At 43.1% G+C, this 118,873-nt stretch overlaps 11 protein-coding genes and 1 pseudogene across 17 annotated transcripts; 6 read left to right on the forward strand and 6 right to left on the reverse strand.

Moving 5' to 3' along the window:
- Nucleotides 1–2,011: 2,011 nt before the first annotated feature.
- LOC133921268 (uncharacterized) lies at nucleotides 2,012–5,351 on the forward strand. The gene is made up of 5 exons (XM_062366068.1): nucleotides 2,012–2,271; nucleotides 2,388–2,557; nucleotides 4,134–4,214; nucleotides 4,900–5,023; nucleotides 5,136–5,351. Exons 1-5 carry the CDS (start codon nucleotides 2,152–2,154, stop codon nucleotides 5,187–5,189), a joined length of 549 nt encoding a protein of 182 aa, XP_062222052.1. The 5' UTR covers nucleotides 2,012–2,151; the 3' UTR covers nucleotides 5,190–5,351.
- Nucleotides 5,352–8,367: 3,016 nt separating this feature from the next.
- On the forward strand, nucleotides 8,368–14,858 carry LOC133921269 (nucleobase-ascorbate transporter 6-like). 2 transcript variants are annotated; one of them, XM_062366069.1, is made up of 14 exons: nucleotides 8,368–8,766; nucleotides 10,667–10,764; nucleotides 10,845–11,021; nucleotides 11,095–11,195; nucleotides 11,344–11,419; nucleotides 11,495–11,554; nucleotides 11,658–11,842; nucleotides 11,946–12,042; nucleotides 12,127–12,213; nucleotides 12,308–12,366; nucleotides 12,487–12,578; nucleotides 13,680–13,757; nucleotides 13,861–14,021; nucleotides 14,096–14,858. In XM_062366069.1, exons 1-14 carry the CDS (start codon nucleotides 8,640–8,642, stop codon nucleotides 14,312–14,314), a joined length of 1,617 nt encoding a protein of 538 aa, XP_062222053.1. In that variant the 5' UTR covers nucleotides 8,368–8,639; the 3' UTR covers nucleotides 14,315–14,858. The 2 variants fall into 2 exon arrangements, with proteins under 2 accessions (XP_062222053.1, XP_062222054.1); XM_062366070.1 differs by lacking the exon at nucleotides 8,368–8,766 and adding an exon at nucleotides 8,808–9,069.
- Nucleotides 14,859–20,545: 5,687 nt separating this feature from the next.
- On the forward strand, nucleotides 20,546–22,081 carry LOC133921270 (uncharacterized). The gene is made up of 3 exons (XM_062366072.1): nucleotides 20,546–20,959; nucleotides 21,047–21,189; nucleotides 21,622–22,081. The coding sequence occupies exons 1-3, from the start codon at nucleotides 20,689–20,691 to the stop codon at nucleotides 21,715–21,717; spliced, it is 510 nt and encodes a 169-aa protein (XP_062222056.1). The 5' UTR covers nucleotides 20,546–20,688; the 3' UTR covers nucleotides 21,718–22,081.
- Nucleotides 22,082–26,646: 4,565 nt separating this feature from the next.
- LOC133921271 (nuclear-pore anchor-like) lies at nucleotides 26,647–60,573 on the forward strand. Of its 4 annotated transcripts, none has more exons than XM_062366073.1 (49): nucleotides 26,647–27,357; nucleotides 27,442–27,588; nucleotides 28,469–28,567; nucleotides 28,733–28,861; nucleotides 28,936–29,028; nucleotides 29,106–29,171; nucleotides 29,964–30,053; nucleotides 30,145–30,222; nucleotides 30,348–30,490; nucleotides 31,184–31,292; nucleotides 31,381–31,473; nucleotides 32,142–32,190; nucleotides 32,317–32,420; nucleotides 32,486–32,554; nucleotides 32,824–32,958; nucleotides 33,051–33,155; nucleotides 33,281–33,394; nucleotides 33,513–33,591; nucleotides 33,768–33,811; nucleotides 33,885–33,958; nucleotides 34,508–34,610; nucleotides 34,750–34,884; nucleotides 34,959–35,057; nucleotides 36,084–36,125; nucleotides 36,200–36,253; nucleotides 36,468–36,647; nucleotides 36,733–36,774; nucleotides 37,350–37,394; nucleotides 37,658–37,741; nucleotides 39,040–39,114; nucleotides 39,190–39,374; nucleotides 39,468–39,570; nucleotides 41,534–41,650; nucleotides 48,445–48,537; nucleotides 53,046–53,198; nucleotides 53,282–53,335; nucleotides 53,960–54,073; nucleotides 54,212–54,289; nucleotides 54,389–54,538; nucleotides 54,863–54,934; nucleotides 56,825–56,971; nucleotides 57,047–57,100; nucleotides 57,194–57,281; nucleotides 57,377–57,444; nucleotides 57,513–57,620; nucleotides 58,219–58,281; nucleotides 58,472–58,643; nucleotides 58,914–60,205; nucleotides 60,295–60,573. In XM_062366073.1, the coding sequence occupies exons 1-49, from the start codon at nucleotides 27,052–27,054 to the stop codon at nucleotides 60,346–60,348; spliced, it is 6,150 nt and encodes a 2,049-aa protein (XP_062222057.1). In that variant the 5' UTR covers nucleotides 26,647–27,051; the 3' UTR covers nucleotides 60,349–60,573. The 4 variants fall into 4 exon arrangements, with proteins under 4 accessions (XP_062222057.1, XP_062222060.1, XP_062222058.1 ...); XM_062366076.1 differs by having other exon boundaries at nucleotides 58,219–58,272; XM_062366074.1 differs by having other exon boundaries at nucleotides 57,380–57,444.
- A 348-nt stretch (nucleotides 60,574–60,921) lies between these two features.
- LOC133921272 (alpha-mannosidase I MNS5) lies at nucleotides 60,922–66,104 on the reverse strand. The gene is made up of 15 exons (XM_062366077.1): nucleotides 65,860–66,104; nucleotides 64,915–64,957; nucleotides 64,754–64,819; nucleotides 64,599–64,660; nucleotides 64,319–64,418; nucleotides 64,045–64,227; nucleotides 63,414–63,462; nucleotides 63,141–63,320; nucleotides 62,793–62,913; nucleotides 62,620–62,701; nucleotides 62,452–62,537; nucleotides 62,157–62,257; nucleotides 61,785–61,926; nucleotides 61,526–61,676; nucleotides 60,922–61,419 (listed from the first exon to the last, which is right to left on the reverse strand). The coding sequence occupies exons 1-15, from the start codon at nucleotides 66,015–66,017 to the stop codon at nucleotides 61,192–61,194; spliced, it is 1,752 nt and encodes a 583-aa protein (XP_062222061.1). The 5' UTR covers nucleotides 66,018–66,104; the 3' UTR covers nucleotides 60,922–61,191.
- Nucleotides 66,105–68,558: 2,454 nt separating this feature from the next.
- LOC133920375 (peroxidase 31-like) lies at nucleotides 68,559–69,800 on the reverse strand. The gene has a single exon (XM_062364994.1). It carries the CDS (start codon nucleotides 69,687–69,689, stop codon nucleotides 68,658–68,660), a length of 1,032 nt encoding a protein of 343 aa, XP_062220978.1. The 5' UTR covers nucleotides 69,690–69,800; the 3' UTR covers nucleotides 68,559–68,657.
- A 498-nt stretch (nucleotides 69,801–70,298) lies between these two features.
- On the reverse strand, nucleotides 70,299–76,198 carry LOC133921273 (chaperone protein dnaJ 16-like). Of its 2 annotated transcripts, XM_062366079.1 has the most exons (11): nucleotides 75,726–76,196; nucleotides 75,253–75,376; nucleotides 75,096–75,178; nucleotides 74,908–75,019; nucleotides 74,719–74,823; nucleotides 74,128–74,178; nucleotides 71,617–71,703; nucleotides 71,428–71,536; nucleotides 71,201–71,349; nucleotides 71,047–71,100; nucleotides 70,299–70,976 (listed from the first exon to the last, which is right to left on the reverse strand). In XM_062366079.1, exons 1-11 carry the CDS (start codon nucleotides 75,884–75,886, stop codon nucleotides 70,686–70,688), a joined length of 1,326 nt encoding a protein of 441 aa, XP_062222063.1. In that variant the 5' UTR covers nucleotides 75,887–76,196; the 3' UTR covers nucleotides 70,299–70,685. The 2 variants fall into 2 exon arrangements, with proteins under 2 accessions (XP_062222063.1, XP_062222062.1); XM_062366078.1 differs by having other exon boundaries at nucleotides 71,201–71,536; nucleotides 75,726–76,198.
- Nucleotides 76,199–85,107: 8,909 nt separating this feature from the next.
- On the reverse strand, nucleotides 85,108–86,827 carry LOC133921274 (protein JINGUBANG). The gene has a single exon (XM_062366080.1). It carries the CDS (start codon nucleotides 86,708–86,710, stop codon nucleotides 85,499–85,501), a length of 1,212 nt encoding a protein of 403 aa, XP_062222064.1. The 5' UTR covers nucleotides 86,711–86,827; the 3' UTR covers nucleotides 85,108–85,498.
- Nucleotides 86,828–90,003: 3,176 nt separating this feature from the next.
- On the forward strand, nucleotides 90,004–91,500 carry LOC133921276 (metalloendoproteinase 3-MMP-like). The gene has a single exon (XM_062366081.1). It carries the CDS (start codon nucleotides 90,261–90,263, stop codon nucleotides 91,368–91,370), a length of 1,110 nt encoding a protein of 369 aa, XP_062222065.1. The 5' UTR covers nucleotides 90,004–90,260; the 3' UTR covers nucleotides 91,371–91,500.
- A 930-nt stretch (nucleotides 91,501–92,430) lies between these two features.
- Nucleotides 92,431–93,028, forward strand: LOC133921277 (uncharacterized). The gene has a single exon (XM_062366082.1). It carries the CDS (start codon nucleotides 92,541–92,543, stop codon nucleotides 92,811–92,813), a length of 273 nt encoding a protein of 90 aa, XP_062222066.1. The 5' UTR covers nucleotides 92,431–92,540; the 3' UTR covers nucleotides 92,814–93,028.
- Nucleotides 93,029–95,221: 2,193 nt separating this feature from the next.
- LOC133920803 (protein NRT1/ PTR FAMILY 5.8-like) lies at nucleotides 95,222–96,591 on the reverse strand (annotated as a pseudogene).
- Nucleotides 96,592–98,204: 1,613 nt separating this feature from the next.
- LOC133920376 (uncharacterized) lies at nucleotides 98,205–99,558 on the reverse strand. 2 transcript variants are annotated; one of them, XM_062364997.1, is made up of 2 exons: nucleotides 99,179–99,558; nucleotides 98,205–98,689 (listed from the first exon to the last, which is right to left on the reverse strand). In XM_062364997.1, the coding sequence occupies exons 1-2, from the start codon at nucleotides 99,287–99,289 to the stop codon at nucleotides 98,483–98,485; spliced, it is 318 nt and encodes a 105-aa protein (XP_062220981.1). In that variant the 5' UTR covers nucleotides 99,290–99,558; the 3' UTR covers nucleotides 98,205–98,482. The 2 variants fall into 2 exon arrangements, with proteins under 2 accessions (XP_062220981.1, XP_062220980.1); XM_062364996.1 differs by having other exon boundaries at nucleotides 98,205–98,707; nucleotides 99,179–99,557.
- Between the last annotated feature and the right edge of the window lie 19,315 nt (nucleotides 99,559–118,873).

Consider the following 118,873-nt stretch of genomic DNA (forward strand, 5'->3'; position numbering starts at 1 on the left):
AGAATACTCGGGAGCGAGTGCTCGGGGCTGCGCGTGGCAGCCCCCGGGCACTGGGTTCCCCGAAGGGTCTGTGCAAAAGCGCTCGGGAGAGAGTGCTCGGGGTTGCTCGTAACAGCCCCCGAGCACTTAGTTCCCCGGAGGATCATGCGCGAATGCTCGGAAGAGGGTCCTCGGGGAGGTAACCAGTACCCCCGAGCACCCGGTACCCCGAAGACAAAGATAGGCATCCCCGAGAGAGAGTGCTCGGGGAGGTGAACGGTACCCCCAAGCACTCGGTTCCCCGACGACCCAGAGAGGCCACCAAGGGGCCCATAGATGAGGTGTTCGCCCGTCAGAGGTCCAAAGCCGTATTAAATGAGCGCGCGTGGCCTGACATATCCAACTGCTCCCGCCGCGGCGTCAGTTCCTGCCATGCTTTGGCAGAGAGGCGTGGGGCTATTAATTACACGGGTCCTGTCCCGTATCATCCGGTGTATCTCGGGATAACATTGCCCGGATCAACTCGTTCCGCCTGCCGGCCTGCCATGGCAGAGGAACAAGACAGGACGGGCACGTCGGGTGGCTCTGTGGCTGCCCGATGGGCCCTCTCAACGGCGCCCGTTGCCAGGGCGTCCACAGTGACAAGTGACCGGACGCGCGCCGTGTTTTTCGACCGCCCCAGTCACTTCGCCCAGAGGAAATGATGACGCATTTCTCAGTCGTGGCGTCTTGGAACTTGTGCCCCTTCCTTCCCGTTCGGGGTATGTCGCGGCCGGCGAGTGCATAAAAGGGTCGGCGCACAGGAAGAAAAAGAAAAAAAAAGAGAACAAGCCCAAGCAGTCGACCGGGCCACAACCAACGAAGAAGACGAACCCCACAACGAACCAAGCCAACGGACGAGGATATTGTGAGCTAGCCTGAACAGAGCTCCTGCCGAGAAACAAGGAGCCTCAAGCTCTTAGTTAGACACAATATTCTTGTAACCAGATACATCCTCGGGGGACCTCCCTCAAGACAGTTATTTCATCCATACAGGAGTAGGGTATTACGCCCCCGTTCGGCCTGAACCTGTCTAAACTCCGGTGTATTTATTCCTCTTTGCACTAGGTCGATCATCCCCCACCACCGGCCGTTGCATTTGCATCCACTTCCATTTATTTCTCCGACGAACTTATTCAGGATCATCCCCCCGGCCGAATCTCTAAAAAGGGGTCTCTCGGGATCCCTGCGACAGAAGTTAATCCTCCGATAAATATGCTCATATATTATATTGTATTTTTTTCCCTCTACAAGCTTTACTTACAAGGTTTCTCAGAAAAGATTTTAATAAAGCAATTAAAGAGGTATCAAAGACATATTGATCCACAAGTCATATCAATTGTTCTCGAAACTTATTTATGGGTTTTTTTTCTTTTAGTTTTTATCATATGAGTTTACAATGAGATAATAATCAATATATCTTGTATTATTTTCTCCTTATTTTTCTCATTGAGTTTAAAATTAGTTTTAGTGGCATATCATCATATTATATTTTTCCTTAAATTTTCTTCAGGGTTTTTGAAGGAGTTTTATGTGACGTATACAGATAACCAAATTGATCAAGGAGGAGTGTTGCAAATTAATACCTCTAATAAATAGACACACTTTGAGTGTTTAACCATGTGATTAATTATACTATCAAATATCAAGAGTTATGTCTATTAAGAAGATATCTCTCTTCAATAAATTTGTTCTTTTATCATATACATTCAATATATATAAATATGTAAACACCCTATAAATTACTATAAATTAATAACAAGAGTTTTTATTCCTGTATTTTTTTTATCTTTCTACAATTATTTGTAATAATAGGCAGGTTTGGTGTGAGTTTGACACATACTCGTAGTACTACGTGTAGATTGATCCGTTGGGCGGGCCAGACTTGGACGCATTGGATCAACCAAAGGACCAAACATAACCGCAGGATGGCCGAACGGGCCCTGAACTGTTTGCCACCCGTTCCACGTTCCACAGCAGGCCGTAGATTTTCCCCTGCCTCCCCGGCCCCCGCGTCGCCCGCAGTCCGCAGAGTTCTAGCCGAAACCCCACACAGCTCCGCCTCCGCCTCCGCCTCCGCCTCCACCCAGTTCACCCGCTCACCTCCTCCCATCCACCACCGCGCGGCGGCGCATGGAGGCCGGCGGCGAGGAGTTCGCGATCGGCGTTGTGATCTCCGCGAAGACCACCCTCGGGGAGGAGTTCGAGGGCCAGATCGTCGCCTTCGACCGCCCCTCCAACCTCCTCGTCATCCATATCCTTTCCAAATCCCTCCTCTCTCATCCCCATCTCCGTGTCCTTTACTCATCTGTCCCTCTGTTTGTATGCGCGCTCGCGTTGTGTAATTGTTTCCATGACCGAGTAGATCACAGGAGGGCGTAGGGAGGGCGGAGAGAGGGGAGCGGCGGAACGTGAGGGTGCTCAAGGCGAACTACATCCGGGAGTTCTCCGTGATTGGCAAGGGCGACGACCCGCTAGACCCGGCCGGCTGCATGCTCGACCTCCCCGCCATCCATGCCCGGGAGGAGGCCGCACTCAGGTGTGTGAATCACTGGTATTTAGGCGTAAGATGCCGGTTCAGGCTGCTTATGTTTGAGATGCCGTTATGAGTGGATCATACTACTTGTGGGAAGAAGTACATTTTGAGCGTTGTTTCCACAACTAGATAGTGTAAATATGAACTCATGTCAGGGGAAAAAGAAAAGCAATGCAATCTAGCATCGGTTTTCTATGTGGCATAATTAACTATTTTTGAAGTTGCTTCACAGTTGAACCTGACTCCTTTAGTTGGTAAAAGCGATATTTTTTTCCGATGTAAATGCATCATACTGTTTATTCAGTTAGATACATGACAATGCACAGAAGGTGAAGTGATAACAGTGTTCACATGTAATTGTAGCAAGTGAAGTAGGAACTAATATGTGCCTGAAAATAAGGACTACAAGGAAGGCCATCTGCTATAATGAGATGGTTCAGATTGTTTGTATGGTTCCGGAGATCTTCGCACTTCATCATTAGAATGAAGGGTTGCATCCATATGTGTCTCTTAATGGTTATAGCCTTATAGTAGTACAGATTAGAAATTATAAACCAAGGAAAATATTTTGTATCTGGTGAGAGATTCATAGCTTGTGGGCTTCGGAGCTTGCATTGCCTTTCTTGGCAACTAAAACGAATGGAGATTTACAGCCTGGCCAACTGCATAACTGGCATAGCATGGTGCATACAATATTTGGAATTTATCAAAGCATCAAAGATGGCCACTTTCATGTTTGTTACAGTTGGGTTAGCAAGGTGGTGGTTTTGTTCTGATTATTGGTAGTATCTTCTGTGGAAATACAGGCATGCAACATGTAACTGACCTGCAAAGTACTACTAAGCTTTGCATTATTTGAGAAAATCAGGTCTCTTAGACACTATCTTTTGCCATGCTGGAGATCAGTGGTGTTCACCTTCAGGTCTCTAGTTATTTGTTGTCCTGGTTTTGCTGTCATGCATTCGCTTATACAATTGAACTATTATAATTTGAATATTTTCTTTTGGAAATATGCTCTTAAGAGACTGTTAAGATGAGCTAAGTTATGATGAGCTCTTAAGAGACTATTAAGGAAATCAGGTCCCTAAATTAGACCCTATTTTTCTTTTGTTATCAGTTTGATGTATGATGTTTGACTTGATACCCAAAGTGACGCTACTAGCTTTTGGAAGTCTTTGTGAGCCAACAGAAGCCACCATCTGTGGGCATGTTTTACTTTGTCTGGTCATTGGTGTTTAGTTGTAGTAGAAGTGTGTGTAGAGGTTAATGTTATTGACTAAACATTTATATGGACAGTGGATCGTGGGCAAATCATCGTTGTGATGCTGATGTGGTTTCAAATGGCCAGATAATGGTCAATCTTGCTTATTACTATCCCCCCCCCCCCCTTCTCTACTCAGGAGCCTGTTTGGCGTTCCAACTGCCAAGTTTAGATTTATGGTGATATGTTGCATCAACTTCGAGAATACATTTGTTGCATCGACTTCATCATTACTATTTATCAATATGAGAGTTAGCTTCACGCGATTATCTTCTTCATTGCCACTTCACTTCTCACACCATGCATGACAATTTGCAGGCAAGCAGAGATTGAAGCTGAGAGAATTGGTGTCGGTGTCACCCCAGAAGCTCAAAGTATATTCGATGCATTGTCCAAGACGTAAGTTTACCTTTACTTATCTGCGTTTTGACTTTTGAGGATATTCTACATCTGAATTTCAGTTCACACATCATAATTTTTGTCTCTACTATGGTCAATTTGTCTTTATCAAGTTTTTTTCCATGTTTGTTACTGCAAATGTATTTTTGGTGTCTCTGCGTGCGCAATTGATAATGAACTCTTTCCCAAGTTTCCATGCAATACATACTCCAAAAGTATAATCTCAAGACAACTCTGTTCATTGGCAATTTTGCAAAATAGGGAACTTGCTCAGAATGAGTTTAAGACTAGAATCACTGGATCAGCATCAAGTTATACCCTCAATAAATATTTGATTCTGGCAAGGGGTGCTGCTTATGTAAGGCCATGAAATGTGAAAGCTTTAAGAGGAGATTGCAGTACCTTCTACTTTGTCATGATGTGGCTGCTCTAGTTTGTTTTCAGCAAATTGATTTCTATTGATATGCCTTGCTCTAATTTGCGCACAAATAATTTGATTTCTTTACATACAGCTTGCTACAATATTATAGTATTTTACATTATTTTTGTTGGAGATGTTATATATGTATATTGTTTTTCTGTAACAGTTAGTTGTCCTCATGGAATGTGTGAAAATATAAGGAAACTTTTCTTTTTGTCTCCAGTTCTAATATACAGATAACAAATTATTGTTCCATTGTATCAGGCTTCCAGTTCAGTGGGACAAGACTGACATTGTTGTAATGAAGGAGGTTCGTGTTTGCAGTCCATACCTCCCTGAAAATGTGAGCGGCGGAACATCGGCTGCGAATGAACGGGTTAGGAAAGTGGTAATACTTCATACTTGTAGGCAATGTTTCATACTTTTACACATCTAAACCAGTAAAAAGACTGAAAGTTGTTTATCACCCTTTCGTTTTTGGGTGTGTTTGTTTCTTGCAGGTTGACTTTGAAAGGAAAAGATTACATGCGCGTGTACCTGGCCAACTCGCTTAACCTATCTGGCTTGGCTAATTATTTCATTAACCCCCTTGTTCTCTATTTCTAATACTGTACCCATTTGCTTATTTTCATCATTTACTTTCTGAAAAATTGTTTCAGCAAAAATCCTTGTCATAATAATCACATCAACTAGTTAATTATGTACTCTTTGATAGACATGATGTGCCATTTGAATGGATCATAAGACATCGTACTGTACTGTTGTTAGTTCAATCGCTGGTGGTTCGAGGGATTTGGTTGAAGCAACACACGTAGAAAATTGATGGCATTGAAAGAAGGGGGAGTTGTATAAGTAACTACGAAAAGAAGGGGAGCTACTTTGAAAATCCATCCACCAGAGACTGATAATTCCACTTTGCTCTGTCATATTTTTTTTCTGGCAGGAAAAGTATTTAGCATCCAATAACAAAATGTAGCTAGACGGTTACACGCATTTGAGTTCAAGAAAGAATTCCCTTAGTCATCTAGTTTCGCGTTTGATCTGATGAACTGTCAGTGCCACTTCACTGGCTTAAAATTTATGTACATGCTATGTTTTGACCTCCACACGGTGACTAAGATGTTATGCCCAAATAAGTTCTAGTTCATTCTTAAGGTGAAAGTTATTGTAATCGAGGTTGATTAGTGAGGTTATATGCTGGATTTGCTTGACGATGTGAGATCGCACTATTTTTCTGTTAAAGATGCTGCAAAAATCATTAAATGATGCTAAGAAGGAATGTTGGGCTACATAATAGCAGTATATTATACAGCACATCATGGCGCCTTATACAGTGTCTGATTGTCTGAACTTGCGCTTATGATAGTTCCTGTGGCAGCGATATTGTCAATATCTCTTGCTCTCTAATGCTACGCTAGGGGAGAATCCACACTCCCATGCATGCTACACTACGGCAGGATTTTAAAATGCGTCGTTAACCGCTAGATATTCACAGTTACCAACCAATTCACTGTGGTTCGTATTCAAAATTTGACCGGTTGTTTATTAAATTCAAATTAAAATAAAAAAATAAAAAAATTGACAAAATTTGTTTGATTTTTACCAAATTTTACCGAATTATTGTCGAAAACCACGAATATCGAAGAAATCGGCGGGACTCGGTATTCAATCTTGAATTGAATTTTGAAACCTTGCACTGGGGCAGTGCTTTTACCCCCAGCATTTTGTCTGTATGTAAGCACTGGTTCTGCTTATCGACTTTTGTTTCTGAGAAGCCAAAGGGCGAAATAAAAAGTGTAGCTGTTGAATTAGCTCAAGTTGAAAAGTTAGTTTTTAAAAAATAAACTAAAAATTGAGAAACTAATTAAAATGAGTTTTTTTGTTTTTAGTGTGTTAATAAACTAAAAATTTATTGTAAAAGGTAATAGCCAACCGTCAGAAGTCAGAAAAATAACTTTTCAGCAAAACGTCAAAAAAAAAAAAACCTCAAGCCAACCATACAGGTCCGTATAGTGTTGAAATGCTGATCGAGCTTTATTAGAGTAAGGATCTGTTTGTTTTTCTCCCTGTATTTTGAATTGTAGAAGCTCAATTTAAATGTATTATGCTATAATCTAGACATAGATTTATAGAATTTACTTCTACAATTTGATCATTTATTTGCAGAATCTACAATCCACAATCTAGGGAGAAACAAATAGGCTGTAAGACACGTCGGAGGGGTAGTTTAATAAATGGATAAAATTAGGTGAATATCATTGTAAAAGTTCTCATATTAAAAAATATCATCGGCTATAAGGATGACATAACTCAGGACAACCCACCTATCATCCTCACACCGATGATATTTTTTATTTTTTTATGATTTTTACGATGATAAATATATGGCAATCTTCGTACATTTTGTCCCAGTCCGTGACTACTTCAAGTCATAAACCATAACTACACAAAATCCAGAGTCTTTACTACTTCAATTCACAAACAATTACGATGGTAAATAGCATGATCCTGTTTAAGACGTGCATTTATTTCATTCCTGGAAATTCCATGCATGTCCTGTCACATTTGACCAGTGCTCCAACTGGCTTCCCTTGTGAGCACTTCTCTCTCACCCACATGCCAATCGCTTCCTTGATCGTTTGAAATAAGCAATCCCCAGGGAGGACCATGCATTTCCTCGTGCCTGAGGACTCGAGATCTCCACGGCCATGAGCACCTCTTCTAATTTAATGCTTATCGTGCAAGTACTATCACAGCTAATCACTTGCAGGCCCGCTTCTAGAAAACCCCTGTAATAAATTATGGAATCGAGTTGTAGGATCCCTTGATAATTATGAACAAGTATCCTGGACTACGGCGGCAGCAGTATTGACTTAGCGTAAATAAGGGCTGCTGCAACAATGCCAGTATGTGACCGCTGTAGGTGTGTGAGCCGTGAGCCCAGCCCGTGACTAATCGTTCTCACCGAAATAGTACCAAGCAACACCAGCAGAAAAGCACAATGCTGTACTGAAGGGTGAATAGCAAAACGAAGGGAGGAACACAATGATAGGGAATAGTACGGCGGAGCATCTTTGCGTACAGGTCAAAAGCGTCCTTGCCTGCTCTTTCACCCCCTCCTCCCCCGGAACGAGACACGGAAAAGCGAAAACAACCGGTCTTCTGCCAGTTCCTACGCCCTGCTCTTTTACCACACAAACAGTAACCACCGCAGTAATTCACAGCCCTCCCCTTCTCGCCCCAAGGAAAAGAAAAGCCCCGCCCATCCCGTGCGCGCTAGCCCACTGTACTACGCGATCACAGCCAGTACAACTCGACCACGGAAACGAAACCTCTTTCTTCACGCACAATCCATCGAAACCACATTTCCCAACGCCCCAAACCCGAAACGCGCAGTAAACGCGAGAACCTCACGCAAAAACAGCACGAACGGGTCGAACCTAAACACGGCAGGAACCGAACGAAAATACTCAAAATGCAGCCAAATACGCCGGGCAAACCCCCCCGGGGTTTTGTGGCAAACTCGCACCAAAATCTCAGAGAGCTACGAGTACCTTCAGCGGCAGCGCCACGCAAGGAGAAGGGGGGTGGGGGGAGGCAGGCCAGGCAGGAGAGATTCGCACGGCTCGCTCACGCACACACGCAAAACAGCACCGGTGTAAATGCGGTTTTGGAGCCGTCCGGGCGGGGCCGCAGTACGCAGAGGCAGGCGGGGAGGGAGGGAAGGAAGAAACGACGACGACGCGTACAAAACAGGAACCGCTCCCAGCCTCTGCAGCCAGCGCCCGAGTGCTTGCTTTTTTGACCGCGTCTGCTTGTGCTTCACTCTCCCCCCCTCACCCGGCTCCCCTCTGATCCAGTGCCACTACAATACTCTACTACTGGCGCTGGCACTCGCGCACCACGCCACCGCTGCGGCTGCTCCTCTCGCCTCGCGCGGCGCTCGCATTGCGAGAGGGGAGGGGGGGGGGGTGTCTGTGCGCGTGTGATCTGAGAGGCGCGAGATGGCCGGCGGTGGAGGTGGCGGTGGCGGTGGCGGTGCGGCGCCGAAGCAGGACGAGCTGACGCCGCACCCCGTGAAGGACCAGCTCCCGGGGGTCTCCTACTGCATCACCAGCCCTCCTCCGTGGCGTGAGTCCTCACCCCGTCCCCTCCCTCGCTTCCTCCTCGGCTCCGGCCTCCCTCTGCCGCTCGCGAGACGAAATCTTCCCGTTCCGTTGCCGCCTTCGTTCACGTCGTTGTTAGCGAACAACAAACCCCGTGGCGCGGCGCGAAATTTCGATGGGTTTTGGTTGGTCCCGGTAGGAAGTTGGTTGCGATAGCGATGCGCTGCTACTCCGAACGTCGCAGTTTCTCGCGTCGTTTTCAAGGGTCCGTGGCGTCGGTGCGGTGTGGTGTTTACTACTTGATGCATGCCTCGTAGCTTCGCTTGAGGTGAGTGGTTTTTGCGAGGGGGACTTGTCAGATCTGCCCGAGCTTTCCTTGTCAAGTTTAGATGCTTACTAAAAGTGCTTCGCCTTTCTGTTTCGCTTCTCTAGTTGTTTAATCGGGCGCTCGTGATTCTGCAAAGGTTTGACTCGTGTTGTTGCTACTTGCTAGTAGCGTGGTGTATATCCACCAAATGGATATTCAAAGGAGTTATCGGGAGGAGGTTTAGGTGTTGCGCTTGATGATCAAGTTGCACACTCCTTCCGGATCTGTGACACCGTGTACTATTTCGCTGTCACCTTCATTGATGACAATGGTATAATTCTGAAGATTGAGACTTCCCAGTGGCGTGGACGGAATATTCAGAAATCTGGTGCTGATTTAGAGTTTCTGTTGGGTTATTTTGGTGTTAATTAACTCCGGCGTTGACTCTTTTCAGTCTTAGGCACATGCTCCTTCCTTTTTGGTTAGTATATCATGGCCAATCCATCCATCTTTAGTTCGTGGGTAATATGTAGTGCATCACTGGATTGGTATACGCTGTGTCGGTAGCTATTAGCTAGCTCCAAACCTGACTTCCACATCAATACATCGCTGTCGCTTTGAGTTGCATTGATTCTCTGTATTACTGAGTTGGAACTTTCTATGTGTTGCATGATCTTTTTTTGAGAGCGTGTTGCATGATCTGATACATTGAATATACATCAATGCTAACGGATGTGTTGGATGCAAAGCTCGATTCGGCTGTGTAACGATGTAAAATCTCGCTGTTGCGTTTATGGGATGTAGTGTGTCTGGTGCTTTGCTACTGTAATACCCTGGCCCCGTGTGGTCCAAGTGTTCTAGTGTGGTGGGTTTAAATAGGTTAGATAGGTTGGGGCCAGCTTATAAGCTATCGCGCTCCAAACATAGTATCTCCGGGTTAACCCTTTTACACGAACCGAGGATAAAAGTGTAAGAGAGATGTTATGTGTATGCGGGCCTGCCCCACAGGTGGGCTAGGCTGTGAACAAAATTTGAAAGCGGGGTGTTACAGCTACAAACAAATTTTAGGTCTATTTCATTAAATTGCATATGACTTGCATGGGATTTTGTACCTCCTGGATTGACTTTGCCTCATGGCCGGAGGAGGCGAAAGACAACCAGCATTTTTTTTTTAAAGAAAAGACATCTGTTGCATATTCAGTTCATCATCCATTCTGAATTCATACGTCAGACATGAATCACGTGCACCAAGAACTACTCCTTGCGAGGAAGTAACGTTGTTAAAGGAGCAAAATGTTGCGAGCTTGGATCGCATGGAAAGAAGGATGAGTAAAATAAGTTTGTTTGTTTGTCACCTACAGAAAAAAAATGCGGTTGTATTAGCTTTTGTGTTTTGGGTTTAATTCTTTAAACTTGATTTCATATATTTCGCTTGAATTAACTTCACACGCTTGTGTAGGTGACACAATTATTGAGCATGTTACACCTACGATGTTGTCTGCTATAAAAACACTTTACCCACATGCTTGTGTTATGTGCTATTTGTAACATTGATACGATATTACTAGTGAGGAACTTTTTGCTCTCACTCAGTTATATGGGATTGTCTGCAATGCAGCCGAAGCCATTCTTCTTGGGTTCCAACATTATCTGGTCATGCTGGGTACCACTGTGATCATACCAACTGCACTAGTTCCACAAATGGGAGGAAACAATGTGAGATTTCAAATTTACTCATTCATGTTGCTTTGGTCTTAAGCTGTTAATCGAATACTAATGGTTCCTTCTTATGTCAGGAGGACAAAGCAGTGGTTATCCAGACATTGTTGTTCGTGGCAGGGATCAACACCCTCTTGCAGAGTTTCTTTGGTACCAGGTTGCCTGCAGTTATTGGCGGGTCATACACCTTTGTTCTGCCTACCATCTCGATCATTCTTGCAGGACGTTATGCCAATGAGCCAAACCCCCACACTGTATGTTGAAAGTACTACAACCTACTTGGTTTTCTGTACCTCGAACTAATGATTTGTATGTTATTCTGTGAAGAAATTTCTGCGCATCATGCGTGGAACGCAAGGTGCATTGATTGTTGCTTCGGCCCTACAGATCATAGTTGGCTTCAGTGGCCTTTGGCGTAATGTTGCCAGGTAGGCAGGTGAACAATCAGTAATCTTTATTTCTAAGTTCAATGGCTGCTCCAGAGGTACTCAAGAAAGAAAGAAACTTGCAGAAACAATGCGTATTACTCTGTCTCACATGAGGTTGTATACTTGTTATGTACTGGCTTTGTTTCAGGTATCTGAGTCCACTGTCAGCTGCTCCTTTGGTGGCGCTAGTTGGCTTTGGACTTTATGAGCTAGGCTTTCCCTCGGTAAGATTTAATAATTGTGTTTCTACTCACTATTTGTTCAAGAATATGACTTATGCTCGAACTATAAATACCCAGGTTGCCAAGTGTGTTGAGATTGGTCTCCCTGAACTCATTCTACTGGTGATATTTGCAATGGTATGATTGAGTTTCTATGCATGTGGTTGCTGCCCCCGCTTTGCTACCTAGCACTTTTCTGTGTCCTCCAACTGCTGTTTTCCTTTTTGTTCCTTTTTTGCAGTACCTGCCACACACTGTACACATGCTGAAGTCTATATTCGACCGATTTGCTGTCCTATTCACTATCCCCATAGTGTGGCTCTATGCATATCTTCTCACTGTTGGAGGAGCATACAGGAATGCACCACCAAAGACCCAGTTTCATTGCCGTACTGACCGTTCTGGATTAATTGGTGGTGCACCCTGGTATTGTTGTGCTGTTCTGAAGATATAATTGTTCGCTTGTTACTACCCTTTGTCGTTAAAAAAACGTGATTGGTTCTCAACTTTTCCACAACTAAAATGATAGGATAAGAGTGCCATATCCCTTTCAATGGGGTGCTCCAACTTTTGATGCGGGTGAAGCTTTTGCAATGATGGCTGCATCATTTGTTGCTCTCGTGGAGGTTTGGCCCCATGCTCTTAGGAATATGTGGGATTGCATAGTGATGAAATAATTAATTCACTAACTGCATAATTCTTTTTTGTAGTCTACCGGTGCCTTCATTGCTGTTTCTAGGTATGCCAGTGCCACACCTATCCCACCCTCTGTACTTAGCCGTGGTATCGGCTGGCAGGTATGTGTTGTTTTTCCATCCACCACATGCTCAAGTTTGACTATAATTGCAAATTTGAACTTACTTGCAGCACATGCAATTGTTCTTGCTTTAGGGCATTGGTATTCTGCTGGATGGGCTATTTGGAACTGGAAATGGATCTTCTGTATCAGTGTAAGCATCATACGGTACATTTTTTTAAGAATGCATCTCATTTCCATTTTGATACGACTATTCTCTGTAAGGAATACATATAATCCAATTTGAAGACGACAATTGTTCCCTTGTCTGCAGTGAAAATGCTGGCTTGCTAGCTTTGACACGTGTTGGTAGCCGAAGGGTAGTACAGATATCAGCTGGTTTCATGATATTCTTCTCTATCCTGGGTAAGTTTGCTTGTTATGAAGCTAGTTGATCATTTGAGATGGTAAATTTTTAGACATTTTTTTGTTCTTTTAATCAATCAACATATATATAACAGAACTATCAAATCGGTCTGGTTTTGTTCGTGTCCCATAAGCCTGCTATAATACTAAAAATAGTAGTTCTTGGATATGGGCCTTCCCTTTTTTTCATGAGTTTTTTTTTTTTTTTGGTTTACTGAGGTGGATAATCCAAGAAAACATCTTAAAACTCTATTAGAATTAAGATCATTGGTGGTGCATACTGCTGTATATATATATTCACTGAGAAACTCAGACTCCATATGAGGTCTAGGACTAGAGCTTTCTATAGTAGATATGTTACAACAGTTTTCTGAAGATACTGAACTGGGACAAACTAAATCTCGTTACCTAAGCACTTACTTGTGCAGATAGAAAGTAGACACTAACCACAAAGCTCTGAATATGCGTTTAAATATTTTCTTTCAAGGCATTTAATGGAACCGTTGTTATTGCAAAGCTCTCTCCTTCGTCTTTTGTTTACTGCAATAAACCAACCAGTAACTTTTCTAGTGTTGACTGCTTAGATGCTTATTATGCTGCATCTATAACAACAGAATACTGCCTTGAGTCTGCCAAATGGCACGAGTGTTCCTTTTACCATCCGTGCTACCATGATCACGATTTCTTATTTTTATAATCAGGAAGAGTGACTCTGCCTTGATCATGGGAATATAATTGTTACTTTATACAATTGTGAATCTTTGATATGTTAGACTACAGTAGACATCGAGATTAGTAAATGTAGATACAAGTATTAGCACTAATTTATTCAATCCTACTCAGAAGAAGAATTAAATTGCACTAATTTGAAAATACATTGTGCAGTTTTGTTACTTCTTTATTTTTCTGTGCTTGTGCTTGCGAGCGTGGCCCACTAAGTAATTAACACGATGGTGTTTGTAGTACTTTATTGCTACTTAACCTGTGAATTGGTGTTCAATTGAACATACCTAGTTTTCACACTGCAATTTTGCTAGCTCTGATCACTTCAGAACACAAGTACTTACATTGTACTAATCATGGGTCGTTTTGACTACCCAGGCAAATTTGGAGCTGTTTTTGCCTCAATACCGGCACCCATCTTTGCAGCTCTGTATTGTATCTTCTTTGCTTATGCTGGTGGGTGGAAATCTTCAACCTACTTTTGTTTGTCATTTCATTTTAAATTATTACAGTTGACACATCAGATAGATAGATGAACTGTGTTGTAATCTGTCAACAGGTTCTGCTGGGCTTGGCTTCCTTCAGTTCTGTAACCTCAACAGCTTTAGGACTAAGTTCATCCTTGGGTTCTCAGTTTTCATGGGCCTTTCAGTTCCTCAATACTTCAACGAGTACACATCTGTTGCTGGTTTCGGTCCTGTTCACACACATTCAAGATGGGTATGTAACAGCATAGTCTTTCAAATATATTTTGTGGATAGGTATTGATCATTTGTCTCCATCTAATCTTACAGTTCAACGACATAGTAAATGTGATATTCTCGTCAAAGGCGTTTGTTGCTGGTTTTGTTGCATATCTTCTGGACAACACTCTTCACAGGCATGAAAGTTCTGTCAGAAAAGACCGTGGGTACCATTGGTGGGATAAGTTTCGGTCATACAGGACTGACACAAGAAGTGAGGAGTTCTATTCCCTGCCGTTCAACCTGAACAAGTTCTTCCCATCGGTCTGAGCTTGCTGTGACTAATGCGCGATCCTCTGTTACTCTGAACTGTCTATCCCCTGTTCTCTGGCAGTGGCGAAACTGTCGATCTGAATTTTCTTGGTATATGGAAATATTATGCTCCTAAAAGATGGGAATCCTATGGCACAAACAAAAAGTTCGGTGGCACCCTGCAATTATCTTCCTTATTTAGGCTACTGTTGTATATCTTATACTCTACTTCAGACCAAAAGTAGGAAATATTGTTTACTCATTTGCAGGTGGTAATGGCATGTTATTTCATACTTCATCCCTTTTTTGTAGTCATTCAGAGACAACTTTAATGGATTGACAGTGCCATTGTGGTGCAGTCGTGCTAATATCCTAGTGATCACTCTACTGAAGCTATCTCTGTATGTAGACATTGCAAAACAATGCAATGTTAACTTAGTTGATTAGTACTTGTTATGTAGTAGCAGACATCACAGTAGTTCATTTTCTTCGTGACCAACTTTTGCTGTGAGTTGTGCATGGAATTTAAAATTTAAATTTCTTTTCTTTTTCCCTTATTTAATCTGAATGCAATGCTGGTACTGATTTCATTGGTGCAACAAGTTCGTATCTCATGGCTCTATGTCTACTGTTACTGGCTATCCTGATTCATGGGAAGTTCGTAGAATATCACCCGTGAAGGAAGAGGCAAATTAACAAGGGCACATGAATGGACACTACTCTGAGTTCCCATGAACATTACGTGTCAATCTAGCGCACACGTGCAGCTTTATTTGTATCTCTCCTAAATTCCTAATCTTCTAATCTGGGTCAGGGGGCTGTACCCAGCTTGCAGCTATCGGCTCCATGGCTTGCTATCCCCCCCATCGTGTGCGGCGTGCCTACTGACCTACTCTTATCTATACAGCTAGGAATAAACAAAAAATAAGCTAGTTAAAAACAGTTTTGCTGATTCTCTGGACATTTTGGAAGAGGAACAAAATTGGCCTCTAATAACATGCAATTTGTATCTATCCTAAATTGGAGAAGTACCTCAGTACTCGTACAAAACTGTGCTTGTCAAGTTGTTTTCAGTGAAGCCGTCGCCAGGACGAGATATCGTTGGTTGTTTCCAACGGGTGCCAGCATCAGCTTCCAGGATCTTCAATAAGGTAGTGTTTAGTTGGAGAGCGAGATGAGATGGGATAATTTCATTCATGTATTTATGGATATGATAGGACGGTCCGGAATCAAATACTTGTTTGGTAGGTGGGATAGAAACGAGTCTATTTTAGTACTCGGATCCACCGTCAGCGTCACAATAGGAGTGGGATGGCTGCGTTCGACTTTTTTTTTAACGACTCTGCGTCACAATATTTTCTAATTCAAAACCATCTCATCCCACTGAATTCCAACCAAACAGCTAAAGACATAATAGATCTGCTCCGTCTCACGAACCAAACACTACCTAAATCTCTGTTGTTGGGTTCTTCGGGACCAACTTTTGCTGCGGAGGTTTGATTATAACGCTTTTCTTTCCTTCCAGGAATGAAGTGGTATGTACGTTTTCTGTATGCTTCTTGTGGCCTATTACCTAATTCTCTGTGTAATTTCTTATGTATTTGTTAGCTCTTAGTACTTGATACTGACATCATGTGATTACCTCTCTAGACTTCCTCCCAACTGATGAAAAAAAAATGAGATGATTCAGCTGTGTACATCTGATTAGGTTTGGCTCTTTGCGAACATTCTCTAGCCTGGAGACTTAGCTTGGTTTAAACTCCAGTAGTTTGCTATTGCACCCGTGAGTGTCTACTGTTGACATGTGCCCATGCATCATTGCATCTATCAAGTGACTTTTAAACATATAAGATTAGATTCTCAACATTCTTCCGGCCGTTAGAGGTCGGCGATTGCGATTTTGTTTGCATAATAATATTCCCCTTCTGCCATGTGCTGCCATGAAGTGAACTGTTGCAAGTGGGGCTTTTGTGATCCCCCGATGCATGGCAGGTTATTTCTTATATGCATTTCTCAAATAATTGCATGGCTTTGTTTGTTGTGTTGCCCTTGGAACCGCTGAGCAGAGAGAGAAATACGTATGGAAAATGAAAGAATGGTATTCCCATGTGAAATCATGTCGACTGGTTGCTGATCAACAAACGGAAAAGGTTGACATAGCTGGTGGTACCAAATCTTTGTGGCATATGCTGGTTTCCGTTTAGTGATTCACGATTATGAGAAAGTCGTCTCTTCTCTCTTGTCATGCATCTTGTGTGCATCTGCATCAGTGCATGATGGGCCAAGTTCAGCTTGAGATATTTTTTCCTCAAAAATATGTTCCACTACGACAATTTAGATGCCCAGCGAGTAACTAAATATCTCAGTAATGTGCACATCATACAGTTAAAAAAGGGTAGGTGAGTATCCTTCAGAAAGAAAAGAAACTGGAAGTTCTCTGATCTGAGGCTGGGTTCAGCCTCTAGGTAACTGAAATCTAAGCTTTCGTTCATGCTCACGCTTAATATTCTTGGCTTCTTGAGACTTTAAGCCACATCCTCGTCCTGAGTCCAAACCGGTCGAACCAAAGAGGAAACAATGGACAGAATGAGGCAATGAGCCAAATGGGCAGCCTGATTGCCCATTTGGCACGAAGGACCACAACGGCCTGATCATTGCTCCCGTCCACCGATCGACAGCTAGGTGATGTTATCATGTCCTGGTACCTGACAAGATAGCCTCAGATGGTGCCAAGCGTTACTGTACGGACACGGGTATGGCGCACACACTGGCACAGAACATCAAGCAGAAAAGGCGACAACGATGATAAGGCTCTTTGTTAGGGAAAATTACGTATGCTTTCAGGCTTTCAGCTAGATTTTAGATCCGGCTCTGGTTCAGTCAGGTAAACGAGTTTTGTTCAATAAATGGGTCAGGATTATTCACTGTAGCTTCGCATTATTGGGGAGATGGTTCAAGTGGGCCTGACTCGGGGGGGCCATCCCATGGCACAATCGCATTGTGTCATGCCCGACAAGACCCATCACGAATCTTTTTTATTTTTATATTTCAAAAATCAAAAAAATACAAAAGAGGCTTCTATTTGAAAAAAAAAGTAGAATAGGCTATTGTAGCCCGTTAGAAGGGTGACACATCCAATGGATGATAGTTTTAAAAAAATAACCGATCGCCCTTCCAACAAGCGACATGTTAAAAAAATGGTTAATTAGATTCATCCCGTTATAAAAATCACTGTTTTAAATATGCCATTTCAGATCCGGTATTTAGAAAAATGTCATTACAAATCTCTTGAAATTCTATCCATATCACTATTGTTATAAATCAGGCACATCTCGTAATGGTATGGATCCAATTTCATAAGATTTGTAATGGAACGAATTCAAATTTCAGGAGATACATAATTGCATGATCCAATTTTTAGAATATTTGTAATGACATGGACCCAATTTAAAAAGATTTATAATGGCATATTTCCAAATATCACATTTGTAATGTTATATTTCAAAACCGTGATATTTATAATAGCATGAATTTTATTAACTAAAAAATATTGCGTTCCATTGCTCTCAAAATTCAAAACAATATTAAAATATTCATAAAAAATTACCATTTCGTTATTTCCTACTCGTTTCTTCTGATTCATACACATGCCATGGGCTCCAAAGATAGCAGCAGGTCCCCCGGACAGTACAGTGCGTAGATATGCATGGCATGGAGTCCAGAGCGCGCGAGACGGCAACCCGGGTCGGTGCACATGGGTTCATCAATGCCGGAGGCACATCCCTGTGGGATTACGTGACCATGATCTTGACATCGCGTGAGGTCTGAGACATATGCTTAACTTAACTGGTGGTACCGGTGTACCACCGTTGATAATCGTGTGTTCGTGTTGCCATTTGTTGACCAGTGAACCTCGTTCACCATCTTGTGATGACAGCAGTGTCACAATAAAAGCGTACACGAACCACACACTGCCCTGGCTCTGCCGGCCAGTCCCAATCGATTCTCGGCAAACTATAAACATCCTAGCGCCTAAATACCTAACCTAAACACTTTTATTTTTCTTCCAAGTGAAGCATGTCTAGCTCGAATTTGATACTAGCTTGTTTTCAGGAAGTTGCTGGTTGGAAAGCGAGCAGCAGAATGGTCGTCCCGCATTTTTTAGCTCAATCCATTCCATTTTCTGGAAGGAAGCAAAACGTTGAACAAATTGACGAGCAAATCATCGACTCATATCGTAGTAGTATAATACTGATTGAAGCAGCATTGAGCCATGATATGTGCCATTTATTATGGAGCATCTACGTGCCATTTTTAGCAGTACGTAATGAGATTTATGAATAAGGAACTGCAAAGATTTCACTCAAGAGCACTTGCACTATGCATTATGTGTGCTATTTATAATGCAAAGTGCTCCATTTGTATTTTAGTAAACATTTAGTTTGATACCGCGCCTGACATGATGGCAGAGTCTTTTTCTCTTTATTATGCAACTAATTCTTCCACAGATGGAGTGGTATCAAATGATCGTGGTGAGGCCCAGCGTTCAGTGAGGAAGAAGCTAACTTCATTTTGAGCCATATAGCATCCCTGAAGCTAATTTATAGCCTCTCTCTTTTTTTCAGAAGACTAAAGGTACTGACTTTCGTTTTGGGAGCATATCCGTGGCAGTAGTTCTCTAAGAGCTCAAGCTGAATATGACAATAATTCGGTTCGAGTTCGGTGCTCTATCAAAATACCAATTGCATGAACAACTTCATGCCGGATGTGAGTGTAGGCCCGCCATCAAATGGTTGACCTAGACTGCAGTAGATAAATTCAAACTACAATTTGTTAATATTAACCTATGGAATAGAACCAGGACAGGGATTTCAGAAATACTGAAATACCAGTCGCTGATCGTCCAAAAGAAATTTACGAATCTGGACAAGATTTTGCTGTCTTGTTCATTTATTCTTGCGAATCGCGACTTCTCAATGCCCTAAGGAACAAGCTATAGAGGTTGAAATGCACATCAAACTGCGAGTACAGCGGCCACAGGAGTACGCAAATCGTGGTACCATGGACTCTACTGCTAGGCATGCGCGGACCCAGCATACAGCAAATGGGGGCCTCTCAATTTTTTGTTTTTTAAGAATTTTAGTTGATTTAGCATTTTTTTTTAGTTGTAAAGGTCTAATCATTATTATGATCCTACTCAATTTTTAGGCCAGATCAGCCCTGCTGCTAGACTCTGACGACATGCTTTCCGACGCTTCATGGAGGCCGGTGGAGGCCGAACGTACGCAGCAGGGAGAAGCAAGACCCAATGGTCGGTTGGATCGACCTCCCTGGTCCGCACGCCGAGCCGCTAAAACGACCAACTGATGGGCACCTCCTCTCGCTGTTGCTACACTGCAAACTTCCCGACGAGTACAGACAACTCCTCAACACGTACGTCCTAACGCCCGTTCACGCGCGACTCTGGAAAAAGGAAGCGAAAACGATCCGCGGGTTCCCTTCCCCGGCGGTCAAACACCGCGTGACCTGCATCAAATATCGTACGGTACCTCTTGCCGATGAGTTGGCTAAATCATGAAACCGCGCTAGTTCGCTACTCGCCCAAACGCGCGTGCGCCGGAGCACGAAGACGAGCCCCAAGCCACCTACCACCAGGCCGGGTAGCTCGCTCGCGCGGGCGGGCGCCGCAGCGTCCTACGCGAGCCACGAGCATCCGGGCAAAAAAAAATTTTACTCTATCCGATTACAAATATAGATTATTTTAAATTTATGTATAAGGATTAAAAAAATAGATCAAATAATCTTGTTATTTTTTATTTATTAAAAAGATAACATATTTATTTATAAGAGTGATAGTATTTATTAAACAAGAGCAAGATAAGATTAAAAGAGAAAAAAATATATAAAAATTTAAAAATAATTTATATTTAGAAAATAGTTGAATAGACTAAAACGATCTACATTTATAAACAGAGATAGTATAAACTTACAGAAAATCTTATATGCCACGTACCCTCTTTCTTCTTTCTATTATACATATTAACAGTTGATTAAAACAAATAATATAGATTTAAATCTCGTAAAAATCTTCCAGTAAAATCTCATAAAATTTTCTTTCCACCTAGCACGGCGCGTACGTGCCAGGCGGAGCGGAGGTGTAACGGCGAAAAGGGGGGAAAATAAAAAAGAGACGGTAGGTACGACGGTGACTAAGTGGTTAGCCTAGCTCGTCGGCATATATACCACCTCGCCACTTGAGCGGTTGCTCTCCCCATCTATAACTGTACACCACCAGTTGCTCTGCGCCTCTGCCTCGCCTCGCTCCCCCAGCGCAGTCGCCGCTCCCGAGTCTCTTCGTCGTGCGCCGACCCCACCCAGTTCGTCCGCGCAGCATGGGGAACTGCCAAGCAGCGGAGGCGGCGACGGTGGTGCTCCAGCACCCGGGCGGGCGGGTGGAGCGGCTCTACTGGTCCACCAGCGCCGCCGAGGTCATGCGCGCCAACCCGGGACACTACGTCGCGCTCGTCACCCTCCGCGTCGCCGAGGAGCGCCACGACGCCGTGGACGGCGCGCGCCGCACCGTGCGCCTCACGCGCGTCAAGCTGCTCAAGCCCAAGGAGACCCTGCTCCTCGGCCACGTCTACCGCCTCATCACCACCCAGGGTAAAATCTCAAATCCTTCTCCTTCCATCCCAATTCGCGCCCATGCGAATCAGCTAAAGAAAACTAACTTGCGTTTTGTTGTTTCAGAGGTGACGAAGGCGATGCAGGCTAGAAAGGAGGAGAAGCTGAAGAAGGCGCAGCAGCAGCTGTTGGAGTCGAGGCAGAGCAAGGCGAGGGGCGCGGCCGAGGAGGAGGACGACGAGGAGGCCTTGGACGCCAGTCTTGATCAGGTGGTTACATGGATTAGACTTGCCCCTTAATTCAACTGCTTTCCGATGCCCCCCATGCACGCTCTCGCCGTGTCTTGTTCTCGTCAATGGAATTTTTTGCAACCGTAAAGAAAATTGCCTAAATTATTGTAGAATCATGAGCTTTTAGTTGCAACAAAAATGTAACTTAGTAAATAAAAATCCACATATTCCAGGTGAAATGCATTCGATTAAGAAGATTATTTTTTTAGAGCAAAAAGGACTGTAGATAACTAACTGGTGCTACTATAGCGTCCAGAAGGAAGTACACCATTAGATTAAGGGATATATTAAGTGGGTTTCAACTACTGTCAGGAGGAAGAATCTTTTCCTTTTCTTTCTATTTTTTTCAACCATGGCAACATGCAAAGGTTCCATCTTCTGATTGCTCTGCTGCTGCCCATCTGACTGCAGTTGGCGCGACAGGACAGGGACGACAACCGGAGCTCCAGTGCGCGGCACCGGCAATGGCGCCCGTCGCTGCAAAGAATCGACGAAGCCGCGAGCTGATCGATGCCCAGTCATACACTCACACCACAGAATAGTAGGGCCGTAATTGTTGACCGGTGAACCTGTATTTTCGGTGTTCACCTGGCCTTAATTAGCTCGCGAGGGTTGCTACATTTGCACACTGTGGGTTGAAGTTTGACTGTTTGTCGCCTCGTGATGAGAGGACTGCTTTAGAAGTAGCTGCCTCGAATCCGTGTAAATTTTCAGGTCTTCTCAGGCGTTTGTTAGTGAGACTGCTTGCTTTCTCGATACTTTTACACATCGAATCAGAACAAATTAAAGTAGCTTAGATTTAAAACAAGAAATGTCATGTACCTGTTACTATTCCATTACAGATGGGAATCAAGCGCATACCTTTTGAAGATATTGTTGTGCTTTTTTTAGTATTTAGTAGTATGTATTTAGTTGTTGATGCCAAATTGGCAATCATAAACTCAGTGCCAATGATGCCGGCAGCAGTTGGTGGAATCATCGGAGCCTTTTGGGTTGGAAGCTTATCATACATATTCGCGTCGGCGATGGCTATGGGTGTATGCATGCACATTTGATTACGCCGTTGCTGATGTTACAGAACAGGACAAACGGTAAGGGTTTCAGATCGGATGCCCACACTACCTAAACTGAGTTCAGTTAGGTACCTGGAGAAACTACTTGCGGTGGTTTTCACATTCCTCAGAGGCCTGCAATATTCTACTGAGGTGATCAATGCATAAGCTGACTGTTCGGCTGTAAATTAATGGCCAGTCGTTAGTGTAGGCTGCCCACAGCGCTAACCACAGCTCACAATAATCAATATGGAATGGCCCTATCTGCCTGCTAACCGCTTGTTAATCTAGGCAGACAGCTGCAAGTTGAGCTAATGAGTTCAGTGCCTGGTGCTCACCATCGGCCATTCGAGTATTCTACTACTGGCTTCCGCTTTGCAAGCTGCAACTGCAGGGACTCACTAGGAGAGCACGGAGTTTGTAGCCGAAGGCATCTTACCTGTCCACTTGCAGTTTGCAAACATTCAAAATAAAGTAGCTTCCCATATCAAGATATGGTTACCAGATCAGGGTTTGAAAAATCCGCGAATATCGGCCAACTCAGTCCGCGTCGTATTTAAAAATCGACCGGTTTTCAAATTTGATGCTAAAAATAAAATTAAAAAATCACAAAAATTCTAAAAATACCATAGACAATTCTAATACTTATGTGGAAAAAATTCAAAAATAATATCATTTGCATCATATTTCATGAAGAAGAAGTTTGAAAAGAAAAGTAAAATATTGAAATGGGCCCTATGAACATGATGATTTTGCCCATCACGTTAAGGAAAAAATTAACATGCAAACACATAATTTTTTTATATAGATTTGTCTTAATAGGATATTTAAAATTGGTTTCACTTCATTTAGAGTTTTATTAATTTCTCCATAATTTTTATGGTTCACAAACATAAAGTGAACATGTTAAGAAATAATACTATAATTAACCTTTTTCATGTCTACCATTACTTTTACTACATAAATCATAGCATAATTATCGGTGTATCAGGAACCGGGGGTCTCCGAATCCCGAGGTCAGGCCAGCAATCCGCCACATGGCGCCATCCCGCGGAATCTCCCCCGCAAGGTGGAAAAGATCAAGTCCCGGGAGAGGGCGCTCGGGGCCACGGTCGATGGTCCCCGAGTATCCCAGTTCCCCGATGATCCACGAAGTCTAAGTGCCGGGAAAAAAGTGCTCGGGAAGGTGTGCGGTGACCTCCGAGCACCCAAGTCCCCCGACGACTAGAAAAGCTAAGTACCGGGAGAAACGTGCCCGGAGCCGCTAGCGGTGGCCTCCTGGGCACCAAAGTATCCCGATGACCTACTGAAGGAAGTTCCGGGAGAGAGTGCTCGGGGTTGCGTGCAGCAGCCCCCGAGCACTCGATCCCCTGAGGAGCCGTACAAGTATGCCCGGGAGAGAGCGCTCGGGGAGGTGAACAGTACCCCCGAACACTCGGTTCCTCGAGGACAAGAAAGGGCATTCTCGGGAGAGAGTGCTCGAGGAGGTGAATAGTGACCTCCCGAGCACTCGGTTCCCCGACGACCCAGAGAGCCCCCTAACAGTGGCCCCCGAGGGGTCCACCGATGAGGTGTCAGCCAGTCAAAGGCCCAAGGCCGCATTTAAAGAGTATGCGTGGCCTGTCACCTTCAATTGCTCCCGCCGCGCTCGGTGTCAGTTCCTGCCACGTTCTGGCAGAAGGGCGTGGGGTCATTGAATGCACGGGTCCCATCCCGTGCCATCCGGCCCATCTCGGGATAACGTCGTAAGAGCTGAGGCATTCCGTCTGCCGCGCTGCTGTGGCAGGGGAACAAGACAGGGCGGCCACGCCGGGTCGCTCTGCGGCTGCCCGGTAGGCCCTCTCCACGGCGCCCGTTGCCAGTGTATTTATGGTGACGAACGACCGGGCGTGTGGCGTATTTTTCCACCTCCGGTCACTTCGTCCTGAGGAAATGATGACGCCCTTTCCATTTATGGTGTCTCGGAACTCGTGCTCCCCCTCCCGTTCGGGGCACGCTGCTGCCGGCGGGTATTTAAAGCAGCTGGCGGCACAGAAGAAAAAAAAAAAGGAAAGAAAGCAAAAGAAGAAGAGAAGAGAAAAGAGTAGAGGAAAAAAGACAGGTCTGAGAAGAGGAAACAATTGCTCATAAGCAAAGAAAAGAAGATCACAGGCCGAAGAACAAAGAGTCCCAGGCTACAAGATAGATAAGTATTCTTGTAACCAGCAATATTCTTGAGGGACTTTCTCAGAGCATTTATAGTATTCATACAGGAGTAGGGTGTTACGCCCCCGTGTGGCCCGAACCTGTCTAAACACCAGCGCATTTACTCTTTTCCGCATTAGATCACTCCACATCACCGGCCATCGCATTCATACCCATTTATTTCTCCGGCGAACATATTCAGGATCATCCCCCAGCCGAATCTTTAAAAAGGGGTCCCCAGGATCCATGCGACAGGAGTTCACCTTTCGACAATAATTAAACTAATAAAAATGGTTTAACTAATTTTAGAGATATGATGGGTTAGTTATGAATTAATCTAGTTGTAACATATTTACACAATCATGCATGTTACAATAACTATTTCATGAGTTTATGTATTTTTAAAAGACATATGATCATGCAAGAAGACTAACAATTTTGGTTTCATGATTTTTGGATTAGCAAATAATTAACTATGTTTAGTAAATATATTTTCTCATAGAAAATATATAACTTTTTTACGAGTATATATAATTTTATCATATAAATCATGTTACAAGAAAACCAACAAAATTTATTTCACTTGATTTAAAGCTTAGATGAACTAGTTATAGATTTTACAAGATTGAGTTATTTTTTTAGTTTTTTTTAACTTGAGCGGTTTTCGATAAGATCGAGCGGTTTTCGATCATAAACAAAATGCAGAAAATGTGATCGGTTTTTGATAGAATTAAAACGGTTTTCGGTTCAAATCGAGCGATTATCAAATCGTCGATTCGGTCGGTTTTTGCCTCTGATTTACAAATTTGATCGAGTGAATTTGAATGAAATCTTACTGAATTTTAAGTGATTTTTACGATATTCATGAATTTTGGAAAATCGCTAGATAACAATAGCGATTTTCAGATCTCAAATAATTTTGTTAACCCTGTGCCAGATTCACCGTAGTGTTCATATGATGCCAGCTTTGGACTCTCCTTAACAAGACTGGAGCCACCACGCGTTTGGTTCAGCTAGATCCTTTGATGTCTTTGTCGAAAGGAGCTTGCTGCCTGCATTGGTGATTGGCCCCCTCTGACCGAGAGATGAACGCAATGAAGACTGAAGACTCCGTTTCGCGAGGCCTTCCACGGCATTTTGACAGGGAATGAACAGGATGAGAGCAGTAAAGTGAATGACAAGTATGGGCATGTCGCATTGACCTTTATCTGTCTCTCTATCTCGCTTTACTGGTCATGTTCAGGAATCGATCAGAAGTGACAAAGCTGGCTCGGCACGTGCCCTTGCTGGCTGCTGATCAGAAGATTTTTTCACTGCGAAATGAGCAACAAACCGAAGCGATGTACACAAAAACACGTCTTAAACTTAAAGCATCTATTTTCGTATATATATAAAAAATTCTTAAAGTATCCCACATCCTCCTGCATCAGCTTACTGTCCTACTCTGAACCATGTCCGAAGAGGCAAACGTTGAGGCTTGAAGACTGCAGAAGGTGCAATGTCCCAGTCTTCATCACAGTAGCTAGGTTCTAATTGCGTTGCTCACAGAAGAGATCAAATATACCCAGGACAATGATCACGCTTCAGACACTGCATGCACACTCAACAAATCAGCAGGCTCGCTACTGAGATCTTTGTTTTAACACGGTTTAAGTTGGGCTCTGTGCAAAGGCGATTATGCTTCGCCTGCGGGCATGTTCTCATGACTTTGGGCCCGAAAGTTCTCGTTAGCGCTCACACGCTGGACCGCTCTCTTGCGCACGACGCGTGGGCCCTGCACCAGACGAATCGTCCACGACTCATCCTCTCGCTGCTCTCTTCCCAGTTTCCTCTCGCAGTTCTCCTTCCGTTTCTCTCTCGTATGTCGTATCGCGCCTCTCAGATCTTGCCGACAGCCGACGAGAGCACCCCCTGCCCGGCCACCCAGCAAGCGGCGCCGCAGCCGTGCCCCTCCTTTCTTCCTTTCCCCTTCCCTTCCTCCCCTGCTCTCTCTCTCTCTCTCTCTCCGAAAGGGAGCACCGGTGTGATATGAAGGCCCCGCCGGCGGCAGCCTTCACCGCCCTCACTTCACAAATAGTCGTCATTTTTAAACCAGCCCACGTCAACGTAGCCCACACGTTACAGGCAAAAACAACTCACGCACTAAGATCAACACAGGCCACACTGTTGCCAGCACAGATTCATCTGGGCTCTGGCCCAGAGTCGAGTCGAACTCCTAACCCACTAGGAATACTCGCCATTTGAAGCCAGCCCAAGCTAACGTGGTCCGCAAGTTACTCGTACTACCCGAAACAACTAAGCCTCCCCAGCCCAATAAAAACCAGCCTGTTCCCAGCCCACGTTGATCTGGCAAATAGGCCCACTACACCCGGTGCCTTTACACGCTTCCCGCCCTGCTCCACTCACGCCGCTTCGCGTAATCGCGTCTCGCCCCAGCCTCCACTCCCCCGTGGCTCCGTTCTATTCGATTCCCTCCGCTTCCGCCCTTCCACCCTTCCGCCACCCCACCCCCTCCCCGCGGCGGCCGCCAAACCCTAGAACCTTCTAGACCCATCCCGCGATCCCTGGCGGGCTAGGGCGCCGCCTCCCGACCCATCCCGCGGCGATGCCGCTGTTCATGTCCGACGAGGAGCTCCGGCTCCTCGGCGGCGACACGGCCGCCGTTGCCGAGCGAGCCGACGCGGCCGTCCGCGAGCTCCGGCGCCAGGTGGACACCGTCCGCGCCGAGGCTGACGCCGCCGCGATCGCGGCCGAGCAGACCTGCGCCCTCCTCGAGCAGCGGTACGCCTCCCTCTCCGCCGAGTTCGATCGCTCCCAGGCCGAGGCCGCCGAGCTCGCCTCCGCCGCCGAGCGACGCGCCGCCGAGCTTGCCTCCTCCCAGGCGGAGATACACCAGCTACGCATCCAAGCGGTACGAACCCTAGATTTTCACTCGATTGATCACTTTTTTGGCTTAGCTTGGTGCACTAATCACTCGATTCTGGTGGTGGTGTAGATTGCCAAGGACGGTGAGGTGGGGAGGTTGAAAGTGGAAATCTCAGAGCTGCACAAGTCCAAGTCTCAGTCGCTGGAGTTGATTGAGCAGAGGGATGCAGAGATTAAAGAGAAGGATGGAATCATCCAGAGCTACTACGATAAGATAGTGAGCTCCTCTGTTCACTTAAATACTACAGTAACCAATACATTTGACGATATGCACCGTGAGCTTAAAATGTATGGTCACCTGAACAAGTTGTTGCTCTGTGCAGTTGAATAGGATGATGCATATAAACGTTAATATTATTCATGTAGAGAAAATTGTGGAGATTATTGAATGGTTCAATAATTGTAGTTTATAGCTCCATATGTTAGGATTCTTGGATGGTAGAATCTGTCTTATCAATATTGAACTTTAGGATGTTTCAGTGGCTTTTTGGATGTTGCAGTGGAATTCTTTGTAACTTACAAAAGAACTGCACAATTGGATTTCTTCATTTTTCTTGTCACTAGGTAGATTTCAGAGTGGTATATATGTACCAATAGAAAGGAGGCACAACTACATTGTGGATAACATTGCTGGCTTCAGCCATTTTTGTCCAGATGGATAGACTTCTGCTTATCAGTTAGTTTTTTCCCTTCTATTCCATTTAATACTAGACTGTAAGGCCAGTTCATTACTTCCATGATGCACCAATCATTGGAATACCGAGAGTTACAAACTTGTAATGAAAACAGAGCTCTCATGAAAATATGCTTCCCGCTTACTTCCTTTATTCCTCTGCTTTCTAACAAATTGATCAGTGTCTAGTGTATACTGTTAGTGCTTTCTAGGAAATATTTAGTCGTGTCCATTAACATACCATAAGAAACAAAAAAAAAGTATGGCTTGCCTCACTTTGACAAGTTAGGTGTGACCGCCAACCACACAAGATCTTAGGGTTTTTTATTCCTGATTCTAATACTCCATAATCAGGGGGATTGATTATATATTTTGCAGTTTCTGGCGTAAATTAATTGGAAATCCGGATTTGCCTTCTTTTCAGGTAAATCTAGCTGACACTTCTTGTGGCAAAGAGGCTCGGATACAAGAGATTGAAGCTAAGTTAACCCATAGTCAGGCAACATGTAATCGCATTACTCAGGTATGAACATAAAAGGGTTTAAATAATGCTGAGATTCAAAGTTCTTATCTAAGTCATAACATACCTTTACTCTTTTGCTTAGTAATACTATCTTATATTAGGACTGACTCATACATCTGCATGGTGCTACTTTTGGTTCTTACTTAATCTGTTTTCTGTTATCAGGAGAAGGAGCTGCTCGAAAAGCATAATCTCTGGCTCGATGAAGAACTGAAAACAAAAGCTAAGAACTTAGCTGAATTAAGGAAAACAAATATGGACGAGGAGGCTAGGATGTCAGCAAAGATTGCAGAGGTGAGTAATTTTGATTTGGTTCATGATGTGATAGAGGGGAGATAAAAGACAACACCCTGATTTTTGTGTTGCAGCTTGAAAGAGAGATTTCTGGATCTTCTAGTTCCTTAAGACGAAGCAAAGAACGGGTTTCTGAACTGGAGCAAAGGGTATCCCATATGGAAAAGGTAAATTCTCAGACAGATGATTGTGATATTACTTTCTGCCTTCTAATTTTTGCTATTTCATATCTTGATTATTGAAGGAGTTGTGCTCAACAAAGGACGCTGCAGCTGCTAATGAACAACGTCTTGGTGCTGAGCTTTCAACTGTATGGCTTTCCCTCTCTTAACTCCATTTGTCCATGCCTCCCTTTCTCTCTTCTCTCAAACTCTGAGGGCAAATGGAAAAAATCTCCTAAGCAAAAGTGCTGCTTGGCCAATGACTTGTTAAACAACATTTGCAGAACTCATCAAATTATTACTCGTCTCAAGCATTTTAAATTAATGTTGACCTTTCACACTTGATGGTAATCGCATTTTGGTCTGTGGCATATAGTGTGAACACTGAAGGCCATTCTAGCTGTATGCCTTTTGATTATTCAAGTGAGCTACTTAGCCTGATAAAAACAGTATCAAATTAAATGTTTCACGGTTTATGTCGTAGCGTGGTTTTGAATAGCACACAAGGGATATTTGGTGTGCATTTCTTAGAGTTACCTTGTTAACATTGGTTATGCCCTCATATATGTTTGTTTTGATTGACATAAGTTTCCTCAAATAGAACTTGAGCTTGAACCCGTTAAAGTTGCATGTTCCTCTTCTCTCTCAACAAGATTAATAGCAGGCCGTTTTCTTCTTTTACCCACCTTGGTTTGTCTATTCTAGCCAAATATTTGTGCTATGTTTGCACAAGACTTTGGATATATCCGTGGCAATCCTGGTTCTTTATTTGGACTCATTATGGATAGCTGATGCAATGCTATCACTCCTTTGCTTTTGTGTGCATGCCTTGAGTGGTTTAACCCTTTGTTATTTGCATATCTGGTGGCTATGGTGTACTTTTTATCATTCCATATCTGTTCTCCAGTGATATGGTGTTTACAATAGCTTCCGGTACTCAGGTCATGAAACTTGCTGAACTTCACAAAGAAAGTTCTGAGGAATGGTCAAAAAAGGCTGGGGAACTTGAAGGTGTTATTAAAGCATTGGAGGTAATGTCTTCGCTTATATTTCACTGCTACACATTTTTGTCCTTGTTCATGGACAGTAAAAAGATCCATGCTCAATTTCTCCACAAACCAGACACATTTGACCCAAGTAGAAGATGAATACAAGGAAAAGCTTGAGAAAGAGACCTTATCCAGGAGAGACATTGAAAAGGTATATATATATTCTGGAGTTTCCAGTAGAGTTTTAGTCAGTTGCAAACTTGGTAGATCTCGTAAGGAATCCTAACCGAGCTTTTGGATCTCATCTTATTCTGTTCTCTGATGTTCTTTCTGCAGGAAGCTGCCGGCTTGAAGCAGAAGCTTGAAAAGTGTGAATTTGATCTGGAGAATACAAGAAAGTCCAGTGAATTGAGCCTTATTCCATTGACCAGTGCTGCAGCAGACTCTGCTTATTTAGTAGACACAACAATGCACCGACTGTATGATTTCTAACTTGTTGTCTTTTTATTCTAAAGGGAATCTAGAATAACATACTTTTAAACACCGAGAGTTTATTGTTCATACGTGCTTGCATTTCTTATTCAAATATTGTAGTTTCCCTTTTTCATTTTTTGCATTTCTTTTCAAAATATTTCGATTTTCTTACCGATGCAAGATCATTATATTGTATGGCCTTTTCTTGTGTCTGTGTTAGATCCTTCTAAATATAATTATTCATGGGGACATGTCTAACGCAAACCCCCTTACGGTGCAATAGTTGTAAGTCATATACTGAATTTACTTTGAAAATTTCCCAACAAATTTTGGGTTAGTGCTAAAAGTGTTACACCACCATACAAATTTGCAATGTTAAGAGAAACGGAATTGTGAAATATTTGTCAAATAACTAGCTGAGTGCCCATTCTGTCCTAATGATAATAAATCGTATGACCCTAGCATGTTGAGCCACTTGCGCTGATGTTGGCCTGCACCATCGAAATATCCTTTTATATTTATTGGTGCTCAAATTAGAGAAATTTGACTGTATGTTTTCTAAGATGACATTTCTGCATGGAGGGAATAGTAAAGATAAACAAAAAGGGATGGCAAATGGACCGATGCTGACTTAATCAAAATGATTGTTCCTACTTCTGATTTATCTGTTAAAATTCATTCCCGTTACTATTTTTCAGGCCCATTTCTGATGCTGTGAACCAGAATGACCTAATGATCGTTCCAAAAGTACCTAGTGGTGTTTCTGGAACAGCGTTAGCTGCTTCTCTTCTTCGTGATGGTTGGAATGTATGTCCCATCTCTTTTTTTACTCTTAATTGCTCAGCATTGTTTCACCGCTCAAATTGTTGCTTGATAACATTCATTGCATTATCAGCTTGCTAAAATCTATGAGAAATACCAAGAAGCTACTGATGCTTTACGTCATGAGAGGTGGGGAAGGAGACATGCGGAAGCAGTTCTGGAAAGGGTAAATTATTGTGCTTCTTAATATCTTTGAATTGGGATCCTATCCATGGTTCATCTTTGTTTACTCAAATGATGAACATTTAGTATTCAGTTTTCAATCTTCACTGCTGTATCCAGAATGGTGATGTAGTTTGAGGCAATCATTAGCTCTGATAGAATGGGGAAGAATTATACTAGTTTTTCAAAAGTAATCTTTCTTTTATTTTGCCATGACTAATTGTATGACACCATTATTTATTTTATTGCATACTAATTGTTGTCCGTGTAAAACTCTTAAAACCGACCCTTTAACAATAACGGATATATTTGGAAGTGATATACAAAGTAAGAAAATTTAGCAAAAAAGAGTAAAGGGTTGGCTATGGCACACATATATTTAAGCTAAAAAAAAGTTTCTCATCATTTATGCTCATCCATAACTCACTCCTAAAACAACCATGCCTTGCAACAGGAAAAAAATAATAGTTTTGTTTTCAATTTAATTGCTTGTGATTAGTTTTGAACTTCTTCACATATTTATTTCGTTTTGTAATTCTGACTAGTGGTAACAGCCAATGTGCTGTGCTAGTCTGCTAGATAAGAGAAGTGGCAAATACTATGCTGTTTTTCATTATTTATGTCTGCTACCGGCTCATTATTGAATATTTGAAATATCTTTTTGTACTACAGGTCATGCATGAAATCGAAGAGAAGGCTGAATTTATCTTAGACGAACGAGGTAACTTGTCACTGAATGTTCTTACCCTCTTGAAATGCCACACAAGGGAACTCTCATTGCTTGACAATGTGACAGCACTGCGATAGTGTTTATTTTCTGACGCGTAAACTTTTCTTCTGATCTCAGCTGAGCATGAGAGAGTGGTTGAAGCTTATGCTCTAATGGACCAGAAATTGCAGCAAGCATTGCTTGAGCACGATAATTTTGAAAACACTATCAGGAATCTAAAGGTATGCAGGCATCATATGTTGATAAGTCTCATAGAATGAGGTTTTAACACTGATGTATCTTGCAGTCAGAGCTGAAAAGGTGGGAACGAGATCATAGTGTTGCACAGACGGAAATAGATGACCTGCAGAAACAAGTGAGTATTTCTTGCATCCTTAGTAGATTGATGATATTTGGAGCAACTTGAGGCAGTGGGAGATGTCTTTGTCTCGAAATATCCTTCTGTGTGGTCCTGTAGTTGCTTCCAATATGACCATTAAAGTCTGATAAAAAGGGGCGTATGCAGAGTTATATTGATTATATTTGTTATGCATCATTTGTATAATTAAAAGCGTGACTCATTTCTTTTGTGATATTGCATATCCTTTTTTCTGATTATATGCTTTACTATCTTATTATTTTTAGGTTGCTGTTCTTTTGAAGGAATGTCAAGATATACAGCTTCGTTGTGGTTCTAGCCTTCCAAATGTAAGCCATGGTGCTCTTTCTGCGAGCATAAGCAATGGTTTGTTTGATGTTGAAAACAATCTCCAGGATAATGTAAGTATCATGCTGCCTTCTGGGGCCTTTTATTGCAACCTCATTTTGCATTGCGGTGATGTTCAGCCTTACTACATGATTATCTTTGGCAGATGGCTTTTAAGGACATCAGGGGTTTAGTTGAACAAAATGTTCAACTTCGAAATCAAATTCACATGCTCTCGGCTGATCTTGACAAAAAGGACATGGAACTCAGGGTAAGTACGAGATGTAACTGCTTTTTATGACTGTAAAAGTTTCACTCTTCCATTCTTAATATCAAGTTATACTCTTGATTGCAGCTACATGATCAGACCTATAACTTTATATCTATCCTTTTTAGGACACCTTCCAAATCGAGCTGAAGAAAAATATTGATGCTGCTGCATCCAGAGTTGAAAAAGTGATGAAGAAATCTGAAGAACAAGCAATAATGATTGAATCTCTTCATCGATCTGTATGTCTTACAGTCTTCTTTCCAAGACATGACAAAATCTTTTGAGCTAAAAACTAAGTCAATTAGTTCCTGCATGTGACATGAATCCTAAGATAGCTGATTTCTATTTTTTTGGTAGGTTGCGATGTATAGGAAGTTGTGTGAGGAACAACAGAAGACTCATTCAAATGTTGAATCAGTATCCAAGAATTTGCAAGGTATGCTCTATTATGCTTATAATTATTCCGATTTCTAGTATAATTACGTAAGTATATGTCATACTTGTGCGGGGTTGACAATGTTGTGTTGTAAGTGGAGGTCACTGTCAAGTCATTTCAACTGCATGTTGCTGCTCTTGCATGCTAACATTACTCGTGTTCTTTTTGTTCTCTAGATAATGGCAGAGCGGATGTGATGGTTCTATTTGAAGGATCACAGGTAATTTTCTGAATGATACATGCCGTCGAGCCTATAGAATAAAACACTATGATTTTCTATATCATCATTATAGGAAGTCTCGAAGAAAGCTTATGAACAAGTTTCTGAGCGAGCCAGGAGCCTCGACGAAGAACTGGCTAAGTTGAGGTTGTTTTTTCTCTGCTTTTTTATTTTGTTTATTGCATGAGAGATAGTAGCTATAGCTAATGATATTGAGTACTTTTATTTTCTGTTTCTTTCATTGGACAAGAATTGTGGCAGTTAGGGAGAAAAATAGTAAGCTTCAGGTGTTGGGTGGTAACAGTATAGGTTGCACTACTTCATCCTAGATTTTCTCTGTTTTTTCTTTTGGAATTTTTTGTTTACAGTTTGTGATGCATAATTTGGTATTTTTTTCACATAAGAAGATTTACTGTTTTAAAATATTATTATGAAAGAGCTCTACGCAGAAGCTGCTTCTTTATTATTGACAAGGGCCAACTCTACGTTTGTCTGGTCCTGATAACTTAACATGTTAATGGAACGTTCACTGTACCTCAACGACACCAAATGAGATATGCTGTTAAGTTTGCATGTGCGTCCATTTTCCTTTGCCTTTATTTTGTTCGGTTGTAGATGGCATACATATCGGGGTTTGACTATGACAATCCTTCTGGATTAACTTGGAATACCTGATTGATACTTATGTTAATTCAGAACCGAGCTTGTGTCGCTGCGGTCTGAGCGTGATAAGGCGGTTCTTGAAGCTGATTTTGCTCGGGACCGGCTTAACGGATTTACAGCGGAGCTTGAATATCAGGTTCTTTTTGTGTTGTAATCTTGATTTCTCTTCCTATTTGTAGTCCTTACAAGTGATTCTGAGTTCATAGTTTCCTAGGCGATGATATTTCTCTTTTATATGCTTCATCCTAAGCAAGTTCATACTCTTGTAAATACAGAGGAAGGAAGCTAATTCTGTTTCGCTCAGAAATGCGGAGTTGATGCATTTGATAGTTGATTACGAACGAAGACTACGTGAAGATTCAGATTCTAAGCAAACTTTAGAGGAAAACTCAAGGCAGCTGTCGATGGAGGTCTATTGAATTTAGTGCATCTGTCAAATAAGTATAAGTATCCGGAATCTTGACACAATTTCCCAATATTCTAGGTGTCCATTTTGAAGCATGAAAAGGAGATTCTAGTAAAGTCAGAGGAAAGAGCTTTGGATGAAGTCCATGATTTGACTGAGAGAGTGCATCATCTGCAGGTTTTTCTCACTGCTACATCTTGCAATGCTATGGGTTGTCAGTTCTCACTACTTATCTGCTGACATAGTTGTGTTACTTGAAGATGTAAAGTCTGTTTTCCTAGAGTCATTTTTTAATATCTTTCGTAGTTGTCTACATGCTCTTAATATGGAAAGGGAGATTATTACTTTTTATTTTTTACTATTACTAGTACCTTTATTATCATTATTGTTTTCTCATCATCTTTTTAGTTGGATCTTGTGGGTTTCATCTCTAGCCTACCCCAACTTGTTTGGAACAAAGGCTTTGTTGTTCTCATCCTCTAGTAGTCTCATGTGGGTAAATCTACAAAGCTATTTCAAATATTTGATGGTTGCACAATTTTATGGTCTAATCTGGCATGAGCAAGCAATATATTTTTAACTATATTACCTATTCTTTGATGTCAAGAAATGAAATAAGTCGTACGCTTTCAGGACATAAGTTTTTTGTAATTAGGCATTCAGAAACTATACTGACCTGTGGATTGATAAGGAAAACCCAGGAGTTGGTGAGACACACATGGGATTTCTTTCTTGGTGTACTCTGCTGATGTCCCCAAACACAACATGAGCACAAACAGCTACATATATGTTATTTCCATTGTCTCCTGTGTATAGAATTTTTTTTTCTTAATCATCTCTGGGCCTTCATTTTTTTCATCAATTGAACACTATTCTAGTACAATTATTGTGCACTTATCAGAAAATACAAATATTCATTTTGTCTGGTTGAAGTGTGAAACTTTTGATCTTCTTTTAACATCAATTTTGTCTGCCTTAGAGTGAGCAACTGTTGCATTTTGTATGTTATTATGCAACACAGGTTTTTTTTGTCTTTTCTCAAATACTGTCTGTCAGTAACTCTTAATTAATTGTGAGGCCCTCTTGCTGTAATTACGTTACGAGCGCTTGACAGTTTTCAATGCATTATTATTTTGAGATCTGTGCCATTTTGTCTGACTGATTTTCCTCTGCTACATATCACTGAGATATCTTGCATTGCAGGCTACAATCGACACAATACATACCATGAAGGAGGTTCAAGAGGTACGAAGTGTTTAGATGAGTCATGGAATTGCTTGAAATATCTGTGCCTCCTTGTTAACCCGCGAATAATTCAGAATGCAAGGGCTATAGAAAGGAGAGATCATGAGGAGCACATCAAGCGATTAGAAGTAAGTCTCCTCTTTGCAAGCAATTTTGCTTTACTATTTTTGCATGCTATCCTCTAGCTTGCATGTTTCTTTCTCGTGGTTTGCCAGTAGTGTTTTGGCTTTATGCTGTCAAGGACTAAACAATTTAGACTACTGTTATTGTGTTCAAGTTTTGGTATAACAGCTCTAACCTAGGCACGAGTTATCCTTATTCTTAATCTAAATGGTTTTGTAGAGAGATTGGGCTGAGCTTAGAAAGGAGCTTCAAGAGCAACGGGACCACGTTCGTGTTCTGACGCTTGATAAGAAAAATGCATTTGATGGCTGCATGAAGGACGTGGAGGATATGAGAAAGGAGCTACAGAACTCATGGAAAGCTGCTTTTGATGCTGAATCAAGGGCTGCCATCGCCGAGGTTTGTTGAAGTCATTTTATTGTACTGAGGTCGTGAGGACATTATATGTGACATTCTGGTAATTTTAATTTCTATTTTCCTGCAGTCCAAGCGTTCTGATTTGGAGGCGAAGCTCAAATCAAGAAAGGTAGATACTAATAAGTCTAAAGCCATGATTTTGAAAGCTCTGAGTATCAAAATTTTGGTTATATATACTCTTGTACTGATAGTCTTCGTAGGTACCTTTCTGGACTTTTCATCAGTAGACCATCATAGCCAGATGAATTGATGAATAGAAAAGTAACTGTCCTGTAGTAGTTACTAAAGTGCATGTGTTTGAAAGGATGTTAGGTGTGTATCCTGTAAAAGAGCCACATGGACTTCAGTTGAAGTGCCGAACCATTTTTACTAGTGAAATATTAAGCTGATGATCTGCACCAATATGCCACTCCATTCTTGTAGGGTATGTAGATATTTGTCCAAGATACATTAACATTGAAAGAACCAAGTTTATTTTTTATGGTGCTGTTACTGATATATTCCCAGAGTTCCTAAATAGGAGTACATGGTATCAAGCATATGGCCAATACGGGATGTCAGGTCTTGTTCTTGGCCAAATTTCGAGAAAGGCCATTTTGAGTCTCACATCATTTCTGAGATCTGACTATATTTTAGGTTAAATCAAAATCATATATTCTCCTAATCGTGCTGTTATTCTATTAGGTCATGTTTAGGGATGGTGGTGGTGACATCTCTGCCACAACTGAGGTGAGTTAGTTTGTTGTTGTAGTCCAATAATTATCTGTCTATGTTCATATTTACTGTGGCATAGTTGCAAAAGATTATTTTACTGACATTGATTCAAAAAGGATTTAAATTTCATGAGTTGCCATATATTCTTTTGGAGCCTCACTGAATCTATGCACAAAAATTTATGCCTCCACCCCCACCCTCCTGTGTTATATGCTCCTTTATGCAGCTCCTTATATAACCACCTGTTGGTAATGTACTCACGCACTGGTCATTTGTAGGAGATTGATGAGCTATTCCGGTTGAAAGAGGAGTTGGAAAAATACAAAGAGGAAGCACAAGCAAATAAGAACTACATGGTTCAGGTGCACCCTCTGCTTCATTTCTCTCCCTCCCTCTTTAGAATGGCAGAGCTTCACTGGCACACACTTTACTTGCTTTACATGTTGGAGCAATCAGGCCCACCTATTATCTGAAAGTTGCCATTAGTCTCGTTAATAATTATATCTAATTAGAGTGACATGTCTGTTAATTTTATCCAGGAAAAAGTGCCTATATAGATGTAGAAATTTTTAGAGTGAATTGTACAAAACTACAAGTATTGTGCCATTTGTAACACAAAACTACAAGTATTGACTAGTAACACAAAACTATAAGTATCGTGCACCAATTTCACACAAATCCCAATTTTAATTGGATTCACCCAAAAAATGGTATTATATTTCTCCAAAAATTCTAAACTTTCTGTACGTGTTCTATAATCCATGTGCAACCCATTTTAATTGGATTCACCCAAAAAGCATGTGTAGAATTTAAACTAAAATTCTCCAAAAAAGGCTACTTTTATAACTCCTAACAATTGTTAGGGCCTCAAATAAAATCCCAAAAATCTGGGAAAATTCACTAATATTCTTATTATATTATGTACTAATTTCTAAAATTATTTCCATCCCTATGTTATATGGTGAAAAAGTTATTTCCTTTGTAATGCTCCATTTATATACTTATAAAGGAACATACTTTTTCACCATATAAACTAGGGCTGAAATTAATTTAGTCCATCATATAACAAGAATATTAGTGAATTTTCTCAGATTTTTGGGATTTTATTTGAGGCCCTAACAATTGTTAGGAGTTATAAAAGTAGCCTTTTTGGAGAATTTTAGTTTAAATTCTACACATGCTTTTTAGGTGAATCCAATTAAAATGGGTTGCATATGGATTATGAAACATGTACAAAAAGTTCTAGGATTTTTGGAGAAATATAAGACCACCTTTTGGGTGCATTCAATTAAAATCGGGTTTTGTGTGAAATTGGTGCATAATACTTGTAGTTTTATGTTACTAGGCACAATACTTGTAGTTTTGTGTTACAAATGACACAATACTTGTAGTTTTGTGCAGTTCACTCAAATTTTTATATGTGTGTGCCACTATCTAGCTTTGGAATTAACTTGGATCGATATTCTCCGTTTAGCAACATAGATGGGTGCTGTGATGCTTGTTTGCTTTGTTCTTTAGAGTTTAGAGTAGGAAAGGCTGATGCATCAAAGTTAAACTAGAGAGGTCTCTGCTGCAATTTTGCCTTCCAGCAACTTTGTTTGTTTACAGTGACCTTTATTTCCTGTCTCTTCTGAACCGCACAACATAAATCCATGTACAGTACAAAGAAATTGCACGCTCAAATGAAGTCACGCTGAAGCAATTGGAATCTGCCCATATGGATTACAAGGCCGAGGTACTAACGTTGTCTATATTTTCCTATGAATCTCCTGTACCTCTATATGCACATCAACTTATTATTTTTTTGTAGTCTGAGGTTTGCAAGAAATCCTTGAAAGATGAAATTGCAATGTTGAGGGATAAGCTGTCTGAAATGGAGAAGAGCTATGTAATGAAGTGTCAAGAAGCTTCCAATGCGATTGAAGCTAAAGAGAAGCATATAACTTCTCTCATGAATGATATTTCAGTTCTAAGAACTGAAGTTTCTCAGAGAGTGTAAGCATTTGGGTACTATAAAACAAAGCTGGGAGTACCTTTCTTCTAGAGATGATTGGCATATTTTCGTTGTTGATTTGTTCCTCTTAACAGATCACAGGTAGAAAATTTAGGAATTGAATTGGCTTCCTCAAAGAGTGCTCTTGATGACCAGTATAAGCGTTGGCGCACCACTCAAGACAATTATGAACGACAGGTATTTCTTACATTGTATACATATGAACCAATTTATTGGGCTTTCCTGGTGTCCTTTTTTGGGCTATTGGTCTTGTTTGGAGAGTGGAGATTGAGGCTAGGGGGATTCTGGGTTCTACGGCTTAAACTTGTCTAAAAAATTGTGGAAACATGTTTAGTTGGTGATCAGTGTTATGTCAGTGCTCTTATTTATACTATTTAATTAGGGAGGAAAAACTTAGCGAACCTAATGAGTCCAAACTTAACCAAACTGAAATAACTGAAAATTTTGGTAATTTCTGTTTTAACTTTGGCAAACTGATATTACCGGATTAACCGAGTTATCATACAAAGGCATACTTTTTTTCACCTAAATTAGTAGATTTCATAGATATCATATTTTCATTCGTAACATAAGGTCAATAATTAAGAGTATTTTAACTCTGCATGCTCTACTTTAACTGATACATCACACAAATAACAATTAAAAAATATATTCTGTAGGTAAATAATATATTTTGTTGAATTACTATTGTGTAAATAGTTAACCGAATTAACAAATTTTCAGCTCGCTTAATTTAGTTTGAGACAATGCAAAACATAAATTCTTTATTCGTTTAACATTTTTATGAAAACCGACCGAACCAACTAAATACTCAACCCTGCTATTTACTTCCTCTGTAAGTATTTGGCGTTTTAGAAAGCATGCATTCAAACCTCTCTTTTTGACCACTAATCTAAATAAGCTACTTGGATTTGGTCATATGGAATTGGTATCATTGAATTTGTCGTGAAAATATTTTTGCAATACAATAATTTACAATTTTGTGCCACTGTTTTCATAGAAAAAGAAAGATCAAATGTGCGCATTAGAAACCATGAGAATGTCTGAAACATCGTATATTTACGAACAGAGGGAGTAAGGTGTAAGGCTGTAAGCGTTACCTGGATATTTTTCCTAATTGTAAAAAATCATTACTGGGATTCATTGTAGCTGTATGATACTCCCGAAACTCCCAGAGAAATAGTGACTTAGTGACTCCATTCCTATCCTTACTGTAAGAGCACTTGAAATATAAAGAAAACCCATGTCTTGCAAAAAGTTAGTGTGTTGGAGTTGGACTTGACATGTATTATTGTCATGTAATTTCTGAACATTTATGCCACTGTGCTGCTGCTTAGATACTGTATACTCGCTCCATTCTTTTTAAGTTGCTCTTACTGGCTTTTTTTTTTGATGAATTTGAACACCTATGCTACAAGAGAGGACTATATCAGATTATATTAGTACCCAGAACTTCTTGTCTACTAGCCCTAGAGGCCCCGGCATTTAGTCGAATTCCTGGTTTGATACCAGACAGTTCACAGTTAACTTCAAACTGTTGGATTTGCTTTGGAAGGTAGTGGTGCTTTCGATAATTTGAAATACATTGGTGATAAAATTTTAGAAAGTCTGATCTTTCAGATTCTAAAACATCAAATTAAAAATAGCTGATGGAGCAGTATACCAGAGCTTCTGCGATTAAGTACTATTTACTGACGCCTAGTTCATAAAATTTTCTTACAGATCTTGGGTTTTTGCTGCTTTAAGTGTTATATGATCGTGTGCTGCATATGTTTGCAGTGATTTCGCAGAATAATTTGTTTCGAGCTGATAAACCTTTTTTAGTAGAACAGTAGGGGAGGACCCTACTGAATGTTGTTACACCTTTATTTCCAGTTACATTAATGATAATGGCTAATGCATGCCAAATAGTAGTTGGCCTTACTATCAAAAGATCGTACTACATTGTTCTTGTACCAGCTATCGTAAATATGAAACACATTAAATCTACATGATTGATTCATCCTTCTTTTTATGCTTGTAATGAATGTCACCAGTGTTTATGAATGCAAGGATTTATGCTAATTTGCATTCTTCTATAATGACGCACTGTGTCATACTGTTATATGATATATGATCTGCTTACATCTGTCTTCTGTAGGTTATCCTGCAATCTGAGACAATTCAAGAGCTGGCAAATACTTCTAAGCATCTATCTTCATTGCAGCAGGAAATCACTATGCTCCATCAAACAGCAGATGAACAAAAGGCTGAAAACGTAAATTGCACTGGCACTCTTAACTTCTCCGACCTTTGGTTCTTTCCATTTTTGGCTAAAATATTCTATAATCTAGATTATAGTTCTTCTTATAATTCTCTTATATTTGACTTAGGTAAATTGGCCTTTTGACTTCTGATCCCAAATATAAGATTGATGTTACTAGATTCATCATGAACAATACTATCATAATAGACAACTCTTTCTACCGTAGCATATAATTTTTGTCCCCAGTTGCGGTGTGTCACATTTACATAGCTCCTGCCCTTTTCTTCATAAGCTCATATCTTATCCAAAATTGATTGCCGATTTGGCATGGATTGGCGGTTACGAGGAACTGATCTTCCTCAAAGTTTTTCAAGATATACACACTAGCGAGTAATAGCCCAGGCTTTTCGATATACATGACCATACTTGTAGGAGGGCGGTTTCTGATGAACCTTATATTTTTTTTCTATTTCTAGGAAATGTGGGGAAAATGCATATTAATGATATACTTCTTGTGCAAGTTGTTGGAAAACCAAATTCTCAATCCCTTTCATTGCTAATTATAACATGTTATGTGACCAAATCTTGGCTGTATTATTTTAAAATTAAAATTTATTGTCTTGTCCTGCATTCTGCATTTTCTTAGTTGAAATGGCAGGCTTGAATGCCCTGAATGTCATCTTGGTTTTGACTGGTGAACTTTACTGAACCCTTGATATTCCATGTTTTCCTTGTTAGACTAAGCTGTAGCTGTAATCTTGGTTCTTGGATATGTAATCTTTAGAATGATATGTTTTTGTTAAGAACTTTTGATTGTCGTATTCCTTCTTTTTGTGATGAATGGGGCAAAGCAATTGTTGTGGATATGGAGCCAAACAAGTAATAACAGAGCCTAGGGGATCGGCTCGAAGGTACGATCCCCAAAGGCTTAGAGGGGACCAAACAAGATGTGAACTGGGATTATATTGGGTGTCTAGCACCTGATATTTGAATGCCCAATTACATTTGGGATTGAGGGTATTTATAGCACATATCCCAACAACTCCCCTACACTTTACCATAGTACCCTTGTACCCTCAGAATTAGGGCTGTTTACAGAACATTGACAGAGGGGGCGCGGCCCCCCCTTCGAAGGTGACCCCCGAGACCGCACCCCTAAGCTTCGCTGCTAGCTCCAGACTGCCTAGGTGCACCTCATCGCTTTCGGCTCTTCCCCGAAGTAGTTTCCCGGCCTTGATCAGCTACCTTCGCTAGTCGCCGGAGGTAGGCGGTCAGGAGGTTTCTTCTATCCAAAGGCTTCCTCGGTGACTCGGGCCTGTTTTCCTGTTGATTTAAAGCCAATCCTTTCTGTAGAGATGGGCAAATTGCCTCACTGCCTTTGGGCGTGGGCTGCTGTCCATTAAATAGCCGAATGACATTAATACAAAGATTACATTCCTCAATAGAGGAGCTAAACTAGGCAGGCAATAATAATAGAAGGAAAGCCTATACTAGGTAAGAGTAAAATAGGAAAGGCTATTATACACAATATCTCTAATACCCGCCCGCAGTCGCAGCGGGAGAAGAACGGACGCAAAGACTGGTCCGGAACTCCTAGAACAATTGGATCGGAAGACCCTTGGTTATGATATCGGCGAACTGATGAGAGGAAGGCACGTGCAGGACGCGAACTTCGCCGATGGATACCTTCTCCCGGACGAAATGAATGTCGATCTTGATGTGCTTCGTCCGTCGGTGTTGTACTAGATTGGTGGACATGTAGATGGTACTAACGTTGTCACAGTACACCACTGTGGCCGAAGCGAGAGGAACATGGAGTTCCTGAAGAAGTTGCCGGAGCCAACAACACTCGGCCACGGCATGGGCAACCGCGCGATACTCAGCTTCTGCGCTCGAGCGAGACACTGTGGTCTGGCGTTTGGAGGACCAAGACACAATGTTGTCGCCGAGGAAGACACAATAGCCTGAGGTAGAGCGCCGGGAGTCTGGGCAGCCGGCCCAGTCAGCGTCAGAGTAGGCGGTGATGGATGTCACCGATGATGTGCCGATGTGCAAGCCAGTGTCGAGAGTACCTTTGACGTATCTCAGGATGCGTTTGATCAGCGCGATGTGTGGTTCCCGTGGATCGTGCATGAAGAGACACACCTGCTGAACAGCGTATGCCAAGTCCGGACGAGTGAGCGTCAGGTACTGTAAGGCACCTGCAAGGCTCCGGTATTCGGATGAGTCGGCAACAGGGGCACCGTCCAAGCCAGAGAGCTTAGCATTAGTGTCCACCGGCGTGGAGGTGGGGTGGCACTCAGCCATGCCCGCGCGACGGAGAAGGTCGACAGCGTACTGTCTCTGAGACAGGAACAAGCCGTCGGAGGAGCGTGTGACGGAGATGCCGAGGAAGAAGTGTAGCTCACCGAGGTCCGTCATGGCAAACTCCGAGCGAAGTTGGCTGGTAAGGCGCTGTAGTAGTGATGTAGAGGAAGCGGTGAAGACGATGTCGTCGACGTACAGCAGCAGATAGGCCATGTCGGTCCCCTGGTGGAGGACAAACAGGGACGTGTCGGAGGAGGACGCGACGAAGCCCACCTGACGAATGTAGCTGGCGAACCGTTGGTACCACGCCCGAGGTGCCTGCCTCAAGCCATAGAGAGACTTCTGAAGAAGGCACACATGATCAGGATGAGCAGGATCCACGAATCCGGAGGGTTGCTGGCAATACACCGTCTCGTCGAGGGTGCCGTGAAGGAAGGCATTCTTGACGTCAAGTTGATGAATTGGCCAAGAGCGTGACGTGGCGATGGAGAGGACTGTGCGGATGGTCGCCGGCTTGACCACGGGACTGAAGGTCTCGGCGTAGTCAATGCCATGTTGTTGGGAGAAACCCCGAACAACCCAGCGTGCCTTGTATCAAGCCAGACGACCGTCAGAGTGGAACTTGTGCCTGAAGATCCACTTGCCGGAGACGATGTTGGCGTCGTGTGGACGAGGGACGAGGCGCCAGGTACGGTTGTCCATAAGGGCCTTGTACTCGTCGTCCATAGCCGCGCGCCAATTGGGATTGACGAGGGCGCTGCGGTAGTTGGTCGGGACGGTAGAGGTAGGTGCGTCCTGAGCCATCAAGGAGATGAACTGCACGGGAACGTGTCACCATTTGATGAGATGCCGAGGCTGAGATTGGAGAGGCCGGTGCCGGGTCTGGGGAGACCGATTGGACCGGCGCAGGGGCCAGCTGGGCAGGCGGTCGCACAGGGACTGGAGGAGCCGGCTGGAGAGCCGGTGCTGGTGCGGGTGGCCGCTGCACAGCCGGTGGGAGGGTCGGCGCTGGTGCGGCCGACTGCTGAGAGGCAGTAGTCGAAGCAGGCGGTCGTCGGGTGTAGAGCAGGTGAACCGGCGGGCGTGCTGGTAAAGTAGTGGGCAGGGGCTGCACAGCCGGTGGGGGAGACGGTGCTGATGTGGCCGGCTGCACATCCGGCAGGGAGACTGGATGTCGTCGCCGCGCGTAGACCACGGACACAGGTGGTAAATCCGGCGCATCAGAGAGGATGCCGGAGGAGGCGGAGGTTCGTGGCAGCGATCGCTTAACACCCGAGGGTGGAGCAGTCACCGGAGAGACCTGCAAGGGTGCCACGGCAGCAGTGCAAGGCACCGGCATGGCAGGATCATCGACTAGGAAGTCCAAGTCGGTGTTAGTGGTAGGAGATGATACAGATAGGCTACTAGTGCTAGCAAATGGAAAAATGCTCTCATCAAATACAACATGGCGAGATGTGATCACCCGGTTTGTGGTAATGTCAAGGCAACGGTATCCTTTATGTTGAGGAGGATAACCGAGGAAAACACAAGCCGCAGACCGACGAGCAAGTTTGTTAGCAGCAGTAGCGGATAAGTTTGGAAAGCAAAGGCAATCAAAAACCCGAAGATGACTGTATTGTGGTGGCTTTTGGTGAAGGAGAGTGTAAGGTATGGCACCGTTGGTGGAGGAGGAGGGGCATCGGTTGCGGAGATAAGTGGCGGTGGCTAGGGCTTCAGCCCAAAACCTAGGTGGCATATGGGCATGAAGGAGGAGCGTGCGAACAACATTGTTGAGAGTGCGGAGCATCCGCTCAGCTTTGCCATTTTGTGGGGATGTGTGAGGGCAAGAGAGACGCAAGATGATGCCGCGAGAAGTGAAGAATGATGTGTTGGCATGGTTGACAAATTCGCGGCCGTTGTCAGCTTGAACAGCCTTTAGGTGGAGGCCGAACTGAGTGCTGGCGAGAGCAATGAGGTTGACTATGTGTTGGTGAACGTCGGACTTCTTTTTGAGCGGAAAGGTCCAGCAAAAATGAGAGAAATCATCAACAATGACCAAGTAGTATAGCGAACCAGATATGCTAGCCACAGGAGAGGTCCACACATCACAATGGACAAGCTCAAAAGGTGCAAGAGTACATGAAGTAGATGTAGCAAAAGGTAGACGCGTGTGTTTGCCTAGTTGACAGGATTGGCATAGCGAGCGATCTATATTATTACATGCAATGAGCGAATTTTTATTCAAGCTAGCAAGAGAAGCAACCCCCGGATGACCAAGACGCTGGTGCCATAGCTGGGAGGAGGTGGGCGCTGGCAGTGGCAGGAGGATCGACAACAGGGATGGTGTAGAGGTCGCCCGCACTATTGCAGCGCAGCATCACTCGTTGTGTCTGGAGATCCTTAACAGAAAAACCGAAAGCGTCAAACTCGAGAGAGCAATTATTGTCACGAGTGAACTTTCGAACAGATAGAAGGTTGCGAACTAAATGGGGGACTACAAGAACATTGCGAAGAGAAAAATTTGTGGTAGGTGTGTGAAGGAGGGTGTGGCTGCTAGAGGTGATGGATAGACGAGAACCGTTGCCAACAGTGACAGCCATGTTAGGTGGGGGAAGAGAGGTGAGGAGAATACCGCCGTCGGACGCCATGTGGGAGGTGGCGCCGCTGTCGACAACCCAGCCGCCGTGTCCCTGGACAGCGAGCTGGTTTAGGGCGATGATGAGCCCTTGTTGGTCCCATGTTGGTGCAGGGGAGGGCTGAGGAGGCGCAAAGGCGGTGTGCGCCTGTGGAGAAGCGCCGAGGAGACCCGGGGCCGGCGACGGGCGCCACTGGCCGCCATGAGAGGGCCACTGACCGCCGGCACCAGAGGCGGTCCATGGATTGAAGTAGAACCACGGACCGGCCGGTGGAGTGATGCGAATGCCCGGGTGAGCACCATTGCTGCCGCTGTTCTTGCCGCGGCGGTTACGGCCGCCGCGACGGCCATTGCCGTTGTTGAAGCCAGAGGAGGCGACAGGAGTAGGCGTCGGGGTGGAGCGGCAGCCGGACTGGCGGCAGGAAGAGCCACCGGCGACCAAGGCCGTCTCGTTGGTGATCTTCGTCTCGTTGGCGAGACGAGTCTCCTTGAGAACGAGCATAGAGCGCGCCCGAGCGAAGGAGGGGAATGGCGTCGAGTTGGCGATGTCGTCGGCGGTGTTGGAGTAGCGGGGGTTGAGGCCGCGCAGCAAGTTGAGGACGAGCTGCGAGTCGGAGACGGGGTGGCCGACGTCGCGGAGGGCATCGGCCAAGGTCTTGACGCGTTGGCTGTAATCAGCGATGGATTGATCGCCCTGAAGAAGGGAATGGAACTGGCTACTGAGGAAGACGGCACGTGACTCCTTGTTGTCGCGGAAGAGATCTTCGATCGCAACCCAAAGGTCGCGAGCCGTCTCATCGTCGGCCATTGCGGTGTCCAGGACGTCGTCGGCGACAGAGCCGTACAACCAGCTTAGGACAGCGGAGTCCGTGAGGATCCAAGCGGGATCGTCGGGGTGCGCGCGACATCAGACCCGTCGATGTGGGAGAGAAGGCCGAACTTCGTGCACATGGTCCGGAAGAATTTGGACCAGCGAGAGTAATTCAGCGTCTTCATATCGAGGGTTGTCGGCACGTGAGACTTGACGATGATGGTGCAGTATGGGTTGAGGACGACCGGTGGTGCAGCATGAGCACCGGTGGCGCTGTTGTCGGAGGTCGAGGCAGCGGCGGCGGCGGTAGCCGTAGCGGTTGCGGCGTCCGTGAGGGTGGTTGGTGGCGTCGACATGGCTGTTCGTGATGGAGAGGAGCAGCGGCGGGCGGCTGCTTCCGTGAAGAACAGCAGTCGGCGTTCGTGAGGAACAGAGGGAGCAGCGGAGCGGTCTCAGGAAGGAAAGAAGGATCCTGATACCATGTAGAGATGGGCAAATTGCCTCACTGCCTTTGGGCATTAATACAAAGATTACATTCCTCAATAGAGGAGCTAAACTAGGCAGGCAATAATAATAGAAGGAAAGCCTATACTAGGTAAGAGTAAAATAGGAAAGGCTATTATACACAATATCTCTAATACTTTCTTTCATATTTATTCTCTACAGCAGTTTCTATTGTAAGTGTTGTGTGTCAGTTAGAGGTCAGTTAGTTTAATCTTTTTGCCATGCCGGGTACTGCTGCAACAGTATGTGTTGGTTTGTAACAGTATGTTGGTTATGGTAGCAACAGTAAGTCATTTTGTGCCTATATATTGGGCTGAACACCTCCTCATTGTAGTAAGCCTTGGATGTTCTAAAACCATTAGAAGCTGTTAGCAGCTAGAAAACTCCTGTGCCCAGTGTGTGCTCGCGTGTGTGTTCTTCCAACCCACTTGTCGCAGGATCCAATCCAACATCTATTTGTATTCTATAAAGATTTCCTTATAATGATATACATGCACCTTCATCATTGATGTATGAGTTTTGTAATTGTTGCTGCTTGTTACTTAACTATCCTCACTGCAATTGTTTCAGGATGCTCTAAGAACATTTGGAGAGCAAGAAAAGATAGGATTATTGAAAGAAAAAGATGAGGCCCTGCGGAAGTATAATGAGCTAAACAATCAGGTTATTTTTGCTTATGTCTATGTAGTAAAAGTTTCTTAATTTTAATTCCACAATGCTTTTGTGTTGAATGCCACATGATTTTAGCCCAAGAACACTGAATTTTATATCTTTACCTATGACTCACACTAGAAAATATTTAATCAAGTATTGCTAGTCTGTAGTATTGTATGCATATTTTTCACGTTGCATTATCCTTTATTCAGCAATTTTTTTGGAGATAGTGCAGTTAATTATCTTGTTGCATGGCTCTAAAACACAAAACATTAGTTATTTAGGTGGATATCATAACAGAGCTGACTAGTTCCATCGCCTCATCAAATAATTAACTACAAATTATGTGTTGAACCAATGGATGTTTAAAATTTGTGGCTACCTTTGAAATTTAGAAATGAGTTGGGCTTGTCGGACTGGTGCTGTGTTGTTTTGTCATTGGGTGCGTCAATGTGGGAGAAGGGATTGTTTTAACTTTGTTTAGGAATCTATTTGAAAATTGTTGACATTTCAACTCTGAAAGTGAATATATTTTATGCTATATTGAAAATTATTTTTCAAGCAACTAGGTCTAAAGCTCTGATCAGGCAAATGGATACTAGTTATAGGTTCGATTCTGCCAGCGATTGCCCTTTTGTTTGGAGTTAACTCTCCCACGAGAGCTATTGTGGCTGCTTGGCTTGATTACCTGACATAGGTCTTAGGACCTCTCTCTTTTGTTTCTCGCTTTTTAGTGACCTTTTGGCTCCCCTCGGTGTTGCTGTTGTACTTGGTTTGTTGTGTGTTTTTTATAAACATTCTGTGGGGGAACTCCCTCACATTTTTACAAAAACAAAATAATAATGGATACTATTTATTCAATTCCATGCTTGTTAGTCAGGCTCGTATTTTGATAGTTGCCAATTTCAAGCCCAAATATGAAATGCACAAATGGTTATGGCTGCAGTCTGTAGACATTTTTGGAATGTGTCTACCATCAAGGTCTTGTTTTTAGGGGTGGCAACAGGGCGGGTCGGGGCCGGGGGGATGCTAGACTGTCCCCACCTCGACCCTTGCAACACAGTCCCCTCTCGACCCCGAACTGCATTTCGAAGGAAAATGGCCCCCAACCATGAGCCCGATGGAGCCCCGATGCCCAACGGGGCCCCATGGGGGTGAGCGAATGGAGGCCTCTCCTTCCTCACTGGAATCAGAGATGAAGAAGAAACAACGCATGCATCCAAGACAAGTTCTGCACAAAAAGAAAAAGGGAGAGAGAACATTCTGAAGAACAAAACAAACAATCCATCCAAACGCAAGTAGCAAGTTAGGAAATTGAAAGGACAATGATGTCGCCTGGAGGGGGGGGGGGTGAATAGGCGTTTTTACAAAAATTCAACCCTTTCTACCGTTGGCCTAAACTTGCAGCGGAATATAAACTAACGAGTTTTTCACAAGAGAAAAACCTAAATATGCTAGGCTCAACTAGTGCACAATCACCCTAAATAAGTGTGAAAATTACAATCCTAAGATGACAAAAATTACTCAATTCTAGCAAGAGATATGCAATAAAACGTAAATTGAAAAAGGCTGAAAATACTGTTCATATGCATGAAATTACTGTTCACCGGAGACTCCGGTGTGTACAGGTCCGGAAACTCCGGTAAAGGCCGGATTCTCCGGGTTCTGTACAAAATTGAGCCCGAAACTGAGTAAAATTAATGAGTAGAGAGTTCTAGCTCAAACTAAGTGATGTCGTGTGTTCCCGGAAATGATTCCAAGTAGATTCACGTAGAACCTACACTCAAATACACACAAACAAGTAGATCGAGCAATATGCACAAAGATTTGAGCAAGAACTTAAAAGTAAGGAAACAAGAGAGGAGACACAAAGATTTGTTTCCCGAAGTTCGGATTCACCACCGTGAATCCTACGTTTCCGTTGAGGAAGCTCCAACGAGCCGGGTCTCTTTCAACCGCTTTCCTCTATTCACTCTTGATTTCTTCCCTTACGGAGGCGAAATCGAGCCTTTCACAAACTTCCGTGGCAACCCACAACCTTGGGTGCTCGTCGGCGACGCCTAGCCGCCTAGGAGGCTTCACCTCCAAGAGTAACAAACATGACGACAAACTTCTTGCCGAGAACTCAAGTGCTCAAGATTGGATTTTAGCTCACTTACACTCAATCTTCTAATCTCTCAACCCAACTTACTTTTCTTCTCAAATCACACACTAGAATGGAGTGGGAGAGGTTCTTTTGGCTCTAAAAATGTGTTCTTTCGTGCCCCTTGCAGCAGCCCCAAAGGATGGGGTGAGTGGGGTATAAATAGCCCACTCCAAACAACTAGCCGTTACTGTTTTTGTCAGAACTGACCGGAGTATCCGGCCCTAAATCCAAATACGGCGTCAGAACGGTCACAGAATGTGTCAGAACTAGCCGTTATGCTCTTTTCTGGACTTTTACCGGAGTATCCGGCCTACACCGGAGTCTTCAGTCGGCACTTAACCCAGAAAACAGCCCCGGAGACTTCTCGGAGTCTCCGGCCACTCCAGGTACCGGAGTATCCGGACTTCACCAGAGTCTCCGGCCTTTCCAGGTACCGGAGTATCTGGCCTACACCGGAGTCTCCGGCCACAGCACAGCTGACCTCCGAAAAACGGCGATAACTTTTGATCCCGGAGTCCGATTTCGACGATTTTGGACTATATTGAAAGCTTATTCAGAGGGCTACACATCCCAACTGAATTCATGACCTAAAACACATAGGATCAAACTAGGAACACTCCAAAACCTATTTTGGACACTTCCATACTTTCCGCTCCGGACTCTTAACAACAAACTCTCACTTTGGGTTTAGTTGGGAACTCTTGAGCACTGAGACGCGACAATTAGCTCACGTTGCATCCCTCTTAATAGTGCGGCATACCTATACTCAAATTCAAAGATAAAACTCGTTTGAACCACTTTGAGCATTTGAAAACTTTCAAGTACCGCTTCTTTTTCTTTCAAACCTTGAGGGTTGCCAACTTCCATATATTCTTCACTCCATCTCTTCTTGATTCTTCATATGATTGATGTGAATCATCCATAGCTTCCCATAGCTTCGCACGGTCCATCGGCGCAAAGCCTTCACTCGCTCTTCACCACCGCCTTGGTCCTTCGGCGCCAAGCCATTTGCTTGCCCTTCACCACGGATGGTCCATCGCAGCCGAGTCTTGCTTGCCCTTCACCGTCTTGCTATAGAAAACCACTTTGTATTCGACATCTTCAAGGAATTCATTTTTTCATATATGGAGTCCACTCTTGTTCTTCACTCTTGGCATATATGATTTCAATTCAACTTATGCCTTTTTATGGATCCTAACCTCAACTCACTCTCAAGCACAAAGTACATGAGTTAGTCTATAAAACCTAAATGACAACATTTATACCTTAAGTTACTTGATCTCCACAAGTAGCTTAGCATTCAAGCTTATTGCTAATCTTATTGAACATCTTTTTCTTCTTATGAGCATCACTAAAAGCTCATTTATTTAGATGCATATTTCTCTTCCATGCATCACATCTGAGCATCATCTAGAGCTCATTCATCTTGATGTACTTTCAATCTTCCCATTCACCTAGAGTTCATGCATGTCTCTTCTCCATGCATCACCTGTTGAACAACCTACTAACAATCTTAACAATATTGTTAGTTCATATGTATTGTCATTAATTACCAAAACCACACATAGGGGTTAGATGCACTTTCAGAAATCTAACAAAAATAGTTGACTTGACCCTAGTTCGGATGGAACTCCATTCTATAGACCCAATCCAAACCACGAGCAAGGTATGGACGGGGAAGGAAGAGCTCGACGCTACTTAACGACAGCGTGCTCGCTTGGATGTACCTAGATCGACAACAATGGGATCAGAACACCTCGGTTGCGGCGGGATCTGGATCGAGGGCACAAGCGGTGTCCTAGGGAACGAGAGAAGAGAATGAGTCGTTGATTGGGGGGCCTTCTGGATTGGGCCAAAGGGGAGATGGAGGGGTGCCTACAGGAGTTGTGGACTAGGGGTCTGGTGTTCTGTTGTTGGGTTGCCACATTGGGCTAGCTAAACTACATGGGTTGCATGGTCCACTCCAGTTTCGGGCCCCCATGGGCACCCACATGGCAAAACTGGCCCTTGGCCCCGCCCAGCAGCAACACCGGGGCCCTGCCCCGGCATCCCCGTGGGGGTAAAGAATGCCCCTGTCCCCGACCCCAGTGGGGCCACTCCGCACGGGGCCCCACCCCCACTGGAGAAATTGCCATCCCTACTTGTTTGAAATTGGTTATGTTTCAGTGGTGAAAGAGATGTTTTTGTTATGTTTTCCACTTTTCCTCCTTTACCTATGGGTATTATGTAAATTCCTTCCACTGTTTTTTGGGGTATGTAGAAAATTTAATTGTCTGTTGGCACCAGTGAAATATCTTAATGCTATTCTTTGCATGAATAATGATGTTATGCTTTGCTAGTATACATTATTTTCTTTTTGTGATGAGTGCAGAATAGAATTCTACACAATCAACTTGAAGCTTTGCACATTCGATTAGCTGAGAAGGAACGGAGCATTGCTGGGCTTTCATCGCAACATACTGACTCACATGCAGAAGATGATTTACACAGTGTCATCAGCTACTTGCGCAGATCGAAAGAAATAGTAAGTATAAGATTTGATGGCTTTTTGTTGCAGTATTTGTTTATATTATATGTAGTTATGATTAAGCCTTTTTAAAATTTCAGGCAGAAACGGAGATATCATTGATTAAACAGGAGAAGTCAAGGCTTCAGATAGAAGTATGCTACACTCACCTCTGTTGTACAATTTTCCTTATTCAAAATGCTTTTGAAATTATTGTACATGATGGACAATGAGTTGTGCTGCTTAAACTACTGCAGCAACAAATTCTTGCCTTACTCAATGTGCCTTGTTGAACATATTATTACAGAACAGCTGCTCCAAATTTGTTGGTAGTTGTGTTGTGGTATGGTGAGTTGGTGATAATGACTGCCATTCCTTGCTATTGCTGGTATGATAAGTGTAGCAATAAAAATTGTTTTGTCCTACCTGTTTGATTTTTTGTTGCTAGTTCCAATCATGTGGCCATCCAGTCTGCAACTTCTCATAGTAGTTCTTTGATTAAAATCATTATATTCGACTGCAAAGTTTATTACCACCACATGTGTTTATATTGTTATTTTATCATTTTTTCACTACTGAAACTGGTTGCACTTGATCATAATTAAACTCTGGTGAGAAGTGCATTTGCGTTTTTTTTCATATTCCGCAAGCTTTATAACATGGTTTAATCTATTTGATACAACATGCCAAATTGCCTCTGTAGTGAGTCCTAGAAACCTGAGGTATCTCAGTTGATTGTATTATTTCTAATTCGCTGTGTTTCTCTCTTGTTAACATAGCTGGAAAGTGCATTGAAGTCCGCCAAGGAGGCGCAGGTCTTGCTGCGCAGTCAGACTGATAGTGCAAGAACCTTAATGTTCAAGGATGAAGAATTCAAGTCACTGCAGCTCCAGGTGCGATTCTGTTGTCTGTTCGATTTCCCTAGTTCCATCGCCTCTTCTATCTTGCTTTGTCTTGTTTTATGAAGGTTTACTTATTATTCCTTTTTTCGTGTACCTTATATGTTCTTGTTTTGAAATGGCTGATTTCAGGTGAGAGAAATTAATTTGCTTCGTGAAAGCAATATACAGCTTAGAGAGGAGAATAGGCACAATTTTGAAGAATGCCAGGTGAGAAATTAATTTAGCCAGGATTTTTTTAATTATGTTTCTTTTATGGTCCATGTCTGGATGTGCCTTATCATTCAATCTATGATTTTGTGGCTGCAGAAGTTCCGCGATGGAGCTCAAAAGGCTAAAATTGAGTCTGAAAGGTTGCATAATCTTTTACTGGAGAAGCAGGTAGATAATGAAATATGCCATAAAGAACTAGAAATGCACGAGACGGAAATAGCAAATCTCAACCAAAGGGTTTCTGAGGTATGTTGAGCACTTCTCCTATAATTATTATGGAAAATATCATGTCCACGAAATCCAGAATTGCCATTAGGTTTCAAGAAAAAATCAACCCCATGTTCTGCAGGTAGCATTTCAGCTTTCATATTTCATGCTAATGTATTTTTTGGACATGATCGGCCTTTCTATTATATTCTTGATCCTATTGTTTTGTAATATGGGTAGTAAATATTTTTTTCCAAAATTCTAACATTCTGGACAACAATATAAGCCATTTCAACTTTTTCATATTTTTATTATATTTTCTTATGTTGCAGTTCTGTTCTCAATTTTTAATATTTTCTGCAGTTGGTTGAAAATAGTAAAGGCATTGATTTGAACACATATGAGACCATGAAGGAAGAGCTTCAAAATATCAAAGTTGGTGATCTATTTTCTCATTTGCTGTTCCGAAATCATTTTAATATGTAGTACTCCCTCCCTTCGTTAATATGATGTTTTGGGATGCGTGCAATCAAACCTCTCTAACTTCAACAATTTATTTAAAAAAGAACCATTTGGATTGGTTATATAAAAATAGTATCATTGGATCCTGGCATGAAATATTTTCATAATATAATAATCTCAAATTCGTGACATTCATTTCATAGAAAAGTAGCAATCAAAGTTGCATATTGGAGACCATGTTGATGTCTGAAATGTCATATTTATGAATTGAGGGAGTAGCATTGTTTTTTAGATATTTCTTGATACGTGGTTTTGATGCACTTGAATTCAACCAAACATTCTATGATTTTTTATCGAACATGCAGGAGAACTGCGCATCTTTGTATTTAATAGAGGAAGAACGGTCCAAATACAAGTATTTCCCTTAAGGAGTACGCACGTACACACATACACATGATCCTAACTTAGCATTCGCGCCACAGGACAAGATAGATCATGGCCACACTTGACCAAGCTTAGAACCTAACCAAAGAAACTAATCCGGCCACAGGGCTATAAGCCCCTTAGCCCCTGCCAAGCACCTGAGATGGACTTCAACTGAGATCCCACGTAGTACTCCTGAATCCTTGGCAAAGCACCGTTAAAAACACATGCGTTCCGGTGCTTCCAAATCCACCAGGCCCCTTGGTATGTGAAGTGTTTCATTTCGCGCGCACTGTTCACCGCATGAACAGTAACCGCGCAGCAAGAAGAGCCCAGAGTCGTTTAGGAGATATAGTCTAGTCGGTTTAGGAGATAAAATCAGTTCAGTTTAGAGATAAGAGTCCAGTTTGGTTTAAATCAATTCAGTTTAGGAGATAAGATAGGGTTAGTTAGTTTAAATCTGGATAAGAATTAGAGATAGAGTTTGAATTGGAACTTGTAGGCCGGCTGGGATACTCCCTAGCCGGCTATATATATGTGGCATTGCGCCTAGATCAAATCAAGAAAGAAGAATTAATCTAGTCTCCTCCAATATTCTAAGTCTTCCTAATATATGATCTAATCCCTCCCCTAGCAGCCGACACCGCCCGGCTATCCTTCCGGCGGGTGTTTACCCTAACACCCCTAGAATAATTAGAGAATTGAAGCCCTTTCGACTTGGTTTGGCAACTCTCCGGTGCGGTGCGCCCATCACCACCAATCCAAAAACACTGTGTCATGGTGTGCAGGGGTTAGATGTTGCAGGCCAACCCACCTAAACAAATGAAACCATCTCGAGAGAAAACACAGCTGGAGAGATGTTGAGCCGTTTCATCCTCTTGATCACACAAACATTTTATGATTCATTTTGATGCTATGTTTTACTACCTTTGTTTCGCAATGGTTGTGCAGTCTGCATACCTAGGAGACACAAAAGCTAAGTTATCTTTTTGTAGAATTTGATCATTCTTGCCCTTATTAGATAGACAATCTTGCCATAGAATGGATGCAAATTTGATACAATTCTATTAAATATTACTCAAATATTATGCCTCCTAGGTGTGCCTACCAGACAAACGTGTGAAATGGAGGGATTAGTATTTTGTGGCACTAATTTATGTTTACCTTTTTTATTCCTTTGTTGTAATGGTCTGCATATAGAGGTTGTGCCCTGTACTTTTGGGTACTCTGCTGACTGTTGTGTGCTATTTGTTCTCTTGGATGGTGACTTGCTTTGGGTTGAAATGAAGGTTGATTTTGTACCCAGATTATCTGCAAAACTACTAATCAAGACTAGTATATTTGTGATCATAAACATTCATAAACCATTATCTAATTTTACTATTTGTGGAATATTGGATTTCCTGGGATTATCTCATGCCTAACTGTTGTCTCCAACAGTCAACCTTGAGAGAGAATTCAGCTGAGCTTGAAAGTGCAAGAAATCTTCTTTCTGAGAAAGAAATTATCATAAGAAATTTGGAGGAGAAGCTTGTTGCAAGCCAGTCTGAATTGGATTCCAGGGAAAAGAAGCTGAATGATGTAGAGGTGACAATTTTTTAAACTTTTAATACCAACCCAACAACTCATTCCCAATATTAGTAATAGTTCTTCCTTTTGCAGGCTTCCCTGAAATCTGAAATGGACAAGATAAAGAAGGTTAATTTATCCATTAAGGTATAATCTTTCTCACCTTTCAGTTGCAGCATCAAATGTCTTTCCGTTTATTGTAGATTCATGTTCTTATCTTTCCTCCATTAAATGCTGTAGAGGAAGGTTGAGGTCTTGATGAAGGAGAAGGCGGAGGTTGTCAAAGAAAATCAAAGCCTTTTGAAGCAGATGGAAGATCTTAAATCAAGTACTTCCACTCTCTTCCTCAAGCACATGCACGTTGAATCTTTCTCACTTTAGCAGGCATTTTCATGCTCATATCATAAATCTGATATACTTTAGCAGGTCAGAAGACAGCATCGGAAACTACACTTGAACAAGCTGTAAAAGAAAAGGATTTCAGAATACAGGTTAGCATGTTGTGCTTAAATGACATACAAATGTTCTTCAGGCTTCTTATATAATCATATATTTTCAGACATTGGAAAGAACATTGGAGAAGGAGAGAGACGATAATAAGAAAGAAAAAGAAAACCGCAAAAGGGCTGAGAAGATATTTGCAACAGCCGTTCAAAATGTGAGACAGGTATATTCCTTATTATGTTGTCTTTTAGTATGGGTTCTGATTAGTTGGATCTATAACTGCACTGTGGAGCAGGAAAGACTAACCTATGATATGCCTGTCTCTAGTACTAAAATTTTAGCTTGTTCTACTTTCTTTATGTTCTTTTTGAGAAGGAAGCCTGCAGTGAATACAGTGCCTCCATTCGATTCATTTATCCTTAAATGATCTCTTAGACGTTAAGGTTCCATGATTTCACTGTTTACATTTTTACAACTTGTATGAATATTGAGTAAGCTGCCTTCACCAGATGAAAGGGCCCCAGTCAGAATTTTGGTTGATTTAGACATAATATAGTTTCTGGAATATGGTGCCTGCTGTAAGCTTCACTGCTTCAGTGATCTCCATTTATCCTTCCAGTACCAGACTTGAGAATAAGTTAACCGCAACAATATAGGGATTTTGAATTATTTTACGTCCTGTTTGGATGGGAATTTGGATCCAAATGCTTAGAATTTGATCCTAGAAATTCCTAGAATAATCCGTTCATCCAAACGCCCCTTTATCTGTTATTTTGTGGGTCCTCTTTAATTGAGTTGCTGGTTGCAAATGTTGATTACAGGACAAGAAACAGGTAGAAGAATCTATGGAGAAGCATAGGCTGGCTATGAAAGAGGTTATTGAGGTATTTTTTTTATCTACGGTTTGGTTTTAGATCTTCCCTTTCTTTTATTGCTTTTGGTGCCAGAGTTCCTGGTATATGTTTCGTTTTTTCTGTTTTAGTTAGAGCCCTGATTTTTTCTTTAAGAGATCAAATATTTATCCTTGAAATATCTTCTATATCATAATTGGAAGTTGCCGTGCATTCTCTGCAGCATTATCCTGGACTATCATCTCAAATACCACCTGTGTCTGCACTGGAAGAGCATTTTATTGCATACTTCCGCAGAACTAAAGATATGGAGGAGTCTTCCTTCCAAGATGGTGCCACGACTCAGGCCCCTGTTGTTGAAACTGCCACTGTGGATGCACCTGCAGCTGCTACAGGTGCTTCTCTATTCAATTTTTATATTTCATTGCATCCTATGCACTAGTTGACAAAATGGACATCAATAATAGGTTTACTAGTTACCATAAGATCGATACATATATGCAGATATGTTCACTAAAACTCAATTAAAACTTTCTTATGCATAAAACCACCCATGTTTGATATTATTTTCAATTTGATGACATTTGATTTATAATGCACGCTTGCTGGAACAAGTTTTTTTTCCTTCTTTCAGTGTGGGGAGTTCATAAATTCCATTACCGCAGGGCGACTGGTAGACACTCCACCAAGGCCTGCTAAAGTTAAAATGACAGAAGAGAGAGCAGTTGCTACTTTGCCCAAACAAAGTGCTGAATTACGTAGACCAGGAGGAAGAAGGCCCCTTGTTCGACCTACTCTTGAGCATACTGAAGAACCACAAGCTGATGTGGATTCATCAGCTTTTGAGGGTTCCACAGTTGGTCAGGACAAAGGTGGCTCGTTGCTAGAGCGTGAAACTTCCAGTGGTGTACCCGTGTTACAGCCCTCAAGTCGTAAACGTCTTATTTCATCGTCACAGATGATAGACAGTACTTCACAAGGTGATGCTAATGATGCTAATCCTCCATTAAAGAAGCCCAAGGAAGTAGAATCTTCACAGGGGACTACTGAGCTCAAAAATGGACAACCACCTGTTGGGGATGCTGTAGCAGCACAGGTTGGTGTGCTTCTGTCAACTGACGACCAAGATGGTCAACAACCCACAGAAGAGATGGACACTGATCAGGCTTCTGTGCCAATCGAAGAGGTTGAGGCAACAAGGGAGGATGATGTGGGTAATAAAGATGACACGGGAGCTCATGTGGATGCATCAATGGACATCAAAGGCCGGGATACTGATTTTAGTATTGACATCAATGCACCTGCTGTAGAGGATACGTCGGCCAAGGCAGATGCAGTAGTGGAACCATTTGATGAAGACCAGAAAATTGAAGATTTGAAGGAAGAGACTCAGCTTCCTACTGCAACCGATGTTGAAGATGAGATGGAAGAGGGAGAGTTGCCGGAGGAACCTGAACAACCTCTAGACGGTACTGCACTGGGAGAAGCTCATAGGGGACCTACTCCTTCGGATGCTGGTGAGCAAGATGGTAACGATTTCAGAGCGGCATCTCCAGGAGGACTAACAGAAAAGAGTGATGTTGAAATGTTAGAGATAGGTGATACTACTGCCGAACCAGACCGAAGCTCGATAGCACAATTAGGAGGAACAGATGCCTCACCAAGCAGAACCGCAGATGTATCCCCGGCACGTGAACGTTCCCCTAATCCAGTCCAAGTTGGTGTATCTTCTGAACAGCGGAGTACAAGTACTATAACAGAGGGACGTGAACCTTCTCCTAATCCAGCCCAAGCCAGTGCATCTTCTGAACGGAATACCAGTAATGTAACAGAGGGTGCCGAAACTCGTTCCAGAACTATCAACTTAAGTGAGAGAGCCATGAAAAATAGGCAAGCCAGGATTCTTCGCTCTCAACAGCCTGCCAGGGGTCGTGGCCAACAATCTCCTGCCCATAGGGTATGGTTTGTCGTCATACTTGTTAATTTTAGTTGGTGTATGCTTGTATCCAGCATTAAGCTGATTGAGAAGCTGGCATTCTTTTTCAGAAAGATGCTGCTGGCCGAGGATCACGGGGGCGTGGCGGGCGTGGTCAGACCTAGTGAAGGGTCGCCTTTACTCGAGCGCAGATATAATTTTGCCACGGACATGCTGAAATCATCTTGTATTGATGTGGCTATTCTTTTTTGTGCACCGACAATCATACGAACATATATGCTGCCAGATTGTTCTGCAAATTTTATGTGGCTGAGTCTTTTTAACATCGCATGTGGATCGCTGAATGACCCCAATTATTTCATTGTAGTTTCACATGTTTTCTTATCGAAGCTGACGAATTAAGCCTTGGTATCAAATTTGCGTTCTGCAGCAACGTTAACTTGTCAGATGATAGCCAATGTACTAAAATACAAGTAGTAGGATGGGTTTAAAGCTTTTCCTTACCGCTTTTATTTGGGTACCGGGCAGATGATAGCCAATGGTACCAATATTGACAAGAATGGCGAAAATGTCAATCGAGCGGTTTTTGTATCCCAGAGGCTTCCCTGTCGCTGATTTCCCATCGAACACTGCCATGATGAGATAAATGATGTCTCATGTCGTGCAAGTAGACTGTTTGTTACGTACAGCAATACCTCTTCGTGTACCCCAGAATACTAGAATCAATACTACCTATATCATTGTAAACGATATGAAAAATTCAGGGTGTTCAGCGGTGTTAAAAAGAATTCAGATCAATGCATCAAGATACGGTTACATCTGCATAAATGTACTGGTCAACAACACTAAGGCGAATTTGAACAGCACTTGAGACGCCGCAAATTTGCGATCATGGTATATCACTATTCTGATGTACAGTTGCAGGCCGACTGTTCCAAGCTCCTCACCATATTTTCATCCTCCTGTGAAGTAATGGCAAAACAGTATATCCTCCGCAAGTCAAGATGCTAATAAACCACCAGCCATAAGCCACAGAAGCCAGCCATACTGCAGGTCCTCTTCCTGCATGATACTGACTCTATCCCGCAGTCATCATCAGTTCTGCATCTGTGGCTAGGGTGCACATCCGGTACATGGCAAGCACTTTCCCACGGGGAGCCAACGCTTTTTCGGAAAATTGTCTCTGGACAAACCAGAGACGATAGCGCACTCACACGAACAGGTTGGCTGTCATCCTGCAGAGAAGCCCTTGGTGTCATATACAATGCCAATATTCCCCAAATCAACTAATCTGAAGACCGATTCTCATGGAAATAAGAAGCCAGAAAGAAGAAATAGCACCTTAATAAATGACCAATTGCTGAGAACATGTGTTGCAGGAAATTTCTCGTGCCATGTGCTTCTTATTGGAAGGGGGTGACCCTCTGTTGTAAATATGTAGTTTTGGTTCCTCAAGAATGAATCGTCATACAGAAGAAAAAGATACTTGCACCTGAAGTTATCAAGTGCCGTGTTAAAAGCGATCGACTTAATCGATGTGCATGAACTATTTTGCTAACTGCTACTCCACAAAGAAACAAGAGGAAAACTAACAGCTTACGTTTCTGAAAGAAAGAAGCTGTGTTGATGATCTTCAAGTTTCATTGTTGAAACATCTCTGACGCTAGCAAAACCTCCATCCACTTTAGTATAGTAATTAAGTGATCCAACAATAGCTTCACCGACTTCTAGGTACCAAGGATCTATATAAAAAAATCAGCAATCAGGGGATGGAGATAGAAAAAAGAAAAGGTTGTTGAACGGATGATTTCTATAGCAGTGAACAATGTCTCTAGAATCAGCACAATGACATATCAAGTAAACACAAAAAAAACAATGTTGTATATGACGACCTCTGGATGACTGGAAAACAAGCCACACATAATGATAGTGTAATGTATAGATCCTTTTGGGGATTTGTTGTCAAGCGCACCTTTGGTTGCTTGATAAAGATAAAATGTTGACTCAGCAAATTCAGGACGCAAGGGATAGTACTTCTCTGTAGGATGCAACATTCCATAGTCCAAAAGATACCTGCAAAATACATAATGTAATTGAGTGTGAATCTAGAAGCAACTTTTCACCCAATTGTTATGCACATATCTGCGCTATGCCTCTTTACATATTGAGATAGTTATTATAAAATATTTTCCTCATTACACATGAATGGTCAACAGGATAATTAGTTTTGTATTAACAAATACTAGGATAAAAATAGTCAACAGTACCTTTCAGGTAGCACACCAAATCTTTGCCATATGTTGTAAAATTCACGGTGTGACAGATTTGCAGAAGCAACGTCTCCTAGAAGCGTCTGTTCATGATAACAGCAGTACGCAAATAACACATGAATTCCACAAGGTAATAACTCATCCAAGGTATGGAGTTCAGCAAACCTGAAGACCAGGCCAAAAGGCCTGAAGGCTAGTTAGTTGCCAGTGCGTCGCTTCTCCAGTCCTCATATCAGCCTCATGATACCTGTCAGATTGATGATCATTACTGTGCAATAGAAGCATACTCCAGAGACAGTTAAGTCGGGTGAAATAAATGCCATGAAGAAAGGGTATACCAAGGGCCGTGTCGGAAATACTTCTGCACCGCAAGATAAGCTGGATGAAACATATCCCAGTACTCATCGCTTCCGAAAAGTATATATGCTTTAATCAGATACTCATAAAATGAATCGACTCCTGCAATCATGTTACTAGAAATCACTAGTATGTCTCAAACAAGTATATTGTCTAAATGTCTAATTAGAAAAAAATTCCATGATGACCATTAATTTCTTTGAGTAATAAAGGCACTAAAAATGTGACACTGCAGACATATACAACAACAGATGCTCACACATGGCTAACAAACACATCACACAAGCACACACTCAATTATTTGCGTGGGTGAGTATGGATAGTATTACCAGCACCAATGCCAGATGAATATTCAATCCACTTGCCATTTAACACATCAAGTGTTGTACCAACTAGATTCAGCGGACTTCTCATGCTCCATAACTTGCGAAGAGCACGAAGAGCTGCAGCTTCATATCTAGAATCACCCGTCAAACGTGACAATGCGCCCATTTCAAGGATAAGGGAACCTGTAGAAGTGTAGAATACTTAACAAAACCCATATTATCCAACAGATCATGCATTTACCCAGGAACATGTGAACAGAATATTTTGCCACCCACCACACCCTGATGTGCTTGTTTCAGTTGTCTCATTCTCCATCACTCCGTACTGGAAAAAGTAGTCATATCATCAAAACAAATCTTTAGACAAAACATAAGCTCAGCAGCTGTGCAAAGTCATGAGTTGCAGAATTGTAACACATGTTAGTTCTATAAGTAGTTCCAAAACATGGTTCTCCAAAAAGGGAAAGAAAGTAACTATTCGAAGGTTCTCCATTGTCCACATAGCATGCTTATGATTTGCCACTTATCTCCTCTATTCTTAGCTGTTAGCATGCAATCTCCTGGTTATCCTAAGTAAACACTGTTAAATTTTAACATTTTGCACAACGAGCATGTCATTAACTTGTGAATTTTTAGCACCAAGAGTAAGGTTATAGTCTGATTTCAGATGAATGTAGCAACTCTTTATAGGCGTTCCTTTGTCAGTTTGATCTGCTGAATGTACCAGTGGACTTGCATACATAATCCAATGATGTTGTTTCATGTGCCCATACACTAAGGAGTACAAAACTATAACGTATCATTGTCATAGTTTTATACTTTCTGCCTTATTTTGTTTCAAACAAGATACGGTTGCAAAGAAGCATACATCTGACATCTGAGAAAAGCCAAAGATTTGTAAATGAACCTTAAGATTGATCCATGCATATGGCAATCCAGTAGGTGTCTCAAATGCTGGCAGAAAACGGTTGCCTAAATTTTCAGCAAGATGTAGTAATTGATCCTGATATAGTCCATCTTTAAGCTGACTGCTATAGTCTTTTGCAAGAATATGGGCAGAAATAAGCCCCCCAAGAAGTCTTATGTTACACTGCATAAGAAAAATAAAACAAGCAAGAAAAGGCAGCGCTGCTTTTAGTCTTGAAATTGTTTCTGTGATGACAATAATAAAATAGCATTACCTCAAAAAGATTAATCCGAGCATCAACATCAAATGTTAGATTATCTGAAAGCCAGAGAACTCCTCTCTCAAACTCTGTGAGGTTACCTAAGACAACAAGACTGCATGAGCCAAACAGAGAGGCATTACCTATCAATCTTACGAATAAAAGTGTCTTTTGAAGCAGTACAAAATTCACATTTGGAACAACAAAAAGGCAGTACAAAATTCACATTTGGAACAACAAAAAGGCAGTACAAATCTCAAAGTGACAAGAAATATTACAGCATCATGAAGTGTACCTTGATAATGACTCAACCAGTGTCAATGCTGATCCATTATAATCCTGTGGCAGGTGTTCAAGCTGCAAGAAAGGAACAAAAGGTGATATTCAGTTGTGGTCTCTTAAGAATTTTATAATCCAATTGAAACATGTAGGTTGTCAATACTTTAATACATTTAGGTTGCCAAGCTCACTAAGGGAGTCGGTGAAACTTTTAGTAAGTGGCTTCAATTCATCATGCTGAAAAGTACCAAGAAATAACATCAGCTTATACTATTCCATGAGCAATTGAACTAAACTTTATTAAAGACTCGTAAGATGGATGATGAACATACAGGGAATGCATAAGCCATGTAATTGTCATAAGCATGGTAGAACCTGAAAAGAATGGAAGTACATCAGTACAAGAACATATTTCAACAAACAACAGAACTAAGACAACAAGTAATCGCCCTAGTATTCTAAATGGTGGTTGGTGGTCAGCAAGTGGCCACCCACCTTTATGCGGCTATGTGGGTTATCAGCCATGATGGCGGCAACAATAGGCAGGTTAGGAGCATTGATATGCAGAGCGACTAGGCTATCTTGAACTCTTTAGTGGGCACATGTGATGCTGTAGTGGCGTTGGTTTAGAACTTTAAATTGATACAAAGAGAGAAATATCTTTGACAGAAGGTCAGGGTACTGTACTCTGCCTCGCTAATGTAAAATTAAAATAGATGCCAACTTTTGAAACTCTACAGAGCTTATGCAGTGATTCATTGACAAGATAATTCAGTAAATGCCTTTCATTTCATCAGAAGCTATTCATCTCATCAAAAGGAAGAATAAAACAGCGACAAACATCCTTGCAGCCACAGGCTAAGGTCCGAAAGGTCTGTCAGATTTTCTAACCACTTGGGCACAAACATTTTGCTGCCATATCTATTACCGCAACCCTTAATTTTCCATATAGCATTACTCCAACATAGCATCACTCAGTCACTCCGACATCAGAGTTGGTACCTTCTCTAGAGACATGTGAGCTGGAAATGTGGGCACTTGTCTCAACAAATTGAACAAAGTTTGCATCTTTTCTACTCAATTTACGACTTTAGCTTGTAACTCGTGAATGTATGCGAGACAGAGCTTAAAAAGCTTCTCTTGTTGTTCAGCGCATCACGCAAACACTGATACACCCACAACAAGATCGAATCTTTGAACAGTCCAAACTGAACCCGACAGTTCAAAGATCGTAAACGGCGAAGAAAGATGCGTGCAGCTGAGTAGTGAGTACTCACATCTCCTGGACCTTGTTCTTCATGTACAGCCTCCTCGCGCGCCCGTACCCATCGCCGCCGATGGCGCCCGCGGCCGCGCCACCAGTGAGAGCCGCGAGGAGAAGCGCGATGGCTACGAGCCGCGCGGGTGCGGGGCGGGGCTGTCGAGGGGATCGCATGGGGGCTTCGCGCGGTGGGGTGGGACGGGACGACGATGGAGGACTGGCCGCCTGGGTGGGGATCGGGTTCACCTCATACGGGTCCGATCGAAGCATCGGGGATTTTGGTAGAAGGCCCCTGAAGTTGTACCTAAAAACGCCATGTTTTTTATGAGTAAATTTGGTAAAACTATAGACACTTTAATAAAATTATCATAAAACTACATATTTAAAAAATAATTTTACAAAACTACAGATTTTTTACTAGTTTTATCATAAAAATATATATACTTTGACAAAATTATGATAAAACTACAGATTTAAGTAATAATTTCATAAAATTACGGATTTAGTGTCGATTTTATCGTAAAACTACATATATTTTGGTAAAATTATCGTAAAACTATATATTTAAGCAACAATTTCATAAAATTACAGATTTAGCACCTATTTTATCGCAAAACTACATATTCTAAAGGAGTTGTTATTTTCCTCATTACCATGACGATCAGACTCTGCTTACAGTCTCATAGCAGTTGCCAACTCATGAAATAGACCGTTTGAGAGCTCATAAAAATACATATACTTTGATAAAATTATTGCAAATCACAAAATTACAGATTTAAGCAACAGTTTCACGAAAATATAAATTTAGCACCAATTTATCGTAGAACTATAGATTCTATCGCATACTTGTTACATGATGAATTGGCCCCACATGCATTCATATGAACTCTCAGACAGTTCGTTTCATGAGCTACAGCTGCTGTGAGATTGCAAGCGGGCCCCGGTTGTCATGGTAACGGGGCTAGAAACAGCTCATTTAGAATATGTAGCGTTGCGTTAAAATCGACGTTAAATCTGTATTTGTAAAATTATTGCTTAAATCTGTAGTTTTACAATAATTTTACCAAAGTATCTATAGTTTCGAGGTAAAATCAACATGAAATATGTAGTTTTGTCAAACTATCTGTAGTTTTGTGATAAAATTGATTTTTGTAAAACTATCATTTAAATCCATAGATTTACTATAATTTTATCGAAGTATATGTAGTTTTATAAAATTTACTCTTTTTTATTTGTGAGAGCATATACATGATTTGTAAGCATGCATGCACTTGATAGCATTTGGGTGCACTTGTGTCTGATAACGCAACCGTCTATCATTCTTTTTGCTGTCCTCATTTCATCCTATATGCATTTAGTTATTTTCTACGATTTTTCTTAGACTTTGGTAAGCACCTCCACTCTGTCCCCTCTATTTCCCACCACCGCTATAGTGATGGGGTTGGCTTACTCACCAACACTTGCAGGTTTGCACCGACCATCACGCCCTTCTCACTGTCTTCCAACGACATTTACATCATTGTTATCACCCACCATTTAGCTAGTATTCAACTCATTTCTAACACACACATACAATTAAACCCTAACCTTCACCTCCTATCATCATCCGCTTCGGCGATACCAAATAAGGCTACACACTTGGTTTTAATGTACATGCAAACCTGTTCATGATTTTCATTGCTTTACTATTCCAATGTCTTTTGTAAAACAAAATAATAAATGAGCAATAGTAATCGCATGGGACGATCATGTTATTTTTGACATTCCAATCAAGGTTGTCTCTTGTTATTGAGCTGCATGCACCAATCAATTTATCTAAAAACTTAATTTGATGGAAAAGGTGGACAATTCAATTATACTTCAACACTTCCCATCATGTTGAGGCTCTCTCAAGCCTCAAACATGAAAATAGGAGCTGGCTACAATTTTTGTTTAATTGCATCTGCTAGGACTTGAACACGAGATATCTGTCTTTGATATCATATTGAGTTGCATACATCAAACCAGTTCATAAAAATCTAAACTAATAAAAAATAAACAATTCACTTATACACTCACATCGCTAGCCAAGCCTTGACGAGCCAAATTAGGACAATCTATGATAATACACTATTTGGAATTTATCATGTCGATATCCTTAAGCATTTCAACAAATATCTAGAAAAATATCTTTGAAATGCAATACTTATAATTTTTTCTTAATGCTAATTATGTAGCTTTATGTATTATGAGTACTAAACTTTGCATGGAAGCGTGCAGCATTGCTTTCATCAAAGGCACGGTACAAGAACCCGTGTGCACTTTGCAATATCCGCTAGGTGGTTTGGCGGCTTCAGTTCACCTATGACGTGCACGCCCGAGGAACTAACCAATCAGAAGCGCGCTAACATGCTGCCGTGGCCTTGGCCGTAGTCCATGTAATCAATCGCAGTCACGTGTCAGAAACGAAGAATCGAATCATTGTCATATTTTAAAGGGATCCATATTTTAAAAGAGAGTTCTACTTGAACAAAAAAAAATGCAACAATGTGATGATATGCGTGAGAATACACATGATTTAGTCGCAAAGATGAATGAAAGGAAGAAACGAACTCATTCTTACAAATAACAATCAAAAGTCATTTGTTTTTCACAGCACACAGATTAGGACTAAATCACGCGATCCAACGGGAAAAGGACATAACACATTTCCGCACGAATCTTAACACCATCGTGACCGCTGCAGGAAGGCGAAAAGTGCTCAAGCAACGCATTCGTCGTCGTATCACACTGCTCGGACGCCGATCAATCGATCGGCAGAAAGGCACGCACGCATCACTTGGGCATGGGCCCGTGGTTGTAGGTGTCGCAGCGCCGCCTGATCTCGCCGTCGGCCCCGGTCTTGACGCCGAGCAAGCTGAGCTTCTCCATGGCGCGGCCGAAGTCGTCGAAGAACGTGGTGGCGTTGGCGGCGTAGAGCTGCACGAACGGCTTGGTACGTGGGTCCGTCCAGAGTTCCTCGTCGGTGCTGAGCAGGCCGAGGCCGCGCTGCAGGTTTAGGAAGTACATGTTGTCGAACTTGCCGGGCGTCATGATGTCGTTGAACGCCGCAATGGTGCTGTCGTTGAGGTAATCCTTGCACGCGACCTGCAGCCCCTTGGCGTACGACGGGTTCATGCTCGGGTCGAACGGCTCCAGTTTCCCGCCCTTGTCGCGGTAGTTGAACAGCCGGTCCGCGAACTCCTTGCAGTGGGAGAAGCCTAGCGTGTGGGCGCCGGACAGCGCCACCAGCTCCTGCACCGTGAACCCCTTGGCGGCGAACATCTGGATGAGGCGGTCGACGGTGAAGTTGGTGTGCGGGAGCTCGACGTCGGGCGCCGTTGGTGACGAGGAGAGCGAGTCCTTGCGGCCCAGAGGGACGGGGTACCGGGGCCCGCCGGTCATGGTGACCAGCACGCGCGACGCCAGCGCGAGGATGTCGGCGCAGGACACCACGCCGGGGCACTCCAGCTCCAGGGCCAGCTTGGCGCGCGTCACGGCGTCGAAGGCGTCGCCCGGCAGCGAGTGGTTGATCTCCGCGTCGTGCTCTGACTTTGCGAACTGGTTGGATGCGATCAGCACCGACGCGTCGCACCCGCTCACGAAGCAGTCGTGGAAGAAGACGCGGAGCACGGCTGCCGCCGTCGTCGGGTTCGCCATCTGCTTCGACTGGACCACCTCCGCGATGATCCGCTCCGCGCGCGGGCACGACTGGCTGTAGTACTCCGCCGTCAGCTTCCCTCCTGCCGGCGGCACCGGCACAGGCGGCTGCCCGCGCGCCGCGCCGGCCGAGAGGGCGGCCACGAGGAGGAGGAGGGACAGGCGCATGGCTGATATCTCGTGTTGGTACGTCGCTGTGCGTATGGTTCTTGGTAGGTTCCCTCCTGGCGTTGAGGCGTGCGTGTACTGGTCCAAGAAATGCGAGGAGTTGGAGCGGCTGTTCTTGGAGGCAATGGAGGAGAGCGAATGGAGGCGAGCGAGCGGCGGGGAGAGGTTCGCGGGGGAAGAAGAGGGGAGCGGCTGCTTGTAACGCGTGTCTCTCGTTCTGGTCTTTACTACATTTAGCTTACGGCCAACCTTCAAATGTTGTGGATCTGAGCCTTTTGTGGCAGAATACGATATTACCTAGAAAACCATAAATTATCGGCTATTGAAACAATAACGATCAAGTTAATTGCACCGTTCCTGTTACTGAAAAATGTTTTAAGTAACGTGTTTTATTGATAGTTCAGCTATTGGATACAGGCTGCCTATCGTTTAAAACTATACAAGTCAGAAAAAACCATCAAACGTTATTCCTTCATTAAGACATGAGGCACAAAGTTTCAAACAGCATGATACGTCGATAGATTGCCTCATAAAAAATGGATAAAATATTTATCGTTAAATCATGGATCACAGCATCAGAAGTTCAGAACAGATCACGCTGGACAGTAATTGAACAAATGTGAACTGAATTCTGGCCGCAGTGTACAACATTACACACTAGTAATACCTCTTGTGTACATTCATCAGTAACCGTCTAACTTAAGATCGAAATACAACGGTATCAGAATACCAATAAGGGTCCCAAAAACTACGTGGTACATTTCTTTACATCATTTCTGAAACAGGTTCCTGACTTTTCAGGAAACAAAATGGTAGTACAATCACGGGAAGAGTAGATGTACAAGGCTGCATGTTTCCGGTGGTCAAATGGGAATTGCTTCTTGTTTCCTGAGAGCAGTAAGCTCTTGGGAACACCTACTGGAGGTGATATCTCAAAACAAAACAACAGTGAAACGATACATTAAAATACTCAGCAGGGCCAGTACATTAAAATCCTCAGCAGGGCCTTCTCTTGTCCACTTTCAAATGAATGCTGAACCACTTCTTCCTTCGAAGCCGATCTTTAGGTTTCTTTTCCTTTTTATTTTTAGGACCTTCATCATCACTTCTGGATCCCTCCTTGGGCTGACTCTTTGATTTCTTTTCCTTCTTTACAGTTTGGTCATCATCACTTTTGGACCCTTTAGAGGGTGATTTCCCTTTGTTGTTACTGGAACTCTGCTGCAGAGTTGGGTTGTTGGTATAGGATGCATGAATTGCATTCCTTTCCTTTAGAAGCTCATCAATCTACGAAAGAAAACGTGAAAAGTCAGACCATGGTGAGAAGCACAAATGACGGTTTCATAAGTACGCATACCGTTTCCATTTCCTGAGAGTATCTGCTGGTCATCTCAGTGAACTTTGCTAAAACCTGCCAATTTCAGCTGTTACAATGCTGATTTTGAACATTAACACTGTACGTGCAAATAGAGAACATGCAAAAACAAACCATTTAAAAGTGAAGTCCTTACCTCCCTATACTCAGACTCAAATTTAGACAGCTCAGATCGTTTTGCGAGTATCTTTGCCTCCACGCTTCGTAGCTTCTCCTTTTCAGCAGAGAAGGGTTTAGCACATACAACCTCTATAGTATAGCTCGCACTTTTGAAGAAATTATCACCTAAAAAATGATTGATTTTCAATAGATTGTATATTGCCATGGATAACTGAATATGGCATACAGCAGACAATGATGTACCGTAGACAGCGAAGTAATGGGTTCCCGCTTTCAGTTCATTTACTTCACATGGTTGAAAGCCATCCAATCTTTTAAAGAATGCACTATCAGGATCCTTCGCACTAGCAGCCTAGTAGTAACTGGAGCTTGTTAAAGACAGTCCACAAAGAAACACATGAGAGGCAAAAAGGCACTAACTTGTATACTCACCAAATTATTTTGTTCAAATCGATACACAGGAAAGCCAAGGAAGAACATCCCAGAAGAAGTAACTTTCCCAGTCTTTGCACTATCTTCCTGCACAAGGTTGATAGATGTTAGCTAAAATCATGCTGAAAAGAACCTAAGATTGTCAAACAGCGTATATTTAATTCAGACATGGCAGTAACTTCAGAAATAAGTTAGTAACTATGAAGCTCTTTTCTAAAAATGTATCTGTTGTATGCTCTTGTAAGGCCCCACGTACATACAGGGGCATACTAACTGCTTGGGTTGTCTCTCCCTTTATCCAATAGGGCTCAATTGAGTTCGTGGGGTTGGTTCCCTAGACATGATATGTGAGTCAACACCGCAACTACATGCAGGATTAAGTTGACAGCATGCATACACACGCCTGTGTAGTTGTATAAACTGGTTCTAGTCAGGGTTCAGGATTAAGTTGTCAGCATGCATACACACGCCTGTGTAGTTGTATAAAGTGGTTCTAGTCAGGGTTCGCAAATGCTTTGAAAACCGGATGAAAACTGCGAAAACCGGTCAATTCAGTCTGCACCAAATTCTGAATTCGACCGGTTTTCAAATTTGAATTGAAAAATTCAAAAAAAATCACAAAAAAATTCTAAAAATACTAGAGACAATTCTAAGACCTTCTATAAAAAAAATTAAAAATAATGTCCTTTGCATCATATTTCATGGAGAAGAAGTTTGGATAAAAAGAAAAGGCGTGCTTTAAAAGCGTGTAGCTCATTTATTAACTCACGTTAAGGAAAATATTAACATGCAAAAACATATTTTTTGTGTGTAGGGTATACCTTAAGAGGATCTATAAAATTAGTTTCACTTCATTTAGAGTTTTCTTAATTTCTCCATGATTTTTACAAAGTTCACAAGCATAAAGTAAACATGTCAAGAAAAAGCAATGTAATTAACTTTTTCATGTCTACTATTATTTTTCCTACACAAAGCATTGTTTAAGTAAACTAATAAAAATGGTTTCACTAATTTTGGGGGTGTGATGGATTATTTATGAATTAATCTAGTTGCAACACATTTACTCAATCTTGCACGTTACAATAACTATTTCATGATTTCATGTATTTTTAGAAGATAGAGGATCATGTAACAAGACTAAAAAAATTGGTTTCATGATATTTGGATTAGCAAATAATTGACTATGCATTTAATTAGGTTTAGAAAATATTTTTTCTCACAGAAAATATACAACTTTTTCATGAGTATAAACTTTTATCCTGTAGATCATGTCACAAGGAAACCAACAAAATTTGTTTCACTTGATTTGAAGCTCAGATGAATTAGTTATCGATTTTACAAGGTTGAGTTATTTTTTAGTTTTTCTTGAACTTTACTAAAATTCGATAAAACCGAACGGTTTTCAATGGAATTCAAGCGGTTTTCGATCACAAACGAAATGCGGGAAATGCAATCGGTTTTTGGTAGAATTCGATCGGTTTTCAGTTGAATTCGATCGGTTACCAAATGGTCAATTCAGCCGAATTTTGCCTTGATCAAACCAGTTTGACCAGTTGAATTCGGCCGAATTCTCACCGAATTTCCACCGCATTTTCCAATATTCGCGAAAATCATGAATTCGTTGACCTTCGACTTTCGCTTGTCAAACGAATTTGTAAACCCTAGTTCTAGTACCCCGAACATTTGTATATTAGTTTAACTCCACAACAGTGGAAGTAATACCCTCATACAGTATCAATCCTTGCAGGGCCAGATATTACAGTTCTCTCTTAGTTACTGCATTGCACAACAGCTCACTGTGTGCCACGATCAGAATCAGATTGCTTCAGCCAATTGACTGGTTGTTTAATTTGCAGCAAAATGGAGTGGCAGCAGCTATTTTGGTACTCCGGTAAATTTATACAAGCCTCTAGATGGATCATCAGACCGCATTTAATACGAAGTTGATTAAGGTTAACGGTTAAGGTAAACACAGTTATTGGGGGACTATGCAGGAAAATGTGTAAGGTCAAGGCCCCTGGTAGTATCTCTGAACCAATAGATGAGTCTAAGGAACATATTTGACATTTACATGAAATCACAAAAGTAATTCCTACAGGCCATCCAATACAACATTGACCCCATGAGATTGAGAAAAGATGAAACTAACTCATTATGTCAGGATGAGAAATTTCACAACCAAAGATATTACTGCACTGTCAAATAGTAATCATGTCGGGGGCCTCACTTGGCCCACGCAATCAATTCTTTAGAAAGAACAGTTACCAAACACATCTACAGGGATAAACAAAGATACATTGGTATTCACATACTATGCAGTTATGGCAGTACAATACACTATAACTATTCCACGGCACCCTCAGCCCAAGGTTACAGCAAATCAAGAAGATCTAAACTTATAAGAAAAGATCTCTTTCTCTCATGTTTGGCAGGTGATAAACTAGTAATCAATAGAACTTCCGTTTTTTTACTTTGGACTTACAATGATTAGCTGACTCACAATGCACATACCTGTAAAGCAAGGCTTAATCCACCATTTTCTTCAGGCTCAAAATATAGCAACTGAAGAGGGAAAAAATATGCCTTAGGTGAAGAGATGTGAGGAAACTTGCAACAGTGCCATTACACAATATATCAAGTACTTGATTATTTAAATATTCTATGCCATGATAACATCAATTACTCAAGAGAACCTACCAATCATCGTGAGTTAATTAATAACAATGGAAGTTCAATCATCTTCACAGTTCTCACTAAACAAACAGCGCAGATTCTTCTAGAGAGTGTGCATAATTGCTGTTTCATTTATTAATAGCACATAATACCCCAAAAAAATGTCAAAATGTAACAAATAATCCATTCTGTAAATAACAACCAAATAATTTACTTGTGGAATATTACATTTACAACAGAGAAGGCAATGCTAATCAGTTAACTGATTAAATGGAGTGGTTACATAGCCAACTCTGTAAGTAACAAGAAAATAGTTTATTTGTGGAATATTATGTTTACAACTGAGAGAAGGCAATAACTGATGTAATGGAGTGGTTATGTGGTCAAAAGGTCATAAAAGATCAATGCTAACGGTAAGTTGGCACTAACCTTAAATTTACTTTTAGCAGTTGAATGAACTCTACACACTAAGCCCATTTTGGCTTCTTTGTCTGTTATGTCCACAGAATAAAAGTGAGCTGACTGCTTTTCCACCTGCCAACATGTGTAAGACATATGATACATTACAAACTAGTAAAAGAAAATGCACGGAGAAGAAGTGACTGGATTGTTACCAACCTTTCTACATACATATTCTCCCAGCTGAAGCTGAGAAATCTCTATTGACCCGTTCAATGCCTCCTCTAAAACTGTTGCTGAAACAGTGGTCTTGATTGGTACACCTAGCTTGCTACACAAACATAGTATCATTACATAACCAGGCAAATAATACTGAATAAAGCAGCTATATATCATCAAAAAGCTACCTAAATAGAGCAGCAAACACTGTATTTACAGTATTGAGACTTGATAGGTCCAGCTCCAGTTCTTGACTATCTGCTTCAATGGCCTGACCAGTAACAAAACCATTGCAGTCACACGAAAACAATCAGCTCAAACTACTCAAAACACGCCATCAATCACCTCAAATCCCGACGAATCATACTGGCGCCTCTTATCTGGATCTGAAAGGATGTTGTACGAGAATGTGGCTTCTTGGAACTTCTCTGAGGCAACAGGGTCGTCTGCATTCTTATCTGGATGGTACCTACAGGGCAGTTTTTACCAGAAAATACTCAAACAGCTGCACTTTCCGTCCATCAAGTTACCATGAAACAAGGTAGCCAAACTACCAATTATCTAGACCAACTCAGGACAAAGCCTTGTTTGTTGTTTCAACCTAATGCACGATTCAAAAGGCTCCCTAAAACTGCTTTCTTCTGTGGTTGCAGAAGGAGGGAAAATTATTCAAAATAAGCAAATATTAAACAGCATACTCAAACTTCGAACAAAACTAGCATAAAATACGAACTATTTCACAGAAATTTTGAACACGATCTTTCCCTCCTGAGCACAAGAACAGCACGCGAAGTGTCCAAATCGAAGAGCATACTTACTTGAGGGCCATGCGGCGGAAGGCGCTCTTGATCTCCTGCTCGGTGGCATTACGCCCCACCCCCAGCACCTCGTATGGGTCCCTCCTCTGCGCCGCCGCGCCGGCAGCCGCCGCCGAGTCCCCCTTCTCCGCCTTGAACGACCCAAACTTGGGCCCCGCCATGGTCACCGCCGCCGCAACGTCAACCAAAACCGGCCACCCCCAACCCCCGAAAATCTAGACACCGTTCGGATCTTACAGCGGCGGTGAGGAGCTCGGGTCACGCCCACCCGCCGCGGTCTGCGGCGGTGGGGGCTGAGCTCCGGTCAACGGCAGGGCGGCAGCCGCTAGGGCTTCGCCGTCAGGAAGGCCGGCTGACGAGCTCGAGGCGGCGTGGATTCGTGGCTTCAGATAATTCGGTGTGGCGAGGCGAGGGGAGAAGGGAAGCAAAGCGCGGCCGACGAAATGGGTGGGGGACACGAGGAGGGAGACGCGAGCGAGAGGGCGAATTAATTTAGGTGCCGACGTGTGGGCCCCAGCGGGCAGTGGGCTGCCTGGCTCCGTCTTACGGGGAGGTGGCGGTGCGGTGCCCCGCTCGAGCATGGTGCCCGTTACCATGTCGTTGTCGGAATCTTTTTTAAATAATAGTATTATTTTATTAAAAATTTGTAAAAATATAATTTAAAATTGTAAAATTGCAGATATATGTGTTAGTTAGCACTCCGATTATCGCACATATCGGCAATGTGAATGTTTTGACATCTCATCTTCTTTACACACGTGGATTTGGACATAAGGGCTTCAACATATAAAAACTGACATGACATGTTAGCACTATGTGTGCTAACAGATTCAACTGCTCGATTTATAGTTTTTCTTCAAAGTTCACTGAAGAGCGAAACATGTCGGCATACCGTATGTAAATAGGTCATGTCGGTGATACACGAAGTGTTAACAGATCTGGTTGGTTCTTGTGTGCCAACAGGCTCTCTCCTATGTTGTCAAATGGGATGTTGACATTTTAATTATTGACTAGTCATCTAATAAACAATTGAATTGTTGATTGGCAATTATATCTGCAATTTTTTATTTTAAATTATATTTTTACAAATTTTCAATAAAATAACATTATTAAAAAAATCGTTGTTGTCGTGCCGCTCTCCAGGTTTAACCGTTTAAACTATCAAATGAGTGGGTGGGCGTTCGAGGACAGGTGGGGACGGATCAGTGAAGGACTTGAAGTGTGGACTAGCACTCATCACTGATGCAGTGTGATGCCTGATACAACTTTGCACTTGATTTATTAAGAAAGTGTGGACTTCCTTAAACTATTTTGACTGAATCTTAATAGATTTCGACTAAACCTTTTTTTTGTTAAAATTAAATTCTCCGTACCATTGCAGCAAGCAGTTTTAATCACTGAACAATCTCATGATTCAGCTTTAGACATATACCTTTGTACTTCACAATTACTCTAGTGGAAAATTTAGTCATTTTTCTTTAAAAACCAATCTTTAGTTGTACTTTTCCACCGTAAGTGCAACTGAAAGGGGTTAAAGGGGAAAGAGAAAACTAGGGGCTGATGAACATCTGTTCATACTTTGGCTTGTCTAAAGCAGCTGAATTTGAGTGCAAACTCGAGTTCTGTTTCACCCATACCATGTTCCACATTGCAAACAAAGATTGTCTTACAAACGGTGATTAACTCTCAGTGAAAGTAGTGGCAGATCTAGAGTGGCAGAGTTTAGATGGGTCTAAGACTATCCTGAGATTTGATCTAAATTTGATTTACTATACGGTTTAACCGACAGTTCGTTTAAAGAAAAAAAAAAGCTTGATTGGATACCTACTTTACTAAATCTGCTACTGAGTGAAGGATAACAAATGTTCAGCTTTTCCCAGCAGATGCTCCCACTAATCCCACACAACGTGGTCCAGAACGATAAGTTTCTCTAACGCAACAAGGAAATCAACAGGCACAGTGTAGGGTGCTGTGCACAAACAGATTCAAGGCCCCACTGCTTGCCTGTACAATTGTCGGGTTACAACTGAAAATGGATTGAACAACAGCAGATGGTGCATGATTGACATCAATGTGGTCCACGGCTTGGCAGATTGCATCTACCTACATGGCAAATGGGATAAAAGAAAGAGAGCTGCCATATCTCAATCGACTGAAATATATTGGATTTACAGTCGACAATTCTTCACCGTTCGATCTTCATCCTAGCGCCCTCATGATTTCTTCTTCCTCTAGACAAATCGCTCCTTCTCTCTCTTCACAGCGCTGGCCGCCCACTCTCTCCCTCAGCTAGCCCGTCATCGCCGGGCCGCTTCCTTGTCTCCCCCACCGCACCGATGTCACCCGCAGCCGACGGCGCCCCGCCTCGCCACCCCACCAGCTGGCCGTCGCCACCACATAGCCGGCCGCCTTCCAAAGCCATCCCTCTAAGCCCGGCAGCTGACGAAATCTCCCTGGAGCAAAACCCCCACACTAATCTTCAGTCGACTGATGAGGAGGAAATCTGTAAAAGAAAGCGCTCCAAAGAGATCGCGCAGCGCAGATGGCGGTTGGCACCAGGAGATCAATCTATCACCACATGATTTCGTGCTCAGTGTCAGCTACTCTTTCTTGTGAAGGGCGCAGGATATGCAACCGGATGAAAATAGATGTCCAGTATCTCTGCTGAACACATGGCGAAAACCGCAGAACAGAATGACTCTGCATACAGCCCCACTAATTTCATCATGCATCCAGACCTGTCTTGGTAATTGATGTGGTTTTCTTCCCTGGGCCACAGTCACCAATTAAGAATCTTTTGATAAGTAAACCTCCACCTGTCTCTTAACTGAAACTGGAACACAAGTTTTCTTTCCTCCAAGATAACCCATAGCACCAGACCTGAAAATTTTCAGCAAAATCACAAGAGAGTTAGTGTCATTACAGAACAGTAAAAGAGTACTAATTGAACGGTACGGAGATGGGCACAAGCTATCAAAGTATACACGCTTTATATATTCACATTTCACACTGCTAGAATACTGCCTTTTTGGAATAATACGTAAGTATCCTTCATGCCTTTTTCGAGAGAAAAAAAAAGTAAGTATCCTTCATGTCAGTAATAGATGAATACAATTAATTCAAAGTTTCATGGAAAAATATTAGCATGAAAATTCATCGGGTCATTGTGTCATAATCTTTGACACCGAGTTATAAAATGGCGATGATTTGCACCTGTCCATCAATAAAGATGGACCAAAAAAACTCATACTGAAACAATTGGTAGAACAAATGCTATAATGCAAACTTAACTTGCTGTTTCATATATATAGATATGCATCAGAGCTACCCTGTCCTTTTAAAAGGAACATTTGTGTTCACCAATAAGGACTTATATCTGAGAGCATTTTTCCGCGATAGCATCCACATGCAATTAGGGCTACGGGAGTTCTCATTTATAAAACTTCACTGTTCCCACAACTTCCTACATATACATAGCATTATTCTCATTGTTTCATCAAGAACCGTCAACAGTTCACAATCCTGATTTCCAGATGCGGAACCAGCTATGGATCAAGCCCCAGACTGATCTATTCAAATTTTAGATTAGGCCTAAAAAATCTACTATTTACATAGTAAATATAACTAAAAATTGGACCCATGGCCTGGGCTGAAGTCCAACCTGCCATGAGCCTGAGTCGGCTCCTGCTGATTTCATATTTTGAAAAACTCACTTCCGCATAAGAAATCTAAACAGAGTTTCTAACATGGATACTACCAAGATTATCTGATCCAAATGCAAAAACAAATGCTAGCACTCCATATCATAACCAATTCACCTAAAAAAAACGTTCCCATATAACAAAAATATATATGTGCAAGTGGACTCATATATAATAGGAACAAGTTCAATTCACCCCCTGAACTTGTCACCGAGTCTGATTTACCCCCCCAAGAACTCAAAAACCAGAAATGTTACCCCCCCCCCTCTCCCCAATCACTCAAAAACCATTAAAATTATCCCCTCCGTCATTTCAAAGTGGTTTCTAAGGTGGTTTTAGCTTATGTGGCAGTTGATCCCATATGTCATAAGGTTAATTAGATTTATCCATGCTATCACGATTTTGCCTGTTTTGAAAAATACCTTTACAAAGGTCGATATTGGAATCATGGCTCATTATTTGTATTTCTAATGATGCCACTGGCATACATATTTTGCATGAATTCAGTGTGTATTGGATAAAAATGCCCTCATCTTCAACCTTGCCTTCTCATCCTCTCACCCAACCCACCTCCTTGGTGTCCTTCTGCCTCACCTCCGTTTGCCCCTTCACCTCATCCCCCCTGGCCTTCTGCCTCCCCTCCGGCTGTCACCACCTCCCCACGCCCCCACCTACTGGCTGCCCCTCCGCCTTCCTCCGGTGGTCTCTCCACCTCAACTTCTCCCAGAAGCAGAAGGATCAAGGATGTATTGAAAATAAAATGGATTATGCATGTGCGAATTGCAGTAACACCACACAAGCATGTGTGAATGAGTAGTTAAATAGTACTCATCATCTCATAACATTTAGGGTAACAATAGTAAATTAGGAAATATTCAGCCAAACAAATCTCGATAAGTACTAAGTGTCATTTCCATTTTCACAGGGAAAAAGTACTCCCTCGGTCCCTCCATTTCAAAAAATTAAGTCCTATAATTTTTCATTCTTATTAAGAAAATATAAGGCGGGCCTGCAACTGCAAATTCAAAGAGAGATATTTTCTCTTTTGGCCTCATTTATTTTTCATGTCTCTTGAAAGTTTATGAGTAACCATTCATATTTCACTCTAACTCTCTATCATATTCCCAAGATATTTACACCATGTTCAGTTCCCTCTAGCATTCTCTTCTTTTTATAACCTCATTAATATATATGTCAATCAAGATGCGCCTTGTGGAAATAGATGGAGTATTATACATATGGAGGCAGAATTGATCAAGGAAAAATAATTGGTTTATATCATTTTGAAATAAAGCATTTATTAGTAAATATTTTTGCCGTATAGACTCTAACTAACGAATGAGTTGTCTGGACTATTGGTATGCATACAGATGAACATTGTTTTCAAAATTAACTAGATATATTTTTGTTGTTTATTTCATTTTATCTAAATTGTGAAACATTCAAATTTTAGTACACATAACGGTACAAGATCCTATCCAAAGGGAAACAGAGTAAAACGATTATACGAGTAGTCTTTTGTTCTCACCAAAGTATAAATAATTCTAGCTATTCCTTCAAAAGATATGATTTTGACTAAAAGTTAATCTAGTTGCTAAGTAGAACCCATCAACAAAAAAGGTAAAATCACTCTCATGTTTCATACTTTTGAAATATTCACAACGTATTAGCTTCTGGAAGACTTGTGCGAGGAGAAAATGCATCGGCCTTGGATGGGCCGAGGTGGGCTTCAAACTAGTAATGTTGTGTTGCACCACAAGTAAGGTCATCATTAGCTGAACAACCACAACATAATCTTGATTAATTCCTTGACCTTTTGGTCATGTACGCTTCAAGTGAATGAATATTTTCTTCACCTTGAACCTGCCTTCTTCGGTGATCAACATTGTGTCAAGACTTAGGTTTATAAAATAGAATCCAGTCTTATGGAGGACAAAAATGATGAGTAACAGTGATCTAAATAATATCTTGGTTGCATCTGTGATGGCCCAAAACGTCTCTCAATTGTTGAGTTAGGCAAATATTCTTGTTTCACCATACAAACTTTTTTTGCATAAGATAGTGGATCGAACTTGAGTTACATACTTGATTCATCAAATACATCTTCATTTGACAAACCATTGATTGATTGCACATACCTGTGATCAAGAAAATGAATCAGGTGGATTCTAAAAGGGGACTCTAATACTGGTTTTTTTCCATAGGGTGGTCAATGGTAGGAAAAGAAAATGTTCCATTTTCTCTCTAGAAGATGGTGCTACAGTTATTTCAGGAGCAACAGATCTAAAGAATTATATTGAGAGCTACTATAAATCCTTATTTGGTAAGGAAAACAGAGAAGGTCTGACTTTATCGGCTGATATTTGGTCTGAAAGTGGCTCTTTATCACCTGAGGAGGCTAATAGTCTTATTCAACCTTTTTCTGTCAATGAGATCGAGAAAGCTATTAAAGAGATGAGATCCACTTTTGCTCCTGGCCCGGATGGGTTCTCAGTTTCTTTCTATAAATATTTTTAGGAGCAATTGAAATACACTTTGGTAGAGATGCTTAACCTGTTTCATAAAGGTGAGTTTAACCTCCATAGATTGAATTATGGGTTGATTATTTTATTCCTAAGCTGAAAGAGGCTAACAATATCAAACACTATCGACCTATCTGTCTTCTGAATGTGGACTACAAGATTTTTACCAAAGTTTTGACCTTGAGGCTAACTCCTCTAGCAGATAAAACCATCAACAAGTACCAGACTACCTTCATTCCTAGGAGATATATTCTGGATGGTATTGTCATCTTGCATGAAGTCCTGCATGAACTGAAAGTGACCAAAAAGTCAGGGATCATCCTGAAACTGGATTTTGAAAAGGCATATGATAAGGTGTGCTGGAGTTTCTTAGAGGAAGTCCTGAGAAGGAAAATTTTCCCAGATAAATGGATTGACTGGATCAAGCAAGCGGTGGAGGGTGGTAGAGTTGACATTAATATCAATGGCTCCCCTGGAGAGTTTTTAGAACCTTCAAAGGCTTGAGACAGGGTGACCCCCTTTCCCCTTTTCTTTTCGATTTGGTGGCAGATGCTCTCGATGCTATTCTCAACAATGCCAAAAAAGAGGGGCTGATAAAAGGTCTGATAACTAAGTTGATCCCTGAGGGCATTACTCACCTTCAATATGCAGATGACACTATTATTCTTTTAGAGCTGGATGAGTAGTCAGTGGTTTATACAAAATTCCTGTTTTATTGCTTCGAGAGTCTGTCTGGTCTGAAAATCAACTATGAGAAGAGTGAGGTGATGGTGGTGGGTGCTTCTGACATGGAACAAACTAGAGTTGCTAACATGTTTAATTGTAAAGTGGGCCTCTTTCCTATAAAGTACATGGGAATTCCTGTAAGTGATAATTGCTTGAGAGTTAAAGAGCTGATGTTTGTAGGGCATAAGGTTCAAAAGAGGATGGGTACATGGCAGTGCATGTACCTCTTCTCTGGTGGTAAGACTGTCTTGATTGAATCCTGCCTGAGCTCTATCCCTATTTACACTATACGGATGTATCTTCTTCCAGAAAGATGGATTCCTCAAGATCAAATTTCTTTTGGCATGGACAAGGGCAGAAAAAAGAGGTATCATATGGTTAAGTGGGAGGTTTTAGCTAGTCCAAAGGAATATGCTGGACTGGGTTTTACTGACACTGGAGTGATGAATGTTTGCCTTCTATCCAAATGGATTGTGAATTTGGAAAGAGGTGATGGGGGCCCTGCTTGTGACCTTTCGAGGAATAAATACCTAGGAGATGGAGGTTTTTTCAGTTGTAATAAATTTATAGGTTCTCAATTCTGGAAAGGTTTGTGTGCTATTAAGAAATATACGACCTTGGGTCTGGTCTATATTTTGGGGGATGGAAAGAAAATCAGGTTTTGGCATGATGTTTGGTTGGACTCATGTCCCCTTAAGATCAGTTTTGAAAAACTTTTCAACATCTGCTTCCAACAAGATGCAACAGTTCGTCAAGTCCTTGGTCAGGGTTCCACTAATCTCACTTTTAGAAGATCATTTGGCCCTCAGGAAGTGAAAGAATAGGAGGTTTTATTGTCTGCCACTAGTAGTATTAACTTGTCTGATGAACATGATTCTGTCATCTGGGCCCTGAATGAATCTGGGAAATTCAACACCTCCTTTTTGTATAAGCACTTACTTTCCCAGGAGTTAGAGATGAGAGGATGATGGAGATCTGGGATTGTTATCTGGCTCTAAAGATTAAGATCTTCTTATGGTCCCTTCAAAAAAATAGGATCTCCTTTGCTGATCAGCTAATTGCCAAAGAGTGGAAGGGTGGTGATTGTTGCAAACTTTGCGGTGCTAAAGAGACTGCGGACCACATTATGTTCCAATGCCCTACTGCTCAGTTTGTTTGGTGTGTTTGCCGTGATGCCCTTCAGTGGCTTCATTTGCCAGATTCTCTGATGCGCTTTACAGAGTTACTCCTTAATGCTAGAAGTTATAAAGATCATTTGCTTCTTATGTTTCTTCTTGGATCTATTTGTTGGACTCTTTGGCTAACTCGTAACGATTTTGTTTTCCAAAACAAGATTTGCGTTTCCCCTCAGGCGATCATATACAGGGTGATTTCGTTCATGGGAAGGTGGATGGTGCTGGCTAAGGTGGGCGCTCGGAACAATTTGGATGATGTAGTGCAAAAACTGAAGAAGGAGGTGGATGATATCCAACTGCATCTTTTGTTGACTTGGATCCCTTCTGGGATCGGCTAGTTCGGTTCTGATAGCATAGCGTATGTGTCTCCTTTTGTATAAAAACTGAGAGGGAGCTCTTGCCGCTTGTTGTTTTGAGTTGTTTCTTTATGGAGATGTTTGGTAGAGGTGGTTTCACACTTGTTAGTTTGCTTTCCTGTTAGCAAGTTTAATGTTGTGGACTATATTTGTTTTCTATAAAGCGGGGTCATTGCCTTTGGTCTAAAAATTGTAGACCCTTTTGAGGGTTATAATTTAAAATCTGAATTCACCTATTTTTTAGTTCGGTCAGAGGAGATATCATACTCGGAACGGAGACGGCCTTGAAGAAAAATCTGAAACCAACTTAGAAATGTACAGAACAGGTTGTACTTTGCTTCCATCAATACATCTCGTGTATTGGTCAGTATATGCGAGGCTCGCCTCCCTGGGCACCTTCCCCCGTTATATTTCTTCCCCGTTCATCCCATTGCTGCCGCATCCACCCCCTCTTATCTAGGAAGCAAATTTTATAGGATCATATCCTACGAAAAATCTTCTCACGTATTCACTCATTCTCTCTTTTCTTTAGACTAATAATTAGATCAAGAGATAGATAATATAAATAAGTCTTACGAGAATTTTTCTAGATAGAATCCTATATTTTGCTTTCTCATATAACCCCACAAATTCCTCTCCGTCAGCTTCCGCTGTGAGCGGGCTTATGAAGAAGTTACGCGTTGATTGACTCGTAGTTGCTTCTGATTCATCATATGTATCGATCGTTCTCAAATAAACACCGGATGCATTCCCTTGCAGTCGCTTACCACCGGAAGGAATTCTAATCTTGGGAATGCAGTCTGGTAGCACCGTCCGTCATACAGTTCACCGGTGCGTTTTTATGCGTTCATTCACTAATTCATTCATAAACTAGGAGAAACTTTTTGGTTGAAATTTTCGTTTTTATAGAAGATTGCAAGGGATTCCGGAGAGAGGGTAACAAAAATTCTTCTCTTTTCCCCCTCCTCCCTCAGAATCAACGAGCGGGGCATGGTAAAAGCAACAACCTCTACATCCTCGACACCGTCTTCAACTTCAAGAACAGCGGCGGCGGCTGCTACCACGGCTTCGACGGCCTCATGTTCCACGAGAACCGCACCACCCTCAGCCACGACGACTGGTACTGCCACGCTCTGCCGCCACCTCCCTATGTGTACACCTGCAACCTCCCGTACGCCAACCGAGGCTCCGCTCACGCCCAGTCCTACGCGCCGGTGGGCGGCTCCAACATCTGGATATCCAAGAAGACCCTGGGCACATGAGGCCGTTGACGTATACACGAACTGCTCCTGGTTATCTTTGAAGCAAGCAAGGAACGAGCACGCTCCAAATCTTCACTTCACCGTCCAGTGCGCCGCTGCAAACAAGATCAGAACCGCCACCATCACCACCACCACCTGACGAGCCCTCCTCCCAACCGCCGTCACGTCCACACACCAGCGCCAAGCTCTTCACGGCCGCGCCATGGCCTTCCAGGACGGCAAGGCAAGTGTACCCCGTGTTCCCCGCTTCCCGCCTCCACACCCTCACCGTCCTATCCGCCGACCCGCTGCACACCACCTCCCAGGCCGCCGCCAAGCACAGTATCGCCATCGCGTGCCCTCTGAGCGTGCCGGTGGCCTCCATGCGCCCGGCGCCGCCTTCCGCGCGCTCCCACACCACCACCGACCGGTCGCACGCGCCGGAGTAGAGCACCTTCCCCTCGACTCCTAGAGCGAGCGCGTTCACCGCCGACCTGTGCCGCTCCATCGTTTGTACGAGCACGTGCTTGTTCTTCTGCTCCGCGTGGCGCCTCCACGCCTTGATCTTCTTGTCGGCCGAGCCCGTGTACACGTTCCCATCGGGAGACACCGCCAACGCGTTGATGGCATCGTCGTGCGCGGGCGCGATCGACTCCACGCACCGGAAGTCGGGCAGCCGCCACACCTTGAGGCTCCGGTCCCACGACGCCGAGTACAGGAGCGCGCCGTCCGGGGACACCGCGAGCGCGGTGACCGCGTCCACGTGGTGCACCCACGTGCGCCTCCGATGCCGCCGGACCTCCACGTAGCTCCACGGGAGCAGGCAAGTCCGCAGCCGGTCCACAACGATAGGCAGGACGGCGCGCAGGACGAGGCGCCGGGTCCCATCCTTCCGGCTGCCGACCCGCCACGCTCTGATCTTGCCGTCCTGGTGGGAGCTGAGGAGGAGGCCGTTGCCCGCCGCGAGAAGACACTTCACGGAGCTGTTGCTCGAGGCAATGACTGTACCGCTGCGACTGTCGTCATCCTGCTGTTCCTGCCTGCTACTCGCGTCGTCCAATGGCCACACCATGATGCGGCCGTCCGACGAGGCTCTGTACAGCGAATCGCCGTCGACGGCGAGGGCGGAGACGTATGACGAGTGGCCTCTGAGGGAGGCGACGCATTGATGGAGGGAAGGGCTTACGTTTGTGTCACGGGTGCCTAGGGAAGGTAGAGAAGGAAGGCTTGGTTGCGACGAGAGCGACACGGACTGAGAGAGCATAGCTTCTGCAGGCTTTGTTCTTGCTCACCAGTGGAATTCATGGAACTCAAGACCATAATAGGCCAAAAGGATATCTCCAAGGGAGCACAACAAGACGAAGGGCGGACATTTGCTAATGGGGTTGCGGCTTTGCTTTTATGTGTAGTGAATTCAGGGTTCACTTTACTGGCTGAAAACCGACGATAAACCCGGTTTATCGGTTTTACATTGGATACCATTAAAAAAATAAACCGGTCTAAAAAAATTTAGATTAATTTGAGTTTTAAAATGTATATAATATTGGAGTCACAAATTATTGCACAAATTAATATCTAACATATTGGTAGAGTGCATCACTTGTTTCTACGAGGTCCTAAGTTCAAATCCCTCCCTCCTCTTTTGATTTTCTTTCTTTTTTAAATCCTAAAGTTGTAAATCTAAATTTTGAATTTGAAATCATCTCTCATAAATGTCTCTACATTCTAAAAAGAATGGATCATAGTAAAAAACCACTTATCAGTAGTATTTGAATTTTGTTTATTTAAATTTTTGTTTGAATTTGTCTAATAAATTAACAGTGACCTCTGGTAAATTTTATTTACCGATAAGATTTTGCCTGATTGTGATTGTGGTTAAGAAAGCTGCATATGAACTCCTTTATCCACACACTTGCCACTTGGTTCTATGCAAGAACATGAACCCATCATGCGAACACATCAACCAATTCCAAATGGCAACAGCTTAGCTCTTCTAGAGAAAAGGGACAGGCCAGAGTGCTCTAGAGTGTGACAGCAAGATCTTGGTGAAGTGTCTGTATCAGATAAAGAGAATTTCACCACCAACGGTCAAAAGTGAAATCATATGCCCCCTAGTCCTCATTCACTAGCCTTCACTGGATAATCCAGGTAAAATTCTGAAGAGGGCATGCTCTTATCCACGCATCGACTGACGGAGTTGTCAAAGAAAGAAGAGCGTTGGAGTGGGGCAACAGTGGCCACTGCGTGCCGCGTGCCGGATGCTTGGGGCAACGGAGCCCAAGCAGATTACCTTTTTGCCTACTTTCAAGCAAGCAAGCAAGCGTATTTGCATTCTCTTCTACACAAAAGGTGATCTTGTAATGATCCGGGGCATGTGCTGCTCAATATATGCATAGCCCATAGCTCCAAAAAGAATATATGATTAAGATCAAAGGAGAATTGTAATTCTTTTCTTGGACAACCTAATTAAAAATTAGCATCTGGGAAAAAAAACTTGACTCCTGCACCAAAGTAGACAGTTCCCCAGCCGTTTTCTGAAGGACAACACAGTGCCAACGTAGTTTTCTCGATTGCGATACACGACTGTACACTGCACGCGAGTGAAAACATTACAAAAGACACCAGCAGCATCGCAGGACAATATATTGTCTCGCACTGTCTCAGAAGAACCAACCTGAAAATTGTTTCCTAGTTGCTGCCTGACCTTCCTGTCATCCTCACCGTACACACATAATTATTGTTTTCTCGAGAGGCATTGGTCTCAGAACATGTACTGCGTTGCTGTGCTCACACTCGATAAAAACAATTGGGGCTTGGAAGCACATGGTGGCAGGGTTATTTTCTTTGGACCAGACGGTGTAAATGAGAATATAAATGCCGATCGCATCAACAGCAACGCGAGTGGTGGACTCGCATCCGGTGTTCAATGGATTGGAGACCTACTTGAGGAGCATGACGAGACAAGCAGAAAGTTTCGCATGAGTACAAGACAAGCCAACTTTGTTCGTTGTAACTGTGATTACATCTAGTTCAAGATAAGCTAGAGGAAGACAGAGTGACAGACAGCATAGGACCACCTATCATCCAGCTCGAATTTGAAGTCTCTATGCATCGCGAGAGGCACTCAAGTTGATAAGGGCATAATTACCTTGTTTCCAGCTTCTAGTTGCTCATGACTACAAATGTTTTTTTTTTCCGCTATGAAAGCTAAGAAAAATCCTTGTTTCCTCCTGTATTTCTTATGTTCGTTAATTCAGAGTTTCAGACGATGGTTACAAAGCAAGTTGCTGCCTCTTGTCGCCCCGGGATGGCCTTTTCGTTGTAGTGTAGCTGGGAGATTCTAGCCGATAAGTCAGACCACTCGCTTGGTCAAGAGTTGTCCACTTAGCATTTGTAGGAGGTTAGAGACGGACATATTCTAATCGCCATTTTGCAGGCGCGCTGCTCCAGAACAGTCGATGAGCATATGATGGAAGCAAATTCTATAGCGCTCTGTTTAGAAAGACCCTCGCGAGACTCCATTAATATTATCTATCATGTGATTCAATGGCTAAGCCAAAAAGAAAAAAAAGAAGTAAACACATATTATTATAGAAAAGAGGGTTTTTCGTAGAATATGGTCCTATAAAATTTCCGCATCTAATAATTGAGAGATCCAGCTGCTCACGGTCTCAGCCAAGTGTGAAAGTCCTTAGGGGGCCTTAAAATGGAGGCCCAACATCTTATCCCATAAGGCCCAAAATGATAACATGCTATCACATGATAATTAGGCCTAGAATTCAGACCTGAAGTCCGAAGTCTGAACCCTCCTTATCCGCCGGATGAAAGCGACCTGATGAACGGGTATCAGATATTCTCCAACCGCTCAAAGCTGAAAGTCTGCAACAGATAGGAGGTTGATTACTTCATCCTTTCAGTAACGGTTCAAAGCGGCTAATGTGCAGCTCGCGTTAAAAATTCGCATACATTAGAACTCAAGAATCATTTTTCTTTTCTCATGTGTCCCTAGGGCTCATCTGAATCAGGCAACCAGAAGTTCCAATTGTATTTCTTTTGGGAGGTTCAAGAATTACTTTTGTTTTAACCTAGCATCTCCGTTTGTAACAACCGAATGGCCTGCTTTCCCACTTGCATAACTTTCGTCAGCTGTTTGTTTTGTGATCTTGTGCAAAAGGGATGGATATAACTACTGCCATGTCGACATGTCCTGGCTAACTAGAAGCTATTGTTCCTGTGTTTCTGATTGACAAGTTGCTGATTCAGATTTCAGAGACGTCTGTTCTTTTGCATCTTGTTTATGCATCTTTGGGTCGCAGTTGGAAGAAATGATAGCCATACCCACACCATAATGTTACCCTGACTTCAGCCTACGACGCTTCTAAATTCTGACAACTGGCGCCATCATCCTTTTTTATTTTTGAATAATGATCGCCATCATCCTTCGCGTATAGCTCACCGGAAGCCATCACGCAGAAGCTTCTTTGCCGGTGAATGTTCAAAAGCAAACCGCATTTTCAACTCTGAGCCCGTCCCATCACGTAGATCACATTGGTAGCATGACGGCAACTCGTAACAAACACAAGGCCACATCCCCTTTTGATCTTGACCAAACGGAGCCGGCCAAACCACACGGAAAAAACTGCGACGTATCGACTCAAATGGATGGTTATGTTCCCGCTTCTTAGCCGGCTCCCCGAGCGGCCGGCTGACCACGCTGCTCGCGGCCGACTTCGTGGCAAGCCTTAAAGCGTACGTGACAGCTTGGGCTTGCTGCAATTGCTCAGCTCATCTAAGACGAATTCCTCTGCTTGCTGATGACTTCGGCAATGGGCTCTCCCCATGTGTCTCGAGTTGCCGCCGTCGCGGCGGTGATGGTGTTCGTGGTAGTCTTGCCGGCGTCGGCCCACCCGTCCGGCTTGCCGGCTGAGGCGCCTCCGTTCCCGAACCCGTGGGCTGCGTTCCAGAACCTCTCTGGTTGCCACATGGGCGAGGAGCGGAAGGGCCTGGTCGGGCTCAAGGACTACCTCAGCCACTTCGGCTACCTCCCGCCGCCGCCGCCGTCATCCCCGTTCAGCGACGCGTTTGATGAGGACCTGGAGGCGGCTATCGCGACCTACCAGCGCAACTTCGGGCTCAACGCCACCGGCTCGCTGGACCCGTTCACCGTCGCGCAGATGGTCGCCCCGCGCTGCGGCGTGGCCGACGTCATCAACGGGACGTCCACCATGGGGAGGAGCACTTCGGACGCCCACGGCAGGCACCTGTACGCGTACTTCCCCGGCGGCCCGATGTGGCCGCCGTTCCGGCGGGACCTTAAGTACGCGATCACCGCGACCTCGGCGACGTCCATCGACCGTGCGACGCTGAGCGCCCTCTTCGCGCGCGCCTTCTCCCGGTGGGCCGCGGCCACGAACCTGCGGTTCACGGAGACCGAGTCGGGGTCCGACGCTGACATCACGATCGGGTTCTACGCTGGCGCGCACGGCGACGGCGAGCCGTTCGACGGGCCCCTGGGCACGCTCGCGCACGCGTTCTCGCCGACGGACGGGCGGTTCCACCTGGACGCCGCGGAGGCGTGGGTGGTGGGCGGCGACGTGTCGCGCGCGTCCTCGCCGGTGGCAGTGGACCTGGAGTCCGTGGCGGTGCACGAGATCGGCCACCTTCTGGGCCTCGGTCACTCGTCGGTGCCGGACGCCATCATGTACCCGACGATCCGGACGGGGACGAGGAAGGTGGAGCTGCAGTCCGACGACGTGCAGGGGATACAGAGCCTTTACGGGAGCAACCCCAACTTCAAGGGCGTCACGCCAACGTCGCCGTCGACAAGCAGCCGGGAGATGGACAGCAACGCGGCCGCAGGTTTCCGGCCGGGTAGTGGTTTTCTTGGGGTGGTTGTGGCAGTTGGCCTGCTCCTAGTGCTGTAGTCATTATCATTTTTTCCGACGTGTCACGTCCTTCATCGTTTCAGTTTCTTGTTCGATTAGTTTATTCTTGGATAGATTCTTGTGTACATACTATGACTATTACGGAATAATAGATCACATAGTTTATATATCTATTTTCTGTCAAACACGTTTGTGTATGAACAGTAAACTCTCCTTGCTGATACCCTAAGGACATTAAAACTCTTGCGGCATTCAAGGTTTGGAGCCTCATGTGTCTTGTAGTTAGAGATGAGAATTATCGCCGATATTTGTGTAATTTAATTAACCTTCAAGTCCCGCTATTATTTTAATATAATCTATGGCTTTTTAAAAATATTAAAAGTTCATGTGGATCGGCATTCGTCTTGCCACTGGCGGCTGCCCTGTTTTGATCAAGAGCTCAGTATGGCGGCACCTGCGCTGTTTTGGTCAATTGTCGTCCGAAACTTCTATGCTCCGTCAGGTCGTCCGTTTCCCACTTCGTCCTTGAATGGATTAACTAGTGCTCCATGACTTGCATCGCAATTCATGAACACATAATATGGAGTAGTTATAAGCACTTACGAAATCCATCATTTTATTATTCACACACTAAAAGTCCGATACTAATACATTGTTGTCCGTCTTTGCCATGGTCTCTACGTAAGCTCCTACGTAATTTGTCGATGGACCTTTCACGCGTTGCTTTTGTCGATACCTGGCCGGCCAACTTGGACACGCGGAAGTAACATCGTTACTCGTATCAAAATTTGTAACAAGCAAGCCTCTATTTTATTTTTAGATTCAGGAGCCTCTGTTTAACAAGTCAACTTAGACTTCTTCGCGAAACATAATCAAATTAGGCAACCGGCCGGTTCCCGCGTAGAACATCCGACTTCTGGAAACCATTCGGATTCATTCCAGGCATCCCCTGTCCACGCTCAGCCCGACCGCGTCCGCCCAGGAGGAGACCGACATGTGGACCAACCCTCGCGTTGGACCCACTAGTCGGTCACAGTACGAACGGAAGCTTCCGAGCCAGAAAGCTGGTCAAAACGGCCTGTGCTCCTATAAAAGCCATCCTCCCCCTTGCCTCTTGGGCTCCTTGCCTTTACCGCAAGAAAGCAACACACGGTTTCTCGAATTTTCTTGAGGCAACCGTCGTCTGTGCCTCCGTGGTCGATCGGATCCATGGAGCGGAGCAACTCGTTCGGCACTTCGTGGGCGGACCAGTGGGACTACGGCGGTGACCCGAGCCCCGGCACGCGCGGGCGGCAGGACGGCGGCAGCGGCAAGAAGCAGGGCACGGTGGAGAAGACCAAGGCGGCCGCGGCAACGGGGCTGAGGAAGGCGAAGGAGGGCACCGCGAGCGGGTTCCAGTGGATGAAGGACAAGTGCCAGAAGAAGAGCGGCGGCGGCAAGAAGCAGGGCGCCCAGGAGGACTCGGGGATAGCTGGGTACTAGAGATAGTCATCAATCTTGGCTCCATGTGCCGACGGCGATGTCTTTGGTTACGTTCTCTTCGCTATTTGATTAGGCGATGGCTGTTGTTTGCTGTGTCATACTGGGTATTAGAGATAGTCATTGATGTGTGAGTAGTTCGTTGTTGGATTTAGTTGTCAACTCCCTGTAAATGATCGTTTGGATCGTTACTATTGATAGGCTCTTTGTTCTGTACAGTCTACTGCTCACGGTCGATCTGACGAATTTTTTTGGGGTTAATTGGTTCGAAGTTCACTTCTTTTCTCTTCAATCGCTGCCACGGCACCGAGACCCAACGGCAATCAGAACTTCAGAAGGCTGCCTCCGGTCGGTGCTTTGTAGCGCTATAGCTGCAGCACCTAGGAACCATGCAGGCTTCGCCGTCTGTGCCAAGTCAAAATCAGTTTCTTGGGTGCTCAGGTGACCCTGCATTCGGTAGTTTCAATCTAGCAACACATCTGTATAAATAGCAAATAGACGGACGGCTCTGATGAAGTGATGATAGTTAATTGGTACATTACTGTTTGCACACAACCAGCATCCAGTGACATCAAAGCTGACCGATGCATCTAGCTATGCTACTACCTCCGGCGCCTCCATACTGTTGTAGTACTTGCACAAACTGTTGAGATTTATGTGAATTTTAATGTTTTTTCTGGGCTTTATCTTGACTGGACTGGTGGTCCATTTGCTTTTGTGAGGCCCAAACCCATGCAGTGAAGCTGAAATGGGCATCAGTGCTGCTAGGGTAAAGGAGATGGGAAAAAGGAGGGAGAGGGCTAGCGGCGATCGATGGAGCGGTGGCGGCGCAACCGTCTCCGATTCCCTCTGGGTCGTGGGGGCTAGAGGGTATGGTCGTCGCGTCTATTTATAGGTCGGTTTACTCTCCATAGTATGCACGTTGAAAAACATCTTCCTAGTTTGAATCCTCTTTATTTTCTTAGTTCCTCTCTGATCTCTTCCGTTTTGGATCACCACCTTTGAGCTCGAGATAAGAGCTGCTCAGGCTTTGGCCTTGGTGGTCTTGTGATTGAAGAGATTGGGTGGAGGTGCAACTGTGTTTGATCTGGTCGGAGCTGTGAACGTCGAGGCTTGCCCGCACGTGCCGGCACGGTGTGGTGAGCTCTATATCTCTGTCCTCCTCATCGGCGGCAACGGCGGCGAATAGGATTTTTAGGACAGTGGCTTCCCTGTCGTGCCTAACCTCGATCATTGACTCATTTGAGTGTATAGCACTGTAAGTATTTAAGATTTCACACCTCTTTCTCCCTCTCTGTTCTAAGCACTAAGATTACATGTGCTAAGATGCTTGATGATAATTAGTTGTGCTGAGATTGGGTATAATTTTCTGAGTACAATAGTTTAGACATGTGAACTCTCTAGTTGTTTGATTAAATCTGGTAGCCCCTGAAGATTTATGTTGATAGTACTTTCTGATCTGTTCTTGTACATCTAGGAACATTTGTGGTTGTCTCTCTAGTGACTACCTGTTAGCTTGATCCATGGTATAAGTCTTGCTGTGGTTGAGAAGGTGCTTGCCATTTTTTATTTTGGATATTGCAACTGTTTTGGTCTTTAGCCACTATCAGTACTTGTTTTGCATTCCTTTATTTAGAATTTGTGCTCTCTCATTCGGCAGTAGCACTATCTATGATGATACTTTGAAAACTTTGTTCAGGTTCTAAATACTAGTTGAGAGCTTAACAATTTACCCAATCGATGATGTACCAATAGAACAATTAGAAGGTAGCACTTTTGTTGTCCTGAGACAAATTGTTATTCACTTTATGAGAGCACTTTTATATTTTTTATTTTTATTGTCTAATTCTTGAAGTACACATGATATCAGGTTCTGTTTTTGATGCTTTATCATCATTTTCTTCCAAGTTCATGTGTAACTAGTCTGATTGGCGCGCCTACGCCGCACCCGTTTTTATTTTGCTATGTAGAGCACGACAAAAAAAGATTAAAAAATTAAGTTCACAAATTTTGTACATTTCAATATTTATTTATGAAATTATTAATGTTAAATACATTAAATTAATTATAGAGAAAACAATAGTACTTTTATGCATGTACATAGTTTTAACATGTAGGTGAAAGTAATACTAACAAAAAAAAATTTGTTTCATATTTTTTTGAGTTTTAGATATTTTTCTTTGCATTTTAGATTTTTTCAGCCGATTTATTAATGTAACTAATATTCATTTTGATATTTTTCTAGAATTTCTCGAAAAAGAAAATTACATACATATGTATACGTATATACATATATACATAAATACATATACATGCATACCTATATGTATATATGTACGTATATACATATATACATACATAGGGCCCTGAGAGGGCGCCGATTCCGCCACCATTAGCATGTAGTACTTATTGTTATGCTTTTTGTATTTTTACACGTGGAAAGATATCCATGCTTGTTTTATCGCATTATTTACCACACAAACATGGCGCTGAGAAGAGACAAGAACCCGTAGAACTTATCCAGGTGCTCTTGCCGTGGATCATCAGAGAACCAGCCATGGCCCTTGCCCATCCTCGCCGTCGTCGTCTCAAGAACCGAGATCAGAAAGGCGCCGAGGAAGCTTCCGAAACCGAAGACGCTGAGTAGAGCGCGATGCCAATGGTTCTCATGGTGCATTCCAACAACCGTTTCGTCGGCTACCCCGAGTAGAATGTACTGCGGGAACAGCCAGAATATGCTCAGCTGAGCTGCAAATCCTTCACTGACGAGATGGAGCCGCCTTGATTCGACAATGGCAGCAGTGACCATGGCAGCATCTGAAAGGATCATGCCGATGCCGATCCGTTGGATCACGGTGATCCCCTTCTCGTCCCAGGTCAATAAACGCATCAAGGGAACAAAGATCTTGTCGTACAATGGCATGAGCAGTATCACCGACATCGTTGTTGAGCTCTGGAGCATTTCTAGAGGGATCACAAAGGTGATGCTAACCTTGTGGTTCAGTAGCATCCCTTGCTTGGTCAAGAACATCATTGGTTGCTGAAAAGTGACGGCGAAGATCAGCAGCACTGTCCACATCGGCATAAGTCTTAGTATTGTCCTGGTGACATTTTGTGTAGCGTGACTAATGTCGTGGCCATTGTCTGCCTCTTCCAGATCAGTGAACTCTAGTATTTTTAAGAGCCTTGTCTTGTAACCTGCATTTCAAATATTACACATTAAGTTTTCTAAAAACAATTCACACGTTGACGAACACTAGAAAAATTCGGAGGTATGGGCTTGTTACATTAAAATCTTATACGGAGGTATGCTTGCAACGAAGGGTTGTATCGACCCAACCCGACTGAAGTCAAGTACAGAGGGGGAAACAGCATAGAAGATGGCGTCCATGAATGCAGCACTGCCCATGAGGTTAGGCCTATCAGACCCTGATCAAGAAATACGGAAATGGTAGAAAAGGTGACTCTTTGCTTCTGCAAGTTTGTTGCTAGCGTAAAATAAGCAGGACAATTTCTTCAATATATTTTTAAAAAAGATCCTCAATACACATGGTTACTACTTACTATTACTAATATCAAATTCAGCATCCTGAAATAGAGAAAACAGATTTAAAGCTATGTAGAGCAACAATGAAACAGTTATGGTGGAATGATGCTCCCAGAAAGAATCAGCGAGAATGGCACTGGCCAATGGAAGCATGGACGTGACTCCATTCCATGTGCTTACATTATTTGCAGCTGAGGATGTGCTCATCTTCACAACATCAGTGAGGTAGGTCATCAGATTTTATGCCACCTCCTTGTAAACAAATCTCTCAACACTAGCCACCACTGCAATATGAAATGCCATGAATTTATAGTTTATCAACATATTACTACTATGACACCAAATCAATAAATTTGATAGAACATGATTACCTATAATGAGAACACATGACTTGCTCAATGCTGCCGATGTGTTCTTAATCCATGAGAAACAGTTAAACAACGAAATGCCTCACTCAGCTCCTTGAAAAATTTACATATATGGACATTCTGAGCAAAGACAGACAGACAGATGAAACCTAACATGCTTGCCCTTTTGGGTTAGTGGTATCTCCACAGTAGAGTGAAAAGGGTGAAGACTACTAATGACACCTCAACTTAAATTAACAGATCTATTTTATGAATTCTGAGTACTGAATATAGAAGTCCTAGAATAGTGGAATGAAATACTGGTTCAACCAGCATGATCAGTATCTGGGAGTTTGCACGTACAGCTACATAGTCACATTGAATGCTTCACGGGTGAACTGGGTATTCTCTTTTCAGACAAATCTGTTCCCACATAATAGATGTAGTTTATTTACAATAAAATGGTTATAGTTGACACTTGACTATAAGGAAATGAAAATGGTAGATTGTACCTGGGGAAAAAGTAAATTGGTGCATAGCAATGTTTCAAGTGAATGGAATTGGTTGCAGAATTCAGAAATGACATGTCAAAGACAAAGCACCAACCTCTGTAGAGTGACTAGAGTCATAGTTACTCCTAGTAATCATATATGCGGCCTGTGTTAACAAGAAACTAGCACAGCATGGTATCCAAGACAAAGCATTTTACTGAGTTCAAATCAGCAGAATGAACTCGGTAACCATTGTACTACTGATGGCAAAGATGTGCAGCCTGATAATAAACAGTACTCGATAAACTGAACAATAAATGACAATAATGTCAACACGACTTAACGCTCACAGAAAACCCAAAAAAGCAACTGATGTCAAAATGCAAAATATCAAAGGTGAATTTTTCTTTGATGACAATGCTTGTGGAGATTCCTAGTTTTGCAGTTGGAACCTAATTAACATCTTGCCATCTTAAGTCATGTGCTGGTAAGTTTATAATGCAGTAGAGCTCAATCATTTAAGCATCTCATATCACACAAAAGATAAGCAAAACTGAACGGCATCTGAACACTAACAAACCATCCTCTAGGTGCTGCTCACTGATGTGGAGTTCACCAACCCCATTTCCCTGCATGAACACGGAGGGTTCCCTTTTCTCTGAACCTTCTAAAGTTGATGACAATCTTTACTTCAGGTACGGCACAGAGTTGCAACCGCTATTGTACCTGCACTGATACATTAGGTCCATGGGTATTGGAAGTGCTTTTGGATGCAGATGTTGCCATCCCTCTTCCAAAAACATTCTTTACGAAAATGTCAATGGTGACATGATCACCTAAGTACCGACAAAATATAGACCAAACTAACTGTGCGCCATCCATTGATGCTCATGGTGCACTAACCTGAAAAAGATTCACTATATGTATTTATTTTTGAACTCTTTTATATATCCAATAATTTTTTTCATACCCAAGTTGAGTCAGCAATCACAAATGACAATGAGAACACTTTTCAAAAGGCCAAAGTAACTTATTCAGTGGGAAATGACATGTAGTAGCACCAGAGATCGTTACAGCACAAAAGCAAATCTTATTTATTCTACAGGAGATAATATGCGTAGTACTGGAGATTCAATCATGTGTAGCACTAAAGGTCACCTTATTGACGGGGAAAAGTGGAAAACACATAAGGTATCTAGATGCAAAGACTAGCAGTTTCATAATCTACAGGGGCTATGACTCTAACAAGCCATGGCTGCATACAACAGCCAAGAGAACACTTGCCGCTTATTTCTGATGGTACTTCCCTTCCTCGACCCTCCTTTTGAAGGTCTCCTTGTCTTCCTCTGACTCCCCGACCACCGCTTCCTTCGTCTCGTGCAATGCTTCCTTTGCGCTCTCGCTGACCTCGTCAGTCTTGTCCTTGGCCACCCTCAGGAACTCTTCTGCTGTCGATCGTGCCTTTTCTCCAATTTCACTCAGTGTCTCATCATGCTTCTCGGTTGAATAGAACTGGCAAGGTCACATGAAAACGGATGATTATGAACTCATAATCAGAAGTACCAAAAATCAACTCTGGTTGTCATTTTAATTAATACTGCAGATTTGAACTGCTACCTGAACTAATTTGTTCATCATTTCTTATGCGCTAGCTACCAACTATGCCTCCTTATGAACAATTTGCTTTCTTCATTTTTCAAAAGATTTCCTATGAAGAATCCATCCCGAAATCTAAGCAATGTTGTCATATACAAATAGAAGGTCACAGAATTTCATTTTGGCAAATTTCTAACATTAGATTAATCTGCTACATGGTCCTTCTGAAGACATATAGAGTTTTTTTTTTGTCGAACAGGCATGTAAATGCCTAATGGTGGCAGCACAGTAAGTCATTAACTTTGCACAGGGCATGAAATTGAGAGAAGTTGTGGAGTACTAGTAGCAGGATAGGTGCAGTGGTGAACTGGTGATAGGTGAACTTACCTTGTGGCTGGGGAGAACACTGTTGCAAAGTGCAGGTAAAGCAGGGGGCTTCCCCGAAAAACTCCGAGAGGGGTAGCCGACGAACTGCCCATGAGCAAGCAGCCTCTTCATCTTCCCCACGAAGCCTCAACTCGCTGACGGCCGATGTCAGCAAGAACAGATACAATGCTCAAGCTCGAAGCAATCCGACAGGGACGGGCGTGTGTTCTGATCGGAAGCCGCTGTTTGCCCTATAACAAGTCGGGGGGCGTTAGCATGTTGATCCCCTCCCGCGACGTGGCAGCGGAGCAGCTCGGCGCGTAGCCAAGCCCGCATGCGAGGCTGCGCCAGGCGGCCGGCTGTTGCGATTCGTGTGCCTACTACCTCTTGGTATGTGTAAAGCTACTGTAGTTTTCGCTGGGTACCACTATTAATTTACTCCGCGAGCGAAAGGTAAGAAAATTCTATAGGACTTGATTTTTTAAAAGATATATTTTTAAATATGATATGTGTCTTTATCTTTTTCTCTTATATGTATTAATCATCAGTTAAAAAAATATAGATCAAAATCTTATAGATTTTTTTTTTAAAGATTATATAAGAATTTCCTCTAAGCGATGAGATAATCTCGAGGAGAAGTAGGTGCGCGGAGTGGCGACGTTGTGGAACCCGACAGGGCACGTGCTAGTATGCTACCGGCGCCGCGAGGGGGAGCCGGAGGCAGCGTCGTCACGATCTCACGGAGCCCGCACCACGCGGGCAGATCTCAATTTCATGTGCGGCACGATGGGCCGAGAGAGGAAAAAGTTGATCTGTGGGCCGGGAAAAGGAGTCTTTGGGCTGAAATCTCTGCGCCTTCACATATGCCTTTCGTGGGCGAAGAGTGAAAGGCCGAAAGCAGTGGGCCTGAAGCGCACCGTCCCGCTCCGCACCTCTGAGCCTCATAGGTACAGAGCTGATCCGCTCGGCTCGGCACCCGCGTACCGCGCGCCACTCCTGTCATCGCTGCTCGGCGAACATGCCCATGTTCCGTCGTCCCTCGTCTGCCGCGGCGTTCCGTTCGCTGGTGCGCCTCGGCCGGCAAGTAATAGCAAAACTATTGGTTTACCCCACACATGGTTCATGCATGCCTCCCTGAAGAACGAATTGAGATTGGCAGGAACAGAATGAGATTTCTCCCAGTTCCTATTCCATGCACTGGGTGTCATCTTACGTATATGTGCTTACGGTGCCATCAACACGGTACAAATAATATCTTCAAATCATATTACTCGTATTTTATTTTCTGTGATTTCTAATTTCGAGTATAATAAATCTAGTTATATATAGTGCTTTTATACATGTATCTAGATTATATTATGATAATATGAACAAGTTAGTTTATCAGTTTATACTCATAAATTATTTATGAATTAAAGGGTGGTTGTGTGAATCTTTTTTTTCAAAGACTCCGACTAGGAGATGTGCATAAGAAGAGCACAGACGGGCCAGCTCACCGGTCTAAGAAGTTATCCTCGAGAGGAATACTGCTAGACTTCAAAGCTGATGAAACGTTGCTCTAGCTTTCGTACTTCGGAGCATCGTCGTTGGCTAGCTCGAGCACTGGTGTCCTATATATACTTAGGTTACACCCAGTAGCGAGTCTCTCATCGCTAGTTGGTGTATTAACCCTTATACAGACGTTGCTCGTATTCTATTTAACATGTCCTTATACTCCGCAATATCGTTTAATAATTGAAAAAAACATAACTGGACTATGTACGTGAGGTCGCTAGTTGGTAGGGTCGAGCTCGTTCCAGTCCCTGCTCCCCTTATCATGAATGACCTATCGGCATTTATGGTCATATGCTCGTCCATCCCTGGTTTCGGACACCCTTCTTGCCAGACGACTCGTACCGTGTCCGCAATCTTTGGTCTTCTGATGTTCTTGTCGGAGGGTGAACTCCTATCGCAGGGATCCTTAGGGACCTCTTTTTGAGATTCGGCCGGGGGGATGATTCTGAATATGTTTGCGAGAGAAATAAATGGGGGTAAATGCGATAGCAGGAGGGGTGAAATGATCTAATGCAGAATGCAGTGAATGCACTAGAGGGATTTAGACAGGTTCGGGCCGCACTGAGCGTAATACCCTACTCCTATGTGAATGCTATAAATGCCCTGAGAATGTCTCTCAGGAATGTGCTGGTTACAAGAATGTTTGTCTATCCTAGAACTTCGGGCTCCTTGTTCTTCGGTGTTCTTAGCTTCTATGCTTGTACGAAGGTGTTCTTGAGTCTTGATGTCTGTGCTCTCTGAGAGTCCTCCGAATTCACTAAATCCACTCTGTCCTCGGTTCCACTTGTTGTTTTTGTCCGTGCCTGCTGGCTCTTAAATACTCGCCGGTGGTAGCGTGCCCCAAAAGGGAGGGCACGAGTTCCAAGGCGCCATAAATGGAAAGGCAGTCATCATGGCCTCGCCAGCGCGAAGTGACGGGGGGTTGAAAATGCGCCCCAGCCCGGTCTTCGGTCGTCATAATGGCGCTAGCAACGGGCGCTGTGGAGAGGGCCCACCGGGCAGCCACCGAGTGGCCCGGCGGCCCCTTCAGTCTTGTACGCCTGCCACAGCAGGGCGGCGTGTCGGATGACGCGGGATGGGACCTGTGCATTAAATGTCCCCACGCCCTTCTGCCAGAATGTGGCAGGGATTGACACCGAGCGTGGCAAGAGTAGTTGGAGGTGACAGGCTACATGCCCCCTTAAATGCGGCATCGGACCTTTCACTGGCTGACACCTCATCGCTGGACCTCTGTGGGGGCCACCGACGAAGAACTTCTTGGGCCGTCGGGGAACCGAGTGCTCGGGGGTACTGTTCACCTCCCCGAGTACTCTCTCCCGGAAACGCCCTGTCTTGGTCCTCGGGGAACCGAGTGCTCAGGGGCCACTTCTCGCGGCCCCGCGCACTCTCTCCCGGAATCGACTGTTCGGGTCCTCGGGGAACCGAGTGCTCGAGGGGCCACTGTTCGCAGCCCCGAGCACTCTCTCCCGGAACTACCTTCCTTGGGTCCTCGGGGTACTCGGGTGCTCGGGGGCCACTGTTCGCGGCCCCAAGCGCACCCTTCCCGGTACTCGGCTTTTCTGGTCGTCGTGGGACTTGGGTGCTCAGGGGCCACTGTTCATGACCCCGAGCACTATCTTCCCTGTCACTTGGTCTTCGCAGATCATCGGGGAACCCGGGTACTCGCGGACCACTGCTCATGGCCCCGAGCGTCCTCTCCCGGGACTTAGTCTTTTCGTACCTCGCGGAGATGAACCCTGCGGGAAGGTGCCACATGGTGGATTGCTGGCCTGGCCTCGGGATTCGGGGACCCCTGGTTCCTGATTCACCGACAGTTCTGAACAAGCTATTTCTTTTCCTGCTATTCGCAAAAAAAAACGACTGTTCTTTCAAGAGTGAAAGACCCTTATTTCGTCCTCCAGATGAACCTGCTCAAAGAGGGCTCATATCTAGTTAGCTTTAGAGTACTCTTTTACCAGATTAGGGATCTTACCTTTTCGATGGCTCTAGGTCATTCTGTAAAAAGAGGAGAACGCACGGGACGGTTGACAAACCATCCTGGCACAGTGGGGGATTTTTCAGACGACCCTGTAGTTGTCGGGGCAGTTTTCCCCCAAGGCACATGACCTGGAGTCTATCGTCAGGACCTAAATAGCATGAAGGTCTTTGCAGCCCTCGGGCTCGTCTAGATCTTGCTTCATGGTGAACACCCCATGGCAACCCGAGTCCCTGGAGCCAGGCTTGTCTGTTGCGATGGATCCAGCCATAGGTAGCCCAAACACACTACATAAATTTACCAAGATACGAAAACGTGCCCCCTATCTGGCACGTCAAATGTCAAGGGTTACCCCTAACAATGATATCAGGGTATACCTGACGATGGACGCGTGATCCGCGACCTGAGGCCGTATATCCTAATTGCGTGCGTGTGATGAACTCAAGAACACCAGGGGTTATCCAGGTTCGAGCCTCCCTGAGAATAATAACCCTATATCCTGTGTATTTTTTAATATGAGTCTGAATGAACTGGATACACTTACTCTCTTCTCCGTATCTTCCTCCCTTTATATATACGAGAGAGGGGGGACTTGCATAGGGACTCAAGTTAGACCCAGACTTAACTAATCCTTCTAATATATGCCTATCATTACGGTGAGTAGCCGCATTCCACTTGTCTCATCAGTCTGCAGGGTCTATACCATCGCTCCCACGCCTGCGCCATCCTTATCGCATGGTCTGCCAAGTCCCGTCCCCATACGCCGTCTGTGTTCCTGTAAAACCTACTACCACGCCTTGTCAGGCCGTCCCGTAGTGTTTAATGCTACGGGGCGGGACATGGTAAGCATGTACCGGTCACGCCTAGGTCTGCCCGAAAAGACGACTGGGTGAGAGAAAACACTTGAGTGAAAAGGTATGTAATAAAATTAGACTGATTAGGTACATTACCTACCTCGCAACCAGAGAAAATTGGTCACGGGGTTTCCCTTTGAGATCTGAGGACTTATCGGAGAAACTGGTCGCGTGATCGCTGGCTGGATGCACCGATGAACCATGCTCGTGCTCAATCATAACGTGTAGAAAAACTGATATTTAAACGTCATGGGTCTCCTGATAGGGAACTCTATTATTCTTTACAGATATAAAGTACCTTATATTTCAATAATTTCTTCTGTGAAGATCGATGGATTCGAGCAGGATAGTCGAATTGTAGTTATTGCTGCAACAAATAGAAAGGAGGACCTTGATCCTGTTCTCATCAGGTCTAGTTTTCTATCGACACGCCCTTTCCTTTTCTGCGTGCAATTCCAATAATTTTGGCATGGCCTAGCTCGTTCCAGTTCTCTTGCAGAAAGTCCATTTTCCCCTCTCTTTTTTTTTCATATTTCCTAAGTGCCAGACATAACAACGTCTAAGCTACTCAGGAACCAATGCTTCAACATTGAACTAAGCTGTACCTTGTAGCGTTTTTTTCCCCTGAAAATTTAGATGTTCTGATCAATTTGATCGTATTCTTCATACATATTATTCAAGTAAATAGTACTTCTTACCTTTTCTGTTGCACGTTTGCAGCCGTTTTGGTTCAATCATTTGTTTTGGCTTACCGGATCAGCAAATTCGTGTGGAAATATCTGCCCAGTGTGCCAAGCACTCGACAAAATCTGAATTGGTCCAATTTTCGTTGGCCACTGAAGAGTAAGTACTATGATTTCGAGCATAGGTTCTACATGTTTATGTTAGTTTTTCAAGCCTAGACTAGCTAATTGGATGGACACGTAATTCTTGATGGCTGATTTTACAGATGCCTCTTCTTTTTTTTTTTCTAAATAAGTTTTACAGATACGTCTCTATGCATATTCTTGTCACATGTCAGTTCGCTGGTAAGGGTGGATATATAGTATGCCCCCTATCTGATACAACCTGCGATTAGAATCTTTCCAGAAAACTGCCAGTGTCAGTTTCAAGCTGTTTCCGGCTTGTGCTCGGTCAAGATGGAATTTTTTAGCCTAGTCTCTTGAACGCAGCCGGTTTTTAGAAATCCCAGTACATCTGGTTATGAAGTTTTCCTTGGCTTATTTAACTAAGCTGGTGAAGTTATGTGTTATTACGAAAGATCAGATTAAAAGACTGTCAAAAGAAATGGGGTTTGTCTTTACAACTTGGATGTCAAATTCAGATGATTAGATGATTTGCTATAGATCCGTGCAAGCCATGTCGGTCAATCAGTTCTTATAGTCATATGTCTTGCTGCTCTGTTATTTCCCACGATATATGTTCTTAGGCATCTAACATTTTAACCATGGACATTTATGTTACGGGCTACTCCTTAGAAAAATGTTATGGATTAGAGAATAGATCTCGCCCATATGTGATTAATTGTGCGGTTAGCTAGGTTTGCTGTGCTGACCTCTGTAATATCAAGTAACATTTCTTTCTCCAACAAGGAGAACTGCGCGCCATTGTGTTTAGAGAGAGAGAGAGAAAAATAGTTCGGTTACAACACACCCCTCCGTTTCTTAGATAGATAGATTACATTCGTGTCACACTAAAATATAGAAAAATGACCACCCTAGCAACACATAACCACGGGGCTATAGCACGGATTCTGTTCACCCCGGCCAAACACCACAGGGCACAGGCGTGCTTCCTCCCTGACCTCGCGAACGACCAGATGTACGTTGGGTGTGCTCCCATTGAAGATACAGTCGTTACGGTGCTTTCATATCCAGCGGGCACCAAGGATTGCAGTGGAGTTGAAAACCTTGCGTTGCCCATTACCAGCAGTTGAAGCCGTCCGTAGCCAACATGTCTGGAATGTCTTAGACGAATTGGATAGCGTAAGCTGGCGGAGACTGAATGAGTTTAGTCCCTCAAAGCAAACTTGTCTAGTTAAGACATGATATTAAAAAATATTACTGATCACATCTATATCTATATCTGTATCTATATCTATATTTATATATAATTTATCGGTTGTAATGGATCTGGATGACCTCCACTGTTTACCTAAGGTAATCAAATAATTACCGTGCAAAATTAGACCCATTTCCCCTTTAAAAATATATTTAATCTTCTATTATTTATCTTTTATATCTAGATATCTAGTATTTGTCTTCTATATATTCTAAAAATATATTCAGTTTTCTATTATTTGTTTTCTATACTTTTTCAAAGTGATGTATACTAAATTGATTGTATATGTATAACATATGTGCAGTTACTGGTGGTTAATGAGAAATGCGTTCTTTTCCGAGTTCAGACGGCTAGTCGTACTGTTGAAAAATATTATGAGACAACTGCCCCGTGTGCAGTTGTTGAACTGGTTATTTAACTAAGCTGGTGCAGTTGTTGAACTTGAAAAATATTATGTAGGTTTTGTTAAACAGTTTTTTTTTACGTATGCTAATACTTAGGAAATGTAACTATCCAAATTTTGAGATCTGCACACCTGAAACTTCGGAGAGGAAAATTTTAGTGGCAGAAAAATAATTTTGCAACATTTTCATAAACTAAATGTACAGCGATAATGAGCACACGTGTGAATATTGTGCTAAGTGGCGAAATCATCTTTTAACATGAATATTTAGTAGAAATTATTGGTGCCCGGACAACTGGTTGATGCTTGCAATGCAGACAACCTTTTTGGTAGGGATCCTTGTAGTTAAACCTTTAAAACTTTGGCTACTGATATCTTTATTAATATTTACATTTCTACATATGGTGATATGTACTCCATAGTTTCTTCACGAAAAGTGCTTTTTACATAACGATTTTACTAGGTGTCAGAGATATATTAAAGAATATAAATCAATTATCAAAGTTGTGTTTTGAGATAATATCAACGTCATTTATGTGATTATATGGAGCAACGTGTTACATTCCTCAAGTTTGCTTCCTGCGCCATTGATGTGTCATTCTATGCTTCAGAAAGCAGAGTGACCCTATATAAAGCTGTTTAGGTTATCTCCAACAGCTACTTTAAATTTTTATCATAAAAATATTATTACAACATCTCCTATCACTATTATAGCATTCCTTATTTTTTCATCTCGAACAGTTACCATATTTCTTACCTTCTACTACTCCTTTTCTCACTCTAGATCCACTGTCAGCCTCAATGAACAGTACTGCTACAATATTTTCCTCCCTCCGAATCCACCGCCAGCCTTTGTAAACAGTACTGCTACAGTGTGTTTGCTAGTGCTACAGTACTTTACGAGGATACTGTAGCACGGTATATCTCCACTATTGGAGCTGGCCTTACTAGAGACTTCTGAATTCTGGCAGGCCTTACGAGTGACCCTCTATGTATTTGTTATTCGATTAGGGGAAGTACTTAGATCTTATGGAATTATTGAGATATGGTGTGGAAGGATGTTTCTTGTGTGTAATAAGACAAACAAAATATTCGCCACGGATTTGCTGATCCAAGGCAATGAGAGAAGACGCGGCAATGGAGCACCCCACACTAATCACTAGAAAGCTATCGCCTACCAATCACTGACTTAACATCACATTAGGTAACCGACGTGCAATCGGAATGAAACTGTATTCCTATTGCACCGACACGTATATTTCCCCGTGTCAAGTACTACTACTTGACGATTTCTTCCGGTAGCAATACATTTGGAATCACAATTCGTGCACGAGGGGTTACAATCTACTTGCAGAAACGCCATCCGCTGCCCGGCCGGAACAGACGAAGACGATGGCAACGTTCTCCATGATTACGTGCAAATAAATAGCGACGGAGACGGTTCTGTCCGAACGAACTAGCCTCCACCGCCGGTCCCCAGCCCAGCACATGATCGGCGGCACAAGCATGACAAAATCCAATGATACGTACGCCCACCGGCTCTCGAATGGCAACTTGCCAAGATCGAGCGTCCGAGCCTGCACGCCGCAGCTCGCACACGCCGTCCCCGCCACACGCACGGACCGGAGCGGAGTGCAGCGCGACGAAAGACACGGCCCATCCACCCATCCGCCGGGATCGGGGGAATCCCGCGGTCGAGGCTTGAGCCGGAGCGTCCTGGGCCCCCGGCCGGCGAGAGGACGTACGCGCGCGACGGGGTGCGCACGGCACGCGCGTGGGGTTGGTTCGTTCGAGCAGAGGGCACGTCCCGGTCGCCGCGCGCACGCGACGGTGCCTTCACGCCACACCTGATCCGCGGTGGTACCCACGCAGCGAAATGGACCCGGTCGAAGCTAGGCTCCGCGCGAGCGATGCTGTGCCCCCCACTGCCCGTGCCACCGTGCGGAGCCAGACGGTCTAGATGCGCGACGATCTTTCCCGTGTCCTGCTTCGGCTACGGGCACCGCCACACCCCGAGCAGTGTGGATGTGGCTGTGTACGGCCGGGCTATCTATAAAATCGCGTCATTGATCGCTAACGACGAAGGGTCACGGGTAGTGACAGCAAGCCTTCGATCCGTCATGCTTTTGTCATGGTGTGGTGAAAGGGCGTACACATTTAAGTCCTCTCCTGATTCCTGAACATATTTAATTCGAATTTGAAAAATCAAATTGAAATTGTCTCGGTTTATTTGTGATGAATGATTGATATTAATATTTATTTAGTTTGATGATCTTTGATTTTGCATGAGCTTTGATGTGATTTGAATTGATTTGAGATTTTATTTGAGCATATTTATTATAGATTAATTGGAATTGGAGTTTAAGATATGTGTTTGCTTGTCTTATGGTGCGTAGGTGATGGATGTAATTTGGTAGTCGATGGTGAGATGATCGGAGCCAAACGGAGTGTTTGGTGCCGAACGATCAAGGAGGTCAGATAGAGTCAGTGTTGATTCTAGCTGAGCATGTAGATGTCAAGTAAAGTATGAAAGACGGATGAAGACGGTGTGTTGACAGAGTCAAGCGAAGAGGATGTCAATGCAAGTGAAAAGACGGCTCGAGGAATCAGAAGTAGGAGAGCCTTGCTGGTGGTCATGATCACAAGACGGAGTACACACGTTGACATCGAAGCGTTTGCTTAAGGTGTAAGCAAGTGGGGAGTCACGCTTTGCGAAACATGTTAGGGTTTCGCGGTTTGCCCTCAAAATCGTGGGATGACTGGAGGAATACGTGGCAACATCATGAAGCTTGCGTCGAGATGAAGCTAAGTCGTAAAGGCGTTGTGGCCGTCCAATGAATCGAGAATAAAATAGATGAAAATACCCTCGATGGTAAGTAGGAGTATACTACAAGAGAAATATATTTTTGAAAAAAACTAGAAAACTTAAGGATCAAGTTTACTAGGCTTATACATAGACGGGTAGAGCTATGAGAGGAGAGTAACCAGCCATTTTAAGTCTCTTGTGTCATCCATATAAGAGACTTGTGCTAGGGTTTTAGAGTAGAGAAAGATGAGTGTTTAATCTATATATTATGCGAGAGCTTTGTGAGAAAAAATCTTTATAATCTGTCTAAAATAGGGTTGACCTCTGCTGCACTGAAGTTTATTTTTCTTCATGTTATTGTGCTCACCTCCTTCTAGTTTTCTTTTATTGTTTCTCTTGCAAGTTTGCAAGTTTTTTGGTTTTCAGATTTAATTTTCATTTTGATTTTTGGGCTGAAGTTTTAACACCTCGTGAGGTCATTCTTCTTGTTGCTAGAGGTATAAAATTCGTATACACACGCTTATATGATGGAGTCTTAAATTCTCTTACCTCTAGACAATCAACTTAGAGAGTTTCGTTGCTTGGTGTTCATCTTTTCTTATTTTCTTGCAAGTTATGATCTTTTGAGTGCTAAGACATATGGATCGATTTTAAATGGAACATATGGTTAATATCTCATCTGTAGAGTCGTATTATCTCGATTTTCTCTTATTAAAAATTCTCTTTATTTTTGCTTTCGTTTGAGTTTTGAGGTACGTTGAGTGATACAAATAGGACAAGCCTATCTATTTCGCAAGAAATTTATTACGTTGGGTGATACAAATTTATTGAGATATCTATTCAACCCCTCTAATCATTAATCTTGTTCTTACATAATTTACTACCGTTGTAAACGGGGAATAATGTTTGGCTCTAGTTGGATGGTCACGTAGGTTTGCCATCCTGCAAAAGGTTGAGCTTAAAATGGGTGTTTCAGGATTCTAGGCACATATCTGAAGCGAGATGTAAACACTGTCATAAGAACAAGAAGATATCATTTTAGCCCACAAGCCAGTGTCTTGTCTTGAGAACAAGAATTCTAGACCAGGGAAATCGACAGGGCATTCCTAACGCCACATAGCGATAGCATAACTTGTCACTCCATCATGAATTGGCCCATGGCAGGTGCTAGATCCTTACGTTAGCATCGTCCAACGACCAACCATATATACGTGCTGATGTGCATATGACGACTGATAAGTTGATATGTGCATAATGCAGGTTCAAAAGCCCCAGATGTACAAACACTATGTGGCAGACCGACATAAAGTCGATGCAAGAGAGTAGTAAAACAAAAGGTAGCAGTACTCCATTGAGTTGAGAGCAAGCAAAGGTCTCATGTTTACTCCGCATCAATACACGCAGTTAACTTGTCCCTCGTCCTACACAGACCAAGTAAGTGTAAAGCTCCCGGGTTGCTGAAGAAACAAAGACTTTTTGAGCCTTTCTGGTAGGGAGCGCTCGATCACCTTTCGCATTAGCAAAAGGAGGCCAAAATTAACCACTCTTTGAGGTCCCTAATCTATATATAACCGTACACATATTAGGTGGGGGCACGCACCTACCGGCCTACTGTGCCAAGGACTTCACCTCCCTAGTCTCTCATTACCTCACCTAAGATCGAAAGTGAGATCGACGCTATTACGTGTCCTAAGTTCGAACGAACGATGTTTCTCGTTACATGATCGCATTGAGTTTGCATGTACATGTATACCAAGAGTTCTCTTCATCAACGCTAGCTACATACCTAATGAACAGTGAGTGAGCCAGTGATCACTCGCTAGCTACACGAAGAGCGACTGCTCGGTGCTTTCAGTCTCCGTGTCAGTCCAGTAGCTTCGGTTCAGAGAAGGCTGTCACGAGTACGATGTATCCAGAGCATTAGGAATGTGCAGACATCAGCGCATCCTACACGCTAGTCTATGCCGTATGGGGTTGCTAAAACTTGAATACTACGGTGCAGCAGCAAAGAAAATATGGCGCGAATATGGCAGGAGAGTGTCCTGCATCTCAGGCCGTAACATCTGGACGACAGATCATTGCTTTGCTCCTAAGTGTGTCGACTAGCAAAGGTCGTTAACTTGTTATGGCTCAGGACGGCTCCATGTCTCAATAATTCACAATCATCAACGACTCAGTTTCTTTTCTGTGTGCGATAACTATGAATAACACAGCTGCTTTTGACTAATTTACAATCTAAAAAATTCTAAGGACAGGTGCCAAAGGATCACGGAGCCTGATGAATGAATGTCTCCAAAGTCCCGTGGTCCACCGTACCATGCATTATGGATACTATCAAAGTGCATGCGAACGCGGACAGATGAATTCATTTATGGACCAACCTGCCGCTACTTGGCTCACTCTGCCTATTGGTTTCACGTCGCCTCCGCATTCTCGTAGCCGATAAATTCACGTGTAAATATGTGGGGATCCCTTGAAATCTGTTAAAATTTCTTGATTTTTGCGGCAAGAAACGCGTCGCAGTGTCCCAACTAACCTCGGTGTGTACCAGTGCTGCGGCAGGGGTGATGATCACTAGGGATTTTTTTTCGGGGTTCAAGAAAGTGCGCACATGGCCGGCGTGATGGATGGGAAGCAAAGCACCTATATGATTGTGCCGTGGCGCATGTGGTGATAATTGGGAGGGGCGAGTACGCGTAATCTAACCTAGCGCTGCCTTTCTCCTTCCTCTCTGAACGGGTCCCCTCCCCTGAGACAATGGCATGCCATTCCATTACGCAGCCTTCCATGTCAGGGGCACCAGAACCATCAAAGCCACATGCCACCGGCCTGGGACTGCGACTCTTTCACTGTGAGACAGTGAGCGCCACCAAACAAGCGTCCGTGGTCAGAGCCAATCACTGGCTTCGCAGCTCTCCCACTCTCTCATCAAGAGCCATCCTTATTTGGTTGACGTTTCAAAATTTTAGACCGTGTTTGAAACACTTTTTTTTTACACAACGGTGTGATTCACGTATTTCCAACTGGAACAGTGACCGGCAATACTAGTGATCCTAAGATACTAATTGACTCATGTGTCGCTCTCGAGGACAACCCTAGAGGCGACCTCCTCGCCCCACCAAGAAACACCACCTCACTCCCACCCTCAGTGCCGCCGCCGCCTGCCCCTCATTCCCACTCTAGGAGACAACCTCGGTCCTGCACGGGAGGCGGCCAAGGCCATCGCAGAATCTGCGTGGGAAACGTCGGAGGAGGAGGTGGCCACAGATCAAAGGGAGGTGGCTTGTGGAGGATATGTCCATGGATCCATGCGAAGAGGTGGATCAAGGAGGAAGTGGCATGGATCAACAACGGGGATGGTTGAGATGGTGGTGACTGGATCCAGAAGGTGGCAGTTGGGTCCCCATGGTGGCGACCAGATATGATCGTTTGTGGTTGAATCCACCTGGTGGGGTTGTTTTTTATCGTTAGTGCACGGAGTTGTTGCTGCTTGTGGGAGATGCCGATGGTGATGCAGAGAGCGATGAGGCGATGGCTAGATCGATGGGATGGTGGATGATTTCTTCGTGGTGGTGGCCCAAGGAGCGCATCTGTCCGGCATGGAGGTGTGGTGGTACGGGGGCCGACGATGGTACAATTGGCGTGTAGACCTGCGGTGGTGCGGATGTGTGCAGGCGGTAATGGTACGACAGTGCGATGGTGTAGAGGCCGCCGACGATGGTGAAGTGGTGAAAATAAGTCGATGATGGTGTGGAGGTCGGTGGTGGTATGATGTGCGGATGCCAACAATGGTGCGGTGGTGCGATGGCTCGTGAGCGGCAATGGTGCCATGGTGCAATGGCGTAGAGGCCAGCAGTGGTGAGATGGTGCGAAGGACGACGAATGGAGGATGACAACGACAACACGTTTGGTGTGGAAGTTGACAATGGTGCGATTGATGCAGAAGCTCGCAATGATGTGGTGGTGCATAGGCTGGCGGCATTGCGGTGGTTCAGAGAGCCGACGGGGCACACAGTTAGTTAGCATGGAGTGTGACGCATGTAGATGTGATTTTCTTGCCCAACCGGGTACATTAGACATTAGTGTTGTTCTATGCAGTAGTAGCTTTTTTCTCTTAGGGTTTTTTTCCGTCTTGGGGTGGTGTACTGTATATCTAATCTTAACTTCTTTACCAATATAATAGGCAGTTCTCATGCTTGTTCATTAAAAAAAACATATTTCTAACTAGGCTTTACTTGTGTACAATTATACATGTACCTATATTCTTATATAACTAAAGGTTGTTGTGGCTGAAGAAATACTCTACAGAACCATTATTTATTGTGAACGAAAATTTTGCCTGGATTGTTCATTCATCAGCTTCATGTAAACAATCTTGGAATACAAAATATTTTTAAGTGGCAACGGAATCTAACAAAGTTGTAGGTAGTGAACATTTAAGCCAAGGAATGGCGATCTGATTCTAGCATTTGGATCCGGTGGTCCACGTGTTGATGCCGGCATACATAAAGGGTCATTCTTTCCTTTCAGTACTCTCACGTGATAGTAGTACCATGCACTTTACTTTCTTTATGCGGTGTTAATATTGATTTTTATGAGGTGTACTCGTAATAGCAGATGTGCAGTGGTCTCTGTGGTGCGTGACAGTAGTAAGTTGAACGAAAGAGTTAACTGTATTATTTTTTCTCAGACTATTTTCTGCAATAAGGTGGGAAGTTGTATCAACATTTGTACTGTCAAGTATAAATCCAGAGTTTACTTTGCATATCAGCCGTTGAAGCAATTTCTGGTGTATTTGGTAGTACCACATTACAACCAACTAGTACTCCTACTTGTAGAAATCCGAAAGCTTTATGGACTATGGTAGACTAGATCCAACATCCAATGGAGTGATAAACCTACCCCTTGGTCTCCTCTCATCTGAGATTCAGAAATACCATATTGTTCGCGGACCTGAAGTTCATTCATATCTATGCCCTGGCGGCACTAGGAAAATGTCTCTTTGGAGGCCAACATCCAAGTGGCATCCACTTGAGCGTCTGCTTAGATTCACCTATTAAACCGGCGGTGGGTATGGATCCCGTGCAATTCAATATCGTCCACAGATATTGCCGGTTGCTACCAAGCCATATGGCTGTTGACGCCAGTTATTATGCACTTTCGGTGTCAACTTCTCTTAATATATAGTAGAATTATCACTATGGTTATAAATATTATTATCGCTAGTATTCATGATTTTGCGATATATGTATGTGAATTGGTTTGTAGGAAATAAGATTTAAAATGGTGAAATATAACATGTGCTAATATGAAGCTCAGGTCTCCATCCAAGATGAGGTGTCCCATGAAGCTTAAAGCATCACCTGCACGTCCATAAGGCCCAAGCTTATAGCTTGGCACATAAGTCTTCTAGAAGGTCAATTCAAAAGATCCCTGAAATATGTAATTATTTGTGTAGTCTAGAACAATATCATTTTCCAACACAGATTCGAAGTACAAGATGGAGTTTTATGGAAATCCAACAAATAGCTAAGTTGTATATCTCGTCAAGAGCTTCAATATTATGTGCAAGACTTTATTTGGACTCCGGAGCAACGGGAAATGGGCCCCGCAGTGAGTGCTGCGTTGAGGAGTCCAAATTAGGACAAATCATTTTTCAATGTATTTTTTTGAGTCAAGAAGACCTTTTCAGAAAAGTTATAATGGACAAAGTTGTATATGTTTTTTTTTAGAATGCAATTTAGAGTCCAAATTTATCTAATTTGAAGTACGGACATGGGAGATATTATCTTTGGAAGGGAGAGCTATGAAAGAGGAAAGTCTAAAAGAGACATGGAAACATGTAAAATGAGTTGCGATTTAATTCCATTAATAAATTTCGTGTATAGTCCGGTGGAGCATGCCCCAAGGCACATCTAAATTATAAATACGAAGGGTGCTCATAATTGTACATCAATACATAGTTTCAAGTTGAGAGCTACAAATGACGGTCTAGCATCGCCGGCTTATGCCATGTGGTCTAGCTGTCTAATTTCTTCTAGTTGGCTAATTAGCCCAGCTAATGAGCGCTCTAATTATATTAGCTCTGGATTATTGAACGCTCTAATTATGCTCTAACTAGTTATGGTTCAAGAGTTAGATTTAATCGTCGTCATGTACCCTTATGAAGGTATTCGTATTATTTATCTTGTGAAGATTAATTTGCCTTGCTAAAGTATGTTAGCGATCTTGTTTCCCTATTGGCCCTGGTTATTGTGATTATGCTTAACACTCGTTTAGTCTAGACTTGACAATTTAGCTAATAGATATTATCGTGGTGATTAGATCTATTAGTCAACCATGATAACTAATGTGTGAACTGAGCTATATGTATTTTTGGCCAAGCACTAATTAATCTTAAGCTCATAATTAATGGACAACTGAGGGTGCGTATACCCTTCTTACATGATACCATAGGGGACCATAATAGATTTAAATATGCTTAGCTTAACAATGACAAAACTAACTTTTGGCTAGAACTACAACTAGTATTACCAGGTTTGAGCGTTATTGAATATCTAGCTAAGACTCATAATTTCGGCTACATGTTAGTTTGCTTGCTAATTCTTGTAGATATGATAATCTTGGAATACGTAGGATGAAAAGGCTACAAATGACTCGGTATTTATATTGTGTATGCGTAACTAGGGTCACCAATGGCATCAAGCAATGATCACATTTTGTTGCAATCCTTTTTCGAGAACATCAAATGTATATATACTTAGATGAAATTACGAGTAACTTTTGTTTTAAATGTCATGTGTGCATGCATGTCTTTCCCTTTTATGTTAACGTTTTTAGCCGGATCGACCAATCCATGAGACGTCAGAGTATATTCAGTTGGCTAGCATTCGCATGTGCCAGGTGCCCAGGTCGTGCTGAACAATGGCTGAGCTGATAGAGGAAGCAACGCATGCATGCACAGATTGACAGATCGGCGGATGCACGGAACATCTCGCCCCCCTGCGTAAAAGGCCAAGCAAAAGAGGCGTTTTGGTCACACGCCTGGCGAGGCGCGCGGCGCGGTCACACGTCGCATGGGGGAAGGCAGCGGCAGCGGCAGCGCAACCGGCACATGCGCCACCACTCCTGATCCTGGACTTGCCGTACGTCTCACCCGATGCAGGGAATGCAGCTGTGGATCACATATATAATCGTGTGATGGCCAGGCCACGGATGCGACCTCGGCCTTGATGTTGATTCGGACGGGCAATTTTGTTTCCACTTCGGATTAGTTTTCTGCCATAGAGAGTAGCTACATGCCTACAGCTATAGAGAGAACGACATTGCTGTGGATCGGCCGGAGTGCTGAAGCAATGCTCTTTGCTAAGAAAACGTGCTTGAGGTCCTATTCATGTACTACATGGCTGTAACTATGTAATGTTCTGCATTAATGACTGAATTAACTACTCAGGTCGTAGACATATATTCCAGCCATTGATGGCATTCTGCCAAGAATCTGACAGTCACGCGACGAGTGTTCTACAGGCTGTACCGAACTATACATTGCCAATTTGCCATGTGAAGTAAGGACTAATCCCAAACAAATTGCATGGCGATTTTCCATCTCAATCTGCTGCGCATGTGGTGTGAGTGGAATATTATATCAGCTCTTGCTTCAATGGGTGTTGTTTACTTGGTTCGTACGAACGCAATGGAACTTAAGATTATGTTGTTAGGTTTGTTCGGCTAGGAAAAAGAAAATCACAGCATCAGGGAAAACGCAGGACGATACCTTTTTACGCTTATGACCCAGGCATCATTGAAGAGTATATATTCACTTCGTTTTTGGTAACTTTTGAAGCGAGCGTTGAAAGATAATTCCGTATAGCTTTTGTTTGCCTCTCCCATAAACCTTGCTGTTTCTCTCCTTTTCGCACTCCGCTTTGAACTCCAGCTCCGGCTTTGCCCAAAGCCAAAGCTGGCACGCAACAGCATGCCATCACGTGCCGGTCGCCCGGTTCGTCGAGCGGTGGCCAGCTCGGCTGTGCTCACCCGCCAAGCGTGTTTCTGCCTAGCCCGCGCTCAGCCGGATTATTTAACTTTTTTCTACTCTTATCATTTATCAATTCGATTTCTCACTAACATATAAAATCATATAAATCATTGACAATAGATTATAATGTTAAATCTGTTGTCACACAACTGACAAATAATTAAATACCGGTCAGCCAGCCGTAACAGGCAGGATGTAATGCAACTCGAGGATGACACGGCATGACGCCAAGCGGCAGACGGCAGACCCGGCCTGTCGCCGGGCGCACCAAGTCCTCTGCGCCCGAGCGCGTGGCTAAAACGACAGCCTTTTTCACCGTGCTACGCGCCCACGAAGCTACCTCCGTGTCTAGCTCTCGCCTCCTAGGTCAGATGTTGCGTCATAGCGTGCATGACAAACAGAGAATTACTCCCTGTACAGTAGGAGTATAGCAGCAGCATGGCATTTATGATTTTGTTCGGAAGAGCTCGACTTCTATATTCATTTTAATCTGGTATTTATAGATAAATATAAAGTAATTTATATATTTTTAATTTAAAATATAAATAAAATAACTTATTTAACCATTTCTAGTGTATTCTTAGTATTAGTTTTATAAATTTTTAGAGCTAAAGATACTCTAGTAAAAAAAATTAAAGTTAGAATTCTAACTAACAGACTTTACTAGAGTAATGGTGGGTTGTAATAAATATATGGTAGTTTAGTTGGTGGAGCATGTACGTGTACAACACCAGCACTGGAGTATATCGGCACCGGGGACAGGTCAGAAATTTTTTACAGCACTGATACACGGCAGGAATTAGGCGAGAACTAAGAATTAGGTGCTGCTAATTTGCTAAATATAGATTCTTTGCTATTTGAAATGGAAAATGCAAACAGAGTACATGGAGCATTGGGGGCCAGGGTAGCCCATAATCACCCTCGAATAGCCGGACCGCAACGCCTTCTGACTCTACCACTGCATTTTGTCGCACATCCTTTGGTTTCTTCTTGGGTTCCAAGACAACGTAGTGCTACATGTTAAGAAGAGAATAGTTTCAAACCAGATAATGACGTAATCACGGAGGATACATACCGATTCTGCAATACATTTCTCATCGCACATATTTGTGGGTAGCTAGTCCCTCGGTAACAAAGGTCAATTTTGTGAATGCGTCTAAAGTGCTTAATTATGTTGCGATGTCTAGATCAATCATCATCGTATATGATGACTATAGCTACTTGGCATTTTCCGGCCGTTTGTCTTTTGTTTATTGCATCATAAAAGCCTCTGGTTAGAAACCAGTATGCGTTGGTTTGATTGATAATTCGATATGCCTATTCTCCAATCACCAGCATTGCAACTATCCTAATCCAATTTAGGGTCATGTGCTTCCCTACTAGATTAGTACTGTGATTAATAGAAGTAGACCCTCTCCTACCAGATTCTCTTAAGAAATGCTACTACCCACTTTTTAGATCGATATCAAATAATTTTAATTATCATATTTGAACGCCGCACTAGTAGGGATGTTCATTGGTCTATTCGGAACGAGATCTGACGTTAAGCTTATCTGATGTTGCTACAGTGCCTCATCTGATTGCAGATCGAGTGCTGTGACAAAATAAGCAGTGAATCGGTACATTATTGTGCCGAACGGTAACAGCAAAACTCTGTTTAGTACTGTTTGATATTGTACAGACCTCAAATTCCTGCAGTTCTAGACTCGTTTCAATGTGCGCCTCTCATGCTGAGGCCTCTGACAACCTCCGAGGATCCGGTTCTCATCCAGTGCCGTCTAAATAAGCATATTGACCCGGTTTGATATGGGACTATTTAGTTATGGTTTGGCTACGGCACAATCTGATATATCTTGTAAGTTTAATAAGTTATGCTATGTCAGTTTACGTGTTGAAAGCGTGGCTCACGACACGGTCTGTTAGTTATTGTACTATGTCGGATCGGCTCGAACACTATTACGATATGATCGGCCTGGTGGCCTAACAACGGGGAGGTGACGCGGGGCAGGGTAGGGCGATCGGGCGGGG

Source organism: Phragmites australis, chromosome 6, assembly GCF_958298935.1.
Source record: "Phragmites australis chromosome 6, lpPhrAust1.1, whole genome shotgun sequence".
Lineage (NCBI taxonomy): Eukaryota > Viridiplantae > Streptophyta > Magnoliopsida > Poales > Poaceae > Phragmites > Phragmites australis.

Excerpts from the sequence above, each read along its gene's own strand:
- LOC133920375 (XM_062364994.1), bottom strand. The coding sequence starts at position 69,689 with ATGCGCCTGTCCCTCCTCCTCCTCGTGGCCGCCCTCTCGGCCGGCGCG.
- LOC133921270 (XM_062366072.1), top strand. The coding sequence starts at position 20,689 with ATGGGGAACTGCCAAGCAGCGGAGGCGGCGACGGTGGTGCTCCAGCAC. Across the intron at positions 20,960-21,046 it reads CCGCCTCATCACCACCCAGG|AGGTGACGAAGGCGATGCAG; the intron begins GTAAAATCTCAA and ends TTGTTGTTTCAG. Across the intron at positions 21,190-21,621 it reads TGGACGCCAGTCTTGATCAG|TTGGCGCGACAGGACAGGGA; the intron begins GTGGTTACATGG and ends ATCTGACTGCAG.
- LOC133921268 (XM_062366068.1), top strand. The coding sequence starts at position 2,152 with ATGGAGGCCGGCGGCGAGGAGTTCGCGATCGGCGTTGTGATCTCCGCG. Across the intron at positions 2,558-4,133 it reads CGGGAGGAGGCCGCACTCAG|GCAAGCAGAGATTGAAGCTG; the intron begins GTGTGTGAATCA and ends GACAATTTGCAG. Across the intron at positions 5,024-5,135 it reads ATGAACGGGTTAGGAAAGTG|GTTGACTTTGAAAGGAAAAG; the intron begins GTAATACTTCAT and ends TGTTTCTTGCAG.
- LOC133920376 (XM_062364996.1), bottom strand. The coding sequence starts at position 99,289 with ATGAAGAGGCTGCTTGCTCATGGGCAGTTCGTCGGCTACCCCTCTCGG. Across the intron at positions 98,708-99,178 it reads GTGTTCTCCCCAGCCACAAG|TTCTATTCAACCGAGAAGCA; the intron begins GTAAGTTCACCT and ends TGACCTTGCCAG.
- LOC133921271 (XM_062366073.1), top strand. The coding sequence starts at position 27,052 with ATGCCGCTGTTCATGTCCGACGAGGAGCTCCGGCTCCTCGGCGGCGAC. Across the intron at positions 33,812-33,884 it reads TTCTATTTGAAGGATCACAG|GAAGTCTCGAAGAAAGCTTA; the intron begins GTAATTTTCTGA and ends TCATCATTATAG. Across the intron at positions 34,611-34,749 it reads CAGCGGAGCTTGAATATCAG|AGGAAGGAAGCTAATTCTGT; the intron begins GTTCTTTTTGTG and ends TTGTAAATACAG.
- LOC133921269 (XM_062366069.1), top strand. The coding sequence starts at position 8,640 with ATGGCCGGCGGTGGAGGTGGCGGTGGCGGTGGCGGTGCGGCGCCGAAG. Across the intron at positions 8,767-10,666 it reads CACCAGCCCTCCTCCGTGGC|CCGAAGCCATTCTTCTTGGG; the intron begins GTGAGTCCTCAC and ends TCTGCAATGCAG. Across the intron at positions 11,196-11,343 it reads CTTTGGCGTAATGTTGCCAG|GTATCTGAGTCCACTGTCAG; the intron begins GTAGGCAGGTGA and ends GCTTTGTTTCAG.
- LOC133921277 (XM_062366082.1), top strand. The coding sequence starts at position 92,541 with ATGGAGCGGAGCAACTCGTTCGGCACTTCGTGGGCGGACCAGTGGGAC.
- LOC133921274 (XM_062366080.1), bottom strand. The coding sequence starts at position 86,710 with ATGCTCTCTCAGTCCGTGTCGCTCTCGTCGCAACCAAGCCTTCCTTCT.
- LOC133921272 (XM_062366077.1), bottom strand. The coding sequence starts at position 66,017 with ATGCGATCCCCTCGACAGCCCCGCCCCGCACCCGCGCGGCTCGTAGCC. Across the intron at positions 64,958-65,859 it reads AAGAACAAGGTCCAGGAGAT|GTTCTACCATGCTTATGACA; the intron begins GTGAGTACTCAC and ends CATTCTTTTCAG. Across the intron at positions 61,420-61,525 it reads GCAATTGGTCATTTATTAAG|GATGACAGCCAACCTGTTCG; the intron begins GTGCTATTTCTT and ends GCTTCTCTGCAG.
- LOC133921273 (XM_062366078.1), bottom strand. The coding sequence starts at position 75,886 with ATGGCGGGGCCCAAGTTTGGGTCGTTCAAGGCGGAGAAGGGGGACTCG. Across the intron at positions 74,824-74,907 it reads GAGAATATGTATGTAGAAAG|GTGGAAAAGCAGTCAGCTCA; the intron begins GTTGGTAACAAT and ends ACATGTTGGCAG. Across the intron at positions 70,977-71,046 it reads ACTCTCAGGAAATGGAAACG|ATTGATGAGCTTCTAAAGGA; the intron begins GTATGCGTACTT and ends TTTCTTTCGTAG.
- LOC133921276 (XM_062366081.1), top strand. The coding sequence starts at position 90,261 with ATGACTTCGGCAATGGGCTCTCCCCATGTGTCTCGAGTTGCCGCCGTC.